Source organism: Ranitomeya variabilis, chromosome 2 (assembly GCF_051348905.1).
Source record: "Ranitomeya variabilis isolate aRanVar5 chromosome 2, aRanVar5.hap1, whole genome shotgun sequence".
NCBI lineage: Eukaryota > Metazoa > Chordata > Amphibia > Anura > Dendrobatidae > Ranitomeya > Ranitomeya variabilis.
In genome coordinates, this window is record NC_135233.1 from 27,405,028 (window position 1) to 27,533,310 (window position 128,283).

At 45.0% G+C, this 128,283-nt stretch overlaps 1 protein-coding gene and 1 pseudogene across 2 annotated transcripts; one reads left to right on the forward strand and one right to left on the reverse strand.

Moving 5' to 3' along the window:
• Positions 1-43,144: 43,144 nt before the first annotated feature.
• TMEM63A (transmembrane protein 63A) lies at positions 43,145-107,162 on the forward strand. 2 transcript variants are annotated; one of them, XM_077282168.1, is made up of 23 exons: positions 43,145-43,299; positions 75,405-75,612; positions 76,392-76,471; positions 77,122-77,191; positions 78,256-78,293; positions 86,567-86,709; positions 87,385-87,436; positions 88,566-88,674; positions 89,285-89,355; positions 90,533-90,613; positions 91,298-91,421; positions 91,683-91,816; positions 91,901-92,038; positions 92,175-92,328; positions 94,380-94,486; positions 95,317-95,403; positions 95,508-95,573; positions 95,675-95,837; positions 96,160-96,265; positions 97,653-97,820; positions 97,906-98,018; positions 100,142-100,204; positions 106,047-107,162. In XM_077282168.1, the coding sequence occupies exons 2-23, from the start codon at positions 75,415-75,417 to the stop codon at positions 106,191-106,193; spliced, it is 2,412 nt and encodes an 803-aa protein (XP_077138283.1). In that variant the 5' UTR covers positions 43,145-43,299; positions 75,405-75,414; the 3' UTR covers positions 106,194-107,162. The 2 variants fall into 2 exon arrangements, with proteins under 2 accessions (XP_077138283.1, XP_077138284.1); XM_077282169.1 differs by having other exon boundaries at positions 43,204-43,223; positions 106,047-106,333.
• On the reverse strand, positions 58,920-66,077 carry LOC143803649 (serine/arginine-rich splicing factor 1 pseudogene; annotated as a pseudogene).
• Positions 107,163-128,283: the final 21,121 nt, after the last annotated feature.

Genomic DNA, 128,283 nt, shown 5'->3' on the forward strand with positions numbered 1-128,283 from the left:
TATTTAATCTGTCTGTGCCTGAACATGCTGCTATGCGAGAATATATAAAGGAGTCCTTGGAAAAGGGACATATTCGTCCATCGTCATCTCCCTTAGGAGCCGGTTTTTTCTTTGTGTCAAAAAAAGACGGCTCTTTGAGACCATGTATTGATTATCGGCTTTTGAATAAAATCACTGTTAAATATCAATACCCATTGCCGTTGCTGACTGATTTGTTTGCTCGCATAAAGGGGGCCAAGTGGTTCTCTAAGATTGACCTTCGGGGGGCGTATAATTTGGTGCGAATCAGGCAGGGGGATGAGTGGAAAACCGCATTTAATACGCCCGAGGGCCACTTTGAGTATTTAGTGATGCCTTTTGGTCTTTCAAATGCTCCGTCAGTTTTCCAGTCCTTTATGCATGATATTTTTCGCGATTATTTGGATAAATTTATGATTGTGTATCTGGATGATATTCTGATTTTTTCGGATGACTGGGACTCTCATGTCCAGCAAGTCAGGAGGGTTTTTCAGGTTTTGCGGTCTAATTCTTTGTGTGTGAAGGGTTCTAAGTGTGTTTTTGGGGTACAGAGGATTTCCTTTTTGGGATATATTTTTTCCCCCTCTTCCATTGAAATGGATCCTGTCAAGGTTCAAGCCATTTGTGATTGGACGCAGCCCTCTTCTCTTAAGGGTCTTCAGAAGTTTTTGGGCTTTGCTAACTTTTATCGTCGATTTATTGCTGGTTTTTCGGATATTGCTAAGCCATTGACCGATTTGACTAAGAAGGGTGCTGATGTTGCTGATTGGTCCCCTGATGCTGTGGAGGCCTTTCGGGAGCTTAAGCGCCGTTTTTCCTCTGCCCCTGTGTTGCGTCAGCCTGATGTTGCTCTACCTTTTCAGGTTGAGGTCGACGCTTCTGAGATCGGAGCTGGGGCAGTGTTGTCGCAGAAAAGTTCTGACTGCTCCGTGATGAGGCCTTGTGCCTTCTTTTCCCGTAAATTTTCGCCCGCTGAGCGGAATTATGATGTTGGGAATCGGGAGCTTTTGGCCATGAAGTGGGCTTTTGAGGAGTGGCGCCATTGGCTTGAGGGGGCCAGACATCAGGTGGTGGTATTGACTGACCACAAAAATTTGATTTATCTTGAGACCGCCAGGCGCCTGAATCCTAGACAGGCGCGCTGGTCATTATTTTTCTCTCGGTTTAATTTTGTGGTGTCATACCTACCGGGTTCTAAGAATGTTAAGGCGGATGCCCTTTCTAGGAGTTTTGAGCCTGACTCGCCTGGTAGCTCTGAGCCCACGGGTATCCTTAAGGATGGAGTGGTATTGTCAGCCGTTTCTCCAGACCTGCGGCGGGCCTTGCAGGAGTTTCAGGCGGATAGACCTGATCGTTGCCCACCTGATAAACTGTTTGTTCCTGATGATTGGACCAGTAGAGTCATCTCTGAGGTTCATTCTTCTGCGTTGGCAGGTCATCCTGGCATTTTTGGTACCAGGGATTTGGTGGCAAGGTCCTTCTGGTGGCCTTCCCTGTCACGAGATGTGCGAGGCTTTGTGCAGTCTTGTGACGTTTGTGCTCGGGCCAAGCCTTGTTGTTCTCGGGCTAGTGGATTATTGTTGCCCTTGCCTATTCCTAAGAGGCCTTGGACGCACATCTCGATGGATTTTATTTCAGATCTGCCGGTTTCTCAGAAGATGTCTGTCATCTGGGTGGTGTGTGACCGTTTTTCTAAGATGGTCCATTTGGTTCCTCTGCCCAAGTTGCCTTCTTCTTCCGAGTTGGTTCCTCTGTTTTTTCAAAATGTTGTTCGTTTGCATGGTATTCCTGAGAATATCGTTTCTGACAGAGGGACCCAATTCGTGTCTAGATTTTGGCGGGCATTCTGTGCTAGGATGGGCATAGATTTATCTTTTTCGTCCGCTTTCCATCCTCAGACGAATGGCCAGACCGAGCGGATTAATCAGACCCTGGAGACATATCTGAGGTGTTTTGTGTCTGCTGACCAGGATGATTGGGTTGCTTTTTTGCCATTGGCGGAGTTCGCTCTCAATAATCGGGCCAGCTCTGCCACTTTGGTGTCCCCGTTTTTCTGTAATTCGGGGTTTCATCCTCGATTTTCCTCTGGTCAGGTGGAATCTTCGGATTGTCCTGGAGTGGATGCTGTGGTGGAGAGATTGCATCAGATCTGGGGGCAGGTGGTGGACAATTTGAGGTTGTCCCAGGAGAAGACTCAGCTTTTTGCCAACCGCCACCGTCGTGTTGGTCCTCGGCTTAGTGTTGGGGATTTGGTGTGGTTGTCTTCTCGTTTTGTCCCTATGAGGGTCTCTTCTCCTAAGTTTAAGCCTCGGTTTATCGGCCCGTATAAGATATTGGAGATTCTTAACCCTGTTTCCTTCCGTTTGGACCTCCCTGCATCCTTTTCTATTCATAACGTTTTTCATCGGTCATTATTGCGCAGGTATGAGGTACCGGTTGTGCCTTCCGTTGAGCCTCCTGCTCCGGTGTTGGTTGAGGGTGAGTTGGAGTACGTTGTGGAGAAAATCTTAGACTCTCGTGTTTCCAGACGGAGACTCCAGTATCTGGTCAAGTGGAAGGGATACGGCCAGGAGGATAATTCTTGGGTTAATGCATCTGATGTTCGTGCCTTTCATAGGGCCCATCCTGATCGCCCTGGTGGTTCTGTTGAGGGTTCGGTGCCCCCTCCTTGAGGGGGGGGGTACTGTTGTGAATTTGGATTCTGGGCTCCCCCGGTGGCTACTGGTGGAATTGAACTGGTGTCTTCATCTTCTCTGTTCACCTGTTCCCATCAAGATGTGGGAGTCGCTATATAACCTTGCTGTTCTGTTAGTTGCTTGCCGGTCAACAATGTTATCAGAAGCCTCTCTGTGCTTGTTCCTGCTCCTAGACAACTACTAGATAAGTTGGACTCTTGTCCATGTTTGTTTTTGCATTTTTGTTCCAGTTCACAGCTGTAGTTTCGTTACTGTGTCTGGAAAGCTCTTGTGAACAGGAATTGCCACTCTGGTGTTATGAGTTAATGCCAGAGTTTTAAAGTAATTTCTGAATGGTGTTTGATAGGGTTTTCAGCTGACCATGAAAGTGTCCTTTCTGTCTTCTGCTATGTAGTAAGCGGACCTCAAATTTGCTAAACCTATTTTCATACTACGTTTGTTATTTCATCTTTACTCACCGCCAATACATGTGGGGGGCCTCTGTCTCCTTTCGGGGTATTTCTCTAGAGGTGAGCTAGGACTAATATTTTCCTCTGCTAGCTTTATTTAGTCCTCCGGCTGGTGCTGGGCATCTAGAATCAACGTAGGCATGCTACCCGGCCACTGCTAGTTGTGCGTTAGGTTTAGTTCATGGTCAGCTCAGTTTCCATCTTCCAAGAGCTAGTTCCTATATATGCTGATGCTATGTTCTCTTGCCATTGAGATCATGACAAATCCCGTAATGAAACACACACAGTCCTAGGTGGGTTGAACAGGTCGGTCACAGTTTATTCATTAAATAAGCAGAGAAAGGCAATTACATATCGTAACGAGCAGCTCGCGCCGAGCTCCTGTCCGTGATCGACAGGGGAACTGGCCCAACGAGCGATTACGACCTTTGCCCTCCTCCGCTTCTTCCGCTGTGACTTAATAAAGGTTACTAGGGTTAGTTATATCACATACGTAAATACATTTTATTATTATTATTTTTTTTTTATTTTTTTATTTTTATTATTACAATAGCATTCACAAATTTACATTGTCACGCAGGTTAGTCTCATCATTAGCCTTTAAAAGGGAGGGAGGGTGAGACAAAAGCTTCCAGGTGTCCGCCGGGAGGAAAAGAGGAAGTTCCCGGCCGGACACCTGGATTTAACCCCTGTAGGAGTGGCCGTAGGACCCCTCCCCTCCAGTGACCACTGGCCGGCCGGGGGTCTTCCAATTAGTGCATCACTAAAGGGGAGTGATGCTAGGGGGGGAGCTGGCACTGACATCCTTTCCGTGCTGCTCTATTTAGGTGCTCCCCAGTCAGAGACGCGCACCTTATACAGTACCGCGTCTGCCAGACTGTGGAGACCTGGGTGTCGTAACCAGTGCCTTCCCCCCTCCCATCAATCCCGTAATGAAACACACACAGTCCTAGGTGGGTTGAACAGGTCGGTCACAGTTTATTCATTAAAAAAGCAGAGAAAGGCAATTACATATCGTAACGAGCAGCTCGCGCCGAGCTCCTGTCCGTGATCGACAGGGGAACTGGCCCAACGAGCGATTACGACCTTTGCCCTCCTCCGCTTCTTCCGCCACGGAGGATCCCGTGTATTACCTACGCGGGACTCCGACCCCACCCATTAATGTTACGGCCTGTTCAACCCCGTCATGTAAACCAGACAGAAAATTATCGAGGCCAATGTCCGTTAGGTGAACTTCGACCGATCTTAATTGTAGCGTGTTATCTCCTTGTAGGTATTGGTGACGAATCACGATACCGCCTCTTCTTCTCACATATTTTCCCATCCGCGCGTTGAATTTGCTCCTTGTCCGCTCTATGGCTTTTTTTTTTTTTTTATCTCTTGCTCCTCGCCAAACGGCCCATGGTGTTATATCCGATCACACCAGTATTATGTTCCTGAACAGACAGCTGATCCGTTCCATATCAGTTGTCACCCATTTGTATAATTCGGCCACCTTTTGTTTGCCAAGGTCATTGCCACCCGCGTGTTACACCATTAACACAGGACGTTCCGTCTTCCTTGCTATGCCACCCACCATCTCCTTGAGCACCTGATTGCCAACCATCTCCTTGAACACCTGTTTCCACTGGAGGCCTCTGATACCCCACCAGTTACCTTTTATGCCCAGGAGGTAAAGATTTGTTCCTCCTGGCCTCAGTTTGGCCCTCTTTTCGGCCCAGTATACGTAGGAATCTCCTACAACTCAAACTTCAATCCCTGTAAGAAACAACATCTGTTAATTAAGCAAGTCGGGTCTTATGTATCTGGCGAAGCATGCGGACTTCCAACGACCCATTCTCTGCACCTCGGCCTCTGACACTCCAGCCCTAGCAGCCTCTGTGGCCGCCCCTATCCGGAACAAATGGTTTCAAACTCCTTTGGTTTTGCGCCGTTTTTTTTTTTTTTTTTTTTGAGCATAGCTTGAACATTGCCTGGAATTGGTATTTAGTTAGAGGGGACCCCTCTGTATGATTGAAGAAAATTCTACCAGCGTGTCTTATTACGGCGTATCTTTTAACCATTTTTAGCAGGCAAGCTGGGCCATCTGTAGAGTTAACCAGGGCCCATGTGCCCCTACTGGTGGGATCGCATTTGGATTTTCTAACCCTGATGCGCAGGGCGTCGCTGCATATTACTATGTCCTCATTGATTAAGCCTCCTTCCGACGCGTTTTTTGACCGCTGAAGCAATTCACTGGTACGCAGTGCTCTGAAAAAAGACAGTCGCAAAAGCTGCCGATATGAGGGCCGCCTGATATTGAGATGAGCAGACTGTCGGGGATATCGAAATCAGGTCCTGCAATCGTCTCAGAGGAATGGGGCGGCAACATTCTTGGCTTGGCTGAAGCCTTTTCCAACCTTTAATGGCTTGTCTTATGCAGAAGGACTTAGTTACGTCCGCCCAACCCAATAATTGAAAGAAAATGCTAGCCCCGATAACTTACATTGTGCCGAGAGCACGGTTAGGTGGTATTTACCGGGTTCCTTTTTTTTTTTTTTTTGGTATGATGCCTACCGGAGATTTTTAAAGGGGAGCGACTGGAAGGGGCCTCCTATTCTCCCCAATTGTACCTCCTTAGCTATTTTTTGTCTAAGAATTTCAGGGAATTCGCGAGCAGATTTTAGGTTATCGGACAGGGTTGGCGTTCTTGTAAACCTGAAAGGGATGAAAAACCCGTCGGAGAATCCCGCTTGCAGCTGCTGAGCCGCTTTCTTATTGGGGTAGAGATTTAGCCAGGGAGTCGCTTTCTTATTGGGGTAGAGATCTAGCCAGGTCGCGGCTACGCTCACTGGGTGTTATGACCCCAGTGGACAGGGTCTCAGAGGAACGTGTAAGTCTGCAAGATACAAAAATCCAGCTCATAGGGCTGTGGTAACTGGGTTGACCAAATAGCTACTCCTAACGCCAACACTAGAAGTAGCCGGGGATCATGCCTACGGTGATCGCTAGATGACTCGCGCCAGCCGGAGAATCTAACTACCCCTAGGAGAAGAAAACAAAGACCTCTCTTGCCTCCAGAGAAAGGGACCCCAAAGCAAGATACAAGCCCCCCACAAATAATAACGGTGAGGTAAGAGGAAATGACAAACACAGAAATGAACCAGGTTCAGCAAAGAGAGGCCAGCTTACTAATAGCAGAATATAGCAAGATAACTTATCTGGTCAACAAAAACCCTATAAAAATCCACGCTGGAGATTCAAGAACCTCCGAACCGTCTAACGGTCCGGGGGGAGAACACCAGCCCCCTAGAGCTTCCAGCAAAGGTCAGGATACAGATAGGAACAAGCTGGACAAAAATACCAAACAAAACAAAAGCAAAAAGCAAAGAAGCAGACTTAGCTTGAAAAACAGGAACCAGGATCAGAGGACAAGAGCACAACAGATTAGCTCTGATTTCAACGATGCCAGGCATTGAACTGAAGGTCCAGGGAGCTTATATAGCAACGCCCCTGAACTAACGGCCCAGGTGAGGATATAGAAAAAGACAGACGCTCCAGAGTCAAATCACTAATGACCACTAGGGGGAGCAAAAAGCAAAATCACAACAGTACCCCCCCCTTAGTGAGGGGTCACCGAACCCTCACCACGACCACCAGGGCGATCAGGATGAGCGGCGTGAAAGGCACGAACTAAATCGGCCGCATGAACATCAGAGGCGACCACCCAGGAATTATCTTCCTGACCATAGTGCGGCGCCCCCACACCGCCGCAGGGCCGAGGGGTACCCGGAGCCGGGCCTCTGGGTCTCTATTCTGAAGTTGTCACGGTGGCTAGACCCGGTCCGTGGCCCTGTCTGTCAGTGGGGGACGTCCGGTGCAATAAGTGGTGTTAGTGTTGTAGTGGTGCAGTTGTGGGGTGCAGGTCGCGGTAAATAACGAGGACACCAGGTTGCAGTCTCTTTACCTCTTTACTGAAGATCTCTGAGTCCTCAGTCCAGAATACGGTTCACCAGGCTGCGCAAGTCCGGCCGGTCCAATGGCACTTCCAGAGTTCACTTCACAGGTGGAAATCGGTGCCTTCCTTCTTAGCGCTATGTGTTGTAGTCCTTCCCTGCTGTGCTTACGGAAAGTACCCCACAACCGTTGTGTCTGTTTCTTAAGTTCCCTCACAACTCGATTAAATGATGTTCTTCTAATCTTCCGTCCCTTCCTGAGGTTACAGTTAGAACGGCACCCGTTTGTCGGATAGGCCTGGAGTTCTTCCGGGACCCTAGAGACGCCCCTCTCCCGCAATTGCCTCCCAAGACTTCATAGGTGATATGTGTTAGACAGCCCGCCTGAGACTGACTGTCCTGCCGCTGTTTCGAGTATTGCTTGAAGCTGAATGTTATAATACTCCCTCGGCGTTCCGGCCACCGGTAATGCGCCTCAGCAGGGTGTTGCTCCGGTCTTACAGCATGACCCCTACTGGAATTCTCCTATTGCTTGATCTCGTTTCTCACTCAGCACAATCTATCTCGCTTCTAGTCCTTTCTTGGGCACCGCCGCTATTCTGAGCAGGCACGGTCCCGTTACGTTCTTTCCAATGCCAAGCCTCTGCCAGGATCCCACCCCTGGCAGAGACCCTACTGTCTCTTCCTCCACAACACCCTCTGCCACAAGGTGTTGCTTTGTTCAATCCAGTCAGCCTTCTCCCCTAACTTCCTGCCTGACCCCCAGTTTACCCACTATGGTGGGGGAGTGGCCTAATGAATAGCACCCTTAGCTCCCCCCCGGAGGCCCGGCTGTGAAATGTATTGGTGTCTGTGATACCTGATCAGATGAACTCCTTCAGTGCCATCGGACGCACCATGGCTCCCCATAGTGGCGGAGCCACAGTACTGCAACGACCAGGACTCTGGGGCGCTGCACTCCCCCCTGGTTAAACACAGTACTCCGGGACTGGGAAGAAAAAACAACAATACAAGTTAGCAAAAAGACGTACAATTTTGTTGAGTGCAACTAACAATAAGCATACTTGAACAGGCTTCCCTTTATGGGAGGTGAGGACACTTGAACGTTACAAACATAGTTAAATATTCAAACATTATAACTTTCAGGCTATAAATAACTCCTGTTACCCAACCGGGTATTCTACTAAGTGCAAACATTATTGAACAATAATTTAACTTTGCCTTTAAGGACATACACTCTTCATCCACTAAAGACCTTCCTATAATCACATTATAAGGCATTTTAACTTTCTCATTCTCCTTCTGTTAATCTGCAGGACCGCCTGTCCTATCGGCACCAGACCTACTGCCTCTCCTTTCTATTACAGGACCGTCCCGTTCAGCCAGGACCTACTGCCTTTTCAGCTACTATACATGGTATAGAACATAACATACTTTCTGTTTTGGAAGCACTGAGCCATCTACATATGACCCTTAAGAGGACCTACCACCTAACCCCTACGGGTTCACTCTCTGTCCTCGGTAACACATTATTAACTCTTCTAAACTGTCTATGGAGGACTCAGGGTCTACCTTCTATCCCCATTACCTTATCAACATTATTAACTATTTCCTTATATCATCAACCTTCATTACTACCTTCTTTCTTCCAACTATGCAGGACATTCTGTCTACCCCTACGGGCCCACTGCATCTTCCTTCTAGCTCACACACTTTCTTCTAAGGAACATTATCAACATTTCTTTTTACAGTTTAACCATTTCAATACACATAACTCTTACATGTCAACATTATCATTTTACTTTCACATTACTGTTCTAAAACAGTATCACTCATAAGTACACTTTCGGCATCCCCTTTAAGAGAGGCTCAAGTCTTTCTGAGGTAGCTCGTCTTCTCAGCCTACCAGTCTCTGTTCAGCAAAGGTTCCAGAACGGTATCTTCGCAAAGAGTCTTTAAATAAAACCAGTAGGAAGCGCCTTTAATAAGGTGCAAACTATATACAAGAAAGTTTGGATCATGCACTGTTCATGATTTCTCAGTTTGTAAAACTTGTGTAAAACTGTAGAAAAACAAACAATAAGGATCCCGGGTCAACTAAGGGATCCATAAATTGTTAACCCTAGACGGGTTTAGTAACAAACAATCAGAAACAATAACTATTTACATTTTTAAGGCAGCCATGCTTACTCATTCTCAGAATCCCCCACGAGGCGCCACCTGGCGGGTGAACCCCTGCAGTCCAGGTTCCAAGTCCACTCCCGCTGCCAGGTACACCCCATGGGTTCGGGGCTGTTGCACAACCAGGTCGTGTGCGGCGATCAGGGTCTGTGTTCCCACTTCTCTCTGTGCTGGCACAACAGGAACACCGGTCACTCGAGAAAGCGCCTCCTTGGCCACCATAGTGGTGGTGGTGGTCAGACTGCAGGCCACAGTTTCCGTTGGCTTACAGGTGGAGGTGACCAAGGTGGTCACAGGTCGGTCACACGGTGGCACTTTGGCTACAGGGGCCAGCTTCTCCCTGCGCACGTTCAAAGCAAACCACCCCTTCTCCCCAAAATGCCTGGTGTAGATGACGCTGTCCCCCGGGTAGAGGTCTCGATCGGGGTGACCCTCTCTGAGGTGCGACTCCACATCCCGGCGGTTGACAAAAACCTCCGCATACAGCCCCGGCTCTTTAATGAAGCCCCAGCCTCCTCGGAGCTTAAAGGTGGTGACGATGCCCTGCCTGCGCGGGGCCTGAGGAGCGGTGGGGTCCTTGCGGGCCCGGTCTTTCACGGCCAGGTCCTTCTGATGACAAGCCTCCAGCCCGGCCTGGTACGCCTCGTCCTTCTCCTTCCACCGCTGCTGTAGCTGGGCCTGATACTCTCCCCAGCTTAGGGCCTGCACCCTCTCTCCCTCCTGAGTCTCCACCCCAGGGAACCCCATAAGATCGGACCCGGGGTTCACCCAGCGGCATACCGTGCGCTCCGCGTGGATCTCACACAGCAGGGGAGTAGGGGTGATTGGGGCTCGCATCCGATGTTCCATGCCTGTGGCTTCCTCCAACGGCAGCAGGCGCTGGAGTCGATGGGTTCCCGAGGGAGGGGGTGCTGCTACGGGACCCACCAGCAAACCCTCGGCCAGCGTGACGGGGTCGGCGGACTCACCAGCCAGTGAAGGTTCTTCTCCCGCAACGGGTTCCTCCGGCAGGGTCAGCAAGGGTCTCAGCGGCTGATCCGGTAACGGCGCAGGACCCAGCACCCGAGGGCCTTCTTCCGGCACTGCCTGGTGCGGAGCCTGGACCTCCACATTCAGCTGGAGAAGTTGGTTGAATAAATCCTCCATCTCGGCCCTCAGGAATCTGGTGTTGTCCACGGAAGACGGGCTGCTGTGCTCACCCGGGTAGTCGGGGGAGATTTCCACTTCAACCCCACTGTCGGGTTCAGAGCTGCTGGCCATGGCGTCCTCCACGTGGGTCGCTTCCTGGTCTCTTTCCCGCTCTCTCCTTCGTGGGCGGTGTCGTTTTCTCGATCTCCGCCCTCCATTGAGGATTAGGAGGCGGATCTCTGCCGCTGACGGACACGTCCTCACCGTGCAGAAATATTTAGACTGGGCGGCCATTATCTTTCGCGCTCTCCAGCTTGTTTACGCCTACTCCACGCCCCTTCTCTTCTCCTGCGCTTCTCCTCAGCGCTGCAATGGCGGCGGATTTTGGTGCGAACTTTTGGCGGCAAGTGGCAATCCACAGTCTTTGCAATAAAGTACAGTCCAAGCACAATAAATCACAGTCTCTAGGCACACATGACCTGATTCTTCAGGCTTAAGTAGATCCTGTTCGTGACGCCAAGTTGCGGAGCGCCCCCACACCGCCACAGGGCCGAGGGGTACCCGGAGCCGGGCCTCTGGGTCTCTATTCTGAAGTTGTCACGGTGGCTAGACCCGGTCCGTGGCCCTGTCTGTCAGTGGGGGACGTCCGGTGCAATAAGTGGTGTTAGTGTTGTAGTGGTGCAGTTGTGGGGTGCAGGTCGCGGTAAATAACGAGGACACCAGGTTGCAGTCTCTTTACCTCTTTACTGAAGATCTCTGAGTCCTCAGTCCAGAATACGGTTCACCAGGCTGCGCAAGTCCGGCCGGTCCAATGGCACTTCCAGAGTTCACTTCACAGGTGGAAATCGGTGCCTTCCTTCTTAGCGCTATGTGTTGTAGTCCTTCCCTGCTGTGCTTACGGAAAGTACCCCACAACCGTTGTGTCTGTTTCTTAAGTTCCCTCACAACTCGATTAAATGATGTTCTTCTAATCTTCCGTCCCTTCCTGAGGTTACAGTTAGAACGGCACCCGTTTGTCGGATAGGCCTGGAGTTCTTCCGGGACCCTAGAGACGCCCCTCTCCCGCAATTGCCTCCCAAGACTTCATAGGTGATATGTGTTAGACAGCCCGCCTGAGACTGACTGTCCTGCCGCTGTTTAGAGTATTGCTTGAAGCTGAATGTTATAATACTCCCTCGGCGTTCCGGCCACCGGTAATGCGCCTCAGCAGGGTGTTGCTCCGGTCTTACAGCATGACCCCTACTGGAATTCTCCTATTGCTTGATCTCGTTTCTCACTCAGCACAATCTATCTCGCTTCTAGTCCTTTCTTGGGCACCGCCGCTATTCTGAGCAGGCACGGTCCCGTTACGTTCTTTCCAATGCCAAGCCTCTGCCAGGATCCCACCCCTGGCAGAGACCCTACTGTCTCTTCCTCCACAACACCCTCTGCCACAAGGTGTTGCTTTGTTCAATCCAGTCAGCCTTCTCCCCTAACTTCCTGCCTGACCCCCAGTTTACCCACTATGGTGGGGGAGTGGCCTAATGAATAGCACCCTTAGCTCCCCCCCGGAGGCCCAGCTGTGAAATGTATTGGTGTCTGTGATACCTGATCAGATGAACTCCTTCAGTGCCATCGGACGCACCATGGCTCCCCATAGTGGCGGAGCCACAGTACTGCAACGACCAGGACTCTGGGGCGCTGCAATAGCCCTTCCACTTGACCAGGTACTGCAGCCTCCGCCTGGAGAGACGAGAATCCAAGATCTTCTCCACCACGTACTCCAACTCGCCCTCAACCAACACCGGAGCAGGAGGCTCAGCAGAAGGAACCACAGGCACAACGTACCGCCGCAACAAGGACCTATGAAACACGTTGTGGATAGCAAACGACACAGGAAGATCCAGGCGAAAGGATACAGGATTAAGAATTTCCAATATCTTGTAAGGACCAATAAAACGAGGTTTAAATTTGGGAGAGGAAACCTTCATAGGAACAAAGCGGGAAGAAAGCCACACCAAATCCCCAACACGTAGTCGGGGACCCACACCGCGGCGGCGGTTGGCAAAGCGCTGAGCCCTCTCCTGTGACAACTTCAAGTTGTCCACCACAAGATTCCAGATCCGCTGCAACCTATCCACCACAGAATCCACCCCAGGGCAGTCAGAAGGTTCCACATGACCCGAAGAAAAACGAGGGTGGAAACCAGAGTTGCAGAAAAACGGCGAAACCAAGGTGGCGGAACTAGCCCGATTATTAAGGGCAAACTCAGCTAACGGCAAGAAGGTCACCCAATCGTCCTGATCAGCAGAGACAAAACACCTCAAATAAGCCTCCAAAGTCTGATTAGTTCGCTCCGTCTGTCCATTAGTCTGAGGATGGAAAGCAGACGAAAACGACAAGTCAATGCCCATCCTACTACAAAAGGATCGCCAGAATCTGGAAACGAACTGGGATCCTCTGTCTGACACAATATTCTCAGGGATGCCGTGCAAACGAACCACGTTCTGGAAAAACACAGGAACCAGATCGGAAGAGGAAGGCAGCTTAGGCAAAGGAACCAAATGGACCATCTTGGAGAAGCGATCACATATCACCCAGATAACAGACATGCCCTGAGACACCGGAAGATCAGAAATGAAATCCATGGAGATATGTGTCCAAGGTCTCTTAGGGACAGGCAAGGGCAAGAGCAACCCGCTGGCACGAGAACAGCAAGGCTTAGCTCGAGCACAAGTCCCACAGGACTGTACAAATGACCGCACATCCCTAGACAAGGAAGGCCACCAAAAGGATCTGGCCACCAGATCTCTGGTGCCAAAAATTCCTGGGTGACCTGCCAACACCGAGGAATGAACCTCGGAAATGACTCTGCTGGTCCACTTATCAGGCACAAACAGTCTGTCAGGTGGACAAGAATCAGGCCTATCAGCCTGAAATCTCTGCAACACACGTCGCAGATCTGGAGAAATAGCTGACAAGATAATACCATCCTTAAGAATACCAACAGGTTCAGCGACTCCAGGAGCATCAGGCACAAAGCTCCTGGAAAGAGCATCGGCCTTCACATTCTTTGAACCTGGTAAATACGAGACAACAAAGTCAAAACGGGAGAAAAACAATGACCAGCGGGCCTGTCTAGGATTCAGGCGTTTAGCAGACTCGAGATACATCAGATTTTTGTGATCAGTCAAGACCACCACACGATGCTTAGCACCCTCGAGCCAATGACGCCACTCCTCAAATGCCCATTTCATGGCCAACAACTCCCGATTGCCCACATCATAATTTCGCTCCGCAGGCGAAAACTTCCTAGAGAAAAAGGCGCAAGGTCTCATAACAGAGCAACCAGGGCCTCTCTGCGACAAAACGGCCCCTGCTCCAATCTCTGAAGCATCCACCTCAACTTGAAAGGGAAGCGAGACATCAGGCTGGCACAAAACAGGCGCCGAAGTAAACCGACGTTTCAACTCCTGGAAAGCCTCCACGGCAGCAGGAGCCCAATTAACCACATCGGAGCCCTTCTTGGTCATATCCGTCAAAGGTTTCACAATGCTAGAAAAGTTAGCGATAAAACGACGGTAGAAGTTAGCGAAACCCAAGAACTTCTGAAGACTCTTAACTGACGAGGGCTGAGTCCAATCAAGAATAGCTCGGACCTTGACTGGGTCCATCTCCACAGCAGTAGGGGAAAAAATGAACCCCAAAAAGGGAACCTTCTGTACACCAAAAAGACACTTTGAGCCCTTGACAAACAAAGAATTTTCACGCAAAATTTTAAAGACCATCCTGACCTGCTCCACATGCGAGTCCCAATTATCAGAAAAAAACAGAATATCATCCAGATAAACGATCAGAAATTTATCCAGATAGTTCCGGAAAATGTCATGCATAAAGGACTGAAAAACTGAAGGGGCATTAGAGAGCCCAAAAGGCATCACCAAGTACTCAAAATGACCTTCGGGCGTATTGAATGCGGTTTTCCATTCATCCCCTTGCTTAATGCGCACAAGGTTGTACGCACCACGAAGGTCTATCTTGGTAAACCACTTGGCACCTTTAATCCGGGCAAACAAGTCAGACAACAGCGGCAAAGGATACTGAAATTTGACAGTGATCTTATTTAAAAGCCGATAGTCAATACAAGGCCTCAAAGATCCGTCCTTTTTAGCCACAAAAAAGAATCCCGCACCAGGAGGGGAAGAAGACGGACGGATGTGTCCTTTCTCCAGAGACTCCTTGATATATGAACGCATAGCGGTATGTTCAGGTATCGACAGATTAAACAGTCTTCCCTTAGGAAATTTACTGCCTGGAATCAAATCTATTGCACAGTCACATTCCCTATGAGGAGGCAATGCACTGGACCTGGACTCGCTAAAGACATCCTGATAATCAGACAAGTACTCCGGAACTTCCGAAGGCGTAGAAGAAGCAATAGACACAGGCAGGGAATCCTCATGAATACCACGACAGCCCCAACTAGACACTGACATAGCCTTCCAGTCCAGGACTGGATTATGGGTCTGTAACCATGGCAGCCCCAAAACAACCAAATCATGCATTTTATGTAGAACGAGAAAACGTATCACCTCGCGGTGTTCAGGAGTCATGCACATGGTAACCTGTGTCCAATACTGCGGCTTATTTTCTGCCAATGGCGTAGCATCAATACCCCTAAGAGGGATAGGATTTTCTAATGGTTCAAGAATAAAACCACAGCGCTTAGCAAATGAGAGATCCATAAGACTCAGGGCAGCACCTGAATCTACAAACGCCATGACAGGATAAGATGACAGTGAGCAAATCAAAGTTACAGACAGAATAAACTTAGGATGCAAATTACCAACGGTGACAGGACTAACAACCTTAGATATACGTTTAGAGCATGCTGAGATAACATGTGTAGAATCACCACAGTAGTAGCACAAGCCATTCCGGCGTCTATGAATTTTCCTCTCATTTCTAGTCAGGATTCTATCACATTGCATCAAATCAGGTGTCCGTTCAGACAACACCATGAGGGAATTTGCGGTTTTTCTATCACATTGCATCACATCAGGTGTCTGTTCAGACAACAACATGAGGGAATTTGCGGTTTTGCGCTCCCGCAACCGCCGGTCAATTTGAATAGCCAGGGACATGGTATCATTCAGACCTGTGGGAATGGGAAAACCCACCATAACATTCTTAATGGCCTCAGAAAGGCCATTTCTAAAATTAGCGGCCAGTGCACACTCGTTCCAATGTGTCAGCACGGACCATTTCCGAAATTTTTGGCAATACACCTCAGCCTCGTCCTGGCCCTGAGACATAGCCAGCAAGGCTTTCTCTGCCTGAATCTCAAGATTGGGTTCCTCATAAAGTAAACCGAGCGCCAGAAAAAACGCATCAATATCAGCCAATGCCGGATCTCCTGGCGCCAACGGAAAAGCCCAATCCTGAGGGTCACCCCGTAAGAATGAAATAACAATTTTTACTTGTTGAGCAGAGTCTCCAGACGAACAAGGTTTCAGGGACAAAAATAATTTACAATTATTCCTGAAATTCCTAAACTTAAATCGGTCTCCTGAAAACAGTTCAGGAATCGGAATCTTGGGTTCAGACCTAGGATTTCTGGTAACATAATCTTGTATACCCTGCACACGAGCGGCAAGCTGGTCCACACTTGTAATCAAGGTCTGGACATTCATGTCTGCAGCAAGCTTAAGCCACTCTGAGGTAAAGGGGAAAAAAAAAAAAAAAAATGAGAGAGGGAAAAAAAACCTCAAAATTTTATTTCTTATAATCCCACTTCTGCAATGCATTAAACATTTAATACTGGCCTGGCATACTGTTATGACCCCAGTGGACAGGGTCTCAGAGGAACGTGTAAGTCTGCAAGATACAAAAATCCAGCTCATAGGGCTGTGGTAACTGGGTTGACCAAATAGCTACTCCTAACGCCAACACTAGAAGTAGCCGGGGATCATGCCTACGGTGATCGCTAGATGACTCGCGCCAGCCGGAGAATCTAACTACCCCTAGGAGAAGAAAACAAAGACCTCTCTTGCCTCCAGAGAAAGGGACCCCAAAGCAAGATACAAGCCCCCCATAAATAATAACGGTGAGGTAAGAGGAAATGACAAACACAGAAATGAACCAGGTTCAGCAAAGAGAGGCCAGCTTACTAATAGCAGAATATAGCAAGATAACTTATCTGGTCAACAAAAACCCTATAAAAATCCACGCTGGAGATTCAAGAACCCCCGAACCGTCTAACGGTCCGGGGGGAGAACACCAGCCCCCTAGAGCTTCCAGCAAAGGTCAGGATACAGATAGGAACAAGCTGGACAAAAATACCAAACAAAACAAAAGCAAAAAGCAAAGAAGCAGACTTAGCTTGAAAAACAGGAACCAGGATCAGAGGACAAGAGCACAACAGATTAGCTCTGATTTCAACGATGCCAGGCATTGAACTGAAGGTCCAGGGAGCTTATATAGCAACGCCCCTGAACTAACGGCCCAGGTGAGGATATAGAAAAAGACAGACGCTCCAGAGTCAAATCACTAATGACCACTAGGGGGAGCAAAAAGCAAAATCACAACACTGGGGTTCTGCCGTGTAGGCGCCCTCGTTGAATAACGACCACTGAGTTTTGACCTGCGGCCGCGGAGTAATTAGTGGTCGTGGCTGAAGAGGGGGGGCTGTTTTTGGGACAGCATCAGTCGCAACCACACGTCTGTAGCTTTAACCCCCCAGCCTAGATTGGGCTGTAGGGCCAGACGCCTGCGGAACTCCTCGTCGTACTGACGCCAGGCTGAACCGCCGTGCGACTTGTACGAACTATATATCATGTCCTGATATATAAACAGTTCGGAGCAGCGTTCCGGATGTTTCTGGCCCATAATACAGCCCAATACTGCGAAGGCCTGGAGCCAATTATTCATGGTTAGTGCAATTTTTGTTCCCCCCCTATCGAAACCCCCATCGTTAGCTTTATCCACCGTTTGTTGATCCGCTGATAACAGCGACCATATGTCAATATACTCGTTGCTCCAGATTTTCCGTCTAGTTTCCTGATCTATATGACCGCCTAGCGGGCTGATCCCGCAGAAGAAGGCGTCTTTGTGTAGATTAGCGGATTGTGGTGTTGTATTGTTCACCATTTTTCCGCTCGAATGTGATAGTTGTAGGATTAACTCCTTTACCGCTGAGGTTAGCCCCATTTCCTTTAAATTACCCCCGTAGCGTAACCTTTCCTCGCTACCCTTGGAACACTCACCGCTGTGTGGCTCTGGACGAGTGTACTCCGATCCTGGAGGAACCCCCGCAGATGTTGACGGGGTGATGTCGCAGGATGGGGAAACTCTGGCTCCCGCTACAGCGAGGGACTGGCCGATGTGCTGGCCGTTGCACTGAGTATCGTGCGTTGGAGCCCGATTACAACCACATAGTGGCGGATTAACGGCTCTGTCTTCAGAGACTGCATGGCAGTAGTTGTGGCTGGAAGCCGTGGGGGATTGTTCTCCCCGGCTGAAAGCCCTAGATGGTGCCCGAGATTTAGAGGATTTGTCCCGTGCACGATGGCTCGTATCTGGGCTGAGCGATGCATCGGACCCCTCAGATGATGCCGATGACAGCCATCCTGAGGCCCGTGATCTGCGTCGGCTCCTATGGGAGCGGAGTCTGCGATGGTGACGGGAGGGGCGTTTAGAGGGGTAGCGCGAATGGCGACGGGAGTTATCAGAGGAGGATTGGGAGGACGCTTGGCGTCTACGCCTTCGTCCGCCGTTACTTAGCGGTGTAATGGGGGGGGGTGCAAACATTATTACGAGGGGGATTATTGGCAGTATTCGGTCCTGTAGTGCTACTTAGAAGGGGGGGCGGAAGGAGGTAACTGTATTCTATTCCATTGCTGGGATGTGGCGGGTCAACGGTTAACGGGTAATTTTTATTAGGAATTTTGGCTGTGGGGGGAGGGGTAAACGTGTCTATGTTTGGTGCATTTACTGATCTTTCGCAGTGATTCCCGCTGTACAGCTGTTGAGCGCCTTGATCGGTCCTATTGGACCGAGCAATGCGCTCTTCAGCTGCCCTGTGACCTCTCCCGACTGACCCCTGATACCCCCGTGCAGGCATCAGTGCTGTGTCTGCCGGGGGTAGACTGGAGGTCAGGCGTGGTGGAAAATCAGCACGCTGCTCGGTCGGGTTTGACCGATCAGCGCGCTCTGGGGGCTGTGAGGGGTTGATGCCAGCCTCCAGGTTACCCCCTGCGGGCGGCATATATGTGCCCGCAGGGAAGGTAATGGAGGGCTGGCCAGCGCTGTTTTCAGCGCAGAGCTGCGGTGACCGGAAGTGGGTGGGCGGGGACCGGAAGTTGGAGGGCGGAGCCTTCTCAGAGCGCCGGACCGAGCACGAATGCGCATGAAGTCTCCGGCAGCTGCGGGGCGGCGAGGCTGCCCCCTCCCCGGCTTGAAGTCGCTCCGTGGCGCGGGGTAGGCGGGCAGACCTCCTCCCACCCCGCGTTGATGGGAGATTCGCCGGAGCCGTCAGGGGAGGGGGCGATGCCTCGCGGCGCCTGGGGTGGCCAGCCTGCTCACCGCAGGTAACCGGAGCAGCGGGGGGAAGAGGCGACGCTGGCCGCGGGGACGCTGGCCGCTGCCTGCTGCGGCCCGACGCTTCGACGCCTAGGGGGACTCCGATGTTTTTTCGGCGGGTGCGGCGCCCGGATGTCCCTCGCCGCCCCCGGGAAGCTGCCTCACCGACCGTACCGCCCGCGGCTGGAAGACCCACGACCCGCCGCTCCTGCCCGGGGGGCTGCACTGCTCCAACCTCCAGACCACAAGGACGCAGCATGGAATGCCCCCCCGGCCGGCGAGCTGGCCCGCGTCGGAGGCGAGCCAGCCACGAGGGGCCCTGGGGGAGCGGGAGTAAGGGAGGACGACTCAGCAGGACCAGATAAGGGGATTAAGAGCAGGGGGTCGGGAGAGGGCGCAGGAAGCTGAGCCCTGATACCGGTAAAGAGGGCCTGAAGCCAGTGCTCACCTTCCTGCGCAGCTCTCCTCTGTAAGGCCTCAAACAGGGGATCCGACATCACTACTGCAGGGAAAAAAGCTTCCAGGTGTCCGCCGGGAGGAAAAGAGGAAGTTCCCGGCCGGACACCTGGATTTAACCCCTGTAGGAGTGGCCGTAGGACCCCTCCCCTCCAGTGCCCACTGGCCAGCTGGGGGTCTTCCAATTAGTGCATCACTAAAGGGGAGTGATGCTAGGGGGGGAGCTGGCACTGACATCCTTTCCGTGCTGCTCTATTTAGGTGCTCCCCAGTCAGAGACGCGCACCTTATACAGTACCGCGTCTGCCATTACTCCACAGCCGCAGGTCAAAACTCAGTGGTCGTGCGAAAACCCGGGGCCTGCTGGTTGTTCAACGAGGGAAACTGCCGTTTCCACGCATTATGCAAATTCAGACATGATTGCTCCGCTTGCGGGGGGGGGGACACCCAGCGTCAAGGTGCACTCGTCAGTCTTACAAAGCGCCTACGCGGCAGAACCCCAGTGAGCGTACCCGCGATGGCCCCCTGGCTAAAGCTCTACCCCAATAAGAAAGCGGCTCAGCAGCTGCAAGCAGGATTCTCCGACGGGTTTTTTATTCCCTTTAGGCTAACAAGAACGCCAACCATATCCAATAACCTAAAATCGGCTTGCAAATTGCCCAAAATACTTAGACAAAAAATTGAAAAGGAGGTAGAATTGGGTAGGATAGCAGGCCCCTTTAAGTCACTCCCCTTCAAAAACATGAAAATATCACCGCTAGGCATCATACCAAAAAAGGAACCCGGTAAATACCGCCTAATCCATCATCTATCTCACCCAAAGGGCGATTCGGTTAACGACGCAATATCCCCAGAAGAAGCCTCTGTCTCATACGCGTCTTTCGACAAGGCGGTGGAATTAGTCCAGGCAGCCGGACCCGGCGCCCTGCTAGCCAAATCTGACATTGAATCGGCATTCTGTTTACTACCCGTGCACCCCGAATGTTTCCACCTTCTGGGCTGCAAAGTGGAACAGCTCTATTACTTCGACATGTGCCTTCCGATGGGATGGTCCATCTCATGTCACTATTTTGAGCTATTCAGCACATTCCTAGAGTGGGTAGTTCGGTACGAAACGGGCAGTAAATCCCTAATTCACTACCTCGATGATTTCCTGTTCGTCGGCCCCAGAAAGTCTAAACTCAGCTCCGATCTACTAGAAAAATTCAAATCTATCTCACTCGAATTCGGCGTCCAATTGTCACTGGAAAAAACGGAGGGACCATGTAATGTAATGCCTTTCTTGGGCATCGAAATAGATACCAATGCAATGGTTTTCCGCTTACCAAAGGACAAAATATTAAAAACCCAGGAAATATTGAAAGGCTTTCGAGAAGTTAACAAGGTAACCCTCCAGCAAATGCAGGCATTATTGGGCCTACTGACGTTCGCTTGCCGTGTAATGCCGGTCGGCAGAGCATTCTCGCGCAGACTTTCTCTGGCAACAAAAGGCGCTTCTCAGCCAGGCCATAAAATCAGGCTCACTCGATCGCTAAAAGCAGATCTGCTAGTATGGCAAACGTTCCTACAATCGTACAACGGTCACACGTGCGTTATGGCGAGAGAGTTCGCAAGCAAGGATTTAGGGCTGACAATAGGATGGAACAAAAAAGAGGGTTTTGCAGCAATTTATAAAAACCAATGGTGCAAATCGGGTTGGCCAGAGAGATGGACGACAACAAAATGGGGGCAAGACCCAGCTCTATGTGAATTGCTTGCGGTAGTAGCAGCGTTGGAGATATGGGCCGTTCAGTTAAGAAACACGAACATTCGTTTCCAAACAAAAAATTCGAAAACGGCGAAGAGTCTAAATCACGTCTTCTTCATCCCTGCCCATACTCGCTCTCTTGCGCCGTTTAGCGCTGATATGTCTAGAAAACAATATTTGGTGTAGAGCCACCGTGGTGGCGGAAGTGGATGATAATATAATTAACCCATTGTTATTTTCCAATTGGCAGGCTTTCAGAATCCAGCAGCCCAACGCGCAACCCCTGCTGCTGTAGTGTACACACATTATATACAGCTGTAGTGTACACACATTATATACAGCTGTAGTGTACACACATTATATACAGCAGTAGTGTACGCACATTATATACAGCTGTAGTGTACGCACATTATATACAGCTGTAGTGTACGCACATTATATACAGCTGTAGTGTACGCACATTATATACAGCTGTAGTGTACGCACATTATATACAGCTGTAGTGTACGCACATTATATACAGCAGTAGTGTACGCACATTATATACAGCTGTAGTGTACGCACATTATATACAGCTGTAGTGTACACACATTATATACAGCTGTAGTGTACGCACATTATATACAGCTGTAGTGTACACACATTATATACAGCTGTAGTGCACACACATTATATACAGCTGTAGTGTACACACATTATATACAGCTGTAGTGTACGCACATTATATACAGCTGTAGTGTACACACATTATATACAGCTGTAGTGTACGTACATTATATACCGCTGTAGTGTACGCACATTATATTCAGCCGTAGTGTACGCACATTATATACAGCTGTAGTGTACGCACATTATATACAGCTGTAGTGTACACACATTATATACAGCTGTAGTGTACGCACATTATATACAGCTGTAGTGTACGCACATTATATACAGCTGTAGTGTGCACATTATATACAGCTGTAGTGTACGCACATTATATACAGCTGTAGTGTGCACATTATATACAGCTGTAGTGTACGCACATTATATACCGCTGTAGTGTACGCACATTATACACAGCTGTAGTGTACGCACATTATATACAGCTGTAGTGTACGCACATTATATACAGCTGTAGTGTACACACATTATATACCGCTGTAGTGTACACACATTATATACAGCTGTAGTGTACACATTATATACCGCTGTAGTGTACACATTATATATAGCTGTATACGCGCAACCCCTGCTGTACCTGTTGCTGTAACGCGCAACCCCTGCTGCTGTAGTGTACACACATTATATACCGCTGTAGTGTACGCACATTATATACAGCTGTAGTGTACGCACGTTATATACAGCTGTAGTGTACGCACATTATATACAGCTGTAGTGTACGCACGTTATATACAGCTGTAGTGTACGCACGTTATATACAGCTGTAGTGTACGCACGTTATATACAGCTGTAGTGTACGCACGTTATATACCGCTGTAGTGTACGCACATTATATACAGCTGTAGTGTACACACATTATACACCGCTGTAGTGTACGCACATTATATACAGCTGTAGTGTACGCACATTATATACAGTTGTAGTGTACACACATTATACACCGCTGTAGTGTACACACATTATACACAGCTGTAGTGTACGCACATTATATACAGCTGTAGTGTACACACATTATATACAGCTGTAGTGTACACATTATATACCGCTGTAGTGTACACACGTTATATACAGCTGTAGTGTACGCACATTATATACAGCTGTAGTGTACACATTATATACAGCTGTAGTGTACGCACATTATATACATACAGCTGTAGTGTACATGCATTATATACAGCTGTAGTGTACACACATTATATACAGCTGTAGTGTACACATTATATACAGCTGTAGTGTACGTACATTATATACCGCTGTAGTGTACGCCCATTATATACAGCTGTAGTGTACACATTATATACAGCTGTAGTGTACGCACATTATATACAGCTGTAGTGTACGCACATTATATACAGCTGTAGTGTACGCACATTATATACAGCTGTAGTGTACACACATTATATACAGCTGTAGTGTACGCACATTATATACAGCTGTAGTGTACACACATTATATACAGCTGTAGTGTACGCACATTATATACAGCTGTAGTGTACGCACATTATATACAGCTGTAGTGTACACACATTATATACAGCTGTAGTGTACGCACATTATATACCGCTGTAGTGTACACACATTATATACAGCTGTAGTGTACGCACATTATATACAGCTGTAGTGTACGCACATTATATACAGCTGTAGTGTACGCACATTATATACAGCTGTAGTGTACGCACATTATATACAGCTGTAGTGTACGCACATTATATACCGCTGTAGTGTACGCACATTATATACAGCTGTAGTGTACGCACATTATATACCGCTGTAGTGTACGCACATTATATACAGCTGTAGTGTACGCACATTATATACAGCTGTAGTGTACGCACATTATATACAGCTGTAGTGTACGCACATTATATACAGCTGTAGTGTACGCACATTATATACAGCTGTAGTGTACGCACATTATATACAGCTGTAGTGTACGCACATTATATACAGCTGTAGTGTACGCACATTATATACAGCTGTAGTGTATGCACATTATATACAGCTGTAGTGTACGCACATTATATACAGCTGTAGTGTACGCACATTATATACAGCTGTAGTGTACGCACATTATATACAGCTGTAGTGTACGCACATTATATACAGCTGTAGTGTACGCACGTTATATACAGCTGTAGTGTACGCACGTTATATACCGCTGTAGTGTACACACATTATATACAGCTGTAGTGTACACACATTATATACAGCTGTAGTGTACGCACATTATATACAGCTGTAGTGTACACACATTATATACAGCTGTAGTGTACACACATTATACACCGCTGTAGTGTACACATTATATACAGCTGTAGTGTACGCACATTATATACAGCTGTAGTGTACGCACATTATATACAGCTGTAGTGTACACACATTATATACAGCTGTAGTGTACGCACGTTATATACCGCTGTAGTGTACGCACATTATATACAGCTGTAGTGTACACACATGATATACCGCTGTAGTGTACGCACATTATATACAGCTGTAGTGTACGCACATTATATACAGCCGTAGTGTACACATTATATACAGCCGTAGTGTACACACATTATATACAGCCGTAGTGTACGCACATTATATACAGCTGTAGTGTACACACATTATATACAGCTGTAGTGTACACACATTATATACAGCTGTAGTGTACGCACATTATATACAGCTGTAGTGTACACACATTATATACAGCTGTAGTGTACACACATTATATACAGCTGTAGTGTACGCACATTATATACAGCTGTAGTGTACACACATTATATACAGCTGTAGTGTACGCACATTATATACAGCTGTAGTGTACACACATTATATACAGATGTAGTGTACGCACATTATATACAGCTGTAGTGTACTCACATTATATACAGCTGTAGTGTACGCACATTATATACCGCTGTAGTGTACGCACATTATATACAGCTGTAGTGTACGCACATTATATACAGCTGTAGTGTACGCACATTATATACAGCTGTAGTGTACTCACATTATATACAGCTGTAGTGTACGCACATTATATACCGCTGTAGTGTACGCACATTATATACAGCTGTAGTGTACGCACATTGTATACAGCTGTAGTGTACGCACGTTATATACCGCTGTAGTGTACGCACATTATATACAGCTGTAGTGTACGCACATTATATACAGCTGTAGTGTACACACATTATATACAGCTGTAGTGTACACATTATATACAGCTGTAGTGTACACATTATATACAGCTGTAGTGTACACACATTATATACAGCTGTAGTGTACGCACATTATATACCGCTGTAGTGTACACACATTATATACAGCTGTAGTGTACACACATTATATACAGCTGTAGTGTACACATTATATACCGCTGTAGTGTACACACATTATATACCGCTGTAGTGTACGCACATTATATACAGCTGTAGTGTACGCACATTATATACCGCTGTAGTGTACGCACATTATATACAGCTGTAGTGTACGCACATTATATACAGCTGTAGTGTACACACATTATATACAGCTGTAGTGTACGCACATTATATACCGCTGTAGTGTACACATTATATACAGCTGTGGTGTACACATTATATACAGCTGTAGTGTACACATTATATACCGCTGTAGTGTACACACATTATATACAGCTGTAGTGTACACATTATATACCGCTGTAGTGTACGCACATTATATACAGCTGTAGTGTACGTACATTATATACAGCTGTAGTGTACGCACATTATATACCGCTGTAGTGTACACACATTATATACATACAGCTGTAGTGTACACACATTATATACAGCTGTAGTGTACGCACATTATATACAGCTGTAGTGTAAACATTATATACAGCTGTAGTGTACGCACATTATATACAGCTGTAGTGTACGCACATTATATACAGCTGTAGTGTACACACATTATATACAGCTGTAGTGTACACACATTATATACAGCTGTAGTGTACACATTATATACAGCTGTAGTGTACACATTATATACAGCTGTAGTGTACACACATTATATACAGCTGTAGTGTGCACACATTATATACAGCTGTAGTGTACACACATTATATACAGCTGTAGTGTACACACATTATATACAGCTGTAGTGTACACACATTATATACAGCTGTAGTGTACGCACATTATATACAGCTGTAGTGTACACACATTATATACAGCTGTAGTGTACACATTATATACAGCTGTAGTGTACACATTATACACAGCTGTAGTGTACACACATTATATACAGCTGTAGTGTACGCACATTATATACCGCTGTAGTGTACACACATTATATACAGCTGTAGTGTACACACATTATATACAGCTGTAGTGTACACACATTATATACAGCTGTAGTGTACACACATTATATACAGCTGTAGTGTACACACATTATATACAGCTGTAGTGTACACATTATACACAGCTGTAGTGTACACATTATATACAGCTGTAGTGTACGCACATTATATACAGCTGTAGTGTACGCACATTATATACAGCTGTAGTGTACACACATTATATACAGCTGTAGTGTACGCACATTATATACAGCTGTAGTGTACACATTATATACAGCTGTAGTGTACACATTATATACAGCTGTAGTGTACGCACATTATATACAGCTGTAGTGTACACATTATATACCGCTGTAGTGTACGCACATTATATACAGCTGTAGTGTACACACATTATATACAGCTGTAGTGTACGCACATTATATACAGCTGTAGTGTACGCACGTTATATACAGCTGTAGTGTACGCACATTATATACCGCTGTAGTGTACACACATTATATACAGCTGTAGTGTACACACATTATATACAGCTGTAGTGTACGCACATTATATACAGCTGTAGTGTACGCACATTATATACCGCTGTAGTGTACACACATTATATACAGCTGTAGTGTACGCACATTATATACAGCTGTAGTGTACGCACATTATATACCGCTGTAGTGTACACACATTATATACAGCTGTAGTGTACACACATTATATACAGCTGTAGTGTACACACATTATATACCGCTGTAGTGTACACACATTATATACAGCTGTAGTGTACGCACATTATATACAGCTGTAGTGTACACACATTATATACAGCTGTAGTGTACGCACATTATATACAGCTGTAGTGTACGCATTATATACAGCTGTAGTGTACGCACATTATATACCGCTGTAGTGTACGCACATTATATACATACAGCTGTAGTGTACATGCATTATATACAGCTGTAGTGTACACACATTATATACAGCTGTAGTGTACGCACATTATATACAGCTGTAGTGTACGCACATTATATACAGCTGTAGTGTACGCACATTATATACAGCTGTAGTGTACACACATTATATACATACAGCTGTAGTGTACATGCATTATATACAGCTGTAGTGTACACACATTATATACAGCTGTAGTGTACACACATTATATACCGCTGTAGTGTACGCACATTATATACATACAGCTGTAGTGTACATGCATTATATACAGCTGTAGTGTACACACATTATATACAGCTGTAGTGTACGCACATTATATACAGCTGTAGTGTACGCACATTATATACAGCTGTAGTGTACGCACATTATATACAGCTGTAGTGTACGCACATTATATACAGCTGTAGTGTACGCACGTTATATACAGCTGTAGTGTACGCACATTATATACCGCTGTAGTGTACGCACATTATATACAGCTGTAGTGTACGTACATTATATACAGCTGTAGTGTACGCACATTATATACAGCTGTAGTGTACGTACATTATATACAGCTGTAGTGTACGCACATTATATACCGCTGTAGTGTACGCACATTATATACCGCTGTAGTGTACACACATTATATACAGCTGTAGTGTACGCACATTATATACAGCTGTAGTGTACGCACGTTATATACAGCTGTAGTGTACGCACATTATATACCGCTGTAGTGTACGCACATTATATACAGCTGTAGTGTACGTACATTATATACCGCTGTAGTGTATGCACATTATATACCGCTGTAGTGTACACACATTATATACAGCTGTAGTGTACACACATTATATACAGCTGTAGTGTACACACATTATATACAGCTGTAGTGTACACACATTATATACCGCTGTAGTGTACACACATTATATACAGCTGTAGTGTACACACATTATATACAGCTGTAGTGTACGCACATTATATACAGCTGTAGTGTACGCACATTATATACAGCTGTAGTGTACGCACATTATATACATCTGTAGTGTACACACATTATATACATACAGCTGTAGTGTACATGCATTATATACAGCTGTAGTGTACACACATTATATACAGCTGTAGTGTACACACATTATATACCGCTGTAGTGTACGCACATTATATACATACAGCTGTAGTGTACATGCATTATATACAGCTGTAGTGTACGCACATTATATACAGCTGTAGTGTACGCACATTATATACAGCTGTAGTGTACGCACATTATATACAGCTGTAGTGTACGCACATTATATACAGCTGTAGTGTACGCACGTTATATACAGCTGTAGTGTACGCACATTATATACCGCTGTAGTGTACGCACATTATATACAGCTGTAGTGTACGTACATTATATACAGCTGTAGTGTACGCACATTATATACAGCTGTAGTGTACGTACATTATATACAGCTGTAGTGTACGCACATTATATACCGCTGTAGTGTACACACATTATATACAGCTGTAGTGTACGCACATTATATACAGCTGTAGTGTACGCACGTTATATACAGCTGTAGTGTACGCACATTATATACAGCTGTAGTGTACGCACATTATATACAGCTGTAGTGTACGTACATTATATACAGCTGTAGTGTACGCACATTATATACCGCTGTAGTGTACACACATTATATACAGCTGTAGTGTACGCACATTATATACAGCTGTAGTGTACGCACGTTATATACAGCTGTAGTGTACGCACATTATATACCGCTGTAGTGTACGCACATTATATACAGCTGTAGTGTACGTACATTATATACCGCTGTAGTGTATGCACATTATATACCGCTGTAGTGTACACACATTATATACAGCTGTAGTGTACACACATTATATACAGCTGTAGTGTACACACATTATATACCGCTGTAGTGTACACACATTATATACAGCTGTAGTGTACACACATTATATACAGCTGTAGTGTACGCACATTATATACAGCTGTAGTGTACGCACATTATATACAGCTGTAGTGTACGCACATTATATACAGCTGTAGTGTACACACATTATATACATACAGCTGTAGTGTACATGCATTATATACAGCTGTAGTGTACACACATTATATACAGCTGTAGTGTACACACATTATATACCGCTGTAGTGTACGCACATTATATACATACAGCTGTAGTGTACATGCATTATATACAGCTGTAGTGTACACACATTATATACAGCTGTAGTGTACACACATTATATACAGCTGTAGTGTACGCACATTATATACAGCTGTAGTGTACGCACATTATATACAGCTGTAGTGTACGCACATTATATACAGCTGTAGTGTACACACATTATATACATACAGCTGTAGTGTACATGCATTATATACAGCTGTAGTGTACACACATTATATACAGCTGTAGTGTACACACATTATATACAGCTGTAGTGTACGCACATTATATACAGCTGTAGTGTACGCACATTATATACAGCTGTAGTGTACACACATTATATACATACAGCTGTAGTGTACATGCATTATATACAGCTGTAGTGTACACACATTATATACAGCTGTAGTGTACATGCATTATATACAGCTGTAGTGTACACACATTATATACAGCTGTAGTGTACGCACATTATATACAGCTGTAGTGTACGCACATTATATTCAGCTGTAGTGTACGCACATTATATACAGCTGTAGTGTATGCACATTATATACAGCTGTAGTGTACGCACGTTATATACAGCTGTAGTGTACGCACATTATATACCGCTGTAGTGTATGCACATTATATACAGCTGTAGTGTACGTACATTATATACAGCTGTAGTGTACGCACATTATATACAGCTGTAGTGTACGTACATTATATACAGCTGTAGTGTACGCACATTATATACCGCTGTAGTGTACACACATTATATACAGCTGTAGTGTACGCACATTATATACAGCTGTAGTGTACGCACATTATATACCGCTGTAGTGTACGCACATTATATACAGCTGTAGTGTACGCACATTATATACAGCTGTAGTGTACGCACATTATATACAGCTGTAGTGTACGTACATTATATACCGCTGTAGTGTACGCACATTATATACCGCTGTAGTGTACGCACATTATATACAGCTGTAGTGTACACACATTATATACAGCTGTAGTGTACACACATTATATACAGCTGTAGTGTACGCACATTATATACAGCTGTAGTGTACACACATTATATACAGCTGTAGTGTACGCACATTATATACAGCTGTAGTGTACACACATTATATACAGCTGTAGTGTACGCACATTATATACAGCTGTAGTGTACGCACATTATATACAGCTGTAGTGTACGTACATTATATACCGCTGTAGTGTACGCACATTATATACCGCTGTAGTGTACACACATTATATACAGCTGTAGTGTACACACATTATATACAGCTGTAGTGTACGTACATTATATACAGCTGTAGTGTACGCACATTATATACAGCTGTAGTGTACACACATTATATACAGCTGTAGTGTACACATTATATACCGCTGTAGTGTACACACATTATATACCGCTGTAGTGTACACACATTATATACAGCTGTAGTGTACGTACATTATATACAGCTGTAGTGTACGCACATTATATACAGCTGTAGTGTACACACATTATATACAGCTGTAGTGTACACATTATATACCGCTGTAGTGTACACACATTATATACCGCTGTAGTGTACACACATTATATACAGCTGTAGTGTACGCACGTTATATACAGCTGTAGTGTACGCACATTATATACCGCTGTAGTGTACGCACATTATATACAGCTGTAGTGTACACACATTATATACAGCTGTAGTGTACGTACATTATATACAGCTGTAGTGTACGCACATTATATACAGCTGTAGTGTACACACATTATATACAGCTGTAGTGTACACATTATATACCGCTGTAGTGTACACACATTATATACCGCTGTAGTGTACACACATTATATACAGCTGTAGTGTACGTACATTATATACCGCTGTAGTGTACGCACATTATATACAGCTGTAGTGTACACACATTATATACAGCTGTAGTGTACACACATTATATACAGCTGTAGTGTACGCACATTATATACAGCTGTAGTGTACACACATTATATACAGCTGTAGTGTACGCACATTATATACAGCTGTAGTGTACGCACATTATATACAGCTGTAGTGTACGCACATTATATACAGCTGTAGTGTACGTACATTATATACAGCTGTAGTGTACGTACATTATATACCGCTGTAGTGTACGTACATTATATACCGCTGTAGTGTACGCACATTATATACAGCTGTAGTGTACACACATTATATACAGCTGTAGTGTACGCACATTATATACCGCTGTAGTGTACGCACATTATATACAGCTGTAGTGTACGTACATTATATACAGCTGTAGTGTACGCACATTATATACAGCTGTAGTGTACACACATTATATACAGCTGTAGTGTACGTACATTATATACAGCTGTAGTGTACGCACATTATATACAGCTGTAGTGTACACACATTATATACAGCTGTAGTGTACACATTATATACCGCTGTAGTGTACACACATTATATACCGCTGTAGTGTACACACATTATATACCGCTGTAGTGTACGCACATTATATACCGCTGTAGTGTACGCACATTATATACAGCTGTAGTGTACGCATTATATACCGCTGTAGTGTACACACATTATATACAGCTGTAGTGTACGCACATTATATACAGCTGTAGTGTACGCATTATATACAGCTGTAGTGTACACACATTATATACCGCTGTAGTGTACACACATTATATACCGCTGTAGTGTACGCACATTATATACCGCTGTAGTGTACACACATTATATACAGCTGTAGTGTACACACATTATATACAGCTGTAGTGTACGCACATTATATACAGCTGTAGTGTACGCACATTATATACAGCTGTAGTGTACACACATTATATACCGCTGTAGTGTACGCACATTATATACAGCTGTAGTGTACGCACATTATATACCGCTGTAGTGTACACACATTATATACAGCTGTAGTGTACGCACATTATATACAGCTGTAGTGTACACACATTATATACAGCTGTAGTGTACACACATTATATACCGCTGTAGTGTACGCACATTATATACAGCTGTAGTGTACACATTATATACAGCTGTAGTGTACGCACATTATATACCGCTGTAGTGTACGCACATTATATACAGCTGTAGTGTACACATTATATACCGCTGTAGTGTACGCACATTATATACAGCTGTAGTGTACGCACATTATATACAGCTGTACTGTACGCACATTATACACAGCTGTAGTGTAAACATTATATACAGCTGTAGTGTACGCACATTATATACAGCTGTAGTGTAAACATTATATACAGTTGTAGTGTACACATTATATACAGCTGTAGTGTACACATTATATACAGCTGTAGTGTACGCACATTATATACCGCTGTAGTGTACACACATTATATACAGCTGTAGTGTACGCACATTATATACAGCTGTAGTGTACGCACATTATATACAGCTGTAGTGTACACACATTATATACAGCTGTAGTGTACACATTATATACAGCTGTAGTGTACACATTATATACAGCTGTAGTGTACGCACATTATATACAGCTGTAGTGTACGCACATTATATACAGCTGTAGTGTACGCACATTATATACAGCTGTAGTGTACTCACATTATATACAGCTGTAGTGTACACACATTATATACAGCTGTAGTGTACGCACATTATATACAGCTGTAGTGTACGCACATTATATACAGCCGTAGTGTACACACATTATATACAGCTGTAGTGTACACACATTATATACCGCTGTAGTGTACACATTATATACAGCTGTAGTGTACACACATTATATACAGCTGTAGTGTACACATTATATACAGCTGTAGTGTACACACATTATATACCGCTGTAGTGTACACATTATATACAGCTGTAGTGTACACACATTATATACCGCTGTAGTGTACGCACATTATATACAGCTGTAGTGTACACACATTATATACAGCTGTAGTGTACACATTATATACCGCTGTAGTGTACACACATTATATACCGCTGTAGTGTACACACATTATATACAGCTGTAGTGTACGTACATTATATACCGCTGTAGTGTACGCACATTATATACCGCTGTAGTGTACGCACATTATATACAGCTGTAGTGTACGCACATTATATACAGCTGTAGTGTACGCACATTATATACAGCTGTAGTGTACACACATTATATACAGCTGTAGTGTACGCACATTATATACAGCTGTAGTGTACGCACATTATATACAGCTGTAGTGTACGCACATTATATACAGCTGTAGTGTACACACATTATATACAGCTGTAGTGTACGCACATTATATACAGCTGTAGTGTACGCACATTATATACTGCTGTAGTGTACACACATTATATACAGCTGTAGTGTACACACATTATATACAGCTGTAGTGTACACATTATATACAGCTGTAGTGTACACATTATATACAGCTGTAGTGTACGCACATTATATACAGCTGTAGTGTGCACACATTATATACAGCTGTAGTGTACACACATTATATACAGCTGTAGTGTACACACATTATATACAGCTGTAGTGTACACACATTATATACAGCTGTAGTGTACGCACATTATATACAGCTGTAGTGTACACACATTATATACAGCTGTAGTGTACACATTATATACAGCTGTAGTGTACACATTATACACAGCTGTAGTGTACACACATTATATACAGCTGTAGTGTACGCACATTATATACCGCTGTAGTGTACACACATTATATACAGCTGTAGTGTACACACATTATATACAGCTGTAGTGTACACACATTATATACAGCTGTAGTGTACACACATTATATACAGCTGTAGTGTACACATTATACACAGCTGTAGTGTACACATTATATACAGCTGTAGTGTACGCACATTATATACAGCTGTAGTGTACGCACATTATATACAGCTGTAGTGTACACACATTATATACAGCTGTAGTGTACGCACATTATATACAGCTGTAGTGTACACATTATATACAGCTGTAGTGTACACATTATATACAGCTGTAGTGTACGCACATTATATACAGCTGTAGTGTACACATTATATACCGCTGTAGTGTACGCACATTATATACAGCTGTAGTGTACACACATTATATACAGCTGTAGTGTACGCACATTATATACAGCTGTAGTGTACGCACGTTATATACAGCTGTAGTGTACGCACATTATATACCGCTGTAGTGTACACACATTATATACAGCTGTAGTGTACACACATTATATACAGCTGTAGTGTACGCACATTATATACAGCTGTAGTGTACGCACATTATATACCGCTGTAGTGTACACACATTATATACAGCTGTAGTGTACGCACATTATATACAGCTGTAGTGTACGCACATTATATACCGCTGTAGTGTACACACATTATATACAGCTGTAGTGTACACACATTATATACAGCTGTAGTGTACACACATTATATACCGCTGTAGTGTACACACATTATATACAGCTGTAGTGTACGCACATTATATACAGCTGTAGTGTACACACATTATATACAGCTGTAGTGTACGCACATTATATACAGCTGTAGTGTACGCATTATATACAGCTGTAGTGTACGCACATTATATACCGCTGTAGTGTACGCACATTATATACATACAGCTGTAGTGTACATGCATTATATACAGCTGTAGTGTACACACATTATATACAGCTGTAGTGTACGCACATTATATACAGCTGTAGTGTACGCACATTATATACAGCTGTAGTGTACGCACATTATATACAGCTGTAGTGTACACACATTATATACATACAGCTGTAGTGTACATGCATTATATACAGCTGTAGTGTACACACATTATATACAGCTGTAGTGTACACACATTATATACCGCTGTAGTGTACGCACATTATATACATACAGCTGTAGTGTACATGCATTATATACAGCTGTAGTGTACACACATTATATACAGCTGTAGTGTACGCACATTATATACAGCTGTAGTGTACGCACATTATATACAGCTGTAGTGTACGCACATTATATACAGCTGTAGTGTACGCACATTATATACAGCTGTAGTGTACGCACGTTATATACAGCTGTAGTGTACGCACATTATATACCGCTGTAGTGTACGCACATTATATACAGCTGTAGTGTACGTACATTATATACAGCTGTAGTGTACGCACATTATATACAGCTGTAGTGTACGTACATTATATACAGCTGTAGTGTACGCACATTATATACCGCTGTAGTGTACGCACATTATATACCGCTGTAGTGTACACACATTATATACAGCTGTAGTGTACGCACATTATATACAGCTGTAGTGTACGCACGTTATATACAGCTGTAGTGTACGCACATTATATACCGCTGTAGTGTACGCACATTATATACAGCTGTAGTGTACGTACATTATATACCGCTGTAGTGTATGCACATTATATACCGCTGTAGTGTACACACATTATATACAGCTGTAGTGTACACACATTATATACAGCTGTAGTGTACACACATTATATACAGCTGTAGTGTACACACATTATATACCGCTGTAGTGTACACACATTATATACAGCTGTAGTGTACACACATTATATACAGCTGTAGTGTACGCACATTATATACAGCTGTAGTGTACGCACATTATATACAGCTGTAGTGTACGCACATTATATACATCTGTAGTGTACACACATTATATACATACAGCTGTAGTGTACATGCATTATATACAGCTGTAGTGTACACACATTATATACAGCTGTAGTGTACACACATTATATACCGCTGTAGTGTACGCACATTATATACATACAGCTGTAGTGTACATGCATTATATACAGCTGTAGTGTACGCACATTATATACAGCTGTAGTGTACGCACATTATATACAGCTGTAGTGTACGCACATTATATACAGCTGTAGTGTACGCACATTATATACAGCTGTAGTGTACGCACGTTATATACAGCTGTAGTGTACGCACATTATATACCGCTGTAGTGTACGCACATTATATACAGCTGTAGTGTACGTACATTATATACAGCTGTAGTGTACGCACATTATATACAGCTGTAGTGTACGTACATTATATACAGCTGTAGTGTACGCACATTATATACCGCTGTAGTGTACACACATTATATACAGCTGTAGTGTACGCACATTATATACAGCTGTAGTGTACGCACGTTATATACAGCTGTAGTGTACGCACATTATATACAGCTGTAGTGTACGCACATTATATACAGCTGTAGTGTACGTACATTATATACAGCTGTAGTGTACGCACATTATATACCGCTGTAGTGTACACACATTATATACAGCTGTAGTGTACGCACATTATATACAGCTGTAGTGTACGCACGTTATATACAGCTGTAGTGTACGCACATTATATACCGCTGTAGTGTACGCACATTATATACAGCTGTAGTGTACGTACATTATATACCGCTGTAGTGTATGCACATTATATACCGCTGTAGTGTACACACATTATATACAGCTGTAGTGTACACACATTATATACAGCTGTAGTGTACACACATTATATACCGCTGTAGTGTACACACATTATATACAGCTGTAGTGTACACACATTATATACAGCTGTAGTGTACGCACATTATATACAGCTGTAGTGTACGCACATTATATACAGCTGTAGTGTACGCACATTATATACAGCTGTAGTGTACACACATTATATACATACAGCTGTAGTGTACATGCATTATATACAGCTGTAGTGTACACACATTATATACAGCTGTAGTGTACACACATTATATACCGCTGTAGTGTACGCACATTATATACATACAGCTGTAGTGTACATGCATTATATACAGCTGTAGTGTACACACATTATATACAGCTGTAGTGTACACACATTATATACAGCTGTAGTGTACGCACATTATATACAGCTGTAGTGTACGCACATTATATACAGCTGTAGTGTACGCACATTATATACAGCTGTAGTGTACACACATTATATACATACAGCTGTAGTGTACATGCATTATATACAGCTGTAGTGTACACACATTATATACAGCTGTAGTGTACACACATTATATACAGCTGTAGTGTACGCACATTATATACAGCTGTAGTGTACGCACATTATATACAGCTGTAGTGTACACACATTATATACATACAGCTGTAGTGTACATGCATTACATACAGCTGTAGTGTACACACATTATATACAGCTGTAGTGTACACACATTATATACCACTGTAGTGTACACACATTATATACAGCTGTAGTGTACATGCATTATATACAGCTGTAGTGTACACACATTATATACAGCTGTAGTGTACGCACATTATATACAGCTGTAGTGTACGCACATTATATTCAGCTGTAGTGTACGCACATTATATACAGCTGTAGTGTACGCACATTATATACAGCTGTAGTGTACGCACGTTATATACAGCTGTAGTGTACGCACATTATATACCGCTGTAGTGTATGCACATTATATACAGCTGTAGTGTACGTACATTATATACAGCTGTAGTGTACGCACATTATATACAGCTGTAGTGTACGTACATTATATACAGCTGTAGTGTACGCACATTATATACCGCTGTAGTGTACACACATTATATACAGCTGTAGTGTACGCACATTATATACAGCTGTAGTGTATGCACATTATATACAGCTGTAGTGTATGCACATTATATACCGCTGTAGTGTACGCACATTATATACAGCTGTAGTGTACGCACATTATATACAGCTGTAGTGTACGCACATTATATACAGCTGTAGTGTACGTACATTATATACCGCTGTAGTGTACGCACATTATATACCGCTGTAGTGTACACACATTATATACAGCTGTAGTGTACACACATTATATACAGCTGTAGTGTACGCACATTATATACAGCTGTAGTGTACACACATTATATACAGCTGTAGTGTACGCACATTATATACAGCTGTAGTGTACACACATTATATACAGCTGTAGTGTACGCACATTATATACAGCTGTAGTGTACGCACATTATATACAGCTGTAGTGTACACACATTATATACCGCTGTAGTGTACACACATTATATACAGCTGTAGTGTACGTACATTATATACCGCTGTAGTGTACGCACATTATATACCGCTGTAGTGTACACACATTATATACAGCTGTAGTGTACACACATTATATACAGCTGTAGTGTACGCACATTATATACAGCTGTAGTGTACACACATTATATACAGCTGTAGTGTACGCACATTATATACAGCTGTAGCGTACACACATTATATACAGCTGTAGTGTACGCACATTATATACAGCTGTAGTGTACGCACATTATATACCGCTGTAGTGTACACACATTATATACCGCTGTAGTGTACACACATTATATACAGCTGTAGTGTACACATTATATACAGCTGTAGTGTACACACATTATATACAGCTGTAGTGTACGTACATTATATACCGCTGTAGTGTACGCACATTATATACCGCTGTAGTGTACACACATTATATACAGCTGTAGTGTACACACATTATATACAGCTGTAGTGTACGTACATTATATACAGCTGTAGTGTACGCACATTATATACAGCTGTAGTGTACACACATTATATACAGCTGTAGTGTACACATTATATACCGCTGTAGTGTACACACATTATATACCGCTGTAGTGTACACACATTATATACAGCTGTAGTGTACGTACATTATATACAGCTGTAGTGTACGCACATTATATACAGCTGTAGTGTACACACATTATATACAGCTGTAGTGTACACATTATATACCGCTGTAGTGTACACACATTATATACCGCTGTAGTGTACACACATTATATACAGCTGTAGTGTACGCACATTATATACAGCTGTAGTGTACGCACATTATATACAGCTGTAGTGTACGTACATTATATACCGCTGTAGTGTACGCACATTATATACCGCTGTAGTGTACACACATTATATACAGCTGTAGTGTACACACATTATATACAGCTGTAGTGTACGCACGTTATATACAGCTGTAGTGTACGCACATTATATACCGCTGTAGTGTACGCACATTATATACAGCTGTAGTGTACACACATTATATACAGCTGTAGTGTACGTACATTATATACAGCTGTAGTGTACGCACATTATATACAGCTGTAGTGTACACACATTATATACAGCTGTAGTGTACACATTATATACCGCTGTAGTGTACACACATTATATACCGCTGTAGTGTACACACATTATATACAGCTGTAGTGTACGTACATTATATACCGCTGTAGTGTACGCACATTATATACCGCTGTAGTGTACACACATTATATACAGCTGTAGTGTACACACATTATATACAGCTGTAGTGTACGCACATTATATACAGCTGTAGTGTACACACATTATATACAGCTGTAGTGTACGCACATTATATACAGCTGTAGTGTACACACATTATATACAGCTGTAGTGTACGCACATTATATACAGCTGTAGTGTACACATTATATACAGCTGTAGTGTACGTACATTATATACCGCTGTAGTGTACGCACATTATATACCGCTGTAGTGTACACACATTATATACAGCTGTAGTGTACACATTATATACCGCTGTAGTGTACGCACATTATATACAGCTGTAGTGTACGTACATTATATACCGCTGTAGTGTACACACATTATATACAGCTGTAGTGTACGCACATTATATACAGCTGTAGTGTACACACATTATATACAGCTGTAGTGTACGTACATTATATACAGCTGTAGTGTACGCACATTATATACAGCTGTAGTGTACACACATTATATACAGCTGTAGTGTACACATTATATACCGCTGTAGTGTACACACATTATATACCGCTGTAGTGTACACACATTATATACCGCTGTAGTGTACGCACATTATATACCGCTGTAGTGTACGCACATTATATACAGCTGTAGTGTACGCATTATATACCGCTGTAGTGTACACACATTATATACAGCTGTAGTGTACGCACATTATATACAGCTGTAGTGTACGCATTATATACAGCTGTAGTGTACACACATTATATACCGCTGTAGTGTACACACATTATATACCGCTGTAGTGTACGCACATTATATACCGCTGTAGTGTACACACATTATATACAGCTGTAGTGTACACACATTATATACAGCTGTAGTGTACGCACATTATATACAGCTGTAGTGTACGCACATTATATACAGCTGTAGTGTACACACATTATATACCGCTGTAGTGTACGCACATTATATACAGCTGTAGTGTACGCACATTATATACCGCTGTAGTGTACACACATTATATACAGCTGTAGTGTACGCACATTATATACAGCTGTAGTGTACGCACATTATATACAGCTGTAGTGTACACACATTATATACCGCTGTAGTGTACACACATTATATACAGCTGTAGTGTACGCACATTATATACCGCTGTAGTGTACACACATTATATACAGCTGTAGTGTACACACATTATATACCGCTGTAGTGTACGCACATTATATACCGCTGTAGTGTACACACATTATATACAGCTGTAGTGTACACACATTATATACAGCTGTAGTGTACGCACATTATATACAGCTGTAGTGTACGCACATTATATACAGCTGTAGTGTACACACATTATATACCGCTGTAGTGTACGCACATTATATACAGCTGTAGTGTACGCACATTATATACCGCTGTAGTGTACACACATTATATACAGCTGTAGTGTACGCACATTATATACAGCTGTAGTGTACACACATTATATACAGCTGTAGTGTACGCACATTATATACCGCTGTAGTGTACGCACATTATATACAGCTGTAGTGTACACATTATATACCGCTGTAGTGTACGCACATTATATACAGCTGTAGTGTACGCACATTATATACAGCTGTAGTGTACACATTATATACAGCTGTAGTGTACGCACATTATATACAGCTGTAGTGTACGCACATTATATACAGCTGTAGTGTACACATTATACACAGCTGTAGTGTACACACATTATATACATCCGTAGTGTACGCACATTATATACAGCTGTAGTGTACGCACATTATATACAGCTGTAGTGTACACACATTATATACAGCTGTAGTGTACGCACATTATATACAGCTGTAGTGTACGCACATTATATACAGCTGTAGTGTACGCACATTATATACAGCTGTAGTGTACGCACGTTATATACAGCTGTAGTGTACGCACATTATATACAGCTGTAGTGTACACACATTATATACCGCTGTAGTGTACGCACATTATATACAGCTGTAGTGTACACATTATATACAGCTGTAGTGTACGCACATTATATACCGCTGTAGTGTACGCACATTATATACAGCTGTAGTGTACACACATTATATACCGCTGTAGTGTACACACATTATATACAGCTGTAGTGTACGCACATTATATACCGCTGTAGTGTACACACATTATATACAGCTGTAGTGTACGCACATTATATACATCCGTAGTGTACGCACATTATATACCGCTGTAGTGTACGTACATTATATACCGCTGTAGTGTACGCACATTATATACAGCTGTAGTGTACGCACGTTATATACAGCTGTAGTGTACGCACATTATATACAGCTGTAGTGTACGCACATTATATACAGCTGTAGTGTACACATTATATACAGCCGTAGTGTACACACATTATATACAGCCGTAGTGTACGCACATTATATACAGCTGTAGTGTACACACATTATATACAGCTGTAGTGTACACACATTATATACCGCTGTAGTGTACGCACATTATATACAGCTGTAGTGTACACACATTATATACCGCTGTAGTGTACACACATTATATACAGCTGTAGTGTACGCACATTATATACAGCTGTAGTGTACGCACATTATATACCGCTGTAGTGTACACACATTATATACAGCTGTAGTGTACGCACATTATATACCGCTGTAGTGTACACACATTATATACAGCTGTAGTGTACGCACATTATATACCGCTGTAGTGTACACACATTATATACAGCTGTAGTGTACGCACATTATATACATCCGTAGTGTACGCACATTATATACCGCTGTAGTGTACACACATTATATACAGCTGTAGTGTACGCACATTATATACCGCTGTAGTGTACACACATTATATACAGCTGTAGTGTACGCACATTATATACCGCTGTAGTGTACACACATTATATACAGCTGTAGTGTACGCACATTATATACAGCTGTAGTGTACGCACATTATATACCGCTGTAGTGTACACACATTATATACAGCTGTAGTGTACGCACATTATATACAGCTGTAGTGTACACACGTTATATACAGCTGTAGTGTACGCACATTATATACCGCTGTAGTGTACACACATTATATACAGCTGTAGTGTACGCACATTATATACAGCTGTAGTGTACGCACATTATATACCGCTGTAGTGTACACACATTATATACCGCTGTAGTGTACACACATTATATACAGCTGTAGTGTACGCACATTATATACCGCTGTAGTGTACGCACATTATATACAGCTGTAGTGTACACATTATATACCGCTGTAGTGTACGCACATTATATACATCCGTAGTGTACGCACATTATATACAGCTGTAGTGTACGCACATTATATACAGTCGCACAACTTGCACAACCTCCTCACACGGCTTTTGCACAACCTCCTCACACGGCTTTTGCACACACAGCCACAAGTCACCTAGGAGCATGCGCAGTAGCAACAGCCTCTTCCTCCTCCCAGCCAGGAACCCCGGGAGCAGCAGCTGCTGACACACAGGAGGCTCCGTGTACTGCAAGTTGTCAGCGGAGCCCCCAAACTACAGCCCGGGCCTCCCCCCATGTACCGGGGACCGCAGGCGGAAGGTAGGTGTCTGCTCCCCGGAGACTCCTCAGTGTCCCTCAGGGGAAGGGTCCGTCCCATATGTGTCTGTGGCTCCTACAGATCTGCTCCATGGCATTCCCAGGAGGGAAAAGGATTTCCTACACAGTTGTGACAATGTTGGGAAGGAGGGGGGCACTTACTTCTCCAGTTTCTGGCATGTAGGGAATATGTGTTCTATAACTGTATGGTGTTTACTTTAGAAAAGAGTCAGAGATGACGACCCCCATAGGAGATGATGACCCCATAGGAGATGACGACCCCATAGGAGATGATGACCCCCATAGGAGATGATGACCCCCATAGGAGATGATGACCCCCATAGGAGATGATGACCCCCATAGGAGATGACGACCCCCATAGGAGATGACGACCCCCATAGGAGATGATGACCCCATAGGAGATGATGACCCCCATAGGAGATGATGACCCCCATAGGAGATGACGACCCCCATAGGAGATGATGACCCCATAGGAGATGACCCCCATAGGAGATGATGACCCCCATAGGAGATGACCCCATCATCTGTTACCAAATAAAGTTACAAAAACTGGTGTAAACTTTGCTAAAACTTTTGAAGGGTCCAATGGCCAAATATATGGAAGACGGCGGAGTGTGTGTGAGTCGTGTGTGTGAGTCGTGTGTGTGTGTGTATATATATATATATATATATATATATATATATATATATATATATATATATATATATATATTAGATGGTGGCCCGATTCTAACGCATCGGGTATTGTAGAATAAGTGTGTAGTTTATTTATGAAGATTTTAGAATAATACATTGAATACACAGGATTTGGCCGGCCTCGACCAATTAGCGAAGCGTGGTTCAAATCCCGCTCCAATTCGCAGCCGGACTGCACCTGTCACTGATTGTTCACGGCCGGCCACGTAGTATATAACAGCCCACGTAGTATAGAGCACAGCCACGTAGTATAGAGCACAGCCACGTAGTATAGAGCACAGCCACGTAGTATAGAGCACAGCACACGGAGTGTATAACAGCCCACATAGCATATAACAGCTACGCAGTTTATAACAGCCCACGGACTATATAGCACAGCCACGCAGTATATAGCACAGCCCACGGAGTATATAGCACAGCCCACGTATTATATAGCACAGCCCACGCAGTATATAACACAGCCCACGGAGTATATAGCACAGCCCACGTATTATTTAGCACAGCCACGTATTATATAGCACAGCCACGTATTATATAGCACAGCCCACGCAGTATATAGCACAGCCCACGTAGTATATTGCACAGCCCACGTAGTATATTGCACAGCCCACGTAGTATATAGCACAGCCCACGCAGTATATTGCACAGCCCACGCAGTATATAGCACAGCCCACGCAGTATATAGCACAGCCCACGCAGTATATAGCACAGCCCACGTAGTATATTGCACAGCCCACGTAGTATATTGCACAGCCCATGTAGTATATTGCACAGCCCACGTAGTATATAGCAATGTGGGCATCATATCCCTGTTAAAAAAAAGAATTATAATAAAAAATAGTTAAATACTCACCTTCCGTTGGCCCCGGATACAGGCAAAGCAGTTACCGACGCTCCTCGCGCGCTCCGGTCCCAAGAGTGCATTGCGGTCTCGCGAGACGATGACGTAGCGGTCTCGCGAGACCTCAATGCATGGAACGGTCACCGGAGAGACGCGAGGAGTGGGAAAGGGCTGTTTTAGATGCGGGGCCCGACGGACGGTGAGTATATAACGATTTTTTTTTTTTATTATTATTATTTTTAACATTAGATCGTTTTACTATTCATGTTGCATAAGCAGCATCAATAGTAAAAAGTAGGTCACACAGGGTTAATAGCAGCGGTAACGGAGTGCGTTACACCGCGGCATAACGTGGTCCAATACCGCTGCCATTAACCCTGTGTGAGCGCTGACTGGAGGGGAGTACGGAGCGGGCACTGACTGCAGGGAGGAAGGAGCGGCCATTTTGCCGCCAGACTGTGCCCGTCACTGATTGGTCGTGGCCATTTTGCCGCGACCAATCAGCGACTTGGATTCCATGACAGACAGAGGCCGCGACCAATGAATATCCGTGACAGACAGACAGAAGGACAGACGGAAGTGACCCTTAGACAATTACGGTATATAGAGATATATTCCCATATCACCTGCATGGGAAAAAGTTTCCATCCAACAAAAAGTTCACATCTCGTCTCTTTCTATAACAAATCCTCCTTAGTTTTGTAAATATGTTTCTCTGACACGTTTTCCGTACACCGGTGACTGATATTTTCCACCCGGACCTTAAAAAGTTTTTTATAGAAGGAAAAAATGAATTAATAAAAAGTTTATGGATGGGAGGAATTTGTAGAAAGTTTATGGAAGGAAAAAAAAATAATGAAATGTTTATTATTTTTTTATTTTATTTTGTGGGGTGATGCTGCACGGGGCCATAATTGTGACTAAATATTAGATCTAGCAATTGGCTCATTAAGGGCTCGTTCAGATGACGCTTTTCCCATCCCTGCCCTGTCTGCATGCAGTATGGGCAGCGCTCGGGCCAATGCAAGTAAATGGGGCGCTTCACATTAAGTGGTTTAATAATCGCAGCATGAACCCGTCCCATCGGTTTCTCAGATTAATCTCGGGTGTGTAAATAAAAAATAAAATAACCTTGGACGCAAATAGATGGAAAAAAGTGTCATAATTATAATATGCTCACCACAACTTGTGGTCGTAAAATTGTCTGGTTTTCATGCAGAAAAGTAAATTTGTGTTTTCTGTAAGTCCATTTTTTTTTTTACGTTCACACATAGGGCGTCCGTTTTATATAACGGCGTTTGTCAACTTGTACTAACTCCCCCATTAAAGTTAATAGGGAAAATCTGCAACAAGTCCGTTCATTTTGCATCCGATCGCATTCACATATCTGTACGGTTTTTTTGTTTTGTTTTTGGTCTGTTGTTATTTTTTGCCATCCGTGTTTTTCACGTTTTTTTTTTTAGAACTGAATTACAAAGCTTCTCCTTTCCTTTACCACGTTAGTCACAGTCAGCGCACGGATGATAATTGTCACCGACCCATAAACTTGTGATGCCGGTAAAAAGCAGACGTTTCTGCGTGATATTTGCTTTTGTTTAGCCTATTATTGATATTTGTGATAATCATGTTGAGATTTCATACATGAAAAATGAACGCCTGAAAAAGGCCTAAGGCCGTGTTCACACACACCTTTTTTTGATGCACTTTTTTTTACTACAAAGTTGCAGGCGCCTTCACACATTCTGCAAAAAATTGCTACAGCCAGGGACATATTAAATGTCCGACATACATTGCATTTTTTGGGTGTTGTGGTTTTTGTCACCTATGTGTTTAGTGTCTTGGATTTATGCTCCCGCATAGTTACCAAAATTGGCTTTCATTTAGAGCCTTCACTGTCCGTGCCCGGAACCAGGAGGCAATAGCCACACACGGGTGTTGTGAAACTCGCGCTTTTTTGGCGAGGGCCATCGAAAATTTATCAGACTAGGTTCCCCAAAAATTGGAATCGGAATAGTTGACATGCATGTGCTATAAGTACGGCATTGTTTCTGCTAGTTTAGTGGTTTTTTGTTACGTTTTTGATGTTATTTCTAAGACGTTGCGTGACATCTGCATGTGAACAAAACCTAGAAGTGATGAAGGTATGATTAATGGAGGTCTGAACGCCAGGACCCCCATCAGTCCTGAAAACAGGAATCCCAAAGTCCCTTGTGACTGGAGCGGTAGTGCCGACATTGCTCCATTCACTTCTATGGGCCTAAGGTAGTGGCAGTGAGCATGCATGAGCCCGGCTCCCATAGACAACAAACACAGGGGTGGTCAGGCATACGCACTACTTCTACACTCACATGGACCCCCATTATTTTAATTTTTTAGGGTCCCAGTAGGATAAGTCATAAATGTTGTCAGCGGAAATAAATTCTCGCACTCAAGCATAACCTAAAAACTCAAAGGGACTGATTATTTTTTTTTTAAATCGAGTTTTTATTGCTTTGCAGCTTTGTTTTTTTGTACCATATTTTCATTTGGACCTTTTCTTTTAAGTCCATTTGATGTTTTGATCTCTTTTTTTTTGTTTGTTTGTTTGTTTTCTTAATTCTTCATTGTGGGTGGCAGCATTTCGGGTTTCCAGGTATTACTGCCTGATTCATCATTTGTGACTTGTTGAAAAATGGCTAAATTTGTCGCACATGTACTCCCATCCCATCTGGAGTGATTTTATTTATTTATTTGTTTATAACGTGTGCCTTTTCGCCCTAAGATGTTGCAAAAAAAGGTTAAATACAAAAATAGAGTAGGTAAATTTTTTTACTTTTTTATTTTTATTTTTTTTTGCACAAAATTCCTGAAAGTATGTGCACCATTTTTTTTTATTTTTTTTTTACAAAAAATGCACAAAAACTGGCAATGAATACCACAGGGAAAAAAAAAGTGACTTTATAAAAAAAAAAAGAAGAACCCACAAGTGATAAGTCTGTGCCTAAATTTTTCACTATGGCTCCAAATCAGCGGCGACGTCCGTCCCTTCTGTAACGAGGTTAATCATGTGACTTTATACGAAGCTTGATGACGCCACTGCGCAGCGATTACAACATGCAGTAATTGGGGCCGCCATAAGTGTAAGGAGTGAGGATCGTACCGAACTGCTTCTAGACGTGAGCGCGACCTGAGTGTGAACTCGTCTCCTGCTATTTGCTGAACTTTCTGGTGATTCCTGGAACTTTATTCTGCAGAGGAGGCTTGAAATCCGGTTTAACTTGTTTTTCCTTTTCTGACTGGTGATTTAATACTGATTATTTATGACCCTTCCCTGAACATATGAGATCCGATTAATTCATCAGACAAGTGTGGGTATAGTGCCGATCTCACAAAACGTTGCAGGACCCCTTGATTTTTTTCATTGAAATTTTGGTAAAAACAAGCGACTGGACTCCGCTGGGTGAACACAGCCTGTACAGTCCAGTCCCAAGATATAGGGAGTTTTAGGCTGTGTTCACCTATCATGTCTACATAGAAGAGTGAGAGAAGGGCTGATTGGCATCACCCAAGGCTGGAAGGAGTTTTCTACTTTTAGTTTGCGACAGTTATGGTAGATACTGTACGAACTTGTGTGTAATTGGGGTGAATATCATCTCAAGGGAAGGCGGGCCGTTATTTGTATATGTTTCTAATTTTTCACATCTTTTTGCAGTCACTTAATGCGATAATTACAGTGGATTAGGCTGGAACCTAGTGTTTAAACTTTAGGGCCTCGGGGACCTGCCGTAAACCCCCAATATTCCTTTGGTTGGGGGTATAATTTTGGCATTGTCCATAGGAACCTGATTATATAGTTTCATATAGGGCATATGGAGAAGTGTTAGGGAGGTGACAACTCCTCTAAAGCTGCCTATTCATTAGCAGAGCTTGGATCTGTGTGTCTCCATGGTAACAGACTACAAACGGAACTCATGTAGTCAGATCTTGCAGTCATTCTTTTTTTTTTTTTTTTAATAATACTCGTTGACTCTGAATGGCCCCTCTGGGTGACACTGCTTTTGTTATTTGCACCTACTTGTAGATAAGATACTTTTCTAGAGAAAGAAACTTAAAAATCCTCGTACAAATACGGCCAAATCTGCTAATATGTATTGGTGTCTTCTGAGTTCAACTGATGTCGGGAGAAAAAAAGGATCAGAAATGTTAACTATCAATACCTGATCCTTTAGTTAGGCTTGGCCTCTGTTACTAGACACAGCTCTGAACACGTGAAAGTCTCCATTGTAACGGATGAGGCAGGCGGCCATGTAACTCAGATGAGGATGGCAACGCAATGCTCGGACTGGCCGTCGGCTCTTCCTAGCTACACAGGTCTGTCACCCTCAGGTCGGAAGAGCCGCCGGCCAGTCCGAGCATTGCATTACGATCCTTGTCCGAGTTATACAGCGGTCTGACTGGGCCCTTAAAGGGATAGTCCTGCTCCGCTCACTTTCACATCGGGAGGTGAACGGGGCCAGCATTGTTCCTCTGTCCCATTCTAATCACTTTTTTGGCATCCTGGGAGTTATGACGTCTTCTGCCCTGCTCACTTTCCATCTTAAGATAAGAGAAGAACCGGCGCTGTGCAAATACTTTGGCTGCCGTGTGATTGGAGTGGCGCCAAAGTGATTATCAAAAGCCAATTTATATATGAAAGGGATGAAGTAATGCACTTAAAGGGCCACTCAGACCTATAGACACCTCTCACCCGTACATACCTGGAATGCTTGGGACCTATGGAAAATGTCTCATTCCAATAATTGTTTAATTTGCAAACTTTTTGGCTTCCATCGTCTCTTTCATGCATGATATATAATCTCTGCACTTTCTGTTCTGCAATTATACATTGTTTTGTCAGCAGAGTGATGCATTAGCATTGGGAAACCCTGTCATCATGTGTCTTATGGATATGTGGATGACTCTGGTTATTATTATCACAGGTTATGCTGTAACATAGAGGTGACACGTCGGCTTCTGTACAATGAACCTGCTGTAAATATGTCCCATAGGTTTCCATGAATGTCTAGTGTGCGTACATCCTTCCCATTGACCTAGCATACTACTCGCTTTCCTATAGAAAGAATCGGCTGTTTGGTAAATTCACCCCTGTAAATACTTCTATGTCGAAGAAATCAAAAGTATTTTAGAATTTTTTTCTATACATAAAATTATTTACATAGATTTTTCTGGCTAAAATAATACCCAAAAATATAATTTATATTGTTTATCCTTTTTTTTTTTTTTTTTAATTTGCACCTTTTATTTAAAACCATGTATTGAAATAATAAAAATCTGGCTTCCTTCAGTCACCACTAGGGGGAGCTCACTGAAGACTGATGTATACAGTTCCCATTGAACTCAATGTTAGATCTATCTTTAAATGGCTCTTGAGCTCCCCCAAGTGGCTGAGAGATTGTCAGTACAGGTAGGACAATAAAATGTCATATATTGGAAAAGTCAGGTCTCTGATGGGGTGAAAGATTAAAAAATCAGGACCATTAGTAGAATGCAGAGTCTTAGTATCAGTATAATACCCATTAGGTAGGTGGGTTAATCTAAAGGAGCAATGACTTAAGGTACCTTCACACGAAACGACATTATAACGATATCGCTAGCAATCCGTGACGTTGCAGCGTCCTCGCTAGCGATATCGTTTCGTTTGACACGCAGCAGCGATCAGGATCCTGCTGTGATGTCGCTGGTCGCTGAATAAAGTCCAGAACTTTATTTGGTCGTCCGATCGCTGTGTATCGTTGTGTTTGAAAGCAAAAGCAACGATACCAGCGATATTTTACACTGGTAACCAGGGTAAACATCGGGTTACTAAGCGCAGGGCCGCGCTTAGTTACCCGATGTTTACCCTGGTTACTAGCGTAAAATGTAAAAAAAACAAACAGCACATACTCACATTGCGTCCCCTGCAGTCTGCTTCCTCCTCTGACTCAGCGCCGCAAAGTGAAAGTGAAAGCAGCACAGCGGTGACGTCACCGCTCTGCTCTCACTGTACGGCGCTCAGTCAGTCAGGAAGTGGACGCAGGGGGACGTGAATGTAAGTATGTGCTGTTTGTTTTTTTTAGATTTTACGCTGGTAACCAGGGTAAACATCGGGTTACTAAGCGCGGCCCTGCGCTTAGTTACCCGATGTTTACCCTGGTTACCAGGGGACCTCGGCATAGTTGATCGCTGGAGAGCGGTCTGTGTGACAGCTCTCCAGCGACCAAACAGCGACGCTGCAGCGATCGACATCGTTGTCGTTATCGCTGCAGCGTCGCTTCGTGTGAAGGTACCTTTAGTTTTATCTTCTGAGAACTTAAGAGACGCACAGGTGGTTTCCCTTTGTGGTTTACCTTTGTTTTCTCGGGTTCTGGACCTGGACCCGGCTTCCTCAGTGAAAGTAAGCTGCCAGCAAGGTAGTAATGGTAATAATAATGTTAAAAATTAACCTTTAATAATAATATTAAAATCTGGTTGAGACAAAAACAACAAACCAACATATAATACACTGAGAACCACCCACTGAGCCCAATTGTTTCTGGTAAATATGGGCGCAAGTTATTGCTTAATCAATTCAAAATTATCCCTTAGAGGGTAACTTTATCTACACTATATTATTTCAAAGCAATATAAGAACAGGTGCTCTTTTTATCATACCAATTCTCACTAAAGCAAATGTGATTGTATCAGATGTTTTCAATAGTCCACAGAGGTCGGATATTACCCTACAGGAACCTTATGTCTGTTACATCTGTGCCACATTGCTAGATATATAGCCGCATGATAATTTCAAAAAAGCAACTGTAAAATGGAACAATCTCACCCGGTTCTCATGTAAGACAGACTCTCCCGGTCTTTGTGAGATGCTCGATACAATTCCTCTGTTGGTCCGTAGATGGGGGATAGATGTGCGCACCATCAAACTTTCAGCCCACCAAGCCGGTATTCAACTCAAGGTAATTGTAACCCCCTGGCCTCCCGACGCGTTTCCTTTCATCATCAGGGGAGGATTCAGAACACTGCCACCTCGGGGAGAAGGTGTTTTCCTCACGGGGAATAAACAACCTTCCTATTTAGATTACTCTTGCGGTCTGCCGCCGCTCATGTCTCCACCATTTATCTAAAATCCCCACCTCTTCATTTCCGGAATCCGGGCTCCACGTGTGTTTCCTCCAAAGGACGCCATATAGAATCAGACATTCACTGCCCGCGTCCCACGTACGCCCCCTTCCTACGTCATCACTGAACGCCTGTGTAAATTTGCGTTCCAGGCGGCTGAGAAATGCCTAACTTCCGGTGTGCAGAACCGGGTGTAACAAAAAATGCTCTCCCCGCTGCAACTTGGAAATCCCGGAACCTCCAATTGGCAATATTTTTACCGCTCCTGGAAATAACCCACAGAGCTGTGAACTATCCTCTTTTTAAGGAAAACCGAAAAAGAAGAGAAAAGAAGAGAAAAGGATTCCATATTTATAAACATAGTGCATTAAACTGAAATTATATTTTCATTTTTCAAAATCAATTTTGACATTAATATCAATGTCCTACTACCTCAAAAAGTGAGGGAGGACAAAAGAAAACATGTACTAAATCCGGCTAGGACCCATAAAACACGGCTTGCATGGATATGAAGGAAGAATAGGTACAAGTGTGCAGATACTACAATGCCCCTACTCATTACTCTCTATGCCCTACCTGACTGCGGAGGTTGGCACCCTAATAAACGAGATGGCGCCCCCGCTCACCGGAGGCTAACCCTAACTATCCCTCTAACGCCCTATCTCATAGTGATGAAAGATAGAAAAGACAACTTACTTCTACTAGTACAAATTGCACTTCATTTCTCAGAAATCATGGGAACCGGGATTGTATGCCTTTTATCAAAGCTATACTATAGCCTGCCTACACAGTGGAGGTCGGCACCCTACCAGATACGACAAATATGGTGCCCCCACTCCAACGGCGGCTAAGCCCTATATCACCCTAGCCTAAGAAGTTTACAGCAGTCAGCTCATAAAAAACAGCTAAAGGTGAGGATCTCATTAAGGCCGGTGGGCGATTGTGTCTTTAGGCGATGTATCCACCTAGCTTCACACTGTAAAACCTTCTGATCCCAATCGCCCCCCCTTTTTGGTTTTTCAACTTTGTCGATCCCCATAAATCTCAATTGGGAGTAGTCCCCATTGTGTATGGTGTTAATGTGTCTAGAAAGCGGAGTATCTCTCTTGAGTTCTATATCCCTCAGATGTTCACCTACTCTCCTCCGTAGTTCTCTGATCGTCTTTCCAATGTACTCTAGACCACAACCACAGTCTGCCTTATACACCACTCCCTTTGTCCTACAATTTATGAAATGTCTTATTTCAAATTCCTTTTTAGTGTTATTACTCTCAAAAGATTTGCCTTTTGTCATCACTGGACAGGCCACACATCCACTACAAGTATAGCACCCTTTTAGCTCCTGTGTAAGCCACATTTCCTTTTTTGGTGCCACATAGTGGCTAGATACAAGTCTGTCCTTTAATGATCTCCCTTTTTGGAACGTGATCTTTGGCTGAGGGCCTACCATGTCCCCAATATCCTCATCCATTCTCAGGACTGGCCAATGTCTCTTTAGAATTGATCTTATCCGGTCTGCTCCATTATTGTAGGTAGTAATAAACCTACAGACTTGTGGCTCTGGCTGAGATACCACAGATCTTAGAAGCTGTGTCCGGTCAAGTTTTTTAGTCTCATTAAATGCCTTCTTGAGGATTCCTTGTGGATATCCCCTATTGTGGAACCGTTTACGCAGATCCTCCGCCTGATCCAAAAAGTCAGTCTCCAGGGTACAATTCCGTTTTAGTCGGAGATACTGCCCCTTTGGAATGCCCTTCCTCAAAGGTGCCGGATGATGACTCTCCCATCTGAGGAGGGCATTAGTGGAGGTCGGTTTTCGGTAGACTTTAGTGTTGAGCAAACCACTCGCATCTTTCTGGATAAACAAGTCCAGAAAGGCCAGCTCTGTAGAATGACACTCGAAAGTGAAAAACAAACCCAGGGGATTAATGTTTAATTTTGCCACGAAGGCCCTCAGACTCGACAGATCACCATTCCAAATCACCAGGACATCATCAATATAGCGTGCCCATAACGCTATTTTAGCTGATTCTTCCACAGAATCGTCCCCAAAGACACAATTCTCCTCCCACCAGCCCAGGAGCAGATTGGCATACGAGGGCGCACATGGGCTGCCCATCGCAGTGCCCCTGAGCTGGTGGTAGAAGTGCGATGGGCAGCCCATGTGCGCCCTCGTATGCCAATCTGCTCCTGGGCTTGACCGGACACAGCTTCTAAGATCTGTGGTATCTCAGCCAGAGCCACAAGTCTGTAGGTTTATTACTACCTACAATAATGGAGCAGACCGGATAAGATCAATTCTAAAGAGACATTGGCCAGTCCTGAGAATGGATGAGGATATTGGGGACATGGTAGGCCCTCAGCCAAAGATCACGTTCCAAAAAGGGAGATCATTAAAGGACAGACTTGTATCTAGCCACTATGTGGCACCAAAAAAGGAAATGTGGCTTACACAGGAGCTAAAAGGGTGCTATACTTGTAGTGGATGTGTGGCCTGTCCAGTGATGACAAAAGGCAAATCTTTTGAGAGTAATAACACTAAAAAGGAATTTGAAATAAGACATTTCATAAATTGTAGGACAAAGGGAGTGGTGTATAAGGCAGACTGTGGTTGTGGTCTAGAGTACATTGGAAAGACGATCAGAGAACTACGGAGGAGAGTAGGTGAACATCTGAGGGATATAGAACTCAAGAGAGATACTCCGCTTTCTAGACACATTAACACCATACACAATGGGGACTACTCCCAATTGAGATTTATGGGGATCGACAAAGTTGAAAAACCAAAAAGGGGGGGCGATTGGGATCAGAAGGTTTTACAGTGTGAAGCTAGGTGGATACATCGCCTAAAGACACAATCGCCCACCGGCCTTAATGAGATCCTCACCTTTAGCTGTTTTTTATGAGCTGACTGCTGTAAACTTCTTAGGCTAGGGTGATATAGGGCTTAGCCGCCGTTGGAGTGGGGGCACCATATTTGTCGTATCTGGTAGGGTGCCGACCTCCACTGTGTAGGCAGGCTATAGTATAGCTTTGATAAAAGGCATACAATCCCGGTTCCCATGATTTCTGAGAAATGAAGTGCAATTTGTACTAGTAGAAGTAAGTTGTCTTTTCTATCTTTCATCACTATGAGATAGGGCGTTAGAGGGATAGTTAGGGTTAGCCTCCGGTGAGCGGGGGCGCCATCTCGTTTATTAGGGTGCCAACCTCCGCAGTCAGGTAGGGCATAGAGAGTAATGAGTAGGGGCATTGTAGTATCTGCACACTTGTACCTATTCTTCCTTCATATCCATGCAAGCCGTGTTTTATGGGTCCTAGCCGGATTTAGTACATGTTTTCTTTTGTCCTCCCTCACTTTTTGAGGTAGTAGGACATTGATATTAATGTCAAAATTGATTTTGAAAAATGAAAATATAATTTCAGTTTAATGCACTATGTTTATAAATATGGAATCCTTTTCTCTTCTTTTCTCTTCTTTTTCGGTTTTCCTTAAAAAGAGGATAGTTCACAGCTCTGTGGGTTATTTCCAGGAGCGGTAAAAATATTGCCAATTGGAGGTTCCGGGATTTCCAAGTTGCAGCGGGGAGAGCATTTTTTGTTACACCCGGTTCTGCACACCGGAAGTTAGGCATTTCTCAGCCGCCTGGAACGCAAATTTACACAGGCGTTCAGTGATGACGTAGGAAGGGGGCGTACGTGGGACGCGGGCAGTGAATGTCTGATTCTATATGGCGTCCTTTGGAGGAAACACACGTGGAGCCCGGATTCCGGAAATGAAGAGGTGGGGATTTTAGATAAATGGTGGAGACATGAGCGGCGGCAGACCGCAAGAGTAATCTAAATAGGAAGGTTGTTTATTCCCCGTGAGGAAAACACCTTCTCCCCGAGGTGGCAGTGTTCTGAATCCTCCCCTGATGATGAAAGGAAACGCGTCGGGAGGCCAGGGGGTTACAATTACCTTGAGTTGAATACCGGCTTGGTGGGCTGAAAGTTTGATGGTGCGCACATCTATCCCCCATCTACGGACCAACAGAGGAATTGTATCGAGCATCTCACAAAGACCGGGAGAGTCTGTCTTACATGAGAACCGGGTGAGATTGTTCCATTTTACAGTTGCTTTTTTGAAATTATCATGCGGCTATATATCTAGCAATGTGGCACAGATGTAACAGACATAAGGTTCCTGTAGGGTAATATCCGACCTCTGTGGACTATTGAAAACATCTGATACAATCACATTTGCTTTAGTGAGAATTGGTATGATAAAAAGAGCACCTGTTCTTATATTGCTTTGAAATAATATAGTGTAGATAAAGTTACCCTCTAAGGGATAATTTTGAATTGATTAAGCAATAACTTGCGCCCATATTTACCAGAAACAATTGGGCTCAGTGGGTGGTTCTCAGTGTATTATATGTTGGTTTGTTGTTTTTGTCTCAACCAGATTTTAATATTATTATTAAAGGTTAATTTTTAACATTATTATTACCATTACTACCTTGCTGGCAGCTAATTTTTGGATTGGTAGAATTTTTCATTATACTCAGTGAAAGTAACTCTGCTGTTAATAGTAGTTTTCTGTGTTGGGATTTCGGATTCTTTCCCTTTTTCCTATGAATTAATTGTCACTATCTCCAACATGGCTTCCTTCTGCTGCAGTCACTGTATACTCCCCACGCCCAGCGGATTTAATCTGTTATATCTTTGGAGGATCCGATCGTGCCCCCAGATTCCTGTTGTGAATGTTCAGTAATTGCACGTGTCCAGCAGCCTCATTACTTATTACATGCAGAACCCATAGAAATTACTAGTACAGTACTTATTGCCAGGATACATTTTTTTACTAATTTTTTTTTTTACTAATCCCCAATCAGTTGCACTAAGAATGCTTTGGGGTGCAAATTTGGTGATTTTTTATTTATTTTTTGCTGCTGCTGTGTGCATGAACTTCAGTGTAAGTTGTACAGATATGTACGCAGTGAGCGCCACCTTGTGGTGGCAGCAGGTTTTTTATTTTTATTTTTTATGATTACGTACATTTACACTGCAATGAGTGCGACTGTACTACATAAACCAGAGCGCCGCATGATGTGATTTAGGGTTTATCTCCCTTTGGAAGGCAGACGGGGCGACGTTCTGTAACGGATCACCTGCAGCCAGTATAATAATGGGATCCTGTTATATGCCGTCTGATCTGTTTGTTTTTTGGGCCGTTCCTCTTGGTGTATATGTATATATATATATATACCAGCAGCTGTTTGTACCCGGTGCCCACAAAGACTTGTATGAAAGTTCCTGAATGAGGCCATTCACCATGACACATGATAGACGCTCTGCAGATAAAAGGGCCATTGATTTTAATAGTGCACCAGGGTTAGAAGAGGAATTTCTCCTTTCAATTCACATACTGATGTCTTAATGCAATCCCTTTTTGGGATCTGGACCCCTAAACACGGGTCTCTGAATGGAGCGGAGGTGCAAATGTTTGGCCTTATGGGACTGATGGAAATGGCCAAGTACGGTGCAGAGCAGTCCCATGCACATGAATGGAGCAGAGGCTGCACATGCCATTCTGGGTGAGGGATAGGGGGTAGCTTGTTTTTGGGGATTTCCTTTGCCTAAGCCTATTGAAGAACACACAGCCTTTACCCACTGACTGATAACAGGGAGAAAAGCTGACCAGCAGACGAAACTATCACCATCATGTCCGTGCTAGGTTAATGTCTGGCTGGAGGATAATCTTGGGTCTCAGACGTGACTGCAGAGAGATGATTGAGGGTGTAGGGCACCAAGCATTTTCTGTTTTGCCGAGAGTATCCCTTTTAAAGTGTCTTAAATGGCTGTTCACAACCTTATGGCTTTCCTACATTGTTGGGTCACGCAAGGCAAGACCCTGATCCAGTGCTACCCCCCTCGACTCGGCCCGGTGCTCTGGCCTTCTCTGAGAGGGGCTGCCAGACTCCTCGGAGGTTTGGCTGTTAACATTCCAGCTACCTGATTCTTCTCACCCTTGACGTCATCTGTCAGGAGACCTGTGGAGACACCGGGTGTTGGGGGGTGCCCAGGTCCGGTAGATGGAACCTCATCGACCAGGGATCGTCCCACCGAACTCCCGCTCTCCTTTTTAACGTGGGCATAACGCTACTCAGACAACACAGGGTGAGGGTAAAACAGTGTGGCAATGCCTAATTGAACCTCAAAACACAGTAGCATACAGAACAGTCCCAGCACAGTACCCCAGATGGTCCACGTTAGAGTCTCACCCTTCCGCTGACTCGCCGAGGTAATAGCAGCTGTGACTTCAGATCTTCCAGGGTCGCTACCCCACCTGTGGTACACACACAGAGAGGTGGTAACGACAAGCCTAGGAAGATGACCGTCCATTGAGTCCATACGAGGTTTCTACAAACGTATCCATGGTTCAGCCATGGTCAAATGTGACAGCTCTGTATTTCTTCAGTTGGAGTAATGATGCCATGGCTTCTGAAAATGTAGACTCTCTCTGAACACAGGCAGATCCTCCTTTTTATAGGTCACAACTTCTCAGTCATTCCACCACAGGCTTGGGGGAAGGAGGTAGGAGGCCATCCCTCACTGCAGGATTGTGCAAACATATCATAGATTGTCCTTCATATTGCAGAGCCTGAATGGGTCATCAACTTATTAACAAACCTTCAAACATTGCGCCTTTGTTTCCCAAAGATAGTTGAACAATACTAGGACTGCAATACAATAGCTGAGAAGCAGGCAGTCAACAAATGGCCGCCAGTGAAAAATAATTCAGTGACAATAAGGGACTCAACAGTCATTCTCACATGAACTCTAGCTCATGTCCCTGGGCCTACTGAAATATGTCTGGATAATTCAGATTAAATCCAGTATCGCCACATACCTCCCCCATCTTAATTAGCCAGACATGATAGGCTTCCAATCATCCTTCTCCACTTATCGAGATCGAGGACAGTCCATTAGCATGTCTTCAAGCAGAGACACGAATGTAAGAGGTTTCACCTTTATGAGAACTAAACTTTGTATCATCCAGTTGCCTCAAAGCATATTCCATGTCGTCCTTGGGAACAAACTTCACAATCCCCGAGCCATCCTTGTACACATAGCAGACATCTCCAGCTTCTCTCATATGATCTTATAGTTCCTGCCAACTATCCCGAGGGGAAAGCTCTGAGACAAGGACTCTGTATTCAGTTTGCCGAGAAAGTGACCCGTTCCTCCAGCGGAGTCCCCCATAACCTCCCCCTGGTCTCCTGCATGACCTGGGAAACTCCACACGTTAACGACAAGAACCAAACTCGTATCCATTGCTTCCACTCACGGCGTTTTCCGCCTCCCGCGGATACTGGAAGGTGGTGAAGGCAAATGGTGTGGCACTTCCTGGCCCGTGATTCTTCAGATCGATGGTACGGATCTTCCTATACTGATGGAACAACCCATCCAGCTCCTTCTCTTGTACTTGTACTTTGGCCAGTAAATTGCCCACAAAAATGCACCCATTTCCCAAGTGCTGACCCCCCAGGCCTGGAGAAGGCCACTTGGCGGCCTGGTAAATTATGTTCTGGTGGTATAGTATCTGGGCTGGCTATGGTGATGGAAGACCCAGTGTTCCGAGGTCTCTGGGCCTTGATATCACTGACCTTGACTGTCAGGACTCTGAACATTTTTTACCTTTTGTGCATTACTGCCCTTTTCCAACATGGCGTCTTTGGTCTCATGTGCACTTGTCTTCCTGCTATAAAACTCCACCCCAGTCTGTGCTAGAGTATTCTGCCTTGCATCCAGCTCCTGATTACTCCCTGGCCTTGCACCTGCTCCTGTGAACCTGTGTTGGAGATCCTGCCACTCTGCTCTGAGTTCCTGCTGCATACACCAGTGTTCAGTAATCCTCCTTCATCTGCTGCTCGTGTTACTTCCATCTGCATTTGCTGGACATGTAAGCTGTTTGCTGCTCTGCAATAACCTGAGACTATTAACCAGGCCTCCCTGGTTGAGCTAAGATATGATTTGAACTGCCTAATAGCATATCTATCTGTGTCTGGACTGTCAAGGATCTATTTGTGTCAAGTTTCCTCAAGAATAACTGTGCTTCATAGACTTTCTGTTTGTTTACATCTACCTCTGAAGTTTCCTATTGACTGCTAAGGCTACGTTCACATTTGCGTTGTGCGGTGCAGCATTGGCGACACAACGCAAATGTAAACCCATGCACAACGCAGCGTTTTGTGACGCATGCGTCCACTTTTGCATGTTTTTTTGCGCAGAAAAAACTGCATCATGCCGCGTCCTCTGCGCCCTGACGCATGCACCACAGTGACGCATGCGTCACAAAACGCAAGTGCAACGCATGTCCATGCGCCCCCCCATGTTAAATATAGGGGCGCATGACGCATGCGTCGCCGCGGCTGCGCCTGACGCAACGCTAATGTGAACGTAGCCTAAGCTGCCTTTATTATTTACACCAAGTGTTGTGGACTTGAGTTTCTCTCTGCACCTGCTTGAATCACCGTGTGATAATATAGACTTTACCACTTATAAAACTGTGTCCTGTTGTCTTGTTCCACGCAAAGAGTCTCCTGAATTATCCCCTATAATTATTATATTGACTGGCTGGAGGCTATGGAGGTTGGCTGATGTAGGGTGGTCAACCTGCCATATAGTGTGAACAGGGTGGGTATATCACTTCATCCTTTTTTGGTGTATTCCGGGGGTAGTGCCCCTCAGACCCTGATGGCTCATCTTGGCAGATGTTGACTGGATTTGCCGGAAGATGGGCTCCAGGCATGAGGCCCCGGCCCTGGGAGCAATCTTTGGCATCGTGTCCAAAGCACCCGCATGTATAACAGCACCGTGGGTGAGGCAAATTACTGGTACTGCTAATAACCCTTTGTCTTGGTCGGTTTTCTGCTGGGAAGTGGGAAAATCCTGCTTGAGTGACTGGTGGCCGGTCAAATCTTTTTTTGATGGGTCTTCTGGGATTGGTGGGCATATTGGGTTTCCAGCTGGGTTGGTTGGCTGTAAACTCGTCAGCCTATCGGGCTGCTTGCTCTGGGGTGTCGGGCTTCCGGTCGGCTACCCACTGTTGAATTTTTGGAGCCATGTTCTCCATAATTGCTCAAGCATGATCACGTTCCGAAGGGGAGCAACGGAGTGGGCAGGCCTACCATCGAGCCAGCGGTTGCAGTGTCTCCGGAGTTGACTGCCAAATTCTACATAGGAGACAATGTCCAGAACTTGGTACGATATCTCTCGGGTGTGATAGTAAAAAGTGGCAGCATGGTGTCCTTAACCCCTTCCCGACCTTTGACGCATACGCTGCGTCATGAAAGTCGGTGCCAATCCGACCTGTGACGCAGCGTATGCGTCATGGAGGGATCGCGTCCCTGCAGATCGGGTGAAAGGGTTAACTCCAATTTCACACGATCTGCAGGGACAGGGGGAGTGGTGCTTCACCCCCTCGTGGCTACGATCGCTCTGATTGGCTGTTGAAAGTGAAACTGCCAATCAGAGCGATTTGTAATATTTCACCCCAAAAAAACGGTGAAATATTACAATCCAGCCATGGCCGATGCTGCAATATCATCGGCCATGGCTGGAAAACCTAATCTGTACCTCCCCACACCCACCGATCTCCTCCCCAGTGCTCCGTTATGTGGTCCGCCCCCCTAAGTCGTCCTGTCCGCTCCCCCCCGTCGTCCTGTCCGCTCCCCCTGTGCTCCGGTCCCCCCCCCCCATGATCCGATCACCCCCCCCTCATACTTACCGGGCCTCCAGGTGTCTGTCCGTCTTCTCCATGGGCGCTGCCATCTTTTAAAATGGCGGGCGCATGCGCAGTGCGCCCGCCGAATCTGCCGGCTGGCAGATTCGTTTCAGATATATTTTGATCACTGCGATATAGCCTATCACAGTGATCAAAATAAAGGGGGGGTCATTTACTTTTTTTTTTTATCACCCCCATAGGTAGGGACAAAAATAAAAATAAATAAAATATATATTTTTTTCTTTTTCTACTAGGGTTAGGGTTAGAACTAGGGTTAGGGGTAGGGTTAGGGGTAGGGTTAGGGTTAGGGCATGTGCACACAGTGCGGATTTGGCTGTGAATCCGCAGCGGATTGGCCGCGGATCCGCAGCGGATTGGCCGCGGATCCGCAACGGATTGGCCGCTGCGAATTCGTAGCAGTTTTCCATCAGGTTTACAGTACCATGTACACCTATGGAAAACCAAATCCGCTGTGCCCATGGTGCGGAAAATACCGTGCGGAAACGCTGTGTTGTATTTTCCGCAGCATGTCAATTTTGTGCGGATTCCGCAGCGTTTTACACCTGTTCCTCAATAGGAATCCGCAGGTGAAATCCGCACAAAAAAACACTGGAAATGCGCTGTAAATCCGCAGGTAAAACGCAGTGCCTTTTACCTGCGGATTTTTCAAAAATGGTGCGGAAAAATCTCACACGAATCCGCAAAGTGGGCACATAGCCTTAGGGTTAGGGTTGGAATTAGAGTTAGGGTTGGAATTAGGGCTAGGGTTGGAAATAGGGTTAAGATTAGGCTTGTGGTTAGGGTTAAGGATAGGGTTAGGGGTGTGTTGGGGTTACAGTTGTGGTTAGGGTTGGGGTTAGGGTTAGGGTTGGGATTAGGGTTAGGATTAGGGTTGGGATTAGGGTTATGGGTGTGTTGTGGTTAGGGTTGTGGTTAGGGGTGTGTTGGGGTTAGGGTTGTGATTAGGGTTATGGCTACAGTTGGGATTAGGGTTAGGGGTGTGTTGGGGTTAGTGTTGAAGTTAGAATTGAGGGGTTTCCACTGTTTAGGCACATCAGGGGTCTCCAAACGCAACATGGCGCCACCATTGATTCCAGCCAATCTTGCGTTCAAAAAGTCAAATGGTGCTCCCTCCTTTCCAAGCCCCGACGTGCGCCCAGTGGTTTACCCCCACATATGGTGTACCAGCGTACTCAGGACAAACTGGGCAACAACTATTGGGGTCCAATTTCTCCTGTTACCCTTGCGAAAATAAAAAATTACTTGCTAAAACATAATTTTTGAGGAAAGAACAATTATTTTTTATTTTCACGGCTCTGCGTTGTAAACTTCTGTGAAGCACTTGGGGGTTGAATGTGCTCACCACACATCTAGATAAGTTCTTTGGGGGGTCTAGTTTCCAAAATGGGGTCACTTATGGGGTGTTTCTACTGTTTAGGCACATCAGGGGCTCTGCAAATCCAACGTGACGCCCGCAGACCATTCCATCAAAGTCTGCATTTCAAATGTCACTACTTCCCTTCCGAGCCCTGACGTGCGCCCAAACAGTGGTTTACCCCCACATATGGGGTATCGGTGTACTCAGGACAAACTGGGCAACAAATATTGGGGTCCAATTTCTCCTGTTACCCTTGTGAAAATAAAAAATTACTTGCTAAAACATCTTTTTTGAAGACAGAAAAATGATTTTTTATTTTCACGGCTCTGCGTTGTAAACTTCTGTGAAGCACTTGGGGGTTGAATGTGCTCACCACACATCTAGATAAGTTCCTTGGGGGGTCTAGTTTCCAAAATGGGGTCACTTGTGGGGGGTTTCTACTGTTTAGGCACATCAGGGGCTCGGCAAACATAACATGATGCCCGCAGACCATTCCATCAAAGTCTGCATACCAAATCGTCACTACTTCCCTTCCGAGCCCCGGCATGTGCCCAAACAGTGGTTTACCCCCACATATGGGGTATCAGCATACTAAGGAGAAGCTGGACAACAACTTTTGGGGTCAAATTTCTCCTGTTACCCTTAGGAAAATTAAAAAATTCTGGGCTAAAAAAATATTTTTGAGGAAAGAAAACACATTTATTATTTTCACGGCTCTGCGTTATAAACTTCTGTGAAGCACTTGGGGGTTCAAAGTGCTCACCACACATCTCGATTAGTTCCTTGGGAGGTCTAGTTTCCAAAATGGGCTCACTTGTAGGGGAGCTCCAATGTTTAGGCACACAGGGGCTCTCCAAACGCGACATGGTGTCCGCTAATGATTGAAGCTAATTTTCCATTCAAAAAGCCAAATGGCATGCCTTCCCTTCCGAGCCCTGCCGTGCGCCCAAACAGTGGTTTACCCCCACATATGGGGTATCATCGTACTCAGGACAAACTGGACAACAACATTTGTGGTCCAATTTCTCTTATTACCCTTGGGAAAATTAAAAATTCCGGGCTAAAAATCATTTTTGAGGAAAGAAAAATAATTTTTTTATTTTCATGGCTCTGCGTTATAAACTTCTGTGAAGCACCTGGGGGTTTTAAGTGCTCATTATGCATCTAGATAAGTTCCTTGCGGGGTCTAGTTTCCAAAATGGGGTCACTTGTAGGGGAGCTCTAATGTTTAGGCACACAGGGGCTCTCCAAACGCGACATGGTGTCCGCTAACGATTGGAGCTAATTTTCCATTCAAAAAGTCAAATGGCGCGCCTTCCCTTCCGAGCCTTGCCGTGCACCCAAACAGTGGTTTACCCCCACATATGAGGTATCGGCGTACTCAGGAGAAATTGCCCAACAAATCTTATGATCCATTTTATCCTGTTGCCCATGTGAAAATGAAAAAATTGAGGCTAAAAGAAATTTTGTGTGAAAAAAAAAAAGTACTTTTTCATTTTTACGGATCAATTTGTGAAGCACCTGAGGGTTTGAAGTGCTCACTATGCTTCTAGATAAGTTCCTTGGGGGGTCTAGTTTCCAAAATGGGGTCACTTGAGGGGGAGCTCCAATGTTTAGGCACACAGGGGCTCTCCAAACCTGACATGGTGTCCGCTAGCGATGGAGATAATTTTTCATTCAAAAAGTCAAATGGCGCTCCTTCCCTTCCGAGCCCTGCCGTGCGCCCAAACAGTGGTTTACCCCCACATATGAGGTATCAGCGTACTCAGGACAAATTGGACAACAACGTTCGTGGTCCAGTTTCTACTTTTGCCCTTGGGAAAATAAAAAAATTGTTGCGAAAAGATCATTTTTGTAACTAAAAAGTTAAATGTTAATTTTTTCCTTCCATGTTGCTTCTGCTGCTGTGAAACACCTGAAGGGTTAATAAACTTCTTGAATGTGGTTTTGAGCACTTTGAGGGGTGCAGTTTTTAGAATGGTGTCACTTTTGGGTATTTTCAGCCATATAGAACCCTCAAACTGACTTCAAATGTGAGGTGGTCCCTAAAAAAAATGGTTTTGTAAATTTTGTTGTAAAAATGAAAAATCACTGGTCAAATTTTAACCCTTATAACTTCCTAGCAAAAAAAAATGTGTTTCCAATATTGTGCTGATGTAAAGTAGACATGTGGGAAATGTTATTTTTTAACTATTTTGTGTCCCATAACTCTCTGGTTTAACAGAATAAAAATTCAAAATGTGAAAATTGCGAAATTTTCAAAATTTTCGCCAAATTTCCGTTTTTTCCACAAATAAACTCAGAAATTATCAACCTAAATTTACCACTAACATGAAGCCCAATATGTAACGAAAAAACAGTCTCAGAATCGCTAGGATCCGTTGAAGCGTTCCTGAGTTATTACCTCATAAAGGGACACTGGTCAGAATTGCAAAAAATGGCCAGGTCATTAAGGTCAAAATAGGCTGGGTCATGAAGGGGTTAATAGTTCCATAGTCCAGGCAGTATTGAGGCCCAAGTGATCGGGCAGCATCCCGTAACCGACCAGTCAAACTAGTCCACAGGTATTTAGCCCAGTCAGCTGTGGGTACCTGATGCATCAGTATTAGAGTCTTAAAATCTTGCAGATGTTCGTCAACCTCTGTGTTGAACTTATTAAACACTGGCATGTCTCTGTAGTGAAGATGATTTCCTTGGCGGTGGGACATCATAGAGGTAGGGTCCAATGTTGGTGGTAGGGGTACTGGAACTCCCAAAACTGATTCAATAATACAAGCCCTCTCCTCACTTGAAGCTCCGGGTCCCAATGCAATCAACAATTCCTGGATTCTGGCTGCTGGTGACTGGGTATTGGATTCCAGACTACCATTGGATCCTGGATTTGGCAGCAGCTGGGTCAACTTCAGCAGAGTTTTCATTGTCATCCATGACGTTCTCGGCATCCCAACGGACCATATCCTTGATAGAATGCAACCGAGTGTCGGTGGTCCGGTATTCAATCCGTCGAAGCTGGCACAACTCCTGTAGTTGTCATTTCTTGTTGCGGCTATACATCCACTCTGGTCCTCTTCCCAAGACTGAGTTTGTGGGGTTAGACATTGTAGTGTCCGAAACCTGCTGTGCATGCCTCATCAATGGTCTGCTGGGTCTGTTTGTATATCTCCCTGGTTGTTGAGCCCTGGATGGTGTCTGAGAACACCAGTCCCCTGCAGCTTCCCCAGTTCTGAGTAGTATACTACGTGCAATGTTTATTGAACCACAAAACCCAGCCCCAGAACAGTTCCAGCACTGTACCCCTGATGGTCCACATTAGAGTCTCACCCTTCCACTGACTGACTCGCTGGGTTAATAGCAGCTGTGACTTCAGATCTTCCAGGGTCGCTACCCCACCTGTGGTACACACACACAGAGAGGAGGTAACGACAAGCGTAGGAAGACGACCCTCCATTGAGTCCATACAAGGTTTCTCCAAACGTATCCATGGTTCAGTGATGGTCAAATGTGGCAGCTCTGTATTTCTTCAGTTGAAGTGATGGTGCCATGTACGGGGCCTTAACCATACACGTTCCCATCTCTCCCGATCCATCGAATCAATCAACTAAAGACGATGTGATGGTGTGATATGTTATGTGGGTATCATTTTGTGTATATTTATATTTTACTGATTATCACGGTGCTCTCTTGTAGTATGAGTTATTTGCCAATTGATGAATGGCTGTTATTTGCCATCTGATATCAGCCCCCACATTCCTGTACTGTTCTCTCCACAGGGTCAGTGAATAAACCTGTTTGCTAATGAGAAATTGAACTAGCTTGTTGAAACAATGACCCCCTGCAGTGCCTTAATCCACCAGGCACCTTTGTCAGGTGTGGGAGGCCTGAAAACCACCCCAACCTGTCTGACTACTCCTGGATATAAGGAGAGGACAGGAGCTGGGGGGAAGTCAGGTCCTGTGTGGAACCATGTTGTGAAGACAGCACGTCAGAGAGAGAAAGAAGGGAATATGGACTGTTATCCTCTGTGCTGGATTTTTGGACTTTTATCCTGTTACTGAACTGCATTCGTGTTCTGGAATATTTTATCCTTTGTGTGGTGGATCGTATATGGACCTTTCGTACTTTTGCCTAAATAAAGGTCTTGGGATTGTTCACTCTTCGCTGGCTCTGTTGATTGTGTGGTACCGGAGAAGGACCCTGTGACAGACGACAAACTGGATGAGCTCAGTGCTGTACATAAAAGCCAATAATACTAATTATATACAATAGTATGTAACATGGGGGGTTATTAGTACTATAGTACCCCAGTACTGTCCTCCATGTGTAGTGTGGGGTCTGTCACTCTCTACCTGTCCTCCATGTGTAGTGTGGGGTCTGTCCCCCTCTACCTGCCCTCCATGTGTAGTGCGGGGTCGTCACTCGCTACCTGTCCTCCATGTGTAGTGTGGGGTCTGTCCCTCTGTACCTGTCCTCCATGTGTAGTGTGGGGTCTGTCACTGTCTACCTGTCCTCCATGTGTAGTGCGGGGTCTGTCACTCTCTACCTGTCCTCCATGTGTAGTGTGTGGTCTGTCACTCTCTACCTGTCCTCCATGTGTAGTGTGGGGTCTGTCACTCTCTACCTGTCCTCCATGTGTAGTGTGGGGTCTGTCACTCTCTACCTGTCCTCCATGTGTAGTGTGGGGTCTGTCACTCTCTACCTGTCCTCCATGTGTAGTGTGGGGTCTGTCACTCTCTACCTGTCCTCCATGTGTAGTGTGGGGTCTGTCACTCTCTACCTGTCCTCCATGTGTAGTGTGGGGTCTGTCACTCTCTACCTGTCCTCCATGTGTAGTGTGGGGTCTGTCACTCTCTACCTGTCCTCCATGTGTAGTGTGGGGTCTGTCACTCGCTACCTGTCCTCCATGTGTAGTGTGGGGTCTGTCACTCTCTACCTGTCCTCCATGTGTAGTGTGGGGTCTGTCACTCTCTACCTGTCCTCCATGTGTAGTGTGGTTTGTGGATAAGAAAGTTCCTCCTGTTTTAGACTTTAGTGTTAATATTATTTTTTTTTATCTGTGGGACCCTAGAAATATCAGGACAGTTGTATCTCAGTGGATGAAAGAGGTTGAAAACAGGGTGACTCCTCTGTTACTGGGTGTGGTGACTCGTCCGTCTGCAGCATGGCATACATTATTTTTGTGGGTGGCAGATCACAGGCTGCTGTGGCGACGTGTACAATTCTGGCTTCCGTCTGGTGAATCCCTATGGATCCCTTTATCTCATACACAGTGTATAATGAGCTTTTTATGCCGTATATGCTGTGGCAGACTCAGAGGCGTAGCTAGGGGGTTTTGGTTCTGAGTGGGCCCCTAACCAGGTAACCTTGATTACAACTGGGTGACGCGCCCTAATAGTGGAGGAGAACCTCAGCAGATGACCGCGCTGGTACTGAAGATAATCTCTGTATAAAGACCAACACATATTACCGCCATATGGTCAGTGGTAAATACCAGCCCTACAGAACATATAAGAGATCACAGCACAGTTACAGATAATGTCTTACCGCTGACATTCTTTCTGATGGAATTGTTCACTTTTCCTGTCTTTTCCATCTGGCCCAGACCGACATGACAACTTCTCCAGCTCGGTCTCGGAAAACTTCTGGTGGTCCCAAATTTCTTCCATTTAAGGATTATGGAGGCCACTGTGCTCTTAGGGACCTTGAGTACTGCAGAAATTCTGTTGTAACCTTGGCCAGATCTGTGCCTTGCCACAATTCTGTCTCTGAGCTCCTTAACCAGTTCCTTTGACCTCATGATTCTCATTTGGTCTGAGATGCACTGTGAGCTGTGAGGTCTTATATAGACAGGTGTGCGCCTTCCCAAATCCTATCAGTTTAACTATATATACAGCTGGACTCCAATGAAGGAGTAGAACCATCTCATGGAGGATCACAAGGAAATGGACAGCATGTGACTTAAATATGAGGGGTCCAAGCAAAGTCCTGGCATGGCTGTGGAGTTGGAGTCTGAGCCCATTTTGGTGGAGTCGGTGTCATGGAAATTGAGGAGTCAGGGTTTTGGCTTACCGACTCCACAGCCCTGCTCCAAAGGCCTCTATATAGTATAATTCACTCCCCAAAGACATCTATATAGTATAATGCAATCCCCATAGGCCTCCATATAGTATAATGCACTCCCTATAGGCCTCCATACAGTATAATGCATTCCCCAAAGGCCTCTATATCGTATAATGCACTCCACATAATCCTCCATATAGTATAATGCACTCCCCATAATCCTCCATATAGTATAATGCACGCCACATAGTTCTCCATATAGTATAATGCACTCCCCATAATCCTCCATATAGTATAATGCACTCCACATAGTTCTCCATATAGTATAATGCACTCCCCATAGTCCTCCATATAGCATAATGCACTCCCCATAGTCCTCCATATATTATAATGCACTCCCCATAGTCTTCCATATAGTATAATGCACTCCCCATAGTCCTCCATATAGTATAATGCACTCCCTATAGGCCTCCATATAGTATAATTTAATCCCCAAAGGGCTCTATATAGTGTAATGCACTCCACATAGTCCTCCATATAGTAAAATGCACTCACCAAAGGCCTCTATATAGTATAATGCACTCCCCAAAGGCCTCTAAATAGTATAATTCACTCCCCAAAGACATCTTTATAGTATAATCCACTCCCCATAGGCCTCCGTATAGTATAATGCACTCCCTATAGGCCTCCATATAGTATAATGCACTCACCAAAGGCCTCTATATAGTATAATGCACTCCCCATAGGCCTCCATATAGTATAATGCACTCCCCATTTAAAGAAAAAGAACAATGTCTCCTATTCGTTCCCCCGACGCTCTTAGCGCCCACTGTCAGTGTTTGCATCATTGATGTCAGACGCAAAGGGAGAATGATGCACATAGTGCATCACCCAGCTTTGCACACAGACTTTCCTCTGCTCCTAGCAATTTCATGGTATGTTCATCCACCCAGCTCTCCTGCTATGAAGTGCACATAGTACATCACCCAGCTTTGCACACAGACTTTCCTCTGCTCCTAGCAATTTCATGGTATGTTCATCCACCCAGCTCTCCTGCTATGAAGTGCACATAGTACATCACCCAGCTTTGCACACAGACTTTCCTCTGCTCTTTGCTTTCATATGGTATGCCTTTCAGCTAACCCCAACTTACCCTGTGATATTTTTGACCTTGTTTACTTAGGCTTGATTTTATGGATCTGGTCCACCCTTAATTCTCTGACCAAGATGAGCAGAGACCACTCCTCTCTGCTCCACACCTGACCGCACTTAGTTTTCCATATATTGCATAGCACAAGTCTGCAGGACTTTAGTCTGCAGTGTGATCCTTAGAAGTGTGTTCTAAAAGTGTGGATTACATTAGAATTAAAACCTGAATTGAACCTGAAGGTAACTGGCCAGTCACTGCAAACAATGTTTCTGTTTGTTGTCACTTTTACCCCTATAATCTTTCACTTTCTGCTACCTCCCCCAATCCCCACACCAAGTAAGGAACTGTTCATCTCCTCTTCAATCCTCCCCATCCATCTCACCTCCTCCTCAGAACTGTTCCTTAACATACAATCCTCTGTCTCCAAGCACAGACAGCCCCCTCATGCCCTCTCCTGCTCCCACCTGCTAACACTATCTCTGCTCCTTCTCACTGCTGGTGATATCTCTCCAAATCCTGGTCCTCCTCACCATATTCCCACAGTCATTTCTACCTCCCATCCACGCTCCATCACAAACTTCCGTAATTTCTCTAACCTTATACCCATTCGCCCAGCCCCCGCTTCCCCAGTCCCACTAACAGGAGCTCTATGGAACGCTCGCTCTGTCTGTAACAAGCTTTCCTACATCCATGATCTCTTTGTTACTACCAAACTTTCCTTCCTCGCCATCACCGAAACCTGGCTCACCCCTTCTGACACAGCCTCCCCTGCTGCACTCTCTTACGGTGGCTTCCACCTTTCTCACACACCCTGCCCCAGCAGCAAGCATGGCGGAGGAGTTGGTTTTCTCCTGTCAGATAACTGCTCCTTCACCCCAATCCCACTGCCACCCTCTGTTACCCTCCCTTCCTTTGAGGTGCACTCTGTGCGCATCTACTCCCCCTCCAACCTCCAACTGGCTGCCATTTACCGCCCCCCAGGGCCAGCCACCACCTTCTTTGACCACTTCACCACCTGGCTACTTCATTTCCTTTCTGCGGACATCCCCACTATCATCATGGGCGATTTCAACATCCCCATTGACACTTCCCTCTCAGCTGCCACTAAACTTCTATCTCTCACTTCCTCCTTCGGCCTCACTCAATGGTCTTCTGCAGCCACTCACAAACATGGTCATACACTGGACCTCATCTTCACCCGCCTCTGCTCCCTATCTAACCTCTCTAACTCATCTCTTCCACTCTCTGACCACAACCTTCTCACATTCTCATCTCTCTCCACTCCATGTCTACAATCCCAACCCCACAAACTTTCACACCCTCGCAGAAATCTTAAACATCTTGACCTACATTCATTCTCTGAATCCTTCCTCCCTCTCACAGACATAAGTTCCATACACAATGCGGATGACGCTGCCTCTCTATATAACACCACAATAGCTGTAGCTTTGGAATCTGCTGCCCACTTACACATACCAAAGCTCACAAAATCAACAGACAGCCCTGGCACACCAGCCTGACCAAAGTACTGAGGCGAGCTTCCAGGGCTGCTGAGCGCAGATGGAAAAGATCCCACTCCAATGACCACTTCATCGCATTCAAACAGTCCCTCACTACTTTCAAGACCACACTCGCCACAGCTAAACAAACCTACTTCTCATCTCTCATATCCTCCCTGTCTCACAACCCTAAACAGTTATTCAACACTTTCAATTCTCTCCTCCGTCCCCCAGCACCTCTTCCCTCCCCACTTATCTCAGCTGAAGACTTTGCCTCATTTTTCAAGCAGAAGATTGATAGCATCAGAGACAGTTTTGGTCAACAAGCCCCAGAGCCCTTCCTCCCGACTTCCCAGCCCTCCACCTCCAAAACCAACTTCTCCACCATTACAGAAGATCAACTCTCCACTCTACTCTCAAGATCGCATCTCACCACCTGTGCACTTGACCCACTCCCATCCCACCTCATCCCAAACCTCACCACAGTCTTCATCCCAACCCTAACCCATCTCTTCAACCTATCACTAACAACTGGTGTTTTCCCCTCAAGCTTTAAACATGCCTCCATCACACCTATCCTCAAAAAGCCCTCTCTTGACCCATCCTCTGTATCTAGCTATCGCCCTATATCACTTCTCCCTTATGCCTCCAAACTACCTTGAACTGTCCTCCCATCTCTCTTCTTGCTCCCTCTTTGACCGCTTACAATCTGGCTTCCGGTCACACCACTCCACTGAAACTGCCCTAACTAAGGTCACCAACGACCTCTTAACCGCCAAGAGCAAGCGACACTACTCTGTCCTCCTCCTGGACCTGTCGGCTGCCTTTGACACAGTAGACCATTCCCTATTATTACAGACCCTCTCATCCCTTGGCATCACAGACTTGGCCCTATCCTGGATCTCCTCATACCTAACAGACCGGACATTCAGCGTCTCCCACTCACACACCACCTCCTCACCTCGCCCCCTATCTGTCGGAGTCCCACAAGGTTCAGTCCTTGGGCCCCTGCTCTTCTCCATTTACACCTTTGGCCTGGGACAGCTCATAGAATCTCATGGCTTTCAGTATCACCTCTATGCTGATGACACACAGATCTACATCTCTGGACCAGATATCACCTCCCTACTAACCAGAATCCCTCAATGTCTGTCCACTATTTCATCCTTCTTCTCCGCTAGATTTCTCAAACTTAACATGGACAAAACAGAATTCATCATCTTTCCCCCATCTAACGCGACCCCCCCCAACGAACCTAACCATTACAGTAAATGGCTGCCCACTCTCCCCAGTCCCACAAGCTCGCTGCCTCGGGGTAATCCTTGACGCTGATCTCTCCTTCAAACCACATATCCAAGCCTTTTCCACTTCCTGCCGACTTCAACTCAAAAATATTTCACGAATCCGTTCATTCCTCAACCAAGAATCTGCAAAAACCCTAGTCCATGCCCTCATCATCTCTCGCCTTGACTACTGCAACCTCCTGCTCTGTGGCCTCCCCTCTAACACTCTCGCACCCCTCCAATCTATTCTAAACTCTGCTGCCCGACTAATCCACCTGTCCCCCCGCTATTCCCCGGCCTCTCCCCTCTGTCAATCCCTCCACTGGCTCCCCATTGCCCAGAGACTCCAGTACAAAACCCTAACCATGACGTACAAAGCCATCCACAACCTGTCTCCTCCATACATCTGTGACCTCGTCTCCCGGTACTTACCTACACGCAACCTCCGATCCTCACAAGATCTCCTTCTCTACTCCCCTCTTATCTCCTCTTCCCACAATCGTATACAAGATTTCTCTCGCGTATCACCCCTACTCTGGAACCCTCTACCACAACACATCAGACTCTCACCTACCATCGAAACCTTCAAAAAGAGCCTGAAGACCCACCTCTTCCGACAAGCCTACAACCTGCAGTAACCACCGATCAACCAAACCGCTGCACGACGAGCTCTACCCTCACCTACTGTATCCTCACCCATCCCTTGTAGATTGTGAGCCTTCGCGGGCAGGGTCCTCTCTCCTCCTGTACCAGTTATGACTTGTATTGTTTAAGATTATTGTACTTGTTTTTATTATGTATACCCCTCCTCACTTGTAAAGCGCCATGGAATAAATGGCGCTATAACAATAAATAATAATAATAATGATGGGAGAGGGAGCCTATCGCTACCTGCCTCATCATTGCTTTCATCTGTATCTGCATACACTGATCCACCGGGCCCCCTCCTCCTGTTCAGGGGCCCCATAGCCTTGTGCACTGAGCCTGCAATCACCGCTTATCTCCACAAGTGCCACGGAGTGCGGAGACCCGTAATCTCAGTCTTGTCCTCTACACGGAATTGCTTTGGTCGCCCTTGGTGCTGCCCGACGTCCTTGTACCCACTTGCAGTAGAGGAAAATTGATAATCCAGAGTCCAGTAAAAAATAAAAATCCAAAGTTATATGTCCGTACACATAAATATTAGGCCACCGTCCGCATGATGAAACCGCGCTATCCGCCAATACTATGCTGTAGATTTTTTTTGCAGTATTTCGACATATGTCGGCCAGATAGAAGCCAAAAGGATTTAGCCTCTGTTTGACCAGAAATATCTCTATGGACTCGTGTAATATTTATGTCAAGAGTTTTCCCAACATACACAGTAAAGGAAGGCAAAAACGTAACAACAGAAAAAAGAAAGGTTGAAATAAAATGTTACTCAAAAAAGTTCTTAGAGAGGTTGTCCACTTTTATGGACATTTTACTTTTATCCTAAATTCATGTATTTGGTGCTAAAAATCATTTTTGTAATTGGGTTCCATTAATAATTGGTACAGATTGCCTTCTACAGGCTTTCTGTTGCACTATTGCAAAATGAGGTTACTCAGAATTTATCAGTGAGTTTATATCTGATTTAATGACAGGAGATTTTGTAACCCTGTGTCTTATTCTCAGCAGAAGATAGACAACATCAAAGTTGAGTGTGCAAGGAAATAAAGAGCCGATAAAAGCCAAACGGTGCAACATTTTTAATGGAACCCAATTGCAAAAATCATTATTGGCTCCAAATACATGCATCTAAGTAACAAAATAAAATTGTTCCCAAAGGTGGACAATCCCTTTAAATGGTTATCCTAGTATTCCGTGGGCTCCCTCTAGCGGTGGATGCAGGCGGACATGACGCTCTTCTTTAGGTCTATCGGTGAAATTTACTATCGTGTTTCATACACTAGTAAGACATGCAAATATGCACTTGCAATGCGCTATCGTTCTGGAAAAGTCCTGGAAAAATTGCCAATTGAGTGATGGTGGGGACTGTGGTCAGCCGCCCCTCTTATAACACTGCTGGACTATTATAATCTGACTTTTTATAGTCAATTAACCTTTTAATACCCAGAGCATTAATATAAATCTTTCTCCTGCTCACAGTCACGTGATGGTGGTCGTTCTCATGGTCGCGCTGCGGACGTTGATGATCTCTAGGTTCAGCAGATGACAATGGGCCGCTTGTTCCCTGCTGGCACTGTCCCCTCCGTGTCGCTTCCCTGGTATAATGACGACTTCTTTCCTCCATCACAGATCCGTCCGGATGTATCATTCCTTCCCGTCTCGTTTCGGGGGTCATTCCATTGCCTTCTCGACCTGGACCTACAGCCTTGTGGGGAACAGCAGTCCCAATGATTCCCAGAAGTATTGCTACGGCGGTCAGGCGGGAAGCACCGTCCTCCAAGGGGTGACGTTCGGAGGAATCCCGACAGTTCTGGTGCTGGACGTCGCCTGTTTTGTAGTAGGTGGTCCTAATGATAGAAGGGTTTCATTTTTGTAGTACGCCCCCTATTTCCTAATATTCTGGGTAATTATGATCCTTATTATATCATTTTTGCAGAATTGCCCATTGTATCCCAAAAACGAAATGATCTATTTCATTGCACCAGGCGCACAGCATCCTCCATAAAACAATGGCAGCCGCCTAAGGCGATGTTCACATGTTTCGTATTTGTAGCTGATTTTTCTGCTGCAAAAAAACCTGGATTATTGGCATGAAAAATGCTGCATAAAATACACAAATTTTTACTGCCTTTTTTTTTTTTCCTCTTTATTTTCCTGCAAATATGAAAAAAAAAATGATTTGAAGGTTTAAGGAAACAATTAAGCAGCGAGTGAATGAGGTTTGGTACTATTTTATTTTTATTTATTTTTTTCCCCTGCTGCAAAAATGCAACGTGTGCAAAAGCCCTTAGAGTTCCCATTCTGCTCATAATGTGTAAATTAATTTAAAAAAAATGGCCAAATAGCAATGCCCATGTATATTAGCCACAGTGCTGGCAGTAACATAGACTTCTCTCTTATGGGGCTGACTGTGAACGGTCCACCTAGCAATCCTTGGCCACCGGTCATCTGATTCTCCGATCCTGCCTTTCCCCCTCCCCCCATTGATGTCATTATCTTTGGGAGTGGAGGGGTTAAATACCATAAGATCCACCAGATATTATATATATATATATATATATATGTATATATATATATATAATTTTTTTAAATTTTATTTATTTATTTTTTTCCCAGCTGCTGTTGCTGATTTTCTCCCTCATTCGGAAGAATTTCTGGGATTATGGACGGGTGGCTCTTGTGTACGACAGTGGAAGGTATGGTATGATCACTATTTGGTTTACAGGTACGTTAATTCCAGGGTGCTGATCATGGGAGAAAAAGGGTAATAATCTAAAAAAAAAATGCACGTACAGACCAATTTGCATATAGTATTTTTCAAAATTTCTTATGGCTGGCACAAGGGAGCTCTAAAATACTAAAATAAATATATCAGGCTCCTATACAGCTGTAGAGTTACTTCCATATGATGTTTTTCTTTTACTGACCGTATCCCTTTAAATATTAGATTTGCTATATAGATCATGAAAATGCTATTTTCCTGATGACAATTATAGTGAAGTGTTATAGTATGGCGCCACCTGGTGTTCATAATGTAAAGCACTGTGCACGTCCACCTACTGAGCGGAGTGCTGGTGGTCGCACGTGCTCAGTCGCTCTCCTCACAGCCAGGTCTCTGCATGGTGGTCCACTACGTGGTAGGACTTCTCCCCTGATCGCCAGTACTTAGCAGACAGGGAGGGTGCGTGACAAGTAGGAGGATAGACAGAAGCTTGTCCCGTTCGGAAATTGGCCATGTTTCTGTATGGGCTCTTTGTCTGGACTGTTTGATTTCTGCCTTCATGATTTTTCCAGATAATTACTAATCTTCGTCGCATGTGACACCATTTTGCTTTTTACCTTGCAGCGTGCCACAGAGAACATACCAGAGATTGTCCTCATCATCCTCCTTTAATGAGGCGCTAGAGAGGGACCGGGTATGTGGAGGGTCTGTACCACTACACGTTGGGTGACTTAGTTCTGTGTGATTGTAAAATCCTCTGCTTGCTGTAAGTGAATCGGAACATACCCAGGGGCGGAAACAAGGCTGGGACAAGGTGTCTCGGTGTCAGAATATGTCCCGCCACTTTCAGCCCCTGAAGTATATCTTTAGCGATCAATAAAGAACAGCACTTATATTACCTGGTCATTTTTTTTATTTTATTCCAGCGCCTTCCCTGAGTATTTATTTACTTTTTTAGTCTTCTCATACGGTTCCAGAAATATAAACCTTTTTTCATTTAGTTAAAATTTTATTGTTTTTTTTCCAAAGGGGTGTGGCTCAAAGGGTAATTATACAGAGCATCCTAAAGACCCGCCCCTGAGGTTCATGTGAACCTCGCCCACTTCTAAAGTCCCTAAAACTCAGCACCAAATTGAAATGCTCCTATCTATGGACTCGTATGAAGAATTTGGAAAAAAAACAATAACAAAGTGCTCAAGGGAGCAGCTTCTGATCTGGAGTCAGGTTCTGTTTGACAGGGTATTGTTTTATATCTTATGTATTCCTCATCCTGGCATTCGTATAAAGGCTACCTGCGGGCACAGTAACCTCAGTGGCCGGGCGATCACATGTGCCTTCTACTAAAGGGAATAGATATTCCTTGCTCTCCACGCCCATGGGAGAGGAGAGCAGTAAATGTTCATTCCGTTAAGTAGCGGGCACACTTCAGAGCCCAGCAGCTGCAGGAAGCCGATTTCTGCGGCTAACAGCACGTCCGCTATTAAAGAGAAATGAATATTCACTTCTTTCCACTCCCATGGGTGTGGAGAGCAGTGAATATTAATTTCTCTTTAGCAGCGGGCACAGGTGTTAGCTGCAGCAGCCGGCTCTTGCCTCTGTGACCTGGTGCTCCGTTGTTGCTCCCCCACAGATTTTGCTGTGGTTCTTGTTATGAAATTAAAAAATAAAATTCCTTCAGTCATGAATACATCTTATTGATGTCCCTGACTTGTCCTTTCCGGCATTTTACTTACGGCCTTTTTTATTCTCTCTTTGCAGGGGTTTTGCTCTTGGATATCATCTGCATTTCAGATGCGGTAAGTACATGATAAAGTGACCTGTGTGTCCTGAGCTCCGAGCACCGGAGGGGTAGCTGAGCTGCAATGCAAAATCTGTAATAGAGCCTCCCACTTACTGGTGTCATCTGGCAGAGGGGGCTTGGGGGGCCCGGGTGCACTCTGTACAGTTCTATCCCAGCACAGCAGATATTGGCCGCTGCTATAGGATGAGGCAGGAGGACCTGATAACTGCAAACTAAGCTATTGAGACTTCCCATAGTCGGGATAATTGCTCAAATGGTGATATTTCCTTCTGACCTGTGACTGATATCATTAAAGGTGAAATATAATATTATTAAAATCATTTTTTAAATTATAAAATTATTTCTTTATATGACAGCCATAAATAAAAAAGAATCTTGAAATCTATATATATAATTGTGTAAGGGGTATTTCCGTCTTTCTGTCCTCAACTTCCGTCACGGAAATCCCGTGTCGCTGATTGGTCTCGTCAGCTGCCTGTCATGGCTGCCGCGACCAATCAGTGACGGCCACAGTCCGATTAGTCCCTCCCCTACTCCCCTGCAGTCAGTGCCCGGCGTCCGCTCCATAATCCCCTCCAGTCACCGCTCACACAGGGTTAATGGCAGCGATAACTGGCCGCGGTGTAACGCACTCCATTACCGCTGTTATTAACCCTGTGTGTCCCCAACTATTTACTATTGATGCTGTCTATGCAGCATCAATAGAAAAAATGTCATGTTAAAAATAATTAAAAAAAACAACAAAACCTGCTATACTCACCATCCGCCGCCTTTCCCACTCCTCGCGACGCTTCGGTGACCGCTCCATGCAATCGGCAGGTTCCGCTCCCAAGGATGGTATGTGACAAGGACCTGCCATGATGTCACGGTCATGTGACTGCGACGTCATCACAGGTCCTGCGCTCATACCAACCCTGGGACCGGAAGCTGCCACGTGCACCGCACACAGGGCCAGGACTTCAACGGGTCTTCGGAGGGTGAGTATATGTTTATTTTTTATTTTAAGTCTGTATACTACGTGGCTCTGTGCTGTATACTCCGTTGCTGTGCAATATACTACATGGCTGAGCAATATACTACGTGGCTGGGCAATATACTACGTACGTGGCTGGGCAATATACTACGTGGCTGGGCAATATACTACGTGGCTGGGCAATATACTACGTGGCTGAGCAATATACTACGTACGTGGCTGAGCAATATACTACATGGCTGGGCAATATACTACGTGGCTGGGCAATATACTACGTACGTGGCTGGGCAATATACTACGTGGCTGGGCAATCTACTACGTGGCTGGGCAATCTACTACGTGGCTGGGCAATATACTACGTGGCTGGGCAATATACTACGTGACTGGGCAATATACTACGTCACTGGGCAATATACTACATGGCTGGGCAATATACTACGTCACTGGGCAATATACTACGTGGCTGGGCAATATACTGCGTGGCTCTGTGCTGTATACTACGTCACTGGGCAATATACTACATGGCTGGGCAATATACTACGTGGCTGGGCAATATACTACGTGGCTGGGCAATCTTCTTCGTGACTGGGCAATATACTACGTACGTGGCTGGGCAATATACTACGTACGTGGCTGGGCAATCTACTACGTGGCTGGGCAATATACTACGTGGCTGGGCAATATACTACGTGGCTGGGCAATCTACTACGTGGCTGGGCAATATACTACGTACGTGGCTGGGCAATATACTACGTACGTGGCTGGGCAATCTACTACGTGGCTGGGCAATATACTACGTGGCTGGGCAATATACTACGTAACTGGGCAATGTACTACGTCGCTGGGCAATATACTACGTCGCTGGGCAATATACTACGTCGCTGGGCAATCTACGTGGCTGGGCAATGTACTACGTGGCTGGGCAATGTACTACGTGGCTGGGCAATGTACTACGTGGCTGGGCAATGTACTACGTGGCTGGGCAATATACTACGTGGCTGGGCAATATACTACGTGGCTGGGCAATCTACTACGTGGCTGGGCAATCTACTTCGTGACTGGGCAATATACTACGTTGCTGGGCAATGTACTACATCAATGGGCAATATACTACGTGACTGGGCAATATACTACGTGACTGGGCAATATACTACGTGGCTGGGCAATATACTATGTGGCCAGGGCCGTTTCTTCAACAGGGCGGGCAGGGCGGCCACACGGGGCGCCGTGGGGCCGGGGGGCGCAGGAGAGGCCTCGGGCCCCGGTGGTCCCCTGCCCGCTGCTGCTGCTGTTTAAGGGCTGTCAGGGGCGCGGATGCCGCGCTCAGTGCTGAGCGCGGGCGCGCCCTGCCCGAACTCAGCTGCAAATCTGACAGCTGAGCGGTCAGATCATCGCCTCGCGTCGCCGCGCCCCCCCCCCCGCACCGCACATAATGGTTGCGGCCACCTCGGCGCCGCCACTCACCCATACCTCCCAACCGTCCCGATTTCAGCGGGACAGTCCCGCTTTGGCACCGGGGTCCCGCTGTCCCGCTTCGGGCATTTAAAATCCCGAATTTGCGGCCGCCGGTGAAGCCCCGCCCACTTCCGGGACGTAGAGAGAGCCTGTTTTTTTTTTTTTTTATATAAAAGCTGCCTCCTGACCGCCCGCGCAACACCCCCCCCCCCCTCCCGCCCCCTGTGCGGCGCTGCCACGCTGAAGGAGAGAGCCTGCAGCAATCAAGAAGAAAGGTCAGCGATTCACTACCTCTGGCTGTGTGTGCACGGAGCTCCGGCTTCTGCTCTTAGCTGCTATCCCGGCAGAGAAGGAGAGACGGGGGAGGTGCCGGGATAGTGCAGAGCTGTGAGCAGGAGACTGAAGACTTCAGCAGAGAGCTGCACATGGACATCAGCCGCCCCTGCATCACAGAGGAGATTGTGTGTGTGTGATGTGTGTGATGGCTGCGTGTGTGTGTGTGTGATGGCTGGGTGTGTGTGTGTGATGGCTGTGTGTGTGTGATGGCTGCGTGTGTGTGTGTGTGATGGCTGCGTGTGTGTGATGGCTGCGTGTGTGTGTGTGATGGCTGTGTGTGTGTGATGGCTGCGTGTGTGTGTGTGTGATGGCTGCGTGTGTGTGTGTGTGATGGCTGCGTGTGTGTGTGTGATGGCTGCGTGTGTGTGTGATGGCTGCGTGTGTGTGTGTGATGGCTGCGTGTGTGTGTGTGATGGCTGCGTGTGTGTGTGATGGCTGCATGTGTGATGGCTGCGCGTGTGTGTGTGTGTGTGATGGCTGCGTGTGTGTGTGTGATGGCTGTGTGTGTGATGGCTGCGTGTGTGTGTGATGGCTGCGTGTGTGTGTGTGATGGCTGCGTGTGTGTGATGGCTGCGTGTGTGTGATGGCTGCGTGTGTGTGATGGCTGCGTGTGTGTGATGGCTGCGTGTGTGTGTGATGGCTGTGTGTGTGTGATGGCTGCGTGTGTGTGATGGCTGTGTGTGTGTGATGGCTGTGTGTGTGTGATGGCTGTGTGTGTGTGATGGCTGTGTGTGTGTGATGGCTGTGTGTGTGTGATGGCTGCGTGTGTGTGATGGCTGCGTGTGTGTGTGATGGCTGCGTGTGTGTGTGTGTGTGATGGCTGCGTGTGTGATGTCTGCGTGTGTGTGTGATGGCTGCATGTGTGTGTGATGGCTGCGTGTGTGTGTGTGTGTGATGGCTGCGTGTGTGTGTGTGATGGCTGCGTGTGTGTGTGTGTGATGGCTGCGTGTGTGTGTGTGTGATGGCTGCGTGTGTGTGTGATGGCTGCGTGTGTGATGCATTTGTGTCAAAGCTGCATGTGTTTGTGAGCTGCGTGCGTGTGAGCTGCGTGCCTGTGTGTGAGCTGCGTGCCTGTATGTCATTATACAGTATGGAGCATCATGTGTGGTCATTATACAATATGGAGCATCATGTGCGGTCATTATACAGTATGGAGCATCATGTGCGGTCATTATACAGTATGGAGCATTATGTGTGGCCATTATACAGTATGGAGCATCATGTGCGGTCATTATACAGTATGGAGCATCATGTGCGGTCATTATACAATATGGAGCATCATGTGCGGTCATTGTACAGTATGGAGCATCATGTGCGGTCATTATACAGTATGGAGCATCATGTGCGGTCATTATACAGTATGGAGCATCATGTGTGGCCATTATACAGTATGGAGCATCATGTGCGGCCATTATACAGTATGGAGCATCATGTGTGGCCATTATACAGTATGGAGCATCATGTGCGGCCATTATACAGTATGGAGCATCATGTGCGGTCATTATACAGTCTGGAGCATCATGTGCGGTCATTATACAGTCTGGAGCATCATGTGCGGTCATTATACAGTCTGGAGCATCATGTGCGGTCATTATACAGTCTGGAGCATCATGTGCGGTCATTATACAGTCTGGAGCATCATGTGCGGTCATTATACAGTCTGGAGCATCATGTGCGGTCATTATACAGTATGGAGCATCATTTGCGGTCATACAGTATGGAGCATCATGTGCGGTCATTATACAGTATGGAGCATCATGTGCGGTCATTATACAGTATGGAGCATCATGTGGGGTCATTATACAGTATGGAGCATCATGTGCGGTCATTATACAGTCTGGAGCATCATGTGCGGTCATTATACAGTATGGAGCATCATTTGCGGTCATACAGTATGGAGCATCATGTGTGTTCATTATACAGTATGGAGCATCATGTGCGGCCATTATACAGTATGGAGCATCATGTGGGGTCATTATACAGTATGGAGCATCATGTGCGGTCATTATACAGTATGGAGCATCATGTGCGGTCATACAGTATGGAGCATCATGTGTGTTCATTATACAGTATGGAGCATCATGTGTGGCCATTATACAGTATGGAGCGTCATGTGTGTTCATTATACAGTATGGAGCATCATGTGTGGCCATTATACAGTATGGGGCACTGTGTGGCCATATTTTTTTGTTTATAATTATTGTATATGAAACAGTGTGATCGGCAGTGCTAAATGGGTGTGGTTGGGATGTGGATATGGGTGTGACTAATTATGAATGGGTGTGGTCAGAGGCGTGGCCTAAAATTTGCCGCGGCGCGCAAAGCGCGCCGCAAACTTTGTCCCTCTTTCCCATCTTCAAAAGTTGGGAGGTATGACTCACCTCCGCTCCGCGCTGGATGAACAGCGAGAATGAACAGCCAGGATGAGGCAGCTCGGCCACTCCCACACTGATAGCAGGGGCGCCGCGCTCTCGGCTGAGCACGGGCGCTCCCTGAGACAGTGATCAAAGAGCTAAGCACACACACTATCACTGTCAGACTAGGCTGCCTGGCTGTTGCCAATTTCAATGCTGGACAGGACAGGCTGCAGTCTAGTCTGACAGTGGTAGCAGTATAGCAAAAATGCCCACCCCCTGCCTATGGATTAGTCCTTCCCTTCCCAGCAGCCCCATTTAGCAGTCTGAGCGCGCTCAGACTCAGAGGGCAGAGGGCACTGACACACTGAACAGGTGAGGGGGTCTGAGGGATGGGATGGGTTGGGCTAGCCTTTTTTTTTGGATGGGGACCCCCACACCTGCCCCCCCCCCAACCACCCTTGGGGCATGCTGATTTGGCATGCCCCACAGCATGAAACCCGGGAGGGGGCCCAGCTGACTTACCTCATCTTTGGCAGTCTGGTGGCATCCTCACCCAGGCGAGAAGTGTTGGAAAGAGTTATGGCAGTAACTGTATACCTGGCAACCAATAATTTAGCTTTTCGAGGATCGTCAAATACATTGTTTACACCAAATAATGGACATTTCCTTGGGCTTATAGAGCTTCTTGGAAAATTTGAACCAGTAATGAGAGATCATTTAAAACGAATTACTTCCCAGGAAATCCATACACATTACTGTGGAAATTTAATTCAAAATGAAATTATCTGCTTGATGGCCTCTCAGGTGAAGAAATGTATTCTAGAAAAAGCCAAAAGATCTAAGTATTTTTCAATAATGTTGGACTGCACACAAGATGCAGGTCACACTGAACAGTTGTCATACACCTTAAGATTTGTTGATATAGATGATGATCACGTAGCAATAAAGGAACATTTTATTGGCTATCGTCCTGCTACTGATACATCTGGGGAAAGTCTCGCCAATCTCCTTTTAGAAGAGATTAGTAAATGTGACCTGGAATTAGAAAATGAACTGGCAGAAAAGCTGAATTATTCGGAAGCTATTAATGCTTTTGCAGCGGCTAAATCTAGAAGAGTCAGTTTCTCATAAATCTGCAACCTACAATTTTTAGGATCTGTTTCCAAAATAATTAATAGATATTATTTACCTACAACTTTGTTCTCACCGTTAATAATTAGCATACTTGTCCCTTTTCCCCAAGTTCTATATAAGTTAAAGGCAAATTATAATTTATTAAAAAAAGGGAAGATACAAGCCTGCTCTCTATTTATTACTCAAGCCCACAAAAATAATGTTTATTATTTTCGGTGCCGGGGGGGGGGGGGGGGGGGGAGAAATTTCCTACTCTCGCCCTGTGTCATTTTTGGGCTAGAAACTGCCCTGTATATATATAATATCTATCTCCTTTAGTTTTCCTTATTCCTTTTTTATTTTCTTCACTATTTTTTTCTTTTTATTTTTTCTTCTTTCGTTTATCTTTTCTTTTTCTTCATTTTTTGTTCCTTTTTATTCTTTCTTTCTTTTTTCCCCCCGTATACTGATGTAATATACTGTCCAAATACAATCTGAGGGTGTGTTACATAGAAATACATAGCGAGCCCAATTAGAGGCCTCCACCAATCAACCACCGCAACAATATCTAAGAGGCACATGTTCTAAGTTCAACATAAAAAAATGCAAATATTTATGGTTCAGAGACTTGCAGCTAATAACGGACAGTAAAGTCACATACTCAGACGTTCTGCTTACAATTATAGAATGTTAGAGTTGGAAGGGACCTCCTGGGTTATCATGTCCAACCCCCCGCTCAATGCAGGATTCACTAAATCATCCCAGACAGATGTCTGTCCAGCCTCTGTGTGAAGACTTCCATTGATGGAGAACTCACCACCTCTCTTGGCCGCCTGTTCCACTCATTGATCACCCTCACTGTCAAAAAGTTTTTTCTAATATCTAATCTGTATCTTCTCCCATTCAGTTTCATCCCATTGCTTCTAGTCTTTCCTTGTGCAAATGAGAATAAAGATGATCCTCCTACACTGTGACAGCCCTGGAGATATTTGTAGACAGCTATTAAGTCTCCTCTCAGTCTTCTTTTTTGCAATCTAAACATTCCCAAATCCTGTAAATGTTCCTCATAGGACATGGTTTGCAGACCGATCACCATTCTGGCCGCTCTTCTCTGAACTTGCTCCAGTTTGTTGATGTCACTTTTAAAATGTGGTGCCCAAAACTGGACACAGTATTCCAGATGAGGTCTGACCAAAGAGGAGTAGAGGGCAATAATGACTTTGTGTGATCTAGACTGTATGCTTCTGTTAATACATCCCAGAATTGCATTTGCCTTTTTTGCTGCTGCATCACACTGTTGACTCATGTTCAGTCTGTGATCTATTAGTATACCCAGATCTGTTTCACATGTGCTGTTGCTTAGCCCTATTCCTCCCATTCTGTATATGCTTTTTTCATTTTTATGGCCCAGATGTAGGACTTTGCATTTTTCTTTGTTAAAACCCATTCTGTTAGTTGCTGCCCACTGCTCCAGTTTATTTATATCTTTTTGAATCCTCTCTCTCTCTCTTCTCTAGTATTAGCTATCCCTCCTAGCTTTGTGTCATCAGTAAATTTAATCGGTGTACCCTCAATTCCTTCATCTAAATCATTGATAAAGATGTTGAACAATACAGGGCCCAGGACAGAGCCCTGTGGTACCCCACTTGAGACATTCTTCCAACTGGATGTGCAGCCATTTATGACCACTCTTTGGGTCCGATCACTAAGCCAGTTATGAATCCACCTAACAGTTGCCTTGTCCATTCCATACTTAGTCATTTTTTCAATAAGGATGGTGTGAGATACTTTGTCAAATGCTTTGCTGAAGTCAAGATAAACTATATCTACAGCATTTCCCTGATCCACCCAGTCAGTGATTCCATCATAGAAGGAAATTAAGTTAGTCTGACATGACTTATAAGTTACAAGCCCATGCTGACTCTGCTTAATCACTTCATCCTTATCCAGGTACTTGCATCCCACTATTGGAGATCTATAGAATCTCCCTGACACTGCGGACTTCTGCTTACTGTTCCATTTTCTCCCTCCTAGCGATGAAGACATCTATGAGAAATGTGGAGAAGATGCCTGTCACTACCTCTCCTTCCAGCGGCACATCATCTTCTTCCTGGTGGTCGCCAGTGTCCTCTCGGTTGCGGTCATATTGCCGGTGAACCTCTCTGGGACTTTACTTGGTGACTACTTAATTTTTTCCTTTTTCACGTTAATTTAAAGAAGGATTAATTGATTAACCCATAGTGAGCCACAATTAGATCCCGATTGAACCTTGCTTTGCACAAAAATTTTGAGACTTTTCAAAGCTTTTAACTACAGAAATATAATGAAGAAGCTTTGCCAAATCTTCCCCTATGTCTACCAGTGACCACATCTGAATAGCTGTTGTAACCTGCAGCTTAAAACGTCTCTCAAATCTACCATTTCCTCACTGGAATTTGCCAAAACTGTAAGGGTGTGTGTGTGCAGTGTTTTGAATAGAGATTATTTGATTAACCCACAGAGAGCTACAATTCGCCCCCATGTATATGAGTTACATCACCTGAATAGCTGTTGTAACCCGTACCTTAAAAACATTTCTCAAATCTGCCTTTTCCTCACTGGATGTGGCCAAAACTGTAAGGTTATGTGTATACACAATGTTTTGAATGATTATTTGAATTACCTACAGAGAACGACATTTGGACCTGGGGAGGGTGAGTACCAGGTGATTTTTAAGACGACCACAACTACCGTAATTTAAAAAAAAAAGAAAAAACCCCTTTGCTCTGTTTTGTGAGTGACTGCAATCTCTGACAGCGGTGTATATGCATTTCATATGTATAAGATGTTTTCCTTTTTTTTTTTCTTTTCAGATGATGATCCCGTCAGCTTTGGCAGGACGACAATAGCAAATTTACAGCATCAGTGAGTATTGGCGGATAATTGTGTATGCTTTGCATTGTATAAAGCATCGTCCATCTTTTATTTCGTTCTTCATTTCCACCCATTTTACATATGGGGGTCGGTGTCATTATCTGGCCCCGAGCTCCATACTCCCTGCACACACATACAATCGTAGCCAAAGGTTTGGAGACTGAAACACATTTTGCTTTTCACACATTTTTTGCCTCTTCGGTGTTTTTCGCTCTTTTATTCGGATATTTCTATGATATGTGAACTACAATTCTCAGCATTTCAGACGTTTTTACACTTTTATTGACAAATCCATGAAGTTTCTGTGACCCAAAAGCCTTCGCCGTGATCCACCGACACCTGCCTGCTGCCGCTCTTGAGCAAGCTCTGCACTGGTGTTGAACTGGTACCGTAGCTCAAACCTTTTTTAGGAGACGTTCCTGACACTTGCTGGACTTTGAGTGCCCGGAAGCCTTCTTTCTTCACAGCAATTGAATAACTTTCTTTAAAGTTCTTGCTGATCTGTTAAATGGTTGATTTAGGGCCAGTCTTATAAGGTAAGACATTGCCTGTAAAGCCCGACCGCACATGTTGCCTATGAGTGCTATGAGCTGCCTTGTCCTTGTTAGCACTTTCTCCTGAGCTAACGAGAAAATCACTGAAATTATATTTAACTGGTGATTTTTTTTTTCTTTTTTCTTCTAGAAGAAGAAAGTTATTTTTTTTTGTTGTGTGTGTGAATTAAGTTCATTTTAATGATGAGGAATAACTTTACAATCTAGAGTTAAAGCAAATTGCCACTGAAATAACCGAATAAGCAAACTTTGTGAAAAATAGAATGTGTGCGTCTCAAAACTTTCTGTACAGTAAAAGGACAAAATTCTGTCCACCTGCAGCCACCACTAGGGGGAGCTCAGGAGCAGGCCGCATACTGGGATAGAAATTAGTTTATTTTATAAACCAGCGAACCCCCAATTACTGTCTCGGGGGGGCACATAATGTCCCTATGGGCAGCCCCAGGGAAAAAAGACCAAAATGCAGCAATCTTTCCAAGATAATGCTAAATGTGACTTAAATAAAGTCGAGACCCATACAGGGGTATTTCGGGGCCTCTTGTAATGTCATGTGTTTGTATGTGCAGGGACAGTCTTCTGTGGCTCCACACGGTCATAGGCGTCATATATCTCATCCTAATTGTCATCCTCATGCGACATCACACATCCGTCATAAAGTACAAGGAAGAGAATGAGGTAAGTAAAGAAAAGTTTTTGTAGGACTTTTATAGAAAAATAATTATCTTACCAATTGGAAGTTTATGATAAAATCCTCTGCTGGGACGACCAGCGATCATCTGAAATATATTTTTTATATATTTAACTTAACTTCATATATTTGAGGCTAAAAATATTTTTTTGCAGCTTGACTTCATTTAAAGTTTGTTAGTTTTGCTTTTACCGACTTTTTATTTCCCAGCACAATCAACTTTGATGTGGTCTGTGGTTCTAAATAAGCTGAGAACAGCTCAGAAGTAATAGCTTGAGACTCTTCTTCTGGGCTGTCTGAGCTCGCTGATTGATTCTCAGTTAACTCATTCTGCAGCCAGCAATAGGCAGTGTGACATACAGGCTATAACATGAAAACTGTGCACAATTTTTAATGCAACCAAAAAAATGCAAAAAAACTTTTAGCTATAAATACATGCGTAAAAATAGGAAATGGCTACTTGGGTTGAAAACTTCTTTAAAAATGGGTATTGCTGCCTCATACATCTATGGGCCTCTTGTGCGTAATGGAAAGCCTAGTGCTGGTTCTTCATATTAAAAATTGATGGAATAACCTTTATTCCCCCCCATTCAACAGGTAAAACAGACACTGTTCATAACAGGACTGCCCCGTAATGCTGAAAAGGAGACGATCAGCAGGCACTTCAGGTAGGAGCGAGGCTGTCCATCATCTCCATTTTTGGCTCTAAATTGATTCTTCATCTTTTATGGAGGGGATGAGGGGTTGCTGTGGTCTATTTTTGAGCTCCACATCTCCTGGAAAGCCATAATGTTAATGTTTAAAAGTCTGATTCCCTACAGCCACCACTAGGGGGAGCTCACTGTATTTGCATTTATATAGCCACCACTAGGGGGAGCTCAATGTATTTGCATTTATATAGCCACCACTAGGGGGAGCTCAATGTATTTGCATTTATATAGCCACCACTAGGGGGAGCTCACTGTATTTGCATTTATATAGCCACCACTAGGGGGAGCTCAATGTATTTGCATTTATATAGCCACCACTAGGGGGAGCTCACTGTATTTGCATTTATATAGCCACCACTAGGGGGAGCTCACTGTATTTGCATTCATATAGCCACCACTAAGGGGAGCTCACTATATTTACATTTATATAGCCACCATTAGGGGGAGCTCATCGTATTTGCATTTATATAGCCACCACTAGTGAGAGCTCACTGTATTTGCATTTATATAGCCACCACTAGTGGGAGCTCACTGTATTTGCATTTATATAGCTACCACTAGGGGGAGCTCACTGTATTTGCATTTATATAGCCACCACTAGGGGGAGCTCACTGTATTTGCATTTATATAGCTACCACTAGGGGGAGCTCACTGTATTTGCATTTATATAGCCACCACTAGGGGGAGCTCACTGTATTTGTATTTATATAGCCACCACTAGGGGGAGCTCACTGTATTTGCATTTATATAGCCACCACTAGGGGGAGCTCACTGTATTTGCATTTATATAGCCACCACTAGGGGGAGCTCACTGTATTTGCATTCATACAGCTCCCCCAAGTGGTGATTAGAGATTTTGCATTTAACAAGAATCACGTTAAATAATAAAAGTGCCCTAGATAAAATAAATAAACGTACTTGCCCCCAGACTGGACCAGCACCATTTTGGAATTTGGCGCTGTATGCCCCAGTACTCGTATGACTTTGGTTGCAGCAGTTATGTGATAGTTATCACCGACATCCGATCAGCTGCAGCCTGAACACTTCCATCAGACAGAATTGTCTAGTAGTGAACAACCCCTATAATTCTATGGTTAATTATATGGTAAAGGATTACATGCTGTTTCTCTTGCAGTGAGGCCTATCCAGCATGCCGGGTGGTCGACGTACAATTGTGCTATGATGTCTCCGACCTTCTCCGAATTTCCAGCAAGAGGTAATGTGGCCAGTTTGTAGTAATTTATGTTAATCCTTATTGCTGAGGAATTCTGCACATCAACTAACGTTAATAAGCAGAGCAGCAGTGTAAAGCATGGGGGCATAAATCTTCACTGGCTAGTAAAAGTGAGTGTTATGGCTAAAGTATGTTGTCTAAAGTGGACCACTCCGGACCCACTGTCATTTTTAAAAAATAAAAGTGGTTTTCAGACGACGTTCTAAGGAATATTCCTCTGGAGTCATAGACAGAAAGATTGACGACTTAGGTTCTTAATGGCAGTGGATGTAGTTTTACAAAGTGCCACAAGGTGGCAGCAAATGACAGCATTGGGAAACAGTCTCATAATAGCTGCACAGAAAATGAAGATTTCTCTATTAAAGGGGTTGTACATCTTTTAAGGACAATACCCCCCCCCCCCCCCCAAATACGTGTATTTTAAGGTAAAAATACTTATTACATTTGGATTTAATAAAACAAACAGTCAAAGGTCATAGCTGAGCTGAGAGGAGCTCAGAAAAAGACAGATAATACAGTTACGAAAGCAAAGAAATGGCAAATGCTAAAATACTCACCCACAGTAACCCCCGTAGCTCTGGTGGGACACTATGCAAGATGTGCGGCTCGTATTGGCTTTTTATTTGTTCCTCTGTTTATATTTATCTTTGTTTCTATTTATCTTAGAACAAAAGCTGATAAAATCTTGGCGTATTACATCAAACTACACAACAAAACCGGGGAGTGCGTGCTTATTAACCCCAAGCCATGTGGACAGTTCTGCTGCTGTGAATTTCGTGGCTGTGAGAGGGTAGGTGCAGATCGTGCACCGTCGGGTCCCATTAAACCACTGATAAATGGGGGACGTGTATAAATTCGTCACTCCATGTTATCACCTATTGTATGGATAAGTGATACAATTAAAAGTTGATGAAAACTTTTTAATAACTTTTTATCTGGGTAAGTCAGAAGCCCAGGAAAGCTGTGTGACCTCCTGCGCTGCGAGGTCTGTATTGGTAATGGTCATTTTTATTTTTTTGTGTATTTTATGTGTATGATATTTTACGCTTAGGTTGAAGCTGTTGAGTATTACACTGCGGTGACGGATAAGCTGGAGCAGGAATATGCGTCTAAGCTGGAGCTGGCCCGGAATGTGCCCATTGGGGTCGCCTTTGTGACGTTTTCCGATAAATCCATGGCGACTTTGTAAGTGCGGCAAGTAGTCAGTTGTGGCGTGGACACATGGGTGTGTGAGACAGCGCGGCGGAGTAAGGCTTTGTGTTTCCTCAGCATCCTGAAAGACTTCAACGCCATCAAATGTCATCAATACAAATGCGCCGCGGAACCGCAGCCATCGAGTGTGAGCCGCCAGCTTCGCACCACAAAGTGGACGGTGACGTACGCCACCTACCCGGAGAACATCTCGTGGTAAGCTGGGTCAGATAAGGCAGAGCACAACATAAACTGAGCTTCATAGGGCTGAGTTGCAATTCCATTCACAACCTGTGGTCAGGGGTGGTGCTGTTTCGAATTTTTAATAATTTTTTTTTTTCCTGTCTCTTAGGGGGAATCTGTCGGTGCAGGGAGTGAAATGGTGGGCAAGAATCCTGGGGATTAATTTTTGCCTTTTCATTGTATTGTTTTTTCTCACGACACCATCTATTATCATTTCCACAATGGACAAGTTCAATGTCACCAAACCCATCTACTATCTGAATGTGAGTAACTTCCGGAGCGTTGTGTAGACGCGTGTGGAGCCAATGTAGGGCTTCAGAGAGGTCTACACCGCTGGAAATATACAGGATTATAGATATTAAATGTATGTACTGGGAATGGCGGGGCAGAAGACAGTAGAAGGGAAGGTTCTGAAGGTGGAAATAATATTGTTTATTGTTATTTTAGTTTTTATTTTGATTTAAAAAGCTGTTTAAAAGGGGTTTTCCCATCTCCAAGATCCAATCCCAATATGTAGTATATGTAGTAGTAATAATGTTAGCAAACAAATCCAATTAGAAATGTAGTATAGTTCTTCTGATTAACTATGTCGCCTACCCCATGTGCAGGGCATTGCAGTAGCTTGGGTATCCAAGGTTACGACCACTAACAACAAACTGTCACTATGAGTGGTAGGGTACCTGAGCTACTGCAATGCTCTGAACATGAGGTAATTGACACAGCAAATTGGAAGAACTATACTACATTTCTAATTGGAGGTATGTGCTTTCTCTGCCCACTCGTAAAGAAATGTCCCACTCCTAAAAAAAAAAAAAAAAAAAAGCCTGCAAGTCCTGCTTCCTCTGCCCACTGCCATAGAAAGCTTGAGTCCTGCTTCTTCTGCCCACTCCCATAGAAAGCCTGTGAGTCCTGCTTCTCCTGCCCACTCCCATAAACAGCCTGTGAGTCCTGCTTCCTCTGCCCACTCCCATAGAAAGCCTGTGAGTCCTGCTTCTCCTGCCCACTCCCATAAACAGCCTGTGAGTCCTGCTTCCTCTGCCCACTCCCATACAAAGCCTGTGAGTCCTGCTTCCTCTGCCCACTCCCATACAAAGCCTGTGAGTCCTGCTTCCTCTGCCCACTCCCACAGAAAGCTTGTGAGTCCTGCTTCCTCTGCCCAATCCCATAGAAAGCCTGTAAGTCCTGCTTCCTCTGCCCACTCCCATACAAAGCCTGTGAGTCCTGCTTCCTCTGCCCACTCCCATACAAAGCCTGTGAGTCCTGCTTCCTCTGCCCACTCCCATAGAAAGCCTGTGAGTCCTGCTTCCTCTGCCCACTCCCATAGAAAGCCTGAGAGTCCTGCTTCTTCTGCCCAGTCCCGTAGAAAGCCTGTGAGTCCTACTTCTGTCCACTCCAATAGAAAGCCTTCGCGTTCTGCATCTTCTGCCCACTCCCATAGAAAGCCTGTGAGTCCTGCTTCCTCTGCCCACTCTCATAGAAAGCCTGTGAGTCCTGCTTCCTCTGCCCACTCCCATACAAAGCCTGTGAGTCCTGCTTCCTCTGCCCACTCTCATAGAAAGCCTGTGAGTGCTGCTTTCTCTGCCCACTCCCATACAAAGCCTGTGAGTCCTGCTTCTCCTGCCCACTCCCATACACAGCCTGTGAGTCCTGCTTCCTCTGCCCACTCCCATAGAAAGCCTGTGAGTCCTGCTTCCTCTGCCCACTCCCATACAAAGCCTGTGAGTCCTGCTTCCTCTGCCCACTCCCATACAAAGCCTGTGAGTCCTTCCTCTGCCCAGTCCCATAAAAAGCTTGTAAGTCCTGCTTCCTCTGCCCACTCCCATAGAAAGCCTGTGAGTCCTGCTTCCTCTGCCCACTCCCATAGAAAGCTTGTGAGTCCTGCTTCCTCTGCCCACTCTCATAGAAAGCTTGTGAGTCCTGCTTCCTCTGCCCACTCCCATAGAAAGCCTGTGAGTCCTGCTTCTCTGCCCACTCCCATAGAAAGCTTGTGAGTGCTGCTTCTTTTGCCCACTCCAATAGAAAGCCTGTGAGTCCTGCTTCTTCTGCCCAGTCCCGTAGAAAGCCTGTGAGTCCTACTTCTGTCCACTCTAATAGAAAGCCTTCGCATTCTGCTTTTTCTGCCCACTCCCATAGAAGGCCTGTGAGTCCTGCTTCCTCTGCCCACTCATAAAGTGTTATTGACTAGAACAGTAGAAAATTAGAACAAAACTCTCATATGAGAAAGGGCCAGGAAATAAGTTTCAGAATTATCAATGCTGTTTTAAAGAAAAATAAAGCTATTATGTATTTCTTTCTTTTTTTTCTTTTTTTGCAGAACCCAGTGATCAGCCAGTTCTTTCCCACCCTCCTCCTGTGGTCGTTCTCTGCGTTACTACCCACCATGGTGTATTACTCCACCCTCTTAGAGGCACATTGGACAAAGTAAGGCATTGCCGTATTTATTAGCTCTTACTTTTGTCCCGGAGCTTAACTTTTGGGTCGCCCTTTGTACTGATTAATGATTTTGAGCACTGAATTCTATGAATACAAATGGCAGGATCACATACTGATCGATCTGCTTGTAGCACTCCGATAATACGAGTCATTGATTATCACAATTAGCTGGGGAGACTTCAGAAATCCCAGCTTAGGCTACTTTCACACTAGCGTCGTGCACTGCATGTCGCTATGCGACGTTGCGGCGCACCGACGCTAGCTGTGGAAGCGCCGCACAACGGGGGTAGCGGATGCTGTTTTTCAACGCATCCGCTGCCCCATTTTGAGGTGCGGACCGTCGCCACCAAAAAACGTTACATGTAACGTTCTTTGGTGCGTCGTTTGCAGCATTTCCGCCCCCTCCTCCCGACGCAACACGACGCAACCATCGCACGACGGTTGCGACGTGTGGCAAAGCGTCGCACTGCGTCGTTAATAAAAGTCTATGGAGAAAAAACGCATCCTGCAAGCACTTTTGCAGGATGCGTTTTTTCTCCAAAACGACGCATAGCGACGTGCAGTGCACGACGCTAGTGTGAAAGTAGCCTTACCCAGTCATATCTGCGGTAGAGAAGGAGCAATGGAGAGCGGGAACGCCCACTGAGCTCTGAACTTGCAGCTCCACAAGTCAGCGTATTGGAGAAGGCTTCCTCTGAGTGGACAGAGGATCTGAATAAGAACACAAAGAAAATATATCTGAACGAAAAACAGTTTGGAAACTTTTACAAGATTTCCCACCACCAATATGCATAGCTAAATCCATGATCTTTTTACAGATCTGCTGAAAATCGTATCATGATGCATAAGATCTACATCTTCCTCATCTTCATGGTGTTGATTTTGCCGTCGCTCGGCCTGACCAGGTTTGTCTTTCGTTAGCACTTATCTGCAGCATGACTCCAAGATCTGCAAACACCTTGTCATGGCACCGACCAAAAAAAAAACCTCACGGTGTGTTATTTTCCAGCTTAGATGTCTTCTTTCGATGGCTGTTTGACAAATCTTTGGACACAAATGGTCGGATCAGGCTGGAGTGAGTATGGAGGACTACCGGCACCTTTAGCCCTGATATTACGTCGCCATTTGGTCTTCTGCAATGTGACCGATATATCATTCATTTCTTCCATCTTTTAGATGCGTCTTCCTACCGGATCAAGGCGCCTTCTTTGTCAACTACGTCATTGCTTCTGCTTTTGTAGGGAATGGGATGGAGCTGCTGCGTCTTCCGGGCCTCATCTTGTACACCATCCGAATGATCATGGCCAAGTCTGCTGCCGAGAGACGGAACATAAAACAGGTACTTGTCCAAAAAAGGGATCGTTTCACAATGACAATCGCTGTCCTGTTGGAGTACATAGACATCTAAAGGGGTGTAGATTCACCTCTATGAAGAGAACAGAAGAGTCTCGATGCAAAAGTCCTCCGGCTCTGGAAAATTTGGCATGTCCTTGCATGACCTTATGGTCATCTGGCTGAGCTGCAATCCTGGACATAACATGTGCTGTTTCATGGAGAAGCCAGCAGGCCTAGTTTTGACCATTACTCACTAAGGTATAAAATTGAAAATAATGGTGCAGATGAGTTCCCAATTTTCACGTCCATCTTCTTGTCTCCTGTAGCATCAGGCCTATGAATACCAGTTTGGAGCCATGTACGCCTATCTGTTGTGCGTGTTCACAGTTATCACAGCGTACAGTATCACCTGTCCCATCATTGTGCCTTTTGGTAAGTCACGCTACGATTTTTAGGACTCCGTAGACCAAGGTGATCAACTTGGCGCCCCTTCGATGAGCAAGAGTGGAGAGCTGAGACACAAAGTAGCTCCCAGCCAGTTCGATCCGTCCAGCGTATTAACGCCCTTCCTTTGTTTTTTGGGTTTTTTTTAAACACGGTTATGTAAAGAGATATTTGCATTTGAATCAACAGGCACGTCTCGCGATTTTCCACAGACCTCTCGATCCATGAAAAATCACTGTCATGTAAATGGCCCCATGGACTATCATGGGTGAAAAACACTGATGCACTCTTAGGCTACTCTCACACTAGCATCGTGCACTGCACGTCGCTATGCGTCGTTTTGTAGAAAAAACGCATCCTGCAAAAGTGCTTGCAGGATGCGTGTTTTCTCCATTGACTTGCATTAGCGACGCATTGCCACACGTCGCAACCGTCGTGCGACGGTTGCGTCGGACCGTCGCCACCAAAAAACGCTGCTTGTAACGTTTTTTGGTGCGCCGTGCCCGTCTTTTCCGACCGCGCATGCGCCGCCGGAACTCCGCCTCCCCGCACCTCACAATGGGGCAGCGGATGCGTTGAAAAACAGCATCCGCTGCCCCGTTGTGTGGCGCTTTTCACTGCTAGCGTCGGTACGTCGCAACGACGCAATTCGTCGTGCGTCGTCCGACGCTAGTGTGAAAGTAGCCTAACGTGAAAATCGAACGTAAAGCATATTTTTTTTTAAAATCTTCGTCATTGGCCTCCAGATGTCTTAGATACTTGTGTACAGAGCTTTTTTTTTTTTCTAAATCACTAGGAGACGCCATCAGTGTCTGATCCTTGGGTTACAAACCGAGCAGTGAAAGCATTCTGCCTCTTCAGCCTCTGTCGCCAGCACTTTTTGCAAGGATAAATAGTCGCTGTACAATAAAGGAACAATTTTATTATTTTTTTTTCAGCTTTTTTTGTCTGTAAAAATTATAGCAAAATACAATAGAAAACATCGGTAAAACAGTATTCAGCCTCCTCTTCTCTTCGTCCACTTCTGGGCGTAAGACGAGTGCAGGAAGATAGAAGGGGAATGTACAGCTGCTCACTCCTCTTTTGGATTAGGTAGGGCATTTTATTGACGATCTGCCCGATCATTAATGGGATGCTCAAGGCTTACTTAACCGTTTTACCTCCAATCAAAATAATAATAATAATAATTAAAAAAAGAGAAAAAGTTGTGAAAAAGTAAGTTTGAAGTAAAAAAAAAAAAAAAAAAAAAAATGAATTGACAATTTTATACTAAATTCAATTCTGGGTCTTCCACAGTTTATTTTGCCAAAACTATTAAAAAATGGTAACGAATTGGTGTGGTTTTTAGAGTTACTTGATCGTTTTTCCTCCCCAGGATTGATCTACATGCTGCTGAAGCACATCGTGGACAGACACAACCTGTATTACGCTTATCTGCCCACCAAGCTGGACAGGAAGATCCACTTTTCTGCCGTGAACCAGTCTCTGGCGGCACCAATCCTGTGCATCATGTGGCTGTTTTTCTTCTCTCTCCTTCGGATGGGTAAAAAAAGCTTCCATCATATTTTAAAAGTAGCTGTCCTGTTAAGAACTTGTGTTCCTAATTTTTAATTTTTTTAAATAAATAGGTTTTAAAGGGGCCACGCTGTTCACTCTGATCATTTTGCTAATAACTATCCTGCTCCTTATCTCCTATACTTGCTTCGGCTGCTTCAAACATCTCAGCCCTTTTAATTACAAGGTGAGTGTGTCATGTCTGTAAGGTTACGTTCACACACAGTTTTTAGAGGTGAAGTATTTCAGACGGATTTTGTTATTATTTTTTTGTAAGTTTTTCCTGCAGCAGTTTTGAATTAGTTTTTAAAATGATTTTTTTTTTCCTTTTTTATGGAAGTTCTTTCTGCACACTTTTCTAATTTGACAGCCGATTTCATCAGGATTTGCTTCAAGGAAGTGACATTCATTTATTTTATTTTTTTTTTCCCTTCAGACGTTTTTCAAATTTTTCATGTCCATAAAAAAAAAAATTCTGTAATGAACAGCAAAATGGATTTTCCATCAAAATTAATAGGAAGAGTTTTCCGAGCTTTTTCTTCTGGGTATGAACACAAGGAAGTATTTTTGCCAAATTTTCAAAGCAAAAACTGAGCATAAGTTTTTTGAGGAGGATTTGGAGAGTTTTTGCTCTGAACACCTCAAACTCGAACACTCTGAACGCACATTTGTTTGAGTAGCTTTTTTAAAGAGGATTTTGGAGTCGATTTTGCTCCAAAAAAAAATCCTAAGAAAACCTCTTTGTAAACATAGCCATCAATTTCTGCTAATAGTATCAGCAGTGAAAAAAAAAAAATCCTCATCCGTTTGTGATGCCCTACTTAAAGGGAATGTGTCCTGTATGTTATTTCAGTCTCATGAATAAGATACTGTTCTGTAGAAGAAAAAAAATAATGAATTTGTTCTATTGTATTTTGTTTATTTTTTTATGTTGATGCTATTTTTATTTTCTTTTTTGGGTGTCATTCATACAATAGGGCTGATTTACAAAATTTGACACAACAGAGGTGCATCAAGTTGTGGCACAATTTACATGCAGAGGGGAGCTGCATACAGAGGCTAATCTATCCATACAGTATTATTATCCTGCCAGAGTACAATAGAACTGCCCTCTAAAGGTACCGTCACACTCAGCAACTTTACAACGAGAACGACGACGATCCGTGACGTTGCAGCGTACTGGATAGCGATCTCGTTGTGTTTGACACGCAGCAGCGATCAGGATCCCGCTGTGATATCGCTGGTCGGAGCTAGAAGGCCAGCACCTTATTTCTTCGCTGGATCACCCGCTGACATCGCTGAGTCGGCGTGTGTGACGCCGATCCAGCGATGTGTTCACTTGTAGCCAGGGTAAACATCGGGTTACTAAGTGCAGGGCCGCGCTTTGTAACCCGATATTTACCCTGGTTACCATTGTAAAAGTAAAAAAAAAAAAACAGTACCTACTCACATTCTGATGTCTGTCACGTCCCCCGGCGTCCACAGGGTTAAAACTGCTTTCGGCAGGAGCGCTGCTAATGCACGCGCTGCTGCCGAGAGCTTCCCTGCACTGAATGTGTCAGCGCCGGCCGTAAAGCAGAGCACAGCGGTGACGTCACCGCTGTTACTGCCGGCGCTGACACAGTCAGTGCAGGGAAGCTCTCAGCAGCAGCGCGTGCATAGCAGCGCTCCTGCCGAAAGCAGTTTTAACCCTGTGGACGCCGGCGGGGGACGTGACAGACTTCAGAATGTGAGTATGTAGTGTTTTGGTTTTTTTTACTTTTACAATGGTAACCAGGGTAAATATCGGGTTACTAAGCGCGGCCCTGCACTTAGCAACCCGATGTTTACCCTGGTTACCCGGGTGCTGCAGGGGGACTTCGGCATCGTTGAAGACAGTTTCAACGATGCCGAAGTCGTTCCCCTGATCGTTGGTCGCTGGAGAGAGCGGTCTGTGTGACAGCTCCCCAGCGACCACACAACGACTTACCAACGATCACGGCCAGGTCGTATCGCTGGTCGTGATCGTTGGTAAGTCGTTTAGTGTAACGGTACCTTAAGGAAATGACTCTACTCATTCAGTCCCAGTCTAAAGTGAACTGCCAAAAAATAGCAAAAATATAACGTTCGCTCACTCTTCAATGACAAACCTTCCATCGTGATTTTGCCTTGGTTTGATGGTTATGCTAGTTATTTTTTTTTTTAATTAGATTATGAAATATTAAAATATATTTAATTTATCTCTCACACGTCTAGATAAAGACATGTCATCCCTAATTTTGTAAAAAAAAACCCACAAACTTAACTACTTGATTATTTGTTTATATCTAGATACTTGAATCAATTCCTGGAACAGACACTCCAATCGAAGGAGAAATCCCCCGGAAATCTCCTGTGAGTATATGGTTAGGGTTAAAGTGCAGCAACATCAAGAAATGGGGACCGATCCCCGGCCGGCTTCTCTCAGCTCTGCTACCGTTGATTGACAGGTCTCTTCCATAGTGAGAGACCGATCAGTTACCTAAAACAGCGCTGGAAAGAGCCAGCCAGGGACGGTGCCGGACTAGTCATGTATGTTCTAAGTACCGTATATCTGTTTTTGTCTTCATACATTGGTATCTGTCACCCATTGTGCCCCACACTAAGCAATGTACATGTACGTCACAAACTTGGTTAACATAGTCCTATATATATATATTTTAACTGTTACTTATGTTGTATACATTTTTATCTTAATGTATAGGTTTTTAGCAATGGTTTATAAATTATAAATACATTTTGCGTTGTAAAGTCTGTTATATATACACAATGCATATATTATATATATATATATGATTTATCAAACATGGTGTAAAGTGAAACTGACTCGGTTGCCCTTAGCAACCAATCAGATTCCACCTTTCATTTTCCAAAGAGTCTGTGAAGACTGAAAAGTGGAATCTGATTGGTTGCTAAGGGCAACTGAGTCAGTTTCACTTTACACCATCATGTTTGATAAATCTCCCCCTTCATAACCCTATTACACATGCTGTCCACCTACCTTTGGACCACCCTGTATATATATTATATATACTGTATATATATATATTATATATATATATATATATATATATATATATATATATATATATATATATAATCTATAATATAACGCTGGGAGCGTCACTCTGTCCGAAGCCTCTATAGACTGCGCAAGCGCCGGCGCAGTCTGGACCGCACAGAGCGACGCTCCCAGGAGATCGCGGTATGCGTAAGCGCTGAACGCACACCGCGATCTCCACCGGACAAGCAGGGACGAGCCAGGAGGGTGAGTATACTTACCTGACCCGTTCCACCGACGCGCTTCCGGGCCGTGACTGTCCCCCTGCTCCCGGAATCGGCGCCTGCGCAGTCCGCGCTTTCCGGCGCCATTTTCTTGAAGACACATTGCAGTGTCTTCAAGAAAATGGCGCCGGAAAGCGCGGACTGCGCAGGCGCCGGCTCCGGGAGCAGGACCAAGAAAATGGCCGCACCCAGCACAGCCGCCGCGCCCAGCACAGCCACGCACAGCCGCCCACAGCAACGCACAGCCGCTGCACCCAGCATAGCCGCCCACAGCCACGCACAGGCGCCCACAGCCACGCACAGCCGCCGCACCCAGCACAGCTGCCCACAGCCACGCACAGCCACCCATAGCCACGCACAGCCGCCGCACCCAGCACAGCCGACCACAGCCACGCACAGCCGCCGCACCCAGCACAGCCGCCCACAGCCGCCGCACCCAGCACAGCCGACCACAGCCGCCGCACCCAGCACAGCCGCCCACAGCCACGCACAGCCGCCCACAGCCACGCACAGCCGCACCCAGCACAGCCGACCACAGCCACGCACAGCCGCCGCACCCAGCACAGCCGCCTACAGCCACCCATAGCCACGCACAGCCGCCGCACCCAGCACAGCCGACCAAAGCCGCCGCACCCAGCACAGCCGCCCACAGCCACGCACAGCCCACAGCCACGCACAGCCGCCGCACCCAGCACAGCCACCCACAGCCGCCGCACCCAGCACATCCGCCGCACCCAGCACAGCCATGCACAGCCACGCACAGCCGCCTACAGCCACGCACAGCCTCCCACAGCCACGCACAGCCGCCCACAGCCACGGACAGCCGCCGCACCCAGCACAGCCGCCGCACCCAGCACAGCCGACCACAGCCACGCACAGCCGCCGCACCCAGCACAGCCGCCTACAGCCACCCATAGCCACGCACAGCCGCCACACCCAGCACAGCCGACCACAGCCGCCGCACCCAGCACAGCCGCCCACAGCCACGCACAGCCGCCGCACCCAGCACAGCCACCCACAGCCGCCGCACCCAGCACAGCCGCCGCACCCAGCACATCCGCCGCACCCAGCACAGCCATGCACAGCCACGCACAGCCGCCTACAGCCACGCACAGCCTCCCACAGCCACGCACAGCTGCCCACAGCCACGGACAGCCGCCGCACCCAGCACAGCCGCCGCACCCAGCACATCCGCCGCACCCAGCACAGCCATGCACAGCCACGCACAGCCGCCTACAGCCACGCACAGCCTCCCACAGCCACGCACAGCTGCCCACAGCCACGGACAGCCGCCGCACCCAGCACAGCCGCCGCACCCAGCACAGCCGCCCACAGCCACGCACAGCCGCCCACAGCCACGCACAGCCGCCGCACCCAGCACAGCCATGCACAGCCGCCCACAGCCGCCGCACCCAGCACAGCCGCCCACAGCCACACACAACCGCTGCACCCAGCACAGCCACCCACAGCCGCCGCACCCAGCACAGCCGCCGCACCCAGCACATTCGCCGCACCCAGCACAGCCGCCACAGCCATGCACAGCCTCCGCACCCAGCACAGCCACGCACAGCCGCCTACAGCCACGGACAGCCGCCGCACCCAGCACAGCCGCCGCACCCAGCACAGCCGCCCACAGCCACGCACAGCCGCCGCACCCAGCACAGCCTCCCACAGCCACGCACAGCCGCCTACAGCCACGCACAGCCGCTGCACCCAGCACAGCCGCTGCACCCAGCACAGCCACCGCACCCAGCACAGCCGTCCACAGCTGCCGCACCCAGCACAGCCGCCCGCACCCAGCACAGCCACGTCACATACAGCCGCCCGCACTCAGCACAGCCACATACAGCCGCCCGCACTCAGCACAGCCGCCCGCACTCAGCACAGCCGCCCGCACTGATGGGGGCGCAGGATGGAGCAGCACGTGATAGGATGGGGGCGCAGGATGGTAGCACATGACAGGATGGGGATGAGGATGGAGCAGCACATGACACGGTGGAGCAGCACATGACAGGATGGGGGCGCAGGATGGAGCAGCACATGACACGGTGGAGCAGCACATGACAGGATGGGGATGCAGGATGGAGCAGCACATGACACGGTGGAGCAGCACATGACAGGATGGGGGCGCAGGATGGAGCAGCACATGACACGGTGGAGCAGCACATGACAGGATGGGGGCGCAGGATGGAGCAGCATATGACAGGATAGGAGCAGCACATACCAGGATGGAGACCATATTCCAATATAAATGCTCGCCACCCGGGCGTAGAACGGGTTCAATAGCTAGTATATATATACTGATGTTTCCAGACAGCTAACGCTCGACATGCTCATTGCTATCTAATTAACGCTGCTAATGATTAAGCTAAAGTACATAATGACAACATTCAATAGCACTTACCCAGGTGGTAAATTAACTTAAAATTAAGTTAATAACAATAATAATAATTAAAAATCAGAATAATACTAATACATTTTATTCACAGTGTAAAATCAAAAGCAAACTGGATTCATGTGGTAATGTGTGGGGACGGAGCCTCGTGTGGTAATGTGTGGGGACGGAGCCTCGTGTGGTAATGTGTGGGGACGGAGCCTCGTGTGGTAATGTGTGGGGACGGAGCCTCGTGTGGTAATGTGTGGGGACGGAGCCTCGTGTGGTAATGTGTGGGGATGGAGCCTCGTGTGGTAATGTGTGGGGATGGAGCCTCGTGTGGTAATGTGGGGGGACGGAGCCTCGTGTGGTAATGTGTGGGGACGGAGCCTCGTGTGGTAATGTGTGGGGACGGAGCCTCGTGTGGTAATGTGTGGGGACGGAGCCTCGTGTGGTAATGTGTGGGGACGGAGCCTCGTGTGGTAATGTGTGGGGACGGAGCCTCGTATGGTAATGTGTGGGGACGGAGCCTCGTGTGGTAATGTGTGGGGACGGAGCCTCGTGTGGTAATGTGGGGGGACGGAGCCTCGTGTAGTAATGTGTGGGGACGGAGCCTCGTGTGGTAATGTGTGGGGATGGAGCCTCGTGTGGTAATGTGTGGGGACGGAGCCTCGTGTGGTAATGTGGGGGGACGGAGCCTCGTGTAGTAATGTGGGGGGACGGAGCCTCGTGTGGTAATGTGTGGGGATGGAGCCTCGTGTGGTAATGTGTGGGGATGGAGCCTCGTGTGGTAATGTGTGGGGACGGAGCCTCGTGTGGTAATGTGGGGGGACGGAGCCTCGTGTAGTAATGTGGGGGGACGGAGCCTCATGTGGTAATGTGTGGGGATGGAGCCTCGTGTGGTAATGTGGGGGGTGGGATTATGTGTGGTAATGTGGTGGGGGGGCGGGATTGTGTGTGGTAATGTGGTGGGGGTCAGGATTGTGTGTGATAATGTGGTGGGGGGTGGGATTGTGTGTGGTGATGTGGGGGGGCGGGATTGTGTGTGGTGATGTGATGGGGGCAGGATTGTGTGTGATAATGTAGTGGGATTGTGTGTGGTGATGTGATGGGGGCGGGATTGTGTGTGGTAGTGTGGTGGGGGGGCGGGAGTATGTGTGGTAATGGTGGGGAGGCGGGATTGTGTGTGGTAATGTGGTGGGGGTCGGGATTGTGTGTGATAATGTGGTTGCTGGCGGGATTATGTGTGGTGATGTGGTGGGGGGGCAGGATTGTGTGGTAATATGGTGGGGGGCGGGATTGTGTGTGGTAATATGGTGGGGGGCGGGATTGTGTGTGGTAATGTGGTGGGGGCGGGCTTGTGTGTGGTAATGTGGTGGGGGTCGGGATTGTGTGTGATAATGTGGTGGGGGACAGGATTATGTGTGGTAATATGGTGGGGGGAGGGATTATGTGTGGTGATGTGTGGGGGCGGAGCTACTGTGCAGGGGGCGGGATTAGCGAGTAATTACGATGCCTCATATATATATATATATAATATATTTTTTTTTTTTTACAAATGGAACTGGACCCTCTTATATCTTGTGCAGATCTTGGTCTGTGGCACAGGAAAAGCCCTAGAGGTGCTAAATTAAATAAAAAGGTTATTCCCAAGATAGTAAGTCGTCTCCTTTCATTAGGATATGGAATAACTAACAGATCACTGAGGATCCAATAAATGAGATCCTGGGAATGGGACTCTGGATCCTGGAAAGCGGGCTCTGCACCGCCCCGTGATGAGTGGAGTGGAGCTGCACACCCTCGACCTCCGCTCTGTCCATTGTCAATGGGACTGCTGAAAATAGCTGACCCTAGTAATTTCCAGCCGTCCCATAAACAATGAACTGACTGGAGGTTGAGGATGTGCACCCCCACTCCATTCGTGACCGGGTGGTGCAGAACCAGGGTCTCTGTTCTCAGGATCTCTGGGGTCCCCAGCAGTCCTCCAGTTACTAGGAAAGGCGCTAAGTTACTTTATTGGAAATAACCTTTTAAGAGGTGTGCGCTCATTTAATATATTTGGAGCATGTTACTGCAGTGAGCTTTTCCTATAGGTTTCATTATCATTAAAGGGCTATTCCCTTCTCAAAGATCCTGTCCCAATATGTAGTAGGTGTAATAATAATATTCGCAAATACCTCCAATTAGAAATGTAGTATAGTTCTTCCGATTCACCATTTTGCTTACCCTATGTGCAGGGCATTTCGGGTGCTTAGGTATTAACTACTGCAATGCCCTACCCATGGGGTAAGCAGCATAGCTAATCAGAACCATATCACTTACCCCATGTTCAGGGCGTTGCAATAGCTAATACCTAAGCACCTGCAATGCCCTGCACATGGGGTAAGCAAAATAGCGAATCGGAAGAACTATACTAGATTTCTAATTGAAGGTATTTGTGAATATTATTACAGCTACTACATATTGGGATAGGATTTTGGAGATGCCAATACCGCTTTTTAGGTTTTCCGCTCTCTAATACAATGTTTGTATTTGCAGAATTATGTCCCCAGAGTATTGAGGACCTCACAATCTGAGGGCACTAAACTGGAAGCGGATCCCCATACATCATACGGAGCTATGGAAGAGACGGAGACATCGACAGATGAGGACCATCCCGTATCGTGGAGCGTCCCGGAGTCATAATGTAAATCAGAGGCCAAACCGACCAGTAGATTAATACTACCTGCTGTATCATGGTCCTGTAGGGGAACATAGGCTGCTATGATGGGAGCCTATATGATCAAGAACTGCTGCAAACCTCATAGTAGGAATCCTGTAATGCCAGATTTCTCCTGCAGAGACCCCCGGTGGTTCCGTGATAGGGTCCTTAGTTGGAGGTGTCATCTACAGAGGGCAGCCTCATCGACAGCCGACCTCACTGGGTGTTATCCACGTAAAGACTGACAGTCACTCACCATCTGCCGACCGCGCACAATGCACTATCCACAGGTCCCGGATCTTAGTACGAGGTGCACAGAACGTCTTACTGGTTTCTTGACAGTATTCACAGTATGCTGCTACTGCCATTGAAGTATTTCTTGCAGTGCTGGAAATCTCCATCTTACACTTGTTATTGTGCCAATTTTTCCCCTAATTTTTTTTTTTCTCTATATTGAGTCACTGACACAAATTGTGACCACGGAAGACACGAGGACGTGTTGTTATGACCCATCACAAATTGTGCCAAATATTGCTTGCCGAATTTCAGATACAAGTGCTGAAGGTGTGCGGCCATCCCTCCTTTCTTGTCGGCTTGTAACAGAGCCTCATCCCCAAAGCAGAAGCCGGTCACAATAGTGGGACCACAAATGATGGATGCTTATGACCTAGCCTGACATAAAAGTCTCAGATGTCTTGTTTCAAAGTAAAATGGACCATAAAAAAATGATACCTCCTGACACTTTGCTTCTCCCCACTGATCACTGATTTACAGCACAGGACCGCTGCTGCCAATCACTGGACCCTGTGGTCATGCTGAGATAGACAACAGGAGTAAAGGAAGCGGTATCATTTGGGCGCTGCAGGAAGGAGACATGCCAACAAGATGGGTCCGGGCTACAATAGACTTTTGATTTGCTACACATTTCAAGGACGGTCCTTCCTCTTCATCAGGCATACGGATGGTCCTTCCCCTTCACCAGGCATACGGACGGTCCTTCCTCTTCATCAGGCGTACGGACGGTCCTTCCTCTTCATCAGGCATACGGACGGTCCTTCCTCTTCATCAGGCATACGGATGGTCCTTCCCCTTCACCAGGCATACGGACGGTCCTTCCTCTTCATCAGGCGTACGGACGGTCCTTCCTCTTCATCAGGCGTACGGACGGTCCTTCCTCTTCATCAGGCATACGGACGGTCCTTCCTCTTCATCAGGCGTACGGACGGTCTTTCCTCTTCATCAGGAGTACGGACGGTCTTTCCTCTTCATCAGGCATATGGACGGTCTTTCCTCTTCATCAGTCATACGGACGGTCCTTCCTCTTCATCAGGCGTACGGACAGTCTTTCCTCTTCATCAGGCGTACGGACGGTCCTTCCTCTTCATCAGGAGTACGGACGGTCCTTCCTCTTCATCAGGAGTACGGACGGTCTTTCCTCTTCATCAGGCATACGGACGGTCCTTCCTCTTCATCTGGCATACGGACGGTCTATCCTCTTCATCGGGCGTACGGACGGTCCTTCCTCTTCATCGGGCGTACGGACGGTCCTTCCTCTTCATCGGGCGTACGGACGGTCCTTCCTCTTCATCTGGCATACGGACGGTCCTTCCTGTTCACCTGGCATATGGATGGACCGTCTTTGAAACGTGTAGCAAATCAGCTCTTATACCTGGACTTGGCTTGTCTCCTTCTTGTAGCGTACTTTTGACATTCATGCAATATATCAGGCTGATCGATTCACACAGTGCCTTGCTTTGTTTTTTTCCACATGCTGAGATAAGACAGCACAAGTCTGCTGAGCTGAGTGATTGTCTGCAGCGGTCTACGTGCTGTAGACATGACATCAGCATGGAGCGGCAGTAGGTATCTAAGGTGTGTCCAAACTGCTTATGTCTATGTAAAGGACTTAATCTCTTGTAGGACATTAATGACGGGATATGCCATAATTATTTGATAATGGGAGACTAACACTCTCCAAAAATTGCATGATGTATTACAGATCTATTCTGCACTAGAAGTCTGGAAGAAATGATCTCGGACATGCGGCACTGGAGGAAGCACTATATGGCGGGCGGCTCACAGTGCTCTGCCATATGCACCGAGTCTCAGATACAAATTGTTACAATATCAGTAGTATTCCATCTGTCAGCACAAGGTCAATGTGGAGAGTAACGCTGTGCATTTGGGTCCGCAGCGGCGGTTCATTCATCACTTGTTTCCCATGAGGCGGCAGACCACCACCCGGGACGCTCTTTCATCTGCATTATATATTTCCAACATGCTGCAGCAGATATAAGGGACCCTGAGATCACGGAATTATTGCCAAACACTTGTACATATAGTTTTGTCTTATTGTAATATACAGATGTATATCATTTTATAAATGTATAAATTAAAAAGAATAAACTTGTTTTTTTTGTGTGTAAATCATGTGTGTCTCATTTTGTTAAATTCCTGCCGTGCTGGGAAAACATATGGCTTCAGACTAATAAAGGGAATTGATTAAGATTTTATGTTTAACCCCTTCACCCCCAAGGGTGGTTTGCACGTTATGGACCGGGCCAATTTTTACAATTCTGACCACTGTCCCTTTATGAGGTTATAACTCTGGAATGCTTCAACGGATCCCGGTGATTCTGACATTGTTTTCTCGTGACATATTGTACTTCATGATAGTGGTAAAATTTCTTTGATATTACCTGCGTTTATTTGTGAAAAAAACGGAAAATTTTGAAAATTTTGCAATTTTTCAACTTTGAATTTTTATGCAATTAAATCACAGTGATATGTCACACAAAATACTTAATAAGTAACATTTCCCACATGTCTACTTTACATCAGCCCAATTTTGGAACCAAAATTTTTTTTTGTTAGGGAGTTATAAGGGTTAAAATTTGACCAGCAATTTCTCATTTTCACAACACCATTTTTTTTTAGGGACCACATCTCATTTGAAGTAATTTTGAGGGGTCTATATGATAGAAAATACCCAAGTGTGACACCATTCTAAAAACTGCACCCCTCAAGGTGCTCAAAACCACATTCAAGAAGTTTATTAACCCTTCAGGTGTTTCACAGGTATTTTTGGAATGTTTAAATAAAAATGAGCATTTAACTTTTTTTTCACACAAAATTTACTTCAGCTCCAATTTGTTTTATTTTACCAAGGGTAACAGGAGAAAATGGACGCCAAAAGATGTTGTACAATTTGTCCTGAGTACGCCAATACCCCATATGTGGGGGTAAACCACTGTTTTTGCATGACAGAGCTCGGAAGCGAAGGAGCGCCATTTGACTTTTCAATGCAAAATTGACTGGAATTGAGATGGGACACCATGTTGCGTTTGGAGAGCCCCTGATATGCCTAAACATTGAAACCCCCCACAAGTGACACCATTTTGGAAAGTAGACCCCCTAAGGAGCTTATCTAGAGGTGTGGTGAGCACTTTGACTCACCAAGTGCTTCACAGAAGTTTATAATGCAGAACCGTAAAAATAAAAAATCATATTTTTTCTCAAAAATTATCTTTTCACCCCCAATTCTTTATTTTCCCAAGGGTAAGAGAAGAAATTGGACCCCAAAAGTTGTTGTACAATTTGTCCTGAGTACGCTGATACCCCATATGTGGGGGTAAACCACTGTTTGGGCGCATGGGAGAGCTCGGAAGGGAAGGAGCGCCGTTTGACTTTTCAATGCAAAATTGACAGGAATTGAGGTGGGACGCCATGTTGCATTTGGAGAGCCACTAATGTGCCTAAACATTGAAACCCCCCACAAGTGACACCATTTTGGAAAGTAGACCTCCTAAGGAACTTATCTAGAGGTGTGGTGAGCACTTTGACCCACCAAGTGCTTCACAGAAGTTTATAATGCAGAACCGTAAAAATAAAAAATCATATTTTTTCACAAAAATTATCTTTTCACCCCCAATATTTTATTTTCCCAAGAGTAAGAGAAGAAATTGGACCCCAAAAGATGTTTTACAATTTGTCCTGAGTACGCTGATACCCCATATGTGGGGGTAAACCACTGTTTGGGCGCATGGCAGAGCTCGGAAGGGAAGGAGCGCCATTTGACTTTTCACTGCAAAATTGACAGGAATTGAGATGGGACGCCATGTTGCGTTTGGAGAGCCACTGATGTGCCTAAACATTGAAACCCCCCCACAAGTGACACCATTTTGGAAAGTAAACCCCCTAAGGAACTTATCTAGAGGTGTAGGGAGCACTTTGACCCACCAACTGCTTCACAGAAGTTTATAATGCAGAGCCGTAGAAATAAAACAAACATTTTTTTCCCACAAAAATTATTTTTTAGCCCCCAGTTTTGTATTTTCCTGAGGGTAACAGGAGAAATTGGACCCCAAAAGTTGTTGTCCAATTTGTCCTGAGTACGCTGATACCCCATATGTGGGGGGGAACCACTGTTTGGGTGCATGGGAGGGCTCGGAAGGGATGGAGCGCCATTTTGAATGCAGACTTAGATGGAATGGTCTGCAGGCGTCACATTGCGTTTGCAGAGCCCTAATGTACCTAAACAGTAAAAAAAACCACAAGTGACACCATTTTGGAAAGTAGACCCCCTAAGCAACTCATCTAGATGTGTTGTGAGAGTTTTGAACCCTCAAGTGTTTCACTACAGTTTATAACGCATAGCCGTGAAAAAAAACAAAAACATTTTCACCCCAAAATTATTTTTTAGCCCCCAGTTTTGTATTTTCCCAAGGGTAACAGGAGAAATTGGACCCCAAAAGTTGTTGTCCAATTTGTCCTGAGTACGCTGATACCCCATATGTGGGGGGGAACCACTGTTTGGGCGCATGGGAGGGCTCGGAAGGGAAGGAGCGCCATTTGGAATGCAGACTTAGATGGAATGGTTTGCAGGCGTCAGATTGCATTTGCAGAGGCCCTAATGTACCTAAACAGTAGAAACCCACCACAAGTGACACCATTTTGGAAAGTAGACCCCCTAAGGAACTCATCTAGATGTGTTGTGAGAGCTTTGAACCCCCAATTGTTTCACTACAGTTTATAACGCAGAGCCATGCAAATAAAAAATATTTTTTTTCCACAAAAATTATTTTTTAGCCTCCAGTTTTGTATTTTCCCAAGGGTAACAGGAGAAATTGGACCCCAAAAGTTGTTCTCCAATGTGTTCCGAGTACGCTGATACCCCATATGTTGGGGTAAACCCCTGTTTGGGCGCACGGGAGAGCTCGGAAGGGAAGGAGCACTGTTTTACTTTTTCAACGCAGAATTGGCTGGAATTGAGATCGGACGCCATGTCGCGTTTGGAGAGCCCCTGATGTGCCGAAACAGTGGAAACCCCCCAATTATAACTGAAACCCTAATCCAAGCACACCCCTAACCCTAATCCCAACAGTAACCCTAACCACACCTCTAACCCTGACACACCCCTAACCCTAATCCCAACCCTATTCCCAACCGTAAATGTAATCTAAACCCTAACTTTAGCCCCAACCCTAACTTTAGCCCCAACCCTAACTGTAGCCTTAACCCTAGCCCCAACCCTAGCCCTAACCCTAATGGGAAAATGGAAATAAATACATTTTTTTTATTTTTCCCTAACTAAGGGGGTGATGAAAGGGGGTTTGATTTACTTTTATAGCGGGTTTTTTAGCTGATTTTTATGATTGGCGGCTGTCACACACTGAAAGAAGCTTTTTATTGCAAAAAATATTTTTTGCGTTACCACATTTTGAGAGCTATAATTTTTCCATATTTGAGTCCACAGAGTCATGTGAGGTCTTGTTTTTTGCGGAACGAGTTGACGTTTTTATTGATAACATGTTCAGGCACGGGAGATTTTTTGATCGCTTTTTATTCCGATTTTTGTGAGGCAGAATGTTCAAAAACCAGCTATTCATGAATTTCTTTTGGGGGAGGCGTTTATACCGTTCCGCGTTTGGTAAAATTGATAAAGCAGTTTTATTCTTCGGGTCAGTACGATTACAGCAATACCTCATTTACATCATTTTTTTTATGTTTTGGCGCTTCTATACGATAAAAACTATTTTATAGAAAAAATAATTATTTTGGCATCGCTTTATTCTGAGGACTATAACTTTTTTATTTTTTCGCTGATGATGCTATATGGCGGCTCGTTTTTTGCGGGACAAGATGACGTTTGCAGCGGTACCATGTTTATTTATATCCGTCTTTTTGATCGCGTGTTATTGCACTTTTTGTTTGGCGGTATGAGAATAAAGCGTTGTTTTTTGCCTCGTTTTTTTTTTTTTTTTTTTACGGTGTTCACTGCAGGGGTTAACTAGTGATATAGTTTTATAGGTGGGGTCGTTACGGACGCGGCGATACTAAATATGTGTACTTTTATTGTTTGTTTGTTTTTTATTTAGATAAAGGAATGTATTTATGGGAATAATATTTTTTTTTTTTTTCTTTATTTAGGAATTTTTTTTTATTATTATTTTTTTTTTACACATGTGGGAATTTTTTTTACCTTGTCCCAGGGGGGGACATTACAGATCGCTGATCTCACAGTGTGCACAGCACTCTGTGAGATCTCCGATCTCACTTACAGCCGTGCAGGCTGCAGCTTTCATCTGCAGCCTGCTCGGCACCCGGAAGTGATCCCTGCAGGACCCGGATGCAGCCCCGCGGCCATTTTGGATCCGGGGCCTGCAGGGATAGGAGGTAGGAGACCCCCGGAGCAAAGCGATCACATCGCGTTGCTCCGGGGGTCTCAGGGAAGCCCGCAGGGAGCCCCCTCCCTGCGCGATGCTTCCCTGTACCGCCGGCACACCGCGATCATGTTTGATCGTGGTGTGCCGGGGGTTAATGTGCCGGGGGCGGTCCGTGACCGCTCCTGGCACATAGTGCCGGATGTCAGCTGCGATAGGCAGCTGACACCCGGCCGCGATCGGCCGCGCTCCCCCCATGAGCGCGGCCGATCGTGCTGGACGTACTATTCCGTCCTTGGGAATTAGGGCCCACCCCACATGGACGGAATAGTACGTCCAATGGCAGAAGGGGGTTAAAGGTATTTTTTTTAATGTTTTATTTTTTATTCCAATTTTCCAACCTTTTTTTTCCCACAAATCTTGCAATGTTCACCCTGCTCAATTCATATTAAGTGATATCACAGCTCACCTCGTCCTGTACAATGACTGATAACACCTCTATATACAGTAGATAACACAGGATCCACCATTCACAATAGGTGATATCACAGCTCACCTCCTCCTCCTGTACAATGACTGATAACACCTCTATATACAGTAGATAACACAGGACCCACCATTCACAATAGGTGATGTCACAGCTCACCTCCTCCTCCTGTACAATTACTGATTACACCTCTATATACAGTAGATAACACAGGATCCACCATTCACAATAGGTGATATCACAGCTCACCTCCTCCTCCTGTACAATGACTGATAACACCTCTATATACAGTAGATAACACAGGATCCCCCATTCACAATAGATGATGTCACAGCTCACCTCCTCCTCCTGTATGACTGATAACACCTCTATATATAGTAGATAACACAGGATCCACCATTCACAATAGGTGATGTCACAGCTCACCTCCTCCTACTGTACAATGACTGATAACACCTCTATATACAGTAGATAACACAGGATCCACCATTCACAAATAGGTGATGTCACAGCTCACCTCCTCCTCCTGTACAATCACTGATAACACCTCTATATACAGTAGATAACACAGGATCCACCATTCACAATAGATGATGTCACAGCTCACCTCCTCCTCCTGTACAATGACTGATAACACCTCTATATACAGTAGATAACACAGGATCCACCATTCACAATAGATGATGTCACAGCTCACCTCCTCCTCCTGTACAATGACTGACAACACCTTTATATACAATAGATAATGCAGGATCCACCATTCACAATAGGTGATGTCACAGCTCACCTCTTCCTCCTGTACAATGGCTGGTAACACCTCTATACACAGTAGATAACACAGGATCCACCATTCACAATAGATGATGTCACAGCTCACCTCCTCCTCCTGTACAATGACTGACAACACCTCTATATACAATAGATAATGCAGGATCCACCATTCACAAATAGGTGATGTCACAGCTCACCTCCTCCTCCTGTACAATGACTGATAACACCTCTATATACAGTAGATAACACAGGATCCACCATTCACAATAGGTGATGTCACAGCTCACCTCCTCCTCATGTACAATGACTGATAACACCTCTATATACAGTAGATAACACAGGATCCACCATTCACAATAGGTGATGTCACAGCTCAATTTAGCAATTTTTGAAATTTTAATTTTTATGCCCTTAAATCAGAGAGATATGTCACACAAAATACTTAATACGTAACATTTCCCACATGTCTATTTTATGTCAGCAGAATTTTGTAAAAAAGTTTTTTGGTTAGAAAGTTATAAGGGTTAAAAGTTGACCAGTGATTTCTCATTTTTACAACAAAATTTACAAAACCATTTTTTTTTAGGGACCACCTCACATTTAAAGTCATTTTGAGGGGTCTATATGATAGAAAATACCCAAAATTGACAACATTCTAAAAACTGCACCCCTCAAGGTGCTCAAAACCACATTCAAGAAGTTTATTAACCCTTTACGTGCTTCACAGGAACTGAAGCAACGTGAAGGGAAAAAATTAATATTTAATTTTTTTTACAAACACTTTAATTCTGAACCTTTTTTTTATTTTAACTAGTGTAAAAAGAGAAAATGAACCACAGAATTTGTTGTGCAGTTTGTCCTGAATACGCCGATACCCCATATGTGGGGGTAAACCCCTGTTTGGGCGCACGTCAGGGCTCGGAAGGGAAGGAGCGCCTTTTCACTTTTTCAATGCAAAATTGGCTGGAATTGAGATGGGACGCCATGTCGCATTTGGAGAGCCCCTGATGTGCCTAAACAGTGGAAACTGGAAACCCCCCACAGGTGACACCTTTTTGGAAACTAGACCCCCCCTAAGGAACTTATCTAGATGTATGGTGACCACTTTGAACCCCCAAGTGCTTCACAAATGTTTATAAAGTAGAGCCGAAAAAATAAAAAATCAATTTTTTCCATAAAAATGATCTCTTTGCCTCCCAATTTTTTTTATCCCAAGGGTAACAGGAGAAATTGAACCCCAAAAGTTAATTTGTCCTGAATACGCTGATACCTCATATGTGGGGGTAAACCACTGTTTGGGCGCTTGGCAGAGCTCGGAAGGGAAGGAGCACAGTTTTAGTTTTTGAACGCAAAATTGGCTGGAATCAATGGCTCAACCCTAGCCCCAACCCTAACCCTAGGTCTAATCCCAACCCTAACCCTAGCTCTAGTCCCAGCCCCAACCCTAGTGCAACCCTAACTCTAGCCCAGCCCTAACCCTAGCTCTAACCCTAGCTCTAATCCCAACCCTAAACCTAGCTCTAACTCTAGCCCAACCCTAACCCTAGCTCTAAACCTAGATCTAACCCTAGCCCAACCCTATCCTTAGCTCTAACCCTAAACCTAGATCTAACCCTAGCCCAACCCTAACCCTATCCCTATCTGCAAATAATGGAAAAAAAACTTTTTTTGAATTTTATTAATTTTACCTAGCTAAGGCTGGGTTCACATTGCGTTAATGGGTTAACGCTAACGGACAGCGTTGCACGGCGAAAATGTCGCAATTAACGCCGTGCAATGGGTCCGTTAGCGTGCCCATTGACAGCAATGTAAATTTCTCCTGCAGCGCATCACTAGCGCGTGCCTTTTTCGGCTCGCGCTAGTGATGTGCCGTTCTTCTGTGACGCGCCTCGGACGCTGCTTGCAGCGTCCGCGGCGCGCCCGAGGTCCGTTCCCCGCTCTCGCAGATTGGGGATCTGCGAGAGCGGGGACGTTAACGCGACCCCTAACGTGGCCCCTAAAAAAACATTGCGTTAGCGCAATCCGCTAGCGCTAGCGCTAAACGGATTGCCCTAACGCAATGTGAACCTAGCCTAACGAGTTGACAGAGTGGTTGGATTTACTATTTTTTCTATTTTGGTCACGGCAATAGGGTCTATGAGAGTGATCAAACCAATAGGAAAATTCTATATATGCCTATCTATTTTTTTTGTTTTAGGCTATAACATTATTTGCATTTGTATCATTATGTTTCACTTTGTATTTTTCTGACTTTCTCACTTTATTCAGTTTTTAAATTCCTCATGTATATAGTTTTACTGCATAAATCAATGTTTCTCTTCCTCCTTGTTGCCCATCCCGTTTTCCAACAATGTCTTGTGTCATTTCCTGTCTCTTTTTTGTTAGTCGTGTTAATAAACTGTTATGATCCCAATGGAGAGGATCTCAGGGTTTTCAGCAAAGTCTGCAAACATAAAAAAACAGCACATAGGGAGGTGGTAACTGAGCTGACCGCATACCTGATCCTAGCCCACAACTAATAGCAGCCGGGGAACGTACCTACGTTGGTTCTAGACGTCTCGCGCCAGCCGGAGAACTAACTAACCCTTTCAGAGAAAATCAGACCTCACTTGCCTCAAGAGAAAGGTACCCCAAAGTAAAGACACGCGCCCAACAAATAATAACGGTGAGGTAAGAAGAAAGGACAAACGTAAGTATGAACTAGATTCAGCAAAGAGAGGCCCACTATATAATAGCAGAAATATAGAAAGCGGACTTATGCGGTCAGCGAAAAACCCTACAAAAATATCCACGCTGAATATCCAAGAACCCCCGCACCGACTAACGGTGTGGGGGGAGAATATCAGCCCCCTTAGAGCTTCCAGCAAAATCAGGAATCACATTATGAACAAGCTGGACAAAAAAACAGAACAATGCAAAAGAACAAAAATAAAAAAGCAGGACTTAGCTTATCTTGCAAAAATCAGGACCAGTAGACAGGAGCAACCAGACAAGGACTGATTACATTGATGCCAGGCAATGGACTAAGAATCCAGGGAGTTTAAATAGGAACACCCAGGGTCTAACGAACCAGGTGACTACCAACCTGGGGAAAGAAAATCCAAGAGCCATACCGCTAGTGACCACAAGAGGGAGCCAAAAAGTATAGTTCACAACAGTACCCCCCCTTTAAGGAGGGGTCACCGAACCCTCACTACGACCACCAGGGCGATCAGGATGGGCAGCGTGAAAGGCACGAACCAAATCGGCCGCATGAACATCAGAAGCGACCACCCAGGAATTATCCTCCTGACCATAGCCCTTCCATTTGACCAGATACTGAAGCCTCCGTCTAGAGAGACGAGAATCTAAGATCTTCTCCACCACGTACTCCAACTCGCCCTCAACCAAGACCGGAGCAGGAGGGTCAACAGCAGGAACCACAGGCACAATGTACCGCCGCAACAAAGACCTATGGAACACATTGTGAATGGCAAACGACACAGGAAGATCCAAACGAAAAGACACCGGATTAAGGACCTCCAATATTCTATAAGGACCAATAAAGCAAGGCTTAAACGTAGGAGAGGAAACCTTCAGAGGGACATACCGAGAAGACAACCAAACCAAATCCCCAACACGAAGTCGGGGACCCACACCGCGGCGGCGGTTGGCAAAACGCTGAGCCTTCTCCTGTGACAACTTCAAGTTGTCCACCACATGATTCCAAGTCCGCTGCAACCTATCAACCACGGAATCCACCCCAGGACAGTCAGAAGGCTCAACATGACCCGAGGAGAAACGAGGATGAAAACCAGAGTTGCAGAAAAATGGCGAAACCAAAGTAGCGGAACTAGCCCGATTATTGAGGGCAAACTCAGCCAATGGCAAGAAGGTCACCCAATCATCCTGATCCGCAGAAACAAAACATCTCAAATAAGCCTCCAGCGTCTGATTAGTTCGCTCCGTTTGGCCATTAGTCTGAGGATGAAAGGCAGACGAGAAGGACAGATCAATGCCCATCTTAGCACAAAAAGATCGCCAGAATCTGGACACAAACTGGGATCCTCTGTCAGACACGATATTCTCAGGAATGCCGTGCAAACGAACCACATTCTGAAAAAACAAAGGAACCAGATCAGAAGAGGACGGCAACTTAGGCAAGGGCACCAAATGGACCATCTTGGAAAAACGATCACACACCACCCAGATGACAGACATTCCCTGAGACACCGGAAGATCTGAAATGAAATCCATGAAAATGTGTGTCCAAGGCCTCTTCGGGACGGGCAAGGGCAAAAGCAACCCGCTGGCACGAGAACAGCAAGGCTTAGCCCGAGCACAAGTCCCACAGGACTGCACAAAAGAACGCACATCCCGCGACAAGGAAGGCCACCAAAAGGACCTAGCCACCAAATCTCTGGTACCAAAAATCCCAGGATGCCCTGCCAACACCGAGGAATGAACCTCGGAAATAACTCTGCTGGTCCATTTATCAGGAACAAACAGTCTGTCAGGTGGACAAGGGTCAGGTCTACCAGCCTGAAATCTCTGCAACACACATCGCAAATCAGGAGAAATGGCCGACAAGATTACTCCCTCTTTAAGAATACCAGCTGGCTCTGAGACTCCAGGAGAGTCAGGCACAAAGCTCCTAGAGAGAGCATCAGCCTTCACATTTTTCGAACCAGGCAGGTATGAGACCACAAAGTCAAAACGGGAGAAAAACAATGACCAACGAGCCTGTCTAGGGTTCAGGCGTTTAGCGGACTCGAGATACATCAGATTTTTGTGATCAGTCAAGACCACCACACGATGCTTAGCTCCCTCGAGCCAATGACGCCACTCCTCAAATGCCCACTTCATGGCCAACAACTCCCGATTACCAACATCATAGTTCCGCTCAGCAGGCGAAAACTTCCTGGAAAAGAAAGCACATGGTCTCATCACAGAGCAACCAGAGCCTCTCTGCGACAAAACAGCCCCTGCACCGATCTCAGAAGCGTCTACTTCAACCTGAAAGGGAAGTGAGACATCAGGCTGGCACAAAACAGGCGCCGAAGTAAACCGGTGCTTCAGCTCCCGGAAGGCCTCCACGGCCGCAGGAGCCCAATTAGCAACATCAGAACCTTTCTTGGTCATATCCGTCAGAGGTTTAACAACGCTAGAAAAGTTAGCAATAAAACGACGGTAGAAATTAGCAAAACCCAAGAACTTCTGAAGACTCTTAACAGACGTGGGTTGAGTCCAATCATGAATAGCTCGGACCTTGACTGGGTCCATCTCCACAGCAGAAGGGGAAAAAATAAAACCCAAAAAGGAAACCTTCTGCACTCCAAAGAGACACTTTGAGCCCTTCACAAACAAAGCATTATCGCGCAAAACCTGAAACACCATCCTGACCTGCTTTACATGAGAATCCCAATCATCAGAAAAAACCAAAATGTCATCCAGATAAACAATCACAAATTTATCTAGATACTTCCGGAAAATGTCATGCATAAAGGACTGAAACACTGAGGGGGCATTAGAAAGCCCAAAAGGCATCACCAAGTACTCAAAATGACCTTCGGGCGTATTAAATGCAGTTTTCCATTCATCTCCCTGCTTAATGCGCACAAGGTTGTACGCACCACGAAGATCTATCTTGGTGAACCAACAGGCACCCTTAATCCGGGCAAACAAGTCTGACAATAGTGGCAAAGGATATTGAAATTTAACCGTGATTTTATTCAGAAGCCGATAGTCTATACAAGGTCTCAAAGACCCGTCTTTCTTGGCCACAAAAAAGAATCCCGCACCAAGAGGGGAAGAGGATGGACGAATATGTCCTTTCTCCAAAGACTCCTTTATATAAGAACGCATCGCGGCATGCTCAGGTACCGACAGATTAAATAATCGTCCCTTAGGAAATTTACTACCCGGAATCAAATCTATAGCGCAGTCACAGTCCCTATGAGGAGGAAGAACACTGGACCTGGACTCACTGAATACATCCTGATAGTCAGACAAATACTCAGGAACTTCCGAAGGAGTGGAGGAAGCAATAGACACTGACGGGGAATCGCAATGAATTCCCTGACAACCCCAATTTGACACAGACATAGCCCTCCAATCCAAAACTGGATTATGGGCCTGTAACCATGGCAGACCCAAAACAACCAAATCATGCATCTTATGCAGAACAAGAAAACGAATCACCTCCCGATGTTCAGGAGTCATGCACATGGTCACTTGTGTCCAATACTGCGGTTTATTCTCTGCCAATGGCGTAGCATCAATTCCTCTAAGAGGAATAGGATTTTCTAAAGGCTCCAGGACAAAACCACAGCGCTTGGCAAACGACAAGTCCATAAGACTCAGGGCAGCACCTGAATCCACAAACGCCATAACAGGGTAGGAAGACAATGAACAAATTAAAGTCACAGACAAAATAAATTTAGGCTGCAAATTACCAATGGCGACAGGACTAACAACCTTTGATGGCCGTTTAGAGCATGCCGAGATAACGTGTAGAATCACCACAGTAAAAACACAACCCATTCTGACATCTATGATTTTTCCGTTCATTTCTAGTCTGAATTCTATCACATTGCATTAAATCAGGCGTCTGTTCAGACAACACCGCCAGAGGATTAGCGGATTTGCGCTCCCGCAAACGCCGATCAATCTGAATGGCCAGCGTCATAGAATCATTCAGACTTGTAGGAATGGGGAAGCCCACCATCACATTCTTAATGGTTTCAGAAAGGCCATTTCTGAAGTTTGCGGCCAGAGCGCACTCATTCCACTGAGTAAGCACGGACCATTTCCGAAATTTTTGGCAGTACACCTCAGCTTCATCCTGGCCCTGAGAGATAGCCAGCAAAGCCTTCTCTGCCTGAATTTCAAGATTGGGCTCCTCATAAAGCAATCCGAGCGCCAGAAAAAACGCATCAATATTTGCCAATGCCGGATCTCCTGGCGCCAATGAGAGAGCCCAATCCTGAGGATCGCCCCGCAAGAAGGAGATAACAATTTTTACTTGCTGAGCTGAGTCTCCAGACGAACGAGGTCTCAAAGATAGAAACAATTTACAATTATTCCTAAAATTCCTAAATTTAAATCGATCTCCAGAGAACAGCTCAGGAATAGGTATCTTAGACTCTGACATAGGACTGCTAATAACAAAATCCTGAATGCCCTGCACATGTGCAGCAAGCTGATCCACACTAGTAATCAGAGTCTGAACATTCATGTCTGCAGCAGAGCTTCAAGCCACTCAGAGATAAACGGGAAGGAAGAAAAAAAAAAACAAACAAAAAAAAAAACTCAGAACTTCTTTTCTTTTAATCCCACTTCTGCAATGCATTAACTATTCACTCGGCCTGGCATTCTGTTATGATCCCAATGGTAGAGGATCTCAGGGTTTTCAGCAAAGTCTGCAAACATAAAAAACCAGCTCATAGGGAGGTGGTATCTTGGCTGACCGTATATCTGATCCTAGCCCACAACTAATAGCAGCCGGGGAACGTACCTACGTTGGTTCTAGACGTCTCGCGCCAGCCGGAGAACTAACTAACCCTTTCAGAGAAAATCAGACCTCACTTGCCTCAAGAGAAAGGTACCCCAAAGTAAAGACACGCCCCCAACAAATAATAACGGTGAGGTAAGAAGAAAGGACAAACGTAAGTATGAACTAGATTCAGCAAAGAGAGGCCCACTATATAATAGCAGAAATATAGAAAGCGGACTTATGCGGTCAGCGAAAAACCCTACAAAAATATCCACGCTGAATATCCAAGAACCCCCGCACCGACTAACGGTGTGGGGGGAGAATATCAGCCCCCTTAGAGCTTCCAGCAAAATCAGGAATCACATTATGAACAAGCTGGACAAAAAAAACAGAACAATGCAAAAGAACAAAAATAAAAAAGCAGGACTTAGGCTACGTTCACATTTGCGTTGTGCGCCGCAGCGCACAACGCAAACAAAAACGCGGCAAAACGCACGCTAAAACGCTGCGTTTTGCGCCGCATGCGTCCTTTTTGGCCGAAAGTTGGACGCAAAAAAAATGCAACTTGATGCGTTTCTTGCGTCCAACGCTTGCGGCCATGCGGCGCAAAACGCAGCACAACGCATGTCCATGCGCCCCCATGTTAAATATAGGGGCGCATGACGCATGCGGCGACGCTGCGGCGCCCGACGCTGCGGCGCTGACCGCAAATGTGAACGTAGCCTTAGCTTATCTTGCAAAAATCAGGACCAGTAGACAGGAGCAACCAGACAAGGACTGATTACATTGATGCCAGGCAATGGACTAAAGGCCCCGTCTCACATAGCGATTTACCAACGATCACGACCAGCGATACGACCTGGCCGTGATCGTTGGTAAGTCGCTGTGTGGTCGCTGGGGAGCTGTCACACAGACAGCTCTCTCCAGCGACCAACGATCAGGGGAACGACTTCGGCATCGTTGAAACTGTCTTCAACGATGCCGAAGTCCCCCTGCAGCACCCGGGTAACCAGGGTAAACATCGGGTTACTAAGCGCAGGTTACTACCCTGGTTACCAAAAAAAACAAACAGTACATACTCGCCTTTCGGTGTCCAGGTCCCTTGCCGTCTGCTTCCTGCTCTGACTGAGATCCGGCCGTACAGTGAGAGCAGAGCGCAGCGGTGACGTCACTGCTGTGCTCTCACTTCTCACTGTACGGCCGGCAGTCAGTGAGAGCAGGAAGCAGACGGCATGGGACCTGACGGACATCAGAAGGCGAGTATGTATTGTTTGTTTTTTTTGGTAACCAGGGTAAACATCGGGTTACTAAGCGCGGCCCTGCGCTTAGTAACCCGATGTTTACCCTGGTTACCAGTGAAGACATCGCTGGATCGGTGTCACACACACCGATTCAGCGATGTCAGCGGGGCCTCAACGACCGAAAAAAGGTCCAGGCCATTCCGACACGACCAGCGATCTCACAGCAGGGGCCTGATCGCTGGTACGTGTCACACATAGCGAGATCGCTATGGAGGTCGCTGTTGCGTCACAAAACTTGTGACTCAGCAGCGATCTCGCTAGCGATCTCGCTATGTGAGACGGGGCCTTAAGAATCCAGGGAGTTTAAATAGGAACACCCAGGGTCTAACGAACCAGGTGACTACCAACCTGGGGAAAGAAAATCCAAGAGCCATACCGCTAGTGACCACAAGAGGGAGCCAAAAAGTATAGTTCACAACAATAAACATAATTATAATGAATTTAGATTTTTTAATTCTCATATTAGGATATTTCTTTAGTGATTTCATATTCTACATATACCTTTCTCCATTTTTTGTATTATTGCGTACATATACAGTACAGACCAAAAGTTTGGACACACCTCATTTAAAGATTTTTCTGTATTTTCATGACTATGAAAATTGTACATTCACACTGAAGGCATCAAAACTATGAATTAACACATGTGGAATTATATACTTAACAAAAAAGTGTGAAACAACTGAAATTATGTCTTATATTCTAGGTTCTTCAAAGTAGCCACCTTTTGCTTTGATGACTGCTTTGCACACTCTTGGCATTCTCTTGATGAGCTTCAAGAGGTAGTCACCTTTGATGCGGGCTCACCGCGGAGCCCTGCATCAAAGCAGGGGATCTGACCTCGGACGTACTATCCTGTCCGAGGTCAGGAAGGGGTTAATTAGACCTCTTGTCATGTAATGTCTCTCTGACTTCTGTTGGTTTATTCCTGCATGCAAATAGCATTTACTAATCAAATTCCAGTCCTTATTTCAATATGGTTTTACCTACTCGGTATTCATCGGATACTTCCACATGTGGAAGTAGCTTGGCATTACTGTATATGTAGGTGATCCGGAAATATGGGCCGTCTATGGGAGGGGTAGTAATGTGGGCAGATTACCTGCTTGCGTTTTTTGATTTATAGTTTTCTCGTTTTTAGGTGACGTATACAAGGAAATTCTGCACCTTCCAAAATTAATTAAATATAGATAGGAATCCTAGCCAGGAACGACCAAAGTAGAAAATGTGCATGTAGATATGTACAAGAGGGGTCATCCATATTTAGTTGCACCTTCCCGTGGTTGGATAGCTTTAGCGCTTTTTGATAAAAAATGTTAACCGTACTCTCCATTTTTAACGTGTTGCAATAGTGGAAAGCATATATTTATTTATTGCAATGTGTATATATAGGTTTGTATAAAGGTCACAGTGTAGTTTTGCACCTGTACATTAATTTAATGCTACAGCTACTAGAAAGAGCTTGTCCGGACAGTACACAATATAATCAGTGATAGTATGTAATAACAGGAGCCGTTCTCTTTATTCTGCCGCTAAGTGGGGGGTCATAAAACTGGACGTCAGCCACTAAGATCAGACTTGTATAGCATACCTGTTTAGAAGCCACTATCTTTGTGCCAACCATTAAGATCAGACTTGTGTAGTATACCTGTTTAGAAGCCACTATTTTTGTCCCAACCACTAAGATCAGACTTGTATAGCATACCTGTTTAGAAGCCACTATCTTTGTCCCAACCACTAAGATCAGACTTGTATAGCATACCTGTTTAGAAGCCACTATCTTTGTTCCAACCACTAAGGTCAGACTTGTATAGCATACCTGTTTAGAAGCCACTATCTTTGTTCCAACCACTAAGATCAGACTTGTATAGCATACCTGTTTAGAAGCCACTATCTTTGTGCCAACCACTAAGATCAGGCTTGTGTAGCATACCTGTTTAGAAGCCACTATCTTTGTCCCAACCACTAAGGTCAGACTTGTATAGCATACCTGTTTAGAAGCCACTATCTTTGTCCCAACCACTAAGATCAGACTTGTATAGTATACCTGTTTAGAAGCCACTATCTTTGTCCCAACCACTAAGATCAGACTTGTATAGTATACCTGTTTAGAAGCCACTATCTTTGTCCCAACCACTAAGATCAGACTTGTATAGTATACCTGTTTAGAAGCCACTATCTTTGTCCCAACCACTAAGATCAGACTTGTATAGCATACCTGTTTAGAAGCCACTATCTTTGTGCCAACCACTAAGATCAGGCTTGTGTAGCATACCTGTTTAGAAGCCACTATTTTTGTCCCAACCACTAAGATCAGGCTTGTATAGCATACCTGTTTAGAAGCCACTATCTTTGTCCCAACCACTAAGATCAGGCTTGTATAGCATACCTGTTTAGAAGCCACTATTTTTGTCCCAACCACTAAGATCAGGCTTGTATAGCATACCTGTTTAGAAGCCACTATCTTTGTCCCAACCACTAAGATCAGACTTGTATAGCATACCTGTTTAGAAGCCACTATCTTTGTCCCAACCACTAAGGTCAGACTTGTATAGCATACCTGTTTAGAAGCCACTATCTTTGTCCCAACCACTAAGATCAGACTTGTATAGCATACCTGTTTAGAAGCCACTATCTTTGTCCCAACCACTAAGATCAGACTTGTATAGCATACCTGTTTAGAAGCCACTATCTTTGTCCCAACCACTAAGGTCAGACTTGTATAGCATACCTGTTTAGAAGCCACTATCTTTGTGCCAACCACTAAGATCAGGCTTGTATAGCATACCTGTTTAGAAGCCACTATTTTTGTCCCAACCATTAAGATCAGACTTGTGTAGTATACCTGTTTAGAAGCCACTATCTTTGTCCCAACCACTAAGATCAGACTTGTATAGCATACCTGTTTAGAAGCCACTATCTTTGTGCCAACCACTAAGATCAGGCTTGTATAGCATACCTGTTTAGAAGCCACTATCTTTGTCCCAACCACTAAGATCAGACTTGTATAGCATACCTGTTTAGAAGCCACTATCTTTGTCCCAACCACTAAGGTCAGACTTGTATAGCATACCTGTTTAGAAGCCACTATCTTTGTGCCAACCACTAAGATCAGGCTTGTATAGCATACCTGTTTAGAAGCCACTATCTTTGTGCCAACCACTAAGATCAGACTTGTATAGCATACCTGTTTAGAAGCCACTATCTTTGTCCCAACCACTAAGATCAGACTTGTATAGCATACCTGTTTAGAAGCCACTATCTTTGTCCCAACCACTAAGGTCAGACTTGTATAGCATACCTGTTTAGAAGCCACTATCTTTGTGCCAACCACTAAGATCAGGCTTGTATAGCATACCTGTTTAGAAGCCACTATCTTTGTCCCAACCACTAAGGTCAGACTTGTATAGCATACCTGTTTAGAAGCCACTATCTTTGTGCCAACCACTAAGATCAGGCTTGTATAGCATACCTGTTTAGAAGCCACTATTTTTGTCCCAACCATTAAGATCAGACTTGTGTAGTATACCTGTTTAGAAGCCACTATCTTTGTCCCAACCACTAAGATCAGACTTGTATAGCATACCTGTTTAGAAGCCACTATCTTTGTGCCAACCACTAAGATCAGACTTGTATAGTATACCTGTTTAGAAGCCACTATCTTTGTCCCAACCACTAAGATCAGACTTGTATAGCATACCTGTTTAGAAGCCACTATATTTGTCCCGACCACTAAGATCAGGCTTGTATAGCATACCTGTTTAGAAGCCACTATTTTTGGGTACATAAAGATTTAGCAGCCGGGGATTTGACATCATGGTAAATGATGAGTGTTATTTCCCATTCACTTGGAATGAGCGGTGTGCTACACTATATCATTGTAAGGTGCGACAGTCATCAGCACGTTGGTGGCTACATCTGTGTAAGACGCGTAGTAACTGCACGAAACCTATAAAAGTAGAAAGAAAGCGCACAAGTCCCAGAGCAATTATCCAGTAATGTAATCCTATGATTGATCTCTAATTTCAAGATCTTCCCGCCTTATTGCTGTCATACTCTCTGTACTATTACCTAATAAAACATAATAACGAGGGATTAAATCTGTTTTTGATGTGTTTTAGTGGTGCTGGAGCCTATAGATGTTTATGGACTGAATTAGAGTAATTTATAGTAACCTGATGTTTATACTTTGTTTTATGATATTCTTGTTCTACAATATACAAATTCTGCCCCAGGTGTTAAATTTCACGATGGCGCAAAATTTCATCCGATACCCTATTGCTTCTTCTTAAAGTGGGCAAGTGGCGCTGTGCATGTCCATCTGGCAGCCGGCGATCTGGATCATTATTACAACCAGAGGCTACTTTGGATATTTCGGTCGGTGCCGCGGGTTCCTATGCAAAGCAAAGCATTCATTATCAGTTTGTCATCAGTTGCTGCGCTCTGCATAGGCATTAAATGAGATGACAAATGCTGCATTGTGCTCTCCGAATGCTCTTTACCTTTCCTCTCATTAGTAATTTTGTCAAAGGAGAGAGAGAGACTTGCCGGGGGAGCAATCCCAAATTTCAAGATGTAAAAACAATGAAAAATAAAAAACAATGTTATAATAATTTAAGTTTTTATATCATTTTCTAACCATAACAGGATTCAGACTATTATCGATAGTGTTAGGGGTAGATTTAGGGCTAGGGTAATAAAAAAAAGTTTTAATGAAAAGATATAATAACTTTATTTTTAAAATAAATTATATTGAATTTTAGAAAAAAAATAGTCTAAGAATCAAATGGCATCAGTATTTTCATAAAATACAATACATATTCTGGGGGGGGGGGGGGGGGGATAAGGGGCTCAATACTGGATTGTTGGAAAAAAGTCAAGGATTGAGATGGGCAAATCCGAACAGTAATGGGCGTTAGGTGAGTATAACTGTATTTGTTATTTTTAATTTAAAAAAAATACAAGTGTGTTTTATTTCTAATAAAGGATTTTATTCTGGCTGTGACTTTATTTGCTACTATAGGATTAGTAATGGGTAGGTGTCTTATAGCGGATTCTCCATTACTAACCCGTGGGCTTGATGTCACCGGACAACACAAAGGAGGCATCAACCCCACAAATATGAACCCCACTTGCCACCGCTACAGGGCAAGTGCGAAAAGCCAGGCAAAGCGCCAGAATTGGTGCATCTAATAGATGCGCCTTTTCTAGGTAGCAGAGAGCTGCTATTTTTAGGCTGGGGGGGCAATATCCATTCACACATAGTAAAAAGAAAGCCAGCTCACCTAGAACTTGAAGTCTAGTTTGCACAGAACCAGGTAGAAGCTGTGATAAAGAATGTATGTGAGCATTGGAAACGCGTCTTGCTCCCCTACATTG

Excerpts from the sequence above, each read along its gene's own strand:
- TMEM63A (XM_077282168.1), top strand. The coding sequence starts at position 75,415 with ATGTATCATTCCTTCCCGTCTCGTTTCGGGGGTCATTCCATTGCCTTC. Across the intron at positions 86,710-87,384 it reads CCTCTCTGGGACTTTACTTG|ATGATGATCCCGTCAGCTTT; the intron begins GTGACTACTTAA and ends TTTTCTTTTCAG. Across the intron at positions 97,821-97,905 it reads CTTCTCTCTCCTTCGGATGG|GTTTTAAAGGGGCCACGCTG; the intron begins GTAAAAAAAGCT and ends TTAAATAAATAG.